The 144,179-nt window shown below is 38.4% G+C and overlaps 1 pseudogene; it reads right to left on the bottom strand.

The window, feature by feature from the left end:
- Positions 1–27,300: 27,300 nt before the first annotated feature.
- Positions 27,301–106,595, bottom strand: LOC122755060 (annotated as a pseudogene).
- Between the last annotated feature and the right edge of the window lie 37,584 nt (positions 106,596–144,179).

Raw genomic sequence — 144,179 nt, 5'->3', positions numbered from 1 at the left:
ACATTTATATGGGCAGCTAGGGAGCACATTAGATAGAGTACCAGGACTGGAATCAGGAAGTCCCATCTTTGTCAGTTCGAATGCCGCCTTGGACACTTACTAGCTGTGTGACTTTGGGCAAGTCACTTAACCCTGTTTTCCTGTTTCCTTATCTATAAAATGAGCCAGAGAAGGAAATGGCAAACCGCTCCAGTATCTTTGGTGAGGAAACTCCAAAATGGGGTCACAAAAGTCAGAAATGTCTGAATAACAACTGAACGATAAGGACAGCTGGATGAAGAAGGCATGGTGGGGAATAAAATGGAAGAAGCCTGGAAAGGTAGGAAGGGGCTAGGCTAAAAAGAGCTAAATACCAAAACAAGATTTTATATTTGACTTTCGAGTCATAGGGATCCAGGGAAGTTTGCTGAATAAAGAGCTGACATAGTAAGACTTAAACTTTAGAAAACTTTGGCAAGTAGAGGATGGATTGGAGTGGAGAGAGACTTGAGGCAAAGACACCAATTAGGAGGCTATTGCGATAGTCCATTTGGGATGTGATGAGGGTCTGAAATAGCACAGTGACTGTATGAGTAGAGAGAAGGAGATATTGGGATAGGATAAGATCCCACATGCTTGTAATGTATTTCCTCTTCACTTCAGTATCTTGGAATACTGATCTTCAAAGAAGATCATTCTACTTGCTACTTTCTACCCCGGGGCCTTTCCTGATCTCCTCAATGGCTAGTTGTGCCTCTCCACCCTAAAATGACCTTTTATTTACTTTATGTATATTTTGCATACATATATATATATGTATATGATTTGATTCCTCTAATAGATTGTAATTCCCTTCTTGAGGATGAAATAAGCACTTATATAGTGCTTACCATGTGCCAAACACTATGCTAACCACTTTACAAGAACCGTGCAAGGCAAATGCTATTATTATCCACATTTTATAGTAAAGGAAAATGAGGCAAACAGAAGGTGAGTGATTTGCCTCTATGATCACTGAGCTAGGAAGTGTCTGAGGCTGGATTTGAACTCAGGTCTTTCTCACGCCAGGCTTCCTGCTTTTCTTAGTCATTGTATTTTCAATCCTTAATACAGTGCTTGCCACAAGCAGGTGCTTAATAAATGCTTTTTGATGGATGAATTAAGAGAATAGGATAACAGTGTGCCCCCTGAGTTCTACATGGGTATCCTACCCCCTAAATGTCAAAGGACTTAGAGGAAGGACTGAAATATGTTGGGTATATCTTCTATGGAGGACAAAGACAAAATGCTTCTATGGAGGATTTATGTGAGGATGTTCAGAGTTGTTGCATGGTATGACGAGGTACAGGTAGGTTGTGATTCATACCATTGAGGGGAGTACCCACAGAGATGAGATCCATACAAGCAGTGAAGTATTGGGGAAACCTGACCAGTCCTTTCAACTGAAATAGAATTTGGGACATGGTGTGATGCAATGGAAAGAGCATTCATTGCATTTGGAGTAATTTGACCTGGATTCAGATCACAGATTTATTACTGACCACCTCTGATTCCCTTAAACCTCTGCAGGACTCAGTTTCCTCACCTATAAAATAGGAATTTAGATGAGTAAATACAAGGTCTTTCTCTCTCTCTCTCTCTTTCCTTCTTCCTTCCTTTCTTCTTTTTTTCTTTCTTTCATTCGAATTAATCTTCATTTGATTTATTGATAGTGCACAAAGAGACTCATGTTAACATTTTTAGTATTATTTAATAATTATTTTGTTAATTAAGATTTCAAAGTCAACCTTTTGAAGAAAGTTTTGGTAAGCCTGTGGCTATTTTTCTAATAATTTTATCATATTTTAATTTTTGTTTTTTAAAAAAATTTTACTTAAAGTTTTGTGTTCCAAATTCTAGCCTCCCCTCCCCCCTTCCAGAGGCAGTAAGCAATCAGATATAGGTTATACATGTGCAAATGTAAAACATTTCCATTTTAGTAGTCATTTTGTATAAGAAGATGATGAGATAATTTCTAAAGTTCCTTCTAGCTCTATAACCCAAGACTGTCAATTCCGGTATTTAGTGGATATTTCTTTAGGTGTGATGGAGCTGAATGAAAGAACCAGTGTATTATAGTGTAGATTTCCAGAAAAATATTTTGCAAAAAAAGAGCAAAATTTATTAAATTTATGAAGTCATGGGCAATTACTAAAATTTCCCTTTGGGGGTAAAAAACAAAAACCCATCCTATTCACAGTAAATGCCTCTGAGTGTAATGGGGCATAGTGAGGCAAAAGAAAAAAAAAGACCCCCACTCAGTGTACCAATTACAGTTTTGATGAAGCTACAATTCTGCCTTTTCTGCAGATACCGAAAACTATAAGCAGCTACTTCCACTATACACATGACTTCCCCTATCCCTCCAATGTGGCTACCCCTGGGTGAAATCCACCAGCTGTTGTACAGTGTAAGCAACACTACACAGAGGTGAGAACTGCTTGGGGAGTTTAGGTAGGCAGAAATGAAATTGCCCCAGGTGGTGTTTAGAGATAAGAGACTAGCCAAGAGCTTAAGCCCACTTCGGTGAAGTGCCATGGGTCTCTTAATGGAGTGGGTCATGCCTCCAGCTGTGGGCTGCAAAGCAATCCCCTTTACAGTTGTAAAAATCTCATCTTTGTGACACCATCCCGAAGCCCTGTTTTTGAATTGAAGAAGAGATTCTGAGAAGGGGACTTCTGAGCTACTGAGATCAATATGTTTGAACTTATTCAGCCTGACTCCAATGTGAGATGTAGCCAGATCATCACTTTTCTTCCTCCTCCTCCTTCTTATTGAGATAAGAGAACTTGGTTCTCTCCTCCAAGACATTTAGGATTGAAGCAGAAGAGTCTTTCAGGGACATCTAGCCTGACTGTTTCCTCCTCTCCTCATTTTACAGATGAGTAAACTGAGGCCCAGGGAGTTTAATTGATTTGCCCAAAAACACACAGGTAAAAAGTGACAGAATTTCTTTTATATGGCAATTTAGGGATGAGGACTAGAGACCTCTGATTTCATGTGTATTAATGCAGGTCAGCGCCTACAGTACACTATAACATAGTTTTAGAGAATTTCCTAGACTCATTGCCTTGGGAGTTTGAATGATTTGCTCAAGGTCATATAGCCAGTGTGTGTCAGGAGCAGGACTTGCATCCAATCTTCCTGGCTCAGAGGCCAGTTTTCTACTCACTATGCTATTCTGCTTCTTTCCATAAAATGTTGCTATGCTATTATTATTATTATTATTAATTAGTCATTCTGGACCCACAATTTCATAGGTGTGGGGAACTCTTAGACTGGTTGCAATTGATATTAGAGCATAGAAGTTAAATAGTTTGACATGATCACAAAGATGATATGACTCAGAGGTAGGATTTGAACTCAGGTCTCCTTCAGTCAGTCAGTCAATAAACATTTTTAATAAACAGCTCTTATTCTCTAAGGGGCAGTGAGGTAGCACAGTGAATAGAGTGCCAGACCTGGAGTCAGGAAAACTTCCTGAGTTCAAATCTGGCTTCAGACACTTACAAACTAGCTTTGTGACCCTGGTCAAGTCACTTAAACTGGTTTGCCTCAGTTTCCTCACCTGTAAAATGATCTGGAGAAGGAAATGACCGAACAACAACAACAAAACACAGAAAATAAGTGGCAGAGGCAGTTATTTTGACCTCTGGACCTGTGGCTCATCCCTCTGAGTTCATCATGCTTTCCTCTGTACTGCATGTATGTCCTAAAACCAAGATAATTTGCTTTTTCCTTTCATTCCTTCAGAAACGACTGCACCACCACTACCACTACTTATTCTCAGAAACAGAGACTGTGGCCTCTAATCCTCATCACCCCTTAAACTGTCAGGGTTACAACTCTCCATCACTTGCTGCTATCCTGGCCTGGCTATGAAGTCAGTTTGTGAAAGGGCTATGCTTCCACTCATCATTAAACTTGGGGAAAACTCTCCTGCAAAGCAGTAACTTTCCATGAGAGCAGCTGGAGTCTTTTGCTAAATGAATTATGTTATTTCTATTTGGGAGTGAGGGTGGGAATGGGTTTTGGATGATACCCAAGTAAGACAGGTGTTTATTATGTGTTAAACTAAGATAATTTATTTGGAGTGGTCCTCGAACACAATGAAATGACCTTGAATTAGCTGGAAAATCAAATATTTGTGATCTGAAATAATTGGTAAAGATAATAATAACAGCTGGCACTTTACCTGGATACATTTTCTGTTTCCCCACAATCTTGGTGTCCCTTTCAAAATGGATGAGGTTGGTTGTAAGGAGTAGGAGTCTTTTCCACATTGTAAAAGGGTAAACTGAGTTTGAAAAAAAACCCTATTATTTGGATTTCCTCTTAGTTACTTGATCAAAATCAATGACTTAGTTGGGAATTGGGAGGAGAATTAGAGCACCAGTCTCTTAACTTTGCCTGAGGAGGTCACATTTATACCTAATTTGCCTGCCATGTGACCCAAAGTTACATTGTAAATGATAACCACGTTTGCACGCTAATTAACATTCTATCATGTGATACATAAGGAACACCTAGGACATCAAAGAAACAATGGGGTTTTCATACATCTTACTTACCCTGGCATTTATCTGGTCATGAGAAGCTGTATGAAGACCAGTGTTAAGGAACATGGCTTGTAAAGTGGATGAAGCAGCCTGGGGTCATGGAAAGAGAAGGGGATGTGAAGACAAATGACTTACGTTTGCATGCTGCCATAGTGGTACTGTTTATTTGATCTTAGACAAGTCATTTACCTTTTCTGAAACTCAATGTACTCATTATCAAAGTAATATACTTACATCCCAGGATGATCCCAGGATCATTGTTATAAAGGAAACGCTGTTTAAGTCTTAAAGCATTATATACAAATGAGTTATTCTTCGGTGATTTGGGTGGGTGGGGGATGGGAGGGCCAGTGGGGTGATCCAGACCCATGATTTCATCAGTGTAGAGAACTCTGTGTGAGGAAACACCTTCTACCAATGCAGATCAGCACCTTGTCTGAACCTTAAAATCTCAGGCAAGCATTCTTCACCTTTGGTGTGTTATAGACCCCTTTGGCAGTCTGGTGAACCCTATGTATCCCCTTCAGCTAGGCACAGTGGAGAGAAGCTGGAGCTGGAATCAGCAGGACCAAGTTCAAATCTATGCAAGTCATTTACTAGCAGTGTGAATCCATGCAAGTCACTTAACAGCTGTCTGCCTGTTTCCTCAACTGTAAAATGGGGATCACAATACCATTTACCTCGCAGGTTTGTTGTGAGGATCAAATGAGGTAATATTTGTAAAGTACTTAGCACAGTGCCTGGCACATAATAGATGCTTAATATATGTTCTCTCTCTCTCTCTCTCTCTCTCTCTCTCTCTCTCTCTCTCTCTCTCTCTCTCTCTCTCTCTTTCTCTTTCTCTCTCTCGGTTCCTCCCTCCCTTCCTCCCTTCTTCCCTTCCTCTTTTTCTTTTTTCCTTCCTCCCTCCGTTCCTTCCTTCCTCAGAATAATGTTTTTAAATGCATAAAACAAAATCCATAGAATTTCAAAGGAAGCCAATTATATTGAAATATTAAAAAAAAACAAGTTCAAAGACTTTAGGTTAAGAACCCCTAGTAGAGAGTTACCTCTGGACATTGAAGTGTTGTGACTTGAAGGTCACACATGTCAGAGGTGGGACTCAATTGAACCCAAGTTATTTTGACGCCGAGGTACTCTATAACCATGAAGCCTCACTGCTTATCTGGAGACTGCAATGAGTGTACAAATCATTCATTTATAATTTCAGTGTATGCAAGGACACAAGAAACAAGTGGATTATGATGAACAGGAACGGGGTCCCTTTGCACTTGTGCTGGAGGTGGCTTATGGTAAGACCACAGAGACCTTTGAATGCACCTCTAAGATGCCTTGAAGCCAGAAGAGGAGAATGAATGGTTCTAACTGGGAAGGACATAAGATAGAAGAAGCATTTGTGAAGGCAACTGATTTTTCAATTGGGATGGAGGGGGAAAGTGGAAATTGACTATTGGGGATTGAAGGATGCAAGAGAGAAGTGAGCAGAAGTGCAATCTGCATCCTGAAATGTTTCCCTGAGCCTTTCACAGGGTGCGGGCTTCACTTCCTTTCCTTAGCCACTTCCTAAAGCAAAGCTGTGTACTTTTCCACCCTCATTGGTAATTCCATTTTAACTGCAACACATAAAGAAAATTGTTGGCAAAACACCACACTGGGGTGTTTTGTTAGAAAAATGCGGACCATCTGCGCTGGATTCTCTAGGTAGCCTCTCTCGCTTCTCCTGCCTTTGTTCTGCAGAATCCTATTGCTTTTGTGCTCTCTTAACATCAGCCAAAAGCAATTTCGTAAATGGCATACTCAAATGCTCTGACGAAGTTAGAACTGTTTGATAAAGGCTTGGAGACGGAGATGCTGCAGTGAAAAATGGGGCATGTCAAAGAGAACTGATTTGGAATCATAAAATGCCGACAAAGTGGCAGGTTTCTGGGTGCCCATTTTCAGGTATAGGCATGGGCCTGAGGGAGCTATAACTTGTCAGATGTGTTTTAGATTCTGAGAGTCTCAACTCGCTCAATGTCAACTGTATCCCTCCGTTCGGTTTCCTCTTAGACCTCAGTAGTTCCCTCCCCAGAGGTTCTCTCTCCCTTGCCTCTCTCTCTCTCTCTCTCTCTCTCTCTCTCTCTCTCTCTCTCTCTCTCTCTCTCTCTCTCTCTCTCTCTCTCTCTCTCTCCCTCCCTCCCTCCCTCCCTCTGTCTCTGTTTCTCTCTATGTATGGATATGTATGTATACACATGTGCATACACATACACACATTTGTACATATACACACATACCCCATATATGATATACATATATTTATATTATTTATTTTTAACATTATTTTCTTTTTAAATTTTGAGTTCCAAATTCTCTCCCTCCTTCCCATCCCTCCCCATCCACTGATAAGGCAAGCAAAGTGACATCAATTAATTATACCTGTGAAATCACGCAAAACCTATTTCCATATCGGCCATATCACAGAAAAGCAAAAAAAAAAAAAAGTGAGAAAATTACACTTTGCTTTACACTCAGAGTTCATGGTGGTGGATAGCATTTTTTTCATCATGCGTCCTTTGGAAGTGTCAGAACAATGAAGAATTCACGAGTAGAGGAAGGTGCATTATTGAAACTGCTGAATACAGTACCAAGGCTATAAATCAAGGCATGATGAATTGTGAGGATGAGGAAGGTTTAAGGAGCTGGAGGTTGCTATGAGAGTAAAAGAAACAAGATTGAGAGAGGGAAGAGTGTTGTAAAGGTGGAAGGACTGAAGATTATGGTCAGAGAGGTGAATTTTGAAATTCCAGATCCTGAAGGAGGAGTAGTTATGACTGATGGAGAAGTCTAAGGTGTGACCACTGCTTGGGCAGGTGAGGCAAAGTGGCAATTAAAGTCAAGGTCGTTGAACAGGTTTAAGAATTTAAGAAACCAGGGGTTAAAAGGATAATCAGTGTGAACACTGAAGTCTCCAAGGATGTGGCAAGAGTCAAAGTAAGGAAGTAGGCCAGGAAGTCAAGAACTGAAGCAAATGAGGAAGGTGGGAGCCTATCCTGGCAATAAGGAGATAACAGCCCCAGAGATAGGCAAGGGCAAAGGGAATAGGCATTTGCATAGCACATCAAGCCTTTACAAAAATCATCCCATTTAATCTCATTGGATAGTGAGTATAATATTATTGCATTGTATAATCATGAAAGACTGAGAGCAATGGTGACACAATAAGCGGTTGAAAGGGGTTACCTTGGAGCCAGAATTCTAGGCAGGATATTTCAGTCATCTAGCCTGGGAGGGGGATTCCTGGGAAACCAGGGACTCAAGTCCAAGGGAAGAGTTTTGGACTTGGGACTGGAACTGTGCTCTGTAAGAAGGAACCAGACTAAACTGTTTGCATATTTGTTTTAGAGTTTATTTTGTACCACATAAATCAGCTCCATTCCTTTGATGATTTTGACTTACTTTTTGTATTATTGAATTCTGTATATAAGTGTTGATGTACAGATACATTCTGTATTATTGAGTCCTGTACAAGTACTGGCAGCGCTTTTAATGTGAGAAATCTGACATCACTAGATTGCTCTTATCTAGTAAAAATGTTCATGTTGTTCTTTGACATTCAGACTGACCCAGACAGTTTGCCATTATGAACTGGACTAAAATTTACTTTATACCTTTGGGAGAAAATATTTCTTTGTCAGAGCTAGAATAAATGAATGAATGGATGAACAAACAAGTAAATGAGTAAGGGGAAAATATAATGAATGAATGAATAAACAAACACATGAACAAGAGCAAAATAAATTGTCCTTCTTGCCTAAAGGGTTATCAAGCAGGGAAAACTGGCCAGCACTGGAGAGGGTAGCCAAGGATATGGTTTCCTCAGAAGAAAGCCAAATTTCATTTAGTCCCTAGAAGTTAAAGAGAAGAAATCAAGGTGTAATGGAAAGGAAGCTGGATTTGGGGTCAGAAGGCTTGGGATTGAATCCTAGATTTTCTACTTTTTTCTACTTTTCTACCTTCTTAGACAAATGCTTTAACCTCTCTGAGGCTGAGTTTCTTTATCTGTACAATGAGAGGTTCGATTCTATGGTTCTAGTCAGGACAAAATCTGTGAGCCTTGGACAAGGATGAAGAGAGTATATTTGCAACTAGTTCCCACATCTGCTAGTACCTCCCTCCATAAGATTACCTTGTATGGGTTTTGTATTTACTTTTATATAAATATGTTGTCTTTCCTCCTCCCAGAGGGCAGTGAGTGTTTTGTTTTTGTCTACATATCCCTATTACCTGACATAATACCTGGCACAAACTATATGTGTAGTGTTTATTGGATATTAATTGATTGAATTTAGCATTGGTTCCAAAGAACACAACAAAAGGAGTGGCAGAGGAGAAAATTGACTACAAAAGGGTACTGCTGAGCTGGATAGCAATGAGAGGATGGGGATTGGCATCAGACATAAGAGTCCCTGCTCAGGAAAGCAGGGATTTTGGCTGACTGGGAGGAAGACATTGGGAGGTGAACTGGCAGAATTTACCATCTGTATGGCAAGGGAACATTCAGAGTCAGCCTACTATCAGTAGATGTAGATTTACCTCATTGCTGCTGTCACAAGATGAAACCATATCAATATTATTGTTTGTCCCAAGTAATTAGCATATTGTACTTGTCTGACCTTTTTTTTTTTTGACCATTCTTTTTTCAATCTCTTTCACTGTATCCTTTTCCTCCCCCCTTCCTTTAAGCATGGATATACTACAAAGATACTCTTCCTTCTCCCAAATATAGAGGAGAGGAGTCCTCTGCACACCAGTTCCATTTAACCACTAATAATTAGATTAACTTGTGTGTGTGTGTGTGTGTGTGTGTGTGTGTGTGTGTGTGTGTGTGTGAGAGAGAGAGAGAGAGAGAGAGAGAGAGAGAGAGAGAGAGAGAGGCAATTGGGGTTAAGTGACTTGCCCAGGGTCACACAGCCAGTAAGTGTTAAGTGTCTGAGGCTGGATTTGAATTCAGATCCTCCTGAATCCAGGGCCAGTGCTCTATCCACTGTACCACCTAGCTGCCCCCAAGATTGACTTTTACAAGGAAAAGTTTATTTCAAAAGCTATAATTGGGGGCAGCTAGGTGGTGCAATGGATAAAGCACTGGCCTTGGATTCAGAAAGACCTGAGTTCAAATCTGACCTCAGACACTTGACACTTACTAGCCGTGTGACTCTGGGCAAGTCACTTAATCCCCATTGCCCTGCAAAAAAAAAAAAAAAAGCTATAATTACAAATATACCAACCTATTCTCCCAACAAGTGAGAGACATAATCCCTCTTCCCCTTTACACTTCAGTCCCTGGAGAGGGGAAGGGGATTAGGTTCACAGTTTAGTTCAGTTCCTATAGAGCACTCAGTCCTAGTTCAAAGTCCAAAATCTTCCCTGGGTTCCATTCCCAAGCCCCCTGGCTTCTCTGGGTTTCCTTGCTGGGGCTGTCCTATCTGCCCTATCTTGCATGTAATCTTGGCTTCAAAGTCACCAAGACTTGAAGTCCTAGGTCCAGTGGGAATCACTGTCACTAGTATCTAAAAAACTGAGAAGGGCAAATGGCAGAGAACAGAGAAAAATGCCCTTTAAGCTCATTTCTCTGAATAAAAGAGGAGAGCAGGGGAAGGAAGTCCTTCCCCTCTCACTGGTTCAGTTCTTTTTATGTTTTAAATTTAAATTTTAATTAATTTTTTTTTTCATTTTTTCCCCACTGGTTCAGTTCTTGGTGGCCACACTGTGGATGCAACAGGAAAGCACATGAGCCAGAAAGAGAGATGGACTCTTCCTGGTTTTAATGATACGATCAAATGTTTAACAACCAGCTCTCCAAGAAAGCCCACAACTGTACAGGAACATACTTTAAAGTTTGATATTAATAGTTTCTTTAGTCTAGAAATTGACAAAACAATAAATTTGCCAATTTCCAAGGTATAAACACTCACACTGAAAATTTAACAATTGGCTCTGGTACATTCCTTCTAAGAGCAGAAAGGAGAGGTGAGTGGGGTAGGTGATGTCCACATGGAGCACACAATCAGTAAGACACAACATGGGACCAATCTTCTTTTTTAGTGCATGTCCAAGTTTTACTTCATCTCATCTAGTTGAAAGTAGACAATATGAAAATTATGGTTACATATTTGACTTTGTTCCCATTAAGATTATTGTCTCTTAGGGGACAGCTAGGTGGTGTAGCAGATGAAGTGCTGGCCCTGGATTCAGGAGGACCTGAGTTCAAATCCGGCCTCAGACACTTAACGCTTACTAGCTGTGTGACCCTGGGCAAGTCACTTAACCCTCATTGCCCTACAAACAAAACAAAACAAAAAAAACAAACAAAGATTGTTGTCTCTTTCCCAGCTTTTTTGACCCCCCAAAGTGCTATATCCTCATATTACTGATTAGGATGTGTTTTGTTTTTTTTTTTTTTTACCAGACCTGTCATTTCATTGGCATAAAGAGTTCCAATTAGGAATTTCCTCTACTAGTGCTCCTTAAGGGTAGGGAATGACTTTCTGCTTGTACATGCATTCTCAGCATTTAGCACAGTTGACTTGCTTGTTAATAATATTCCATTACATTCATATCCTGTAACTTGTTCATCCATTCCTCAAATGTCTAAGAGCCAATATAAGACATCATTCCCTCTCCACTCCTTTTAGATCCTAGTTCTTTTCTCTTCCCCCCTCCCATTTTAATATCCTTTCAGTATCAAGAAATTTGGTTTGATTATGACTATCCCTTCCTTGACATTATCCGTCATGTTAACAGTCCCCCTCCCCATCCTCATGTTTCCCTGTGGAATTTGATATATGTCTACAAACTATCTCTGTCTCTTGTGTCTGTCTTTCTGTCAGTGGCTCTGTCTCTTTGTTTCTGTCTTTGTTTTTCTCTGTTTCTCTGTGTGTATTTTTGTCTCTTTCTCTCCCTTCCCCTGGTCCCCCACTCTTTGTTCAAACCTTCTTTATCCATTTCAGATAAAAGTGATGTTTACCTGATGCCCACTCCCCCACCCCATTTTTTCATGTTTGTATACTTTTCTGGCACATACCAATTATGGAAAAATATGAAGTTCCTTTCTCTTCTTTTTACTCTCTCTTCTCTTCCCCACCATAACACAGAATCAGTCCATCCCAGGACCTCTGTTTTTTATTATTTAACTCCTTCAATATGCTTCGAAGAAATGAAGGTTCTAAAAGGACACATTTTTTCTTCTCTTATTAGAATGTTAGCACTAAATCATCATTCGGGTCCTTCCAATTGCTCTAAGAAATTTACCTTTTTAGGTTTCACTGGACTGTTGCAAAGTTCCTACTTGGTTCTAGTCTTTTCATCAGAAATGCTTGAAAGTCCTCTCTACCATGTTCTCCCCCTTGCTTTTGTAGGATTATACGCTGCTTTGTGGGGTAAGTTATTCTTAGGAGTAAGCCTCTCTCATTTGCCTTTGAGAATATTATATTCTAAGATATTCTTTGGTTTTCAGTAGAAACTGCCAAGTCTAGTGTAATCCTGACTGTCATTCTTAGTATTTGAACTGCTTCTTCCTGGATGCTTCAGGGTTTTTTTCTTTGATGTGGCAATTCTGGATTTTTACCAGGATGTTCCTAGGACTTTTCTTTTTGGTGTTCCTTTCAGGGGGTGAGTGGCAGTTCTCTCTTCACTTTGCCCTCTGGTTCTAATAGGTCTGGGCAGTTTATAGTTTTTTGAGATACTATAACCATGCTTTTTTATTAAAGAAATCATGGTTTTCAGGAAAACTGGTGATATTTTGATCTTCATTTTTTTCTTTTTTTTTTGCATTTCGTTTATTTGTTATACTCATTTATTATCTTACCCTCCTCTTTCTTCCCTCTCCATTTGAGCAAAAAAAGAAAAAAGAAAAAAGAAAAGAAAACCTCAAAACAAACATGCATAATCTAGGGGGAATCTTGCTAATTATTGGTGATTTGTAGCATTTTTTTCATAGAGTTGGTCTTAGCCTGTGTTTCTTCCTTTGAAAATGTCTTGTTTTTATCTTGCAAATTTGAATAATTTTCTTATATATCTTGGATATGAGATTTTTTATTAGAGGAACTTGCTGCAAAGATGTTTTCACCTCAGTTAACTGTATCCCTTATAATGTTAGATAAATTTTGAATTCAAACCCATTTAATTCTACCTTGTGTAATCATTTCTATTGCTTGTTTGTTCATTAACTCATCCTCTTTATGGATCTGAAAGGTAATTTCTTTCTTATTCTCTAATTTGCTTGTTATGTCACTTTTGATGTCTAAGTTTTGTATCCATTTGGAATTTATCTTGTTATGAAGAGCAGTGTATTGATCTGTACCTAATTTCTTTCTAGTTTTTCTTACAGTTTTTGTCAAATAGTGAAACCTCATTCTAACAACTGAGGTGTTAGGGTTTATCAGACACTATACTCTTGTGCTCATTTGCTTCTGTGTTGTGTCCCTAATCTGTTCTAGTGTTTACCTTATTATTTCTTAACCAGAGCCAAATAATTTTAATAATTACTACTTTGTATAGTTTAAGATCTTCTACTACTAGGTCCCCTTCTTTCTCACTTTTTTTTCATTATTTCCCTTGCAATTGTTGTTATTCTAACAAATTACTTTTTTTTCTAGCTCTATAAACTAATCTTTTTGTAGTTCGATTAGTATGACATTGAATAAATATTTTCTTTTAGGTTATATTATAATTTTTATTATGCTAACTTGGCTTACTCATGAGTAATAAATAATTTTTAAATTATTTAAATATATCTTTGTTTCTTAAAGAAGGGGTTTGTAGTTGTTCACATAGTTCCTGGGTGTGTCTTGGCAGAAAGCCTCCAAGATACATTCTGTAATTATTTTGAATGGAATTTCTCTTTCTAGTTTTTTTTCCGGGTTTTGTTGAAAATATATAAGAATAATGATAATTCTTGTGGATTCATTATGCAGAATGAATATTTGCTGAATTTTTCTTTCAATTAATTTCGGGTTGGCTTTTTAAGGTTTTCTTTTTAAAATAATATCATCTGCAAAAGGTTTAATTTTGCTTCCTCTTTGCCTATGATTATTCCCTCAATTTCCCTTTCTTATCTTATTGCTATTGCTACCATTTCTAGCATTATGTTAAATAGAATTGATGATTATAGGCATACTTACTTTATCCTGATCTTATTGGAAAAGTTGCTAACATTTCTTTATTGAATATAATGTTTGCTTTTGGTTGTAGACAGATATTATTTTAGTTGTTTTTAAGAGAAATAGGTGTTGGACTGTGTCAGTCTTTTTTGCCTCTCGATATAATCGTGTGGTTTTCATTATTTATTAACATGATTATTATGTTTATGGTGTTCTTTATATTGAACCAACCCTTAATTCCTAGTATAAATCAAACATGGTCTAAACATTTAATCTTTTAAATGTATCGTTGTAATATATCTGTTAATATTTCATTTAATGAGTTTCCCTCAATGTTCATTAGGGATATTGGTCTATAGCTTTCTTTCTTTAATTTGTCTTTATGTGGTTTAGGTATTAAGCCATATTTCTATCACAGAAAGAGATTGGAAGTGTCCCTTTTCTGTTTTTGCAAATAGTTTATGTAATACTGAAATTAATTATTTTTTGAACATTTAATAGGATTCACTTGTAAATTTACTAGAGTTTTTTCCTTGACCTGTTTTCCAGATCAGTTGTTAAAATCAGACATCTTACATTTTCTTCTATTTTTCAATCTTTGGACTTTATTCTAATATTTCTTATTAGACATGTAGTCATTCATTCCTTTTTGTCCTTTCCTAATTTTTAGGGAGTCTATTTCTTGGATAAGCTTTACCTCTTTAATATCTTAGCTATTTGTTCTGTCTCCAATTTTTTCTTCTAGAACTTTTAAATTTATTTATTTTCATCTCTTGTTGGATGATGATGATGGATTCATGTAGTCCTTGTGGAAAATCCTTTTATCTTTTCTTTGAGTTTCTGCTTGCATTTGTTATAGAGGTACTTCCTTCTTCTTTGTGGGGGCATGGGGATCTCTAGGTTTATAATAATTTTTGATACTGGTCTTTCTAGCTTTAGTTTCTGAATTTGGCTTTTTTCCAGGGCTAGGTTCTGTCCCCTGCTATACTTTTGGGTGAGGGGGTAAGTCTTCTTTTGTCCTGTCTTGGGTCTGTTGGGTTCTTTCCTTGACCTCTACTTCCTGCGGGTTAGGTTTCCCTTTGTTCCCAATGGATCTTTGAGGTTCACAATGTTAGATATTCATGCTCTCTCTGGCCTCTCAGAATAGAGTGTTAAAGGACCTAAGAGTCCTTTGTCCTGAGCTGCCCTGATTTTAGTGCTGATGGATACTGCTATTCCCTGATCCCTGGAGTTCCCAATGTTCCCACCCTGGAATTTTGTCTACTCTGGTCCTTTCTCAGGGAATGACTCTGCTCCTGTTGCCTTGGGACACAAAAACTTGGCTTTCCCTAACTTTATTGGAGGGGTCCCATTTCCTATTGCCTGTGGACTTGACTGACTCTGTGTAGTTTTGGAGTTGAAGAAGTTACTCATGTGGTTTTTCATTATGTTCATTATTTGGTCTGGTGTGAACTTCAGGGTTTTGCTGGAGTAGGCATGGAGGTGCTCTGCCTCCTTTTCAGGCAGTTGGACAGTTGTCTCATTAGGAAGTTTCATGCTTCCCCCTTCCCCATGTTACTTTTTTTCTTATTTCCATTGCAGTCATATAGTTCTCTCTCTCTCTCTCTCTCTCTCTCTCTCTCTCTCTCTCTCTCTCTCTCTCTCTCTCTCTCTCTCTCTGCAGGGAAATGATGGTTAAGTGACTTACCCAGGGTCACACAAGTGTCTGAGGCTGGATGTCAACTTAGGTCCTCCTGAATCCAGGGCTGGTGCTTTATCCACTGTGCCACCTAGCTGCACCTGCCTTCCAATCACATGCACACGTGCTTCATAAAGGGGTTTGGTTTCTTTATTTTCAGTTGTTTGTCATTACTTCATTAATTTTGTAGACAGAAACAAGAGATAGCTACTTTGCAGTCAATAAGCATTGTTGCTGGTCTGAGGCTGTGATGGGTGCAGAATGACACTATTTTTTTTTTTGCCTATTGCTTACTTTTTTTGGTTCTACTGCTTTGTTCTTTCTCAATTTTCTCTTTGCTTTATATTTGTATGGCTAAATTGCTTCCCTGGTCATCTCCTTTTGAATCTGAATTCTGCCCCACATTACCTCCCCTCCTTCTGAACTCTGCTCAGAAACCAAAGAAAACACTGTGACTCAATTAGCCATAATGAAAACCTGTCCACTTCAAAAGAGCTAAGAGGCTTTCAAATCCCAAGTACATCAAAGTCTTTGAGGAAAGTAGCTGAAGGCTTTTAAAATTTCTTTAGTACTGCCAAATAGGTTAGACTCAGTTCTCTAGTGAGTTGTAGGGGTTATTGCAAGGGACAGGAACTACATGAAAAGCTTTGACCTTGGGGGAAGAAGCAGATATCACTAATTCTAGCTGTTGTAGGACTCCTACATAGCTGATCCAGCACAAGGGTGTGTAGATGTGTCTGAGAGGTGGTATGCATACCACCTTGGTTACTATGATGATGACAACACTCTACACATTGGCTGACTTTACTCAAGTGATTCATATATCTCAATTATTAAAGGATCATTATAGTACTATAGATTTAAGGTCTTTCCCCCCAGAAGAGTATCTTATACAGAATAAAAAGTCTAACAATTTTATTTTGAACTAGAATCAAAGGATCTGGGTAGATATGGCCTTAGAGATCATTTAGTCCCATCCAATCTAAGAAGTATTTATTAAGCCTCTACTATGTATAAGGCACTATGCTAAGTAGGTAGGTGGCAGTTAGTAAGTCCATAAATGTTGGCTGAAAACTTTTTTTTTTTTTTTTGTGGGGCTGAAAATCTTACTAAGTCCAAGGTACTGTGCTGTGGGGATGCAAAGAAAGGCAGATGATAGATAGTCTCTGAACTCAAGAAGCTCCCAGTCCAATGGGGTGGAGGTAATATGTACACAACTATGTAGAAACAAGATAAATTATAAATAATTAACTGAGGGAAAACACTAGCAGTAAGGGAGATCCTGAAAGGTTTCTTGTAGAAGGTGGGATTTTAGTTGAAGCTTGAAAGAAGCCCAGAAAGTCAGGAGATGAATATGAAGGACAGAATTTCAGGTAAGAGGAATAGCTAGTGAATATGTCCAGAGTTGGGAGATGGGATGTCTCATGTGAAGGACAGCGATCACTGGATCACAGAGTACATGGGAATGAGTAAAGTGTAATAATGGCACAGTACATTGAGTTCTAGCCTTGGAATCAGGAAAACCTAAGCTCAAATTCAGTCTCAGATGCTTATTAGCTGTATGACTCAAGCAAGGTCAGTTACCCTTTCTAAACCTAGTTTCTTCATCTAGAAAATAGGGACAAAAAAATGGCACTAATCTCAATGAGTTATTGGGAGGATCCAATGAGTGCTTTGAAAACTTTAAAGCACTATAGAAATACAAGCTATCATCATCATCATTATTATAAGCCTGGGGATGCAAAGATAAAAATGAAGTCATTCCTGTTCTGAAGTACCGTGCATTCTATTGGTTATATATAATATGTAAACAGATACATACATACATATTATATAGTATATAACACAACATAACATACAATATATAATAATATTGGGAGTTATTAGACCTGGGTTACATCCCAATTGCTCACTTTTGGCTGCATGATCTTTTACAAGTCACTTCAATTCTAAGTTATATATATAATACAACACAAAATGATATATCTCATATCATATTTGATATGCTAATATGATATGATACAATATAATATGATCAAAATTAGATTTATCTATATACACACACATGCATATATGTGTAGATATTATATAATACTATATGTGATTTTGGTATATTATATGAATTAGAATTCTATATTATGACATATATCACACATTATGTTATAATGTATAATATGCATATACAAGGGGTGGAGAGGACTTCCTAATGAACCAGTCCTCAAAGTACTCATAAGGGGTTCTACCTATAGGGAACCCATATGAGGGGTTTGGTGAGGTTACTTTTGGACATGCATGCTAATGTGTAATTGAGGGAACTTGTCCTCAATTTAGAATATATGTCAGTGTTCTCACTACATATATGGCAATTTGGGAAAGAGTGAGATGACACTAACAACTAAAGGCATAAGGAAAATCTTCCTATAGAGCTTCACCTTGAAGGAAGCAAAGGTTTCTCAGAGGTAGAAGCAAGGCAAGACAGCATCCTTGGCCTAGGAGACAAAAATAAAGGCACCGAGGAGGGAGACCTAGTAAGGAGAAGAGCAAGTAGGCTAATTTGCATGGAAAGACTAGCATGTAAATAAAAATAACATGCAAATGTCCTGGAAAATTAGGCTGGATCTAGATAATCTATTCTCCACCCCACTGTCCATTTGAGAAGTTTGGAAAACTGAGGACCAGAGATTTTAGTTGACTTATACAAGATCAGGCAGCTAACAATTAGCAAGTGGGATGTGTGTACAGGTTCAATGACTCCAAATTCTTCACTGTACTATGCTGCCTTAATGATCTGTCATTCCATGTTTGAATCCATTTTTCTGATTGCTAGTATAGGTGCACATTCTCTTTAATATTTTTGTTAGTTATTATTTATTATTATTAGTTATTATTAGTATATATTGTATATTATTAGTATATATTGAGCCCCTTGAGATCAGTGTGTTTGGAATATATCCTTAGTCTAATGTGGGGTAATTGAACCTGTTTGTTTTTTCTACAGCTAATGAAATAATACTCTGGCATCTTAATGACATTTTTATAGGATTGCTTACCTGGTTTGGAGGAATAATTTCAACATAAAAACAGTGTAGCTCCCCAAAGTCTAGATTGTTGGCAATAATGTACCCAATATATGAGAGAAGAAATGATGGACAACATTCATGTTGGGTGAAGAAGTTTGCCCCCAGACCACCAAACCAAAAGTATAGTAGAGGTGTTCATAATATCAAGTCAGTTTTGGAGATGCATATAATATATATATATATATATATATATATATATGTATATATACACACACACACATATATATAAACATACATATATATATACACATACACACATATATATATGTGTGTATATATGTCATAGAAAGATGTTATAGTCATTGTGTATATCATTTTCCTGGTTCCATTTATTTCCCACTGCATTGATTTATATACATCTTTCCATGTTTCTTTGAATTTCTCATGTTGTTTCTTATTGTGCAATAAAATTTCATTACATTAAGGTACCATCGTTTGTTTTGCCAGTCCCCAGTGAATGGGTATCCACTTTGTTTCCAGTTCTTGGCTATCATAAAAAGTGGTGTTATCTCATAAAGATTTTACAGAGATGAGAAAAGAGGTATGTGATTCATTCAGTAGGGTATGGTATTCTCTTCTCCTTTCTCTTTTTGTTATAATACTGCTTTTGATTTTTCTAAGTATTTAGTGTCTTTCTCTGTATAGCATAATTTGGAAGTTTTTATCTTAGTGCTTTAAAAGTCATATTGCCTTCAGTACAGATTTCTTCTGCTTATTCTTATCTGGTTCAGGGACTCTACCTGACTTCTTCCAAAGTTCCATTTCTACTTCCTCATATAGCACATCAGATACTGAGGTGTTAAAGTTCAGATATAGTGGTCCCATTGTGATTAATGATAAGAATAATCAATATAGAGAATGCTGTCAAATAGAATCCATTTCCTGTCTTTCTTTCACCTTCATCTCTAAGTGCCTTTGGGATGATCTGGCTTAGTGAGGTCTCATGTCAAGATTTTTGTAAACTCATTCTGTCCTCTACTGCCTTTCACTATTTTATGAGGAAATTCTGATCACAACCTCTGCCCTCTGCCTCCACAATGTTTTGTATATGAGTTTGTCAGCATTGCCCTCGGCAGCCATGGTTTGCTGTTTGGCAAGAAGTTCAAATGTTTGTTGGCTCTTTTTGCCCTCCCTGTTGTGGTTTTTTTGTTGAACTTCTGTAAGACACAGTAATATTCCAAGTCAGTATTTATCATCCAGTTTCCATTTTTCAGCAAAAACAGCCTACTTGAATAGATCAGTTATTGCAATTGCATGCAGTGTTTTCTCATCTTTATCCTTTCTTCTATTTTGTTATTGATTTTGATCTTTGCTATAACTGTCTCTTCTAACTGAAGGTCTATGTCTCTACAGAGAGCTGATTCAGAAATGCCTTTGACATCCTCTTACTTCTTCTTAATACATAGTGAATTTCCTATTTTGTGAATTCTTTTGGTTGGTGTATTGTCCTTAGATATTCAGAAGTCTTGTGCATTGCTTTTTGCATTATGGTGTTTAGGGTTTTTAACTTGATCTTCATCTGGAAGGTCAATGATCTTCACATTGTCTATGTATCATGTCTTTGAAATCAATGTGTTTTGCTTGTGTGGAGATGTGTTCTTTTAACATTATTGCTTTTTTCTTTTCTTTCCAGATTGTACTTCACTTCTATATATTTATATTACCAATCTGTTGCTTTCTCTTTCACTTCTTTGGAGAGACATCACTGCATTCCAATTTTGCTATTCTGGTACTTATTTCAGTTGTGTAGGACATCCATTTTGCCATTTGTGCCATTCTAACTTCTTCTCTCAAGTTTTTGATGTCTCTCTCGAACCATTCTCAAGCCTACAAGGTTCTCTGTTTCATCAGGTTTTGGTTCAATTTCTTTTGTCTTAAAATATTTACTTAGAGAGAGTATGATCTTTTAGATGTCTTGGTACTCATCTTCCTTTCTTATTTTATTACATTTTTTTCTTTTCTTTCTTTTTTTTTTTTTTGTTGTGAGGCAATTGGGGTTAAATGACTTGCCCAGGGTCACACAGCTAGTAAGTGTTAAGTGTCTGAGGCCAGATTTGAACCCAGGTACTCCTGACTCCAGGGCCAGTGCTCTATCCACTGCCCCACCTAGCTGCCCCTATTACATTTCTTTCTAATTCATCTACTTGTATTATAGGTTTTTAAGTGAATTTTCTTCCTCCTGCGATTTTCAGTAGTTTTGTTGTTTCTCCTTATATTTCTTATCCTTATTTTCTTGTCCTCATCCTTATACTTATGTTCATGTTACTCACTTTATGACTTTTCCCCTTTGCTATTTGGGTTTGCTGCCAAGGCTGGGCCTCCAAGCTCTCTCAACATTTTACCAAGTGGGAGAATTTACTTTTCAATGTCCTTGATTCACATCCTCAAGTAGCTCCTGAGGGGAAAGAATTGGCTTCAGCTGGATTCCACTTTCCCTTTCTTCAGATCTAATACAGTTCTCTATGCTGACCACTGGCCCTAGTTCCCTCTGTTCTTTAGTTCTCTGGCTAGGGTGAGGTTTTTTTTTTTTTTATGCTTTTTAGAGAGCAGATATTCTGGCAGAATTTCTGCTGCCTTGGGGCTCTGTAACCTGAGGGCCATCCTAGACAAAAGAGAAATGAGGTGTGATAAAATAATGGGATTTGGCAGATGCCCAGGGGTCCCACCTGATTGATTTAGTATTGTTTGAATTGGGTGAGAATGAGAAACTAAGTACCTACTTAAGGGTGATTAGATGGAGACCACACCTGGTTGGCCCTGAGTGACATTGTTCTCAGAGGTGGTGTACTACTGACATCAGCAAGAGACCACTCAACCAATCAGCTGGAAGGACCCCCCCCCCATTTTGGGGAGGGAGAGAGGAACTAGGAAGTGGATGCTTGTGCATGGAAGCACTCTCTTTTGGTGGAGGAACCATCGTGGTGGCAGATGGGAGAAAAAGGAGGGTCCCCCTTGTCATTCAGGACATTGGCTTGGTGGAAGAATTTCATGTGGGCTGCTAGGAAAGGAAAGATTTCTTTCTCTCTGGCTATACTGAATAGATCCAAGCTAGGATTTCCATGCTATAAGGAATCTGTTCTCAATTTTTCTTTCCTTCTTCACTAACTTATAATATATATTTTAATAAATCCTTAAAAGTCTAAACTCTTGCTGAATTTATCAGTGATTTTAGACAGCTCCCCCCCCAAAAAACTGGGGGGGGGCAGATTAGAACCCACACATTAGATTTTAAACATCACAGAGGTTAGTCACCCCCTATATCTCTCCCTCTTCTTCATGTGGCTGGAATGAGTTGAGGTCCATTGCTTATTGTAACAGGATTCTGTGGAGGGTGGGGGTTTAGAGGCAGGGAGGCATGTGTTGGCAGAGATGGCAGCAAGAGGAAAATCCTTGAGTAAATCCCAAAGCACAAGTCTGTGGGTTTGTCTACATGCCCTGCTGGAGCAAAGAGGCTGCAGGAGGGAGGAATGTTGAGTGATGGAGTTAAGGGTTATTATTATCCATTGTTAATTCATAAGGCTATTACCCTGTTGGTTGTCTTAATTTCTTATTCTATGGAAACATGTAATTTCTCTAACTATGGTGCATAATTCCTCTATTTGTAAGAGTTAGTGAGGTCTAGAGAAAGTGTCTAGTCCTCCATCTTGTTGTTCACACGGCACCTTTCCAATCTCCTTTTTGGTTATTTTGTGAGGCTATGTTGTGTTATTCATGTGCAGTACTTAACTGACTCTCTTCTGGAAGAAAATATTAATGACATCCATGTATGGGGCTCAGCCTCTCCATGATGTCACAGTGGTTCAGTCCTTCTAGAATGCCTTCTACTGAGGCATTGGTTGTTAGACAAAAATGACACATTTATAGTACCAACAGCTGAATTATTGTTTCTAGATAGCCCAAGAACTGTGTGATTTTTAGCAAACTCCGCTGACTATGACTCTCTCACCATTCTGTGGAAATGGAAGGAACCCATTGAGGTCTGAGGCCCATTTTCTATTTTCCTTTGTATAATGGATTGCCCTGGACAAAATATATTTTATTTATTGACCAATCTGCTAATGAAGTCCCTCCTTGACCTTAGCTATGCTAGTCCTCAGATAATAGACCTAGCCTGTCAAAGGGGTTATGCTCAAAGCCTTTCTAGAATGATCAAACCTTTCATAGCAGATGAACTGACATATATAGCTTTCACAAAACAAGGGGGTATCTTTGTCTGTAGTTCTGTTGAGGCTAAGATTGAATAGGATAGGAACTATAATTATTATTTCATTGACATTGGGAGCTACCAATGCAGGTTAACATATTCTTTGCAATTTGTTGTCTTAGAGAATGTCTAGAACTGTGAGAGGTTAAATGACTTATCCAAGGCCACATAGTCTATATGTGAGAGACAAGATAGAAGATATCTCTGTCCATTATACCACACTGCCTCCATTGGGTAAATACTGAACCTCTATACTTCTTTTTTTTTTTTTTGGCAGGGCAATGGGGTTTAAGTGACTTGCCCAGGGTCACACAGCTAGTAAGTGTCTGAGGCTGGGTTTGAACTCAGGTCCTCCTGAATCCAAGGCTATTGCCTTATCCATTGCGCCACCTAGCTGCCCCCGAACCTCTATACTTCTAATGAAAATATTTCTTTATACCATACCTTCTTTCAGTAACTGATTCAGACATTTAAATGAGAAAAGACATTTCAGCCCTTGTGAAATAGCATCAGGTTGTATGATGGATTTGTAGCTTGGCTCCAAATAACTAGAGCTCCTAAAGTCATCTTAGGTTTGGGTCCATAGCCACTCTGGGATAATAATATCATAGAAATATCGAATTGGAGAATTGGAAAGGATTACTCTAGCCATTGAATCCAACCCAAACACAAAAGGAATACTATATCTAGCATTTATACAGGATATCTCCAAAGTCTTATTGTAGCTTTAAGCTATTAAAGCTTCGATTTAAGCTGCACCAAGACTTTGTAGTGTTTTAAGATTTATAGAGTGTTTTATACATATTATCTCATCTTATCCTCATAACAACCCTATAAGGTAGATGTTATTATTATCCTTATTGTAGGGTAATGGAGGCACAGAGAGGTTAAGTTAAACTGAGGCTAAACAATGTTGCTCAGGATCACATAGCTGGTAACAGAGACAGGATTTGAACCCAGTTCTTGACTCCAAGCCTGGGTCACACTTTTGTTTTTAAAAATAGAGATTAGCCGCTAATTTAGATTCCCCCCTTCCCCTTATACAATACAGAGGATTTGAAGGAGAATTGAAAAAGAGATCTTTAGACAAAAATGTGAGCACCAGGTGAAACCTTCTATTAGGAACAAATGCACATAGACTTTTCTATATCTGGATTTTAAGAAATTTTATTGTTTTAGGGGACTCTTAATGCCTGTGGATCTTAAGAATTTTTTTTATCTGACTTGTGATTTTATTGCTTTAGGGGACTCCTGATTAGTATAGGAAAATCCCTATATGAATGCAGATTGGTCCCTGCTGCAAAATTTATAATTTCAAAGAGCTACCTGGGAATTCTGAAAGGTTGTGACTTCCCCAAGGTCTCATGATCAGAATCTATCATAAATGGATTTGAACCCATGTCTTCCTGATTTCAAGGCTGGGTTGCTATCCGCTACATCTATTTAAGACTTTATCCCTAACCTACGGGGGAGGAGACCTGTACTTCCTTACTGATCATCAGCACATATAAATTCTTTCCTATTTCTAACCTAAATCTCTCTTGCTTCAGCTTAAGGTAATTTATTCTTGTTCTATCCTTGGCAGAGATATAGAACAGCTGGTCAGATTCTCTACAATAACCTTCATCGGGTTTCCCCTTGGTTCTTCCTTTTTTAAACACAATAATTTTCTACTTGTGCAAGCCAAAGGGCTGTTTCTTAGGAATATTAAATAAGTGAAAACATCAAAATGCTACAAAGGCAGTCTTCTTTTGCTCCACCAATTTCATCACATCATTTGATCATTGAGTTCTTCAAATGGCACTTTCATAATTAATGTCAATCTTTTTGACATGCAAACAAGCAAATATACTTGTGATTTCCTGATGGAGTGAATGGCATCTCTGGTGTCAATTAATCTGGGAAGTAACAGTTGGGAAGTGGGGGAGAAAGAGGAGGACTATGGGAGTGGTTATAAATGTACCTCTTGTATTTCCTTCAGAAATTCCAACTCTGCCAATAAAAAGGAAAAGAGAACTGCCTAGGTAGAATCTATGGCTCCTGCTTATTTTGAAAGTGAATTTACAGAATCAGGTCCTTTCTATATATGACCTAGTCCCTTGAGTACAGCTCTGACATGTTAGAGAAGGCACTTTAGAATAATGAGTTCTATAAAATGAACGAGTTCATTGTACAGGTAACTATGGATGGGAAACAACTATTTGCCACAATTATAGACTACTGCTATCAATGGTTTGAAATTCTTTGAAATCATGGCATTTTCTTATAGGTCCATAAATTTTAATATGTGTAAAGATAATGATACCATTTTGTAAAACTGATGCTGGGTGACAGCCTTATAGGCTGTGTCATGTCAGATTCTTGTTGTGTATTTCAGAAGACATGATTTGATCCATGAAATGCCTGAATCTATGTATTATAATAGCTTTCTTCTTTAAATATTTAAAAACCATCATTTTTTTTTGCGGGGCAATGAGGGTTAAGTGACTTGCCCAGGGTCACACAGCTAGTAAGTGTCAAGTGTCTGAGGCCGGATTTGAACTCGGGTCCTCCTGAATCTAGGGCCGGTACTCTATCCACTATGCCACCTAGCTACCCCCTATATAATTTTTCTTTATGGAAATATGTGGCTTGATATTAACTTCTAATTGTGTGGTCATTACTTTGGAGTAATTTTACATAGGAATTTGCAGATGAAGCAAGTTTCTTCTGTAGGGAAATCAAACTGCATTAGATACAGTCATATATAAAGGTTGTAATATGAAACCCATATGATGTTTGTAAAGCATTTTGTGAACCTTAACAAACCATATAAACGCCACTTATCATCATCACCACCACCACCATCAGCAGCAGCAGCAGCAGCAGCAGCAGCAGCAGCAACCTCCACTCATCAGGCTTCTAGTCTGAGGCTGACTTCATTCCCTAAGATTTTTGAGCTCAAATAATGTTTATAGAACAATACAGGGGTCTACTGATAAATGTTTAACAAGACTTGGGGGAGGGAGAGTACTGACACGTGTTTAAGTTTAATCTGCATTATGATCACTTCTTTAAGTCTAGATAATCAACAATATATCACCCTGATTTTTAGCTGTTGCCAATTCCTGGGGTGTAAATGCCCACATTGAAAATTTAACAATCGTTGCTGCGACCCTGTTCCAGGTGACTCCAGGACACCTCTGGCTAGAAGACAAATATGTCGTAGGAGAGATGTATTCTAGACCCAGCTGTCCAATGCTCTCTCTTTCTATTTTTTTCTATTTCTATCATAACTAATTCTTCATTTCCTAGAATTTACTTCTGGGGAAGAAATGAGTCTCATTTATTTCTAAAGTGGTAAATAAAATAAAGAATCCAATTAGCTTCCTCAAATCCCACTCTCATCCCTAAAATCAAATTTGTCAGAGATTACCATCCTGCTAACCTCAGGATACACAACATCAAGTAGATATGAGAATTCAGTGTCTGTCAGGCATTACATAGCCACTCTTTAAATTAAAACATAGAAGTAATTTACAATGCAATTCAAAAATATTTGCTTAGATTTTTTTCTCCTGATGCCAGGGAAATTTGCATTTGTGTGCATCCCTTGTTTACTTATTGGATCTTGGCAAGGAAGAGATTTTTTTTTTTCTTTAAGTCTTTTCGTTTATAGGACTTTCAGGAAATTGATATGATTCTCATTCAAGTAGTTAGAAAATATAATCAGTAATCAGCAGCCTATAAAAGCTTGAAGTAACTTCCTTTCTCTCTTCCTTCTACACTCTGCTCATCCCATTTCTCATTCTGTAATCACCTTTCCCCATTTCCTTTCTATCTCATGTCTCTTCTCCTTCCTTTTCTGTCTTATGTTACAGTTTATATTCTCCCAGGGACATGGTCATAGTCAATAGTAGTAGAAAAATGTGACTGCCAGAAAATCTACCTTTATTTTTAAAACTAAATAACCTGACAGCTCCTTTATTTACACCATTGTCAGAGATGGCATGGAACATATAAACCTCTGTTATTTATTTCTGACATTTAATTCTGTTGAACAGTGTGCAAGATGAAAACCAGAAACTGCATGTTGCTAAAAAGACAAATTAATTTCTCTGCAATGTATGGTCCTTTCTTCCCCACTGCTGGAACCCTTGACAATGACCTCCCCAAAATGAGTTCTTTGAAAATTGTAAAAATATGACTGGTCTATGTGAAAAATGACCTACTTCTGTGTAGTTGGTCACTTACAGAAAGTTTTTCAGATATGTTACTTATGACTGTGACCTTCAAGTCCCATTTTTTATGAACGTCTTGAGCAGTTTAGCATGATAAATGATATTATAAGAGCTAATTAAATTTGCACAACTTTTTAATAACTTGCCATTTCTGGAAGTCAGCCGCCTCTGTGGTTCATGGATCATCTTTCTCCTGTGCTGTGCTTGACGTGGGATAAGCATATGTTGTGGCTAATGTCCAGCATTAACGTGATGATGTTTCACATTCTCCCTGGCGACTACCTGTAATAATACAACATACCCACTGGGATGTGTGAATAATTGAATGCAAAGTCAATGCAAAGAAAAATACAGTAACACAATGGAAGGAGTAACAATGTAGTAATTCACAGTTTAGTCATTACTTATCCTTTATGTAGCTTCACAGTGAATGTGAACCACCCTTCATGACATTTACCAGCAGATTTCGACTTTATCTGTAACACAAACACAGAATAATACACACATACTTAAATTGCTGTTGCTACTTAAATTGTGAGACACTTGTTCAGGCAAGACATCGCTTAAGTAGTGCTATGAAAGCTAATGAAATATGCAGAATTACTTTCCATGCACATAGTAGATACTCTGAAAACATATGTTGGGTGAATGAACATTTTTCATATTATTATTTTGACCAAACCTGTGATTTCATAGGTGTAGGAAGTGTCTAGTGAGAAACTTCTGCAAATGCTGGTTAGTATCTTGTAATCTCTCTTTTTATATCTAGGTCACATATACATTTTGACCTTGTCTCAGTAAATGGTATAAGACATTGGTCTATGCCCAATTTCTGCCATATTGCTTTCCAGTTTTCCCAACATTTTTTTTACCAAATGATTAATTCTTAGTACCTTCTATTTAACTGACAGTTATCTGTACTAAGAAGTTTAATCTCTTGCCCAGAATTATATGGCCAGCATATGTCAGAGAGAGGATGTGAACCTAGCTTTCTCTATCCAATATGCCATAATGATTATTGGAAAAAGTAAGGAACAATTGGTATAGTATTTGTAAAATGCTTAACATGGGGGCTAGCACACAGTAGGTGCCATAAAAATATTATCTATTATTATCAAACGTTAATTTTTCCTTCCTTCCTTCCTTCCTTCTCAACAGGACAATAATAACTTGATAGATATTTAATTATATATAATTGGCTATGAGTGAGGACTGCCAACACTTCTGTATCCCCAGGTCCCCACAGTACTCTATTACATCAAAAAATTGATTCCTGACCAATTAACAACCATTTGTTAAGCATCAACTACATGCTGATGCAGCTAGATGACACAATGAGTACAGTGCCAGGCCTAGAGTCAGGAGGATCTGAGTTCAAATACAGCTTCAGACACCTACTAGCTATGTAACCCTGGGCAAATGACTTAATTCTATTTGCCTCATCTATAAAATGAGTTAGAGAAGGAGATGGCAAACCACTCCAGTATCTTTGCCAAGAGAATCCCAAATGGGGTCACAAAGAATTAGACACAACTGAAAAATGACTGAACAAAAACAAGAAGAAGAAGTACATAACAGGTATTGTTCTGATCTTTGGGAAAACAAAGACAGAAATGAAATATTACTTGCCTGCAGGGAGCTTACATTCTATTGATGGAGACAACATATACGCAGAAAAAAAATCTCCAAAGTAAATATAAGGTAATTGGTAAGGGGGCACACAGCTGTGAGTGGAGATCAGGAAAGGCTTCTTGTAGAAGGTGGTGCTTGAACTGAGCTTTGAAGGAAATTAAATATTCTAAGCAGAAGAGGAGTGAGTGCATTACATGCACAGGGTGCAACCTCCATGGAGATGCATTATGAGGAACAGCAAGAAGGCTGGATTAATATGTATAAAGGGAGTAATGTATAATAAGACTGGAAAGGTATGTTGGAGCTATATTGTGAAAGACTTAAAATGCTCAACAGAATTTTATGTTTAATCATAGAAGTAGAGAACCATGGTAGTTTATTGAGCAAAAAGGGGAAGAGAGGAAGGGAGGGGGAGAGAGAGAGAGAGAGAGAGAGAGAGAGAGAGAGAGAGAGAGAGAGAGAGAGAGAGAGAGAGAGAGAAAGAGAGAGAGAGAGAGAGAGAAGGATGAAAGGAGGGAGGGTTATCAATCATGATCCATTAAAGGGAATTACCTCATCACTTCCCTGCTCAGCTTCCTCTCTGTCACAGAAGCATTTTCCAATAATTTAAAAAAATTATTAAGCTAACCATATCATAGGTTGGATAGTAATACAAGTACAGATTAATCAACTAGTTTGTTTTCAACCACTACCTATATTTTAATACCTGAAATATGAAAGTAGTTGATTGTGGCTTTACATGTCTCTTTCACTGAGTAAGGAATGTAGCATCAAGAAATAGGAAATTATTACTTCTAGCCAGAAGGTTACCTGAAGAGAGGTAGGTAGCCCAGCTTCCCACATATTTCTTTCCTTTCCTTTCCTTTCCTTTCCTTTCCTTTCCTTTCCTTTCCTTTCCTTTCCTTTCCTTTCCTTTCCTTTCCTTTCCTTTCCTTTCCTTTCCTTTCCTTTCCTTTCCTTTCCTTTCCTTTCCTTTCCTTTCCTTTCCTTTCCTTTCCTTTCCTTGTGAGGCAATTGGGGTTAAGTGACTTACCCAAGGTCACACAGCTAGTAAGTGTCAAGTGTCTGAGGCCGGATTTGAACTCAAGTCCCCCTGACTCCAGGGCTGGTGCTCTATTCACTGCACCACCTAGCTGCCCCCTCCCCAGATAGGTATTTCAGCAAAATCCTAAAAATGGTATCAGAACAAACAATGATCAAGTAATCTAATGAGAAATTATAATAAATGACTTCTACTCCAGATCTTTGCAAAAAGTCATTCAGAAACAAGTGTGTGTGCCTTTTAAGTGCTAGAGAGTGGTAGTGACCAGTGTTGTCATAGCATTGCTCAGATTAGGATACCACAAGTCTTAGGGCTTCAAAAATCATAGTACTCCATCCTTAGATGCCATAGATGGGTTTGAAGATATAGTTCTATGAACTTTAGAGTTCTGGAGGTTGGTGGCAGTCAGAGCAGGACCCAGGTGACCTGAATCAAGACCAAGATAAGTTGATTGCCCCACTCAAAAGCACAACAAAAGCTGGCTCTGACATAAAGCCCCAGTTCATGAATTAAGGCTGGAGAATTAAGAAAACCTAAGACAATACAAATCACTAAAAAGAAATATGGGGGCAGCTAGGTGGTGCAGTGGATAAAGCACCAGTTCTTGAGTCAGGAGGATCTGAGTCCAAATCCAGCCTCAGGCACTTGACGCTTACTAGCAGTGTGACCCTAGGCAAGTCACTTAACACTTATTGCCCCACAAAAATAAAGAAAATAAAGAAATATGATAGATACAGAGACACTTCAAAACCAAACCTAGAAGTCTCTGCAAGCAGAGACTCATAGGGAAAAAATTGATTTTAAATAAAAACCTACATGAATACCTAAAAGAAGTGAAGGAAGAGACAAAAGAAAAGAAATAAAAGACCTGAAAGAAAGAATTGAAATGAGAATCAGTAGTTTAGAAGAAAAAGCGGTAATCCTTACCCAAACAACAGATTCCCAAATAGCTAGAAATCAGAACTGACCAAACAGAAATCTGTGAGACAACAAGAAATATTACCTTCACTTGTGCTCCCTTTCCTAATCCCAACTTGTATGTTTTCTGGCATGTAGCTGTCTATATCTCCTGTCCAGGTTTTAGGACTAGCCCAGAGGCTTGGGGAATTCTTAGACAATTGCTCATGAGCCATCATCCAGTGTGAATCCCACAATATCAATCTCTAGTTCATATTTTTCCAATATTATCTATAACTAAATAACAAATTAGCTTTTACAAAGGGATATTTATTTAAAAAGATATGATAAGAAATGATGAGCTCATTGTTTTTAGAAAAATATACTTGCACAAAATAATGAAGAGTGAAATGAACAGAACCAAGAGAACATTGTAACAGCAATATTGTTTTAAGAAAAATTTAAGTGACTAAGTAATTTTGATTATGATAAATACCCAATTAACTACAAGGGACATATGAAGGAAGACACTATCTGTGTACAGAGAAAGAACTGATAGATGTATAGAGTGACTACATATATATACACACATAGACATATTTTTGTCTAATGGTAGACGTCTCTAGGATGGGGGGAAGAGGAGGGAAGAAAAAAGGAAAAAAAAGAAATTTACATGCTAAATTTATTATATACTTAAAAGGAATAGTAAGTTGTACATAATAGATTTGCGGTTTCATGGGCAATCATCTTTTAATTATTCTACTATGTTATGGAAATGCTTGTTTTATTTCATAAATTAAAAATAAAATAAGTAAAATTTTAAAAAGAAAAGAAATGACAAGAACCAGAGCACAAAAGCCACCTAAACTGGAGCTTGCTCTTTTTTACTACCTTAGTCCCCAGAGAGAGTGGACTCAAAGTGATTTCTACAATGCTACCTTCCCTCCTCTCCCATCTCAAGCACATTCTGAGTGTGGAACAGTCTATGGATAAATCTCTCCCTTACTTGAAGGACGTGGTGGACCAGTTGCCAGATTGACCCATTACTGGGTTGGGTCAACCTAGTCACTGATCAGGGTTGGCTCCTCTTTGGGCTTGGCTACTGTATACAAAATGCATGCTACTGGCTGCTGGCAGACTCTATTAAGACCTCCAATTGCTGGACCTCTGGTAGATCTCACAACTTTTTGAAGCTCATGTTGTTTTGAAGTTCATGTTGAATCATTTCATCTCAGATACTTATTTATTGAAGGTCTGGAAAGGAAAAACAACACAATAGCTATAGAAGCACAGCAAAACCATGAATTCATGGCAGCTGGGTAAAGAGAGAGAGGACCTGAGACTCATTTCCCATCCAGGGGCCCCTAGAAATTCTTTTTTACTCACTACCAGGAGAGGGATTTCATCTCTCTGAGCATTTTGAATTTATATTCAGTTTTGACTCAACTTCCAATGAAAAGGTCTTTTTAAAGAAAAAGGTTGGATGTTGGGGGGCATGTGGGACACTAATTCACTATTGGTAGAGTTGTGAACTGACCCAACCATTTTGGAGAGCAATTTGTAACTATGCCCAAAGGACTATAAAACTGTGTATTCTTATGATCCATCAATACCACTAACAGGTTTGCATCCTAAAGACAATCTGTGATGAAATAATGGGATTTAGCAGATACTCAAAGACCCACCTGGAGATTAATCTAGACTGATTGAATCAAGTGAGAGTGATTGACTGCCAATTAGCCTATTTCAAGTTAACTGGATTGTAATCACAGCTGGCTATCCCTTAAGAAGGTATTGTTCTCAGAAGCTAGACTGTGAACTCAACTTGAGAACACCTTCAAAACCAATGGATTTGGATGATGCCAACCAATCAGCTTGAAGCAGTGTGTAAGGACCGCCTCTGTTCCAGACCTATAAAAAGCTTCCACAATCAGCTTTCGAGAGAGTTCCTGATTAAAGCAGGCTCGTGGAGGAGGACTTGAGGAAGAACCCAACCAGGCCGGAACTCTAGGCTAGGTAGGACTTCTTTTTCTTAACTTTCTGAACTCCTTGTGAATATCTGTATGCTTTAATAAATATTTAATGCCCAAAGACTGGTGCTGAAGCTTCTAATTTAAGGCAATCACACAATATAGATTTTAAACATCACAAATCCAAAAAAGGGAAAAGGATCTATTTGTACCAAAATATTTATAGCAGCTCTTTTTGTGGTGGTTAAGAATTGGAAATCAAAGGGATGCCCATCAATTGTGGAATGGCTAATTGTGGTATATGATTCTGATAGAATATTATCATACTAAAAGAAATGATGAACAGAATGATTTCAGAAAAACCTGGAAAGAATTATATATACTGATACAAAGTGAAGTGAGTAGAACCAGGAGAACATTGTACATGTAACAACAATATTGTACGATGAACAACTGAGAATGACTTAGCTATTCTTGTAAGAGATATTCTTAAAGGCAAGAATAAGTTATCCTGCAAAGCTAAGTAAAATCATACAGGGGAGAAAAATGGATCTTTAATGGAATAGAGGACTTTTGAGAATTATTGATGAAAGGCATTAGAGCTGAATAGGAGCCTTGAAATATGAATGTAAGACTCAAAGGAAACCTGGGAAGATGAGTTTATTTGAGCAATTGGAGGGGGCTATATGATGAAATGATAAAATCCTAATATGGAGAGAAGCAGCAAATATCTTTTCAGAACTTCAGAACAGTCCTAAAAGTATTGAAGGAGTTAAAAATAGGAGACCTGGGGGGTAGATTGGTTGGGTTCTGGGGGTTTTAAGAGATGAAATAAAAGAGAGAGTAAAAGGGATACACTAATGTAGAAGGAGGAAGAAGGGGGAAAATCTTGTTGTTTTTAATATTTGGAGTGTGTGAGGAAAATATGTATACATGGAAGAAAGGGTAAGGAGAATGAACCTCGCTTTTATCTGAAATGGACAAAGGAGAGTTGAACACATGCATAATTTGTCTTAGAATTACATGAAATTCAACAAAAATATTCTGAGATAGTGAAAGGAGGGGTTAAGGAGGATAATATTGTGAAGGCAAATCAAAAACAAACAAAAAACCCCCCAACCTTTTTCATTCTAAAGGAGGAATTAAAAGAGACAAGCAGAATAGTTTTGAAAATAATGGGGTAGGGGCGGCTAGGTGGCGCAGTGGATAGAGCACCGGCCCTGGAGTCAGGAGTACCTGAGTTCAAATCTGGCCTCAGACACTTAACACTTACTAGCTGTGTGACCTTGGACAAGTCACTTAACCCTAATTGCTTCACTTAAAAAAAAAAGAAAGAAAATAATGGGGTAGAATTTATTACTTACCTTAAAAAAATTCTGTTTAATAGAGACAATCTCTTATTCAATATTCTTTTTGTGTTCTACTTTGCATATGGAGATGATCATATTTTTGATGGTTGTTAAGGTTGGGAAAATTTTTTAAAAGAAAGTGCTTAGCATAGTGCCTGGCACATAGTTAGGCATTTCTAGTTGGCATTTATTAAATTGAAATTATCTTTTTGGTTGTATGGTCAATGTCACAAGGACTGTCAAGATAGATAATAATATATTCACATTGTAATAGATTTAGATTTACAAAACACTTTCCTTACAATGACTGTTATGTGGGGTAAAGCGAATAGAACCAGGAGAACCTTTTATGCAAAGGTAGGTGGTTCACATATTTTTATCCCCATTTTATAGATGTGGAAATTGAGTCCCTGCAAGGTTAATTGGCTTGCCTATAACTACAGAGCTAGTAAGTATCTGAGACAGGATTCAAATCTAGATTGCTTGACGTTCTAAGTGCAGGACCCTATCTACTGTGACACATTGTTGGGTACAAAAACCCCAAAGCAACAACTTTACAACATACAACAGTACTTTTCAGCTCTGGAATACCATAGAAATCCTATTTCTTATCAAATTTTGACCTAATTATTTTTGCGGGGTGGATGATTAAAACAGTTTTGCTGAGACATTAGATTGTGCAATTGACTTTTACTTGGTACTTCATTCATTTTGATCCTAAAGTTTTGTCCACTACACCCAGTGCTGTCTTTTTTTTTTTTTAAGTGAGAAAACAATACTTCAGTTTGCACTTAGAATACATCAGTTCTTTCTCTGGATGTAGATAGCATTTTTCTTAGATCATTGTATGGATCAGAGTAGCTAAGTCTTTCAAAGTTGATCAAACATTACAGTATTGCTGTTACTGTGTACAATGATCTCCTTATTCTCCAATGCTGTTTTTATTTTTGAGCAAGAGTGATTTTTTTTCTAGTGTATGTCTTGTGCTTCATCTCAGTTCAAAAAGGTACCCATGATTAAAACAGAACTCTTTGGATCTCTGTGGACTGCAATCAAATGGGACCTTTTAAACTGAATTTTGCTCACTAGTCTTCTTCCTTCCCACATTTCTGTACTTGATGGAGGTTGGAATTAACTCTGTTGGCCCCAGAGAGCTCCAGTCAGTTATTCTGCTTCTTTGGGTTCATAGTCTTGCAGTGTGCCCTGGCTGCTATCAAGGAAGCATGAAGCTTATAAAAACAGTACTAGTGTATTCCATTTCAAGGGAGATTCTGAAAATCACAGCTGTAAAAGCCGCTCTGGAGAGTGTATAGCTTCATCTTGTAACAAACTGTCACTCTGAGAATCTGGGTTGCCTTCAGAAATCCAGCTCATTATCCAGAGATGTGAAAACTCTTGATTGACCTGTTCTCTTTCTGCAGCTAATAGAACTGTCAGTTCTATTGTCACTCAGCCATCACCTGGACTACCAATATAATAAAAGCCTTGAAGGTAATACAGGAAGTGGAGCATTCCAAGGGCATAACCTTCTCAAAATGATGTTGCTTTGGGAAACCAAGTACCCTACTTCAAAGTTGCCTGAAGCTGTAAGCAAAGGGGAGTGGACACGATACAATCTTTTGGTTTTGTTTTGCATCGTTTTGCCAAGTAGAAGGTTTTTCCTTCTCTCTGCTTGTTTGTACCCTTTCAGTCTACAAAGGGCCAAACTCTAATTATATAAGAGGGATTCCATTGTCAAAAGAAAATAATGTGTCCATGGTAGGCTCTTTGGGGAGTTGCAGGGGATACTGGTCATGGAAATTGTTTTTAAGAAGGCAGTGTGCCTGACTACTGGGAAACTAAATAGTTTTCTTTTTATGTCCTATTTTTATTTCTTTCCTGAGTTAAGGTAATAAATAATAAAATCATTGGACTTTGGAGATGGAAAGGACTTTAGATATCTAGTCCATTTCCCTCTTTGAAACATCCATGATAAATGGTCATATAGATTTTTCTTAGATGCCTCGAGTGAGATGGTACTCATTGTCTCCCAAGGAAGTTCTTTCCACTGTTGGATATCTCTAATCATTAAGAAACTCCTAGGGGCAGCTAGGTGGTGCAATGGATAGGCCCTGGAATCAGGAGGACCTGAGTTCAAATCCAGCCTCAGACACTTGTCACCTATAAGCTGTGTGACCTTGGGCAAGTCACTTAACCCCAATTGCCTCACTAAAACAAAAAGAAACTCCTTGCTATAATGAATCAAAATTTGTTTCCTTGTAACTCCTGCCTTTTGGTTCCAATTCTGAGTTATACAGAATAAGGCTAATCCCTGTCCATCTAGCAGTCCTTCAGATACTTGAAGACAGCAATTTCCCAGGCTAAATTTCTTTCAATCATTCATCATCTCATGATTTAGAATCTTTCTATCATCCCACACTTATGAGAATGGGTCTCCAACATTGATCTTGGGAGTCTAGTCTCCAATATGCCATGCATTTCCATGATTGCTCTATTTTTATGGTAACTGATTTTCTTTTCAAGGCAGGTAGTGTTTTTTTTAGGGGGGAAGGGTTCCAAAAAAGAAAAAGAACATTTAGGGATAGAAATTTGTTAACTCAGTGCCCATGAAAACATGAATATGTGTCAAAGAAGTATTCTGAGATGCTGAATTCGTGAACTTTGTATCTATCACTTACCATGTAACACATTTGTGATTTTATAAAATCTGATTTTGTTTTAATTACGCTACATTGCAACTAACTTACGGTGTCACAGTTATATTGTAAATGTCATATTCTATGGAGGTATATTATGTTATGACTAAAGTCCAAATGTAACTAATTTCTACTTATGGGTGAACAATGATCAAATTCATTAACTAAGGATCCATGAATACTTCTCTTGTCAACTCTAAACATTTGTTTGAATGTCATTTGTTCTCATTAAGCCTTCAAAATACAGCCAAGGAATGAATGTGTTTACATTCTACAGCTCAAATTTTGCAGAAAAGTCCTAAACTCAGTTAGGATTTGTTTCCCACCTACACTTGTCATCAAGGTATAAGTGCTTTCTAAAAATCAATAGATCATCATCCTTGCCAACAAAATCTTAATTGGAACCCAGATCCATGAAGTTGCTAATTGCTTTTCCTTCCTGCTAGGTATTCATGATCATCACCATTAGTAGTAATAATAGTGCAAGCTACTATTTTAAGAATATTTCTATATAGTTTATAAAGTCTTTTTTTTCACATCAAGCCTGTGAAGGAGATGGTATAAATATTGCTTAACCTTTATTTTATAGATGTAGAAACTTAGATTCAGAGAGATTAAAGTAATGCAGATTGTCATGGTGGAAGCACAAATTCAGATGTTTTGACCTCAATTCGATTGCTCTTTCCACTGTTCTATTATTTTTACTATTTAGGGAGCAATTTTATTTTGTATGAGTCTGGTTTCTACTATTCCCTTTTCTATGAGTGTATTGTAAGGTACTTGTAGGCTGAGACTTTGTCTTTATTTTAAAAAATTGTTATTATTATTTTATTTTTCTATTATTAAGCATTTGTTCCCCACCTTAAATTTCTTCCCCTCTCTGGGAGAAAAAAGACATTTATTTCCTAAGCACAGTCTAGGAAAACATTCCCATATCAGTCATATTCAGAAATGAATTTCTAATTCTGCATGAGTTCATCATTATCTTTGTCATGAGGTGAGGAATCATGGTTGATCGTTCAGTGGATCAGAATTCTTAAGTAGTTCAAGATTGTTTGTTTTTATAACATTGACATTATAATATATATCACTCTTCTGGTTCTGTTCCTTCACTCTAATAAGTTCATACAAGTCTTTCCATATTTTTGAAGATATTTTCCTTATTTAAAAAAAACCCTTTTGATTTACAACCTCACTTGGTAATAAATCATCCAATTATTAATGTAGTTATAGCTAAATAGTATTTTTCAAGTCACAACATAATTCTAAATATAATTTAGTAAGCAAATTATTTCCATGTTTTCCAAGGTTATTTGTATGTATGAAAATATTTCTGTTAAATAGAATACAGGTCAAGCAGCATTTATCTACATTTCCATACATTTCAAATTTGTGTAAAACAGAAAGTTACCATTCCACAAAAGCAAAAAAAAGGAAAAAAAGGAAAAAAAAAGCTGCAGGATGAGATAAACCAAGTAGACCAGTTTAGTCCATCACACATGTATCTTGGACCTTAAGTCTTATAATTAACACAAGCTAGCTTGCATACCTCATTTCCCTCATTTTCCTTAGCAACAGAGGAAACAACTTGACATTAAGGTGCATAATGAAGGTACATTTATCTAAAAGCTTTAACATCTTGACACAACAGGGAAGATATTCATAAAGCACCTAGAAAAATAGTTATGTTCTCTCCAAACTGAATATACTATCTCAACACCTCACTTTTGCAGGCTTCCCTTCAAATCCAGGAACGCACCTATCATAGAATACGGATCCTTTTACGGCATATTGAAATGATAGAAATCATTCCTTGAGGCAGCTCTTATTTCCTTGTTTTTTTTATTATTTCCTTGGATAGAAATCATTCTTATCAAAGGCTAACTTCTAAAAAGGTGGAATGAAAACTACAGGGGAGAGAAACTGAGGCCAGAGGCAATGGAAAATAAAGGAAAAAAAACCCTAGAGCACACAAAAAACAGTTGTGGCTAGAATGATTTACCCCATTAAACATCATACCTGTTGTAACTATAGACAAGTGACACTCATTTCAGTATGGCCATTTGGGACACTAAGAAACAAGCAATTATAAGAAGGTGAGAGAGAAATAAATCAGATTGTTCAACAGAGTTGGAAAAAACCCGTGGCTGGATCCTATCTGTTGATCTGCAAATTGATTTTTCCTTCATTCTCTCTCTCTCTCTCTTTTTGTATCACAATGAGGGTTAAGTGACTTGCCCAGGGTCACACAGCTAGTAAGTGGCAAGCGTCTGAGGTCGGATTTGAACTCAGGTCCTCCTGAATCCAGGGCCAGTGCTTTATCCACTGCTCCACCTATCTGTCCCCTGAAAATTGATTTTTAAAAAATTCTTATTTTAAAAGGTCATTCACCTTTCTAATAGGTTTTAATAGGTTATTCACTTATTCTAATATTTAGAAAATGATTGTCTATTACTTTTTTTTTTTTTTAGTGAGGCAATTGGGGCCAAATGACTTGCCCAGGGTCACACAGCCAGCAAGTGTTAAGTGTCTGAGGCCAGATCTGAACCCAGGTACTCCTGACTTCAGGGCTGGTGCTCTATCCACTGCGCCACCCAGCTGCCCCCATTGTCTATTTTTTTAATTGCTGAATGCCTCTTTGGCTAGTCTTTGGAAGATACAATCTTCAGTTCTAAACTTGATGCATTTTCTCCCTTTTTAAATTTGCAAGCCACCTCCTACTTTTTCTGAATGCTGTACTACTCTGACAAATTTCTGAAATGAGCTCTGTATAGGATATCTTCACAAGGAGTCCATGCTGGGAAATATGAATATTTTGATATTTTTTTAAAAAGTTACTTTGCTATTTTTTCTTTCAGTATTCAAATTATTACTAACAGTTTCCAAAGACATATTCATAGCAGCTTGGAGCATGTCTTCTTCAGTCATATCATCACCTGGATCAATTTCAAGTGTATCTGCACTTGTAGTAGTTGGCTTTTCACATAGATGTGATGTCTGTTCTGGCTGCTGTTATTTTTCAAAATAGGTTTCTCTTCTCTTTTATAGTTCTTCTGAAATAAGAGATGTTGGTGAATTTGTGCCTGATGTCTGTGGAATATCTTCTGAAATATTATTTCTGGGACCACCTTGCATACTAAGTCGAATTGCTCTAAGCAGATCTGCTTCTTCATCTTCCATATCAATCTCCTGTAGACTTAGAGCTAGAGCTCTTTGTAGATTCTCTTCATCTTCATCTAACATTCCTGTTCCATCAGATGAATGACTTACTTCTACAGATTGCTCTAGGTCTGTTTTCTGTACTCTTTGATCTTTTAGTTGAGCTAATTCTTCTCCAATTAGTTTTGCTCTATGCATTTTTTTGTACCTGAATCATCTGAAAGAGCTGGTCAGCTTCACAGTCTGGTAGGTCACCCTTAACAACAAATATGAAATAACCTTCCTGCTGTAACCGAGCCAAAAAAATGCAAGGTAAGAATCTGATATTAATTCTGGACCTGGCAAGAGAGAGTTTAGATTAAACCACTGTTTTCCTAATTTTCAAACCATAAACCAATGTTCCTTATGGTTGCATCTAAATGATCTTTCATTTATAGGATTAATCCTAAGTCTCTGATACTCTGGACTGTTGAAGAGGATTAGCTCTAAACCCCAAACTTTTAAGGCATTGCTTATAACTCGAATAGAGAAGAAACCACTGTTGTCCATATTTTCTGAAGGTTGCTGTAAAAATGTTTGATAGTCTTCAGTAGTGACTCCTCTCTCTGCCATCCTCATCCTCTCTTCTTTATCTAGCTGATGAGCAATAGAAGATAATTCCACTGGGCTAATATATTCCTCTTGCAATAGATTATTTAGGCAATGTTGAGCACAGAGTGAGCCTTCTTGTTTCTCACAGGAGATGGACTCCACGTTTATTGGTCTGGAGTCAATGCCCTGAATCAAACCACCCCCCTCCAGCCTCTCCCCTGCACCACCCCTCCAGCTCTCTCCTCATTTCTTATAATACATTTGTATTCCACTACATTCATATACCCCAATTTGGCTAGCCATTCCCTAATTGATGGGCATCCTCTTAGTTTCCAGTTTTTTACTACTACAAAAAGAGCTTCTGTAAATATCTTTGTACATAGAGGAGGACCTTTTCCTCTTTTTAAAAAAAATCTTTTAGAGGCATAGGCCTAGCAGCAGTGTATTTGGGTAAAAGGGCATGTGCTGTTTAGTAATTTCCTGGGTATAATTCCAAATTTGCTTTTCAGAATAGGTGGACCCATTTATAGCTCCACTAACAGTACATCAGTGTACCTGTTTTCCCACAGCCTCTCCAACATTTTCCATTGTCTTTTGTTGGCCATTTTTCCAATTAGATGGGGTAATATAGAACTCCAGAATTGCTTTAATTTGTATTTTTGTAATTATTAGTGATTTAGAGCATTTTTATATGGCTATAGCTAACCTGGCTGTCTTCCCTTGAGAATTGACCACTCACATCCTTAGGGAAATGTTCTTATTCCTTTTTTTTTTTTTGTGGGGCAATGAGGGTTAAGTGACTTGCCCAGAGTCACACAGGAAATGTCCTTATTCTTATAAATTTGAATGAGTCTTTCTATTCTTATAAATTTGAATGAATCTTTCATATATCTCAGAAATGAGACCTTTATCAGAGAAACTTGTTTCAGGGTATCCCACCCCCAAGTTAATTGTTTCCCTTTTAATCTTAGCTATATTGGATTAGTATGTCCAAAAACTTTAAAATTTTATGTAATTGAAATTAACCATTTTATCTTCTCTGATCATCTCAGTCCTTTCTTTGGTCATGAACCCTTCCCAGGTCTGGTAGGTAAATTTTCCCTCAAATTTGTTCATGATATGAATTTTTATATCTAGGTCACATATCTACTTGGAACTTTCCTTGGTATAAGGAATGAGGTGTTGGTCTAAATTGAATTTCTTCCAGCCTTCTAAAGACTTTATATTTAGAATCATACTGTGTCACACTGTGGGAGTACAGAAAAATGGAATGGTAGTGAAATGAGATATCCTTTCCTTGTAAACTATTCATATAAGATAGGGAGGCAGTGTAGTAAATGGAAAGAGCAGAGAAGTGAGAGCCTGAAGATTTGAATTCTTATCCCCATTTTGCCATTAGCCGGTTGGGTGACTTCAGGTCCATTATTCATTGTCTTTGGATCTTTTTTTTTTTTTTTGGTGAGGCAAATGGGGTTAAGTGACTTGTCTAGGGTCACACAGCTAGTACATGTCAAGTGTCTGAGGCTGGATTTGAACTCAGGTCTTTCTGACTCCAGGACCAGTGCTTTATCCACTGCACCACCTAGCTGCCCCATCTTTGGATCTTAATTCTCTTATTTGCAAAATGGAAGAGATGGACCGGAAGATGTCCATGATTCATTCTAGCTCTAAAATTCTATTAGGAACGCTAAAGAGATATGGCCAAATGGATTTGTATGCATATTTTTCTTAGGTGCAGCTGGTCTGTCACTGTCTCTTTGCCATGGTAGATTCAAAAGTATGATGCTAGTCTTCAGACAAGTCATTTGGTTCCCAATCATGTAAGATGGCCATCTGCTATAAATGTATTCACTCAAAAGTTGCAGGTTGTCCCTGTGGATCAGAGATCCTTAAGATGTATGATTCCTGCCAACAGCAGACAGGCTGCACCTGGTTGCTACACTGACAGGTCTAACATTCCCCTCATGGGTCTTTGTTGCAAAACCTTCTTGGCTCATTACCTGACATTGTTGGTCGACTATTTTAACTTGAAGGATCTTCTCCTGTGGGCTTCAATTCATCCCACTGGGACTTGCCGTGAGAAGAAAGCATTAAAAGTGACGTTGGGACAATGAAAAGATAAAGCAAAGTCTTCATGTGGGAATATAATTATAGCAATTACCTAAAGCCTCAAGGTAATTATGAAGGAATATTAATTTCTAACTGTTCACGTTTTGTTTTGGGGCCTGGGGGGAATACCACCCCCTGGCCTTCTAAGTCTGTGGTTTGGCAAATGAGTACGAGTCCTGCCTACAGGTTAGGAAATAAACAAGAAAAGGGACAAATCCATTTTCAGTGATGACTCCTATTTGGCCAAACTAATTGAAATTTGTGGCCCTGAAGGGTCATTTTATGTGTAAGTGCCAACTGGCATCTAATTATGGTGGCCCTGTTTTCCTCCAAAAGCATTTTGATCCACACCCCAACCCTCAACCATTCCACAAGGATGCAAATTAAAGGAGCAATTAAAGCAGACTCCAATAGATGTAATTGCAGCAGAATTAAATTAATAGGCTGTCTGAAAACTTTAGAATTTGAGCATGTTGATTCTAGTTGTCCTCGAGGTGGTGTGAGTAATAGGCTCAGTAGAGCCAAACCTAAGTTAGTCTTAACACCTGCATGTTCAAAGGGATGGACTTGATTTTCATTGTGTGGGTTCAGTTTGGCTTAGTTGCTTTCAAAGGATAAATAACCTTGTGGCAAGTCAAGTATCAATATTCCCTTTATTAAAAATGAGGTGACTCAAACTCACATTAAGGTCTATGGAAACGCTATCTGTTCCCAAGCCAGCAATAATAATGATGGAATTATCACCATTTATTGAACATTTGGCACTCAAACAACTGAACACAATAGAAAGAGCTAAAATAATGCCACAGTTCTGACCTTCATTGAAGTCCTTTTCTGTGGACTCATCAAAGCATGGAAGTAACAATGGGTTCTTAAAGGTGATGACAATAGAATATTATCTCTTCCAAGTCCTACCAATTTAGGAAGTCCAGCTATATAATATAATTATAGTGTTCAACTGTGCCTTCATGTCCAACTCTTTGTGACCCCATTTGAGGTTTTTGGGGCAAAGAGACTGGAGTGGTTTGTCATTTCCTTCTCCAAGTAATTTTACAGATGAGGAAACTAAGGCAAACAGGGATAAGTGACTTGCCCAGGGTCATACAATTAATAAGTGTCTGAGGCCAGATTTGAAGTCAGGAAAATGAGTCTTCCTGACTCCAGGCCTGGCACTCTATCCACTCTGCTACCTAACTGCCCTAATTATAGTAGCTAACATTGATTTATATAACATCTTAAGACTTGGAAAGTAATTTCCAAATATTATCACATCTGATCCTCACAGCATATAAGATAGGTGTTATTACTATCCCCATTTTATAGAAACTGAGTTTAGGAGAGGTTATTTGACTTGTCTAGGGTCACACAGCTAGTAAGTATCTGAGGAGGCATTTGAGAGGCTAGCAATTCTGCGTAAGAGAGACTTCCTGAAGGATGGGTATAACTCTGTCAAGCCTTAGAATCCTCAACTACTTTGGGTTGGGCTTTTTGTGCCCCTAAACATCTGAAGCAATCAAACTCTGAGAATGATCTCCTTTGCCCTCTTAAAGGGAAACCATCCTGGTCTATATATAACAGATGCTGTTCCTATCATACCATTCCAGTGTTAAGGGCTAAAATTCTAGCTAGTCTGTCTAAAATATCTAATGAGTGGTCGCCAATAAATTATAAGCTTTAGCAAGAGTTAGACTTTTAAGCATTTATTAAGGAGAATAAGAATTTGGTAAAGAAAGAAGAAAAAGGCCTAGATTCCTATCTATTAAAGGGAGAGCACATTTCTAGCTCCGCTGTCCACCAGAGTCCTCAGGAAAGAGAGTGAGCGAGCGCCAGTCTCTTCCTTCCTCCTCCCACTAGCCCGTGTCACTTCCTGATGCCAAAGAAAAGACTCCTGGTCTTGCCCTCAAAGACCTTCATTCATGGGCGGAACTCTTCTACAGTAAGTCTCCAGCAGGTGGCGTCATTCCAATCATTACACCAGCCATGTAACTATTTACCTGAATTTATTTGTGGGTTTTGAGGTAGGACCCAGAAAAGTTGAAGTGAAGCTAAAAGTAAAGAATAGGATATAGGCAAGGGGCAGCTAGGTGGCGCAGTGGATAGAGCACGGGCCCTGGATTCAGAAGGACTTGAGTTCAAATCCGCCCTCAGACACTTAACACTTACTAGCTGTGTAACCCTGGGCAAGTCACTTAACCCCAATTGCCTCACCAAAAAAAAAAAAAAAAAGAGACCTTAAAAATAATATAAAGAATAGGATATAGGCAAAAGAGCATAGCAGATTGAGGAGGTGGTGGTCAGTGTTGTTACTAAAATCAGAAAGAAGGAAGGGAGGGAGGAAGAAAGGAAGGAAAGAAAGAAAAGATGGAGGGAAGGAAGAAGGGAGGAAAGAAGGAAGGGAAGTAGGGAGGGAGAAATGGAGGAAGGAAGGAAAGAGGTATGAAGGGATTGAGGAAGGAGAGAGGAAAGGAAGGAATGAAGGAGGGAGGGAAAAAAGGAAGATGGGAGGGAGGAAGAAAAGAAATGGATATTTATTTAGTGCCTACAGTGTACTAAGTGCTTTACTCGTATTATCTCATTTGATTCTCACAACAGCCCTGAGAAGTGGGTGCTATTATCACCCTTCCCCCATTTTACAGTTGAGGAAATTGAGGCAGACAAAAGTTAAGTGATTTGACCAGGGTCATAGAGCTAGTAAGTGTTGAAGCCAGATTTAGACTCAGGGCTTCCTGACTCCAGGACTAGCACTCTATCCATTGTGCCATGTAGTCTAGTACAGTTAAGCTAGGGGGTAAGAGAGCAGTATCTAATACTAACAGGCCCAATGAGAGCACCAGATTCTTCCCACATCTTTCCTTCAGGTGGAAGAACAAAAAATGGATCTTGAACTATGAGAATGGTGTTATAGATTGGTCCACTATGTTGTGGTTGAAGAGGTTTTTGTCTCTGAAGGGAGGAAGAGTGGAGGAGAGTCAGGTAGTTGAGACATCTTCATTATAGAACAGGGTGACTCCCTGTGGGGAGAGGGTTCATGTTCCTGGATGGAACATCGATGTTCAATCATCTATGTTAGTTCATGTTTCTCCATATTGTATGTATTCTGGTAGAGGTCTTGTGTACCAGGCTAGGCTGCAAGATGGTCAGGGGCTAGGGGCCAGAAGGGCACTCAAAAGGGTTTGGGTGGGGAGGACTGTGCTGCAAAGTCTGCAACAACTTCATCATTAATGAATCCCTTTTCAGTTGTACTTTTCTCAAAAGTAGTGACACCCTGGCACTTAGAGGTCATAAAACTATGATGAAGGTAGATCTAGAAGTTGGGAGCCAGGTGGGTAGCCAGAGATAGAGGGTACAAATACTGGAGGATCAAAAATTACTCAAGAATCTGGGGCATCTACTGAGTTATTTTTGTTTGTTTTTGTTTGTTTGTTTTTTAAGTGAGGCAATTGGGGTTAAGTGACTTGCCCAGGGTCACACAGCTAGTAAGTGTTAAGTGTCTGAGGTCGGATTTGAACTCAGGTACTCCTGACTCCAGGGCCCATGCTTTATCCACTGTGCCACCTAGCTGCCCTATCTACTGAGGTTTAGGGTAAAGCAGCATTCCAGCCCCCCAAAACTAGTCAGAGACTGGTCCTTCTCAGTATACTTCACTGGTCCATTCTCTTCCTCTCACTTCTCAAACATGGGTGTCTCCCAGTGCTTTCTCTGCCTTGGCCCTATTATGTTTCCTCTCCAAAGTTTCCTTGTGTGATCTCCAATTCTCATAGCTTCAATTATCACTTCAATGCAATGATTCCTGGATCTACATATCCAGTCTCAACTTGTCCATTCGACCACAAGTCAATTGCCTGCTTGGGATTTTTTCAATCATGCTTCAGCTGTCTTCCCATCCTGGTACTTCATCCCTCTATGCCAACCCCCTTCTCTCATTGGCAAGTTCCTTCTAAGGCCTCCATTTTGGGGAAAGGCCCAAGAGGGCCATGCTTTATTCCCCTCCCAGCTGTGTCTCTACAGACAATGCCATCGTACTCAGGCACCTTTCCCCTCACCTCTACCACTTTCCAGCTCCCTTTTATGTGTTGTTTTCCCCTGTTAAAGTATAAGCTCCTTGAGGGCAGGGACTATCCTTTTTGCTTGTGCCTAGCACAAAGTAAGTACTTAATAAATGTTTATTGACTGCTTCTATTAGTAGTGAGGTCTTGATCAAGTGACTTAATGTCTTTTTTTCTTGTTTCCTTATATATTTTTTTATGTTGTTGAGGCAATAGGGGTTAAGTGACTTGCCCAGGGTCACACAGCTAGTAAGTGTTAAGTGTCTGAGGCTGGATTTGAACTCAGGTCCTCATGACTCCAGGGCCGGTGCTTTATCCACTGCACCACCTAGCTGCCCCTGTTTCCTTATATTTGAAACAAAGGTTTGGCTAGATTACAACCAAAGTCCCTTTTGGCTTCCATATTCTATGGCTGTGACTTCTAGCTTCAAATCTATGAAGCTGATTATAATGGAAAGTTGGCATGGCCAAAACCCAGGCAACATGGCGTGGTGATAGAGAGCCAGCATCAGAGCCAGGAAGGTCTGGATTCAAGTCTTGCCTGTTACACATAGTGAGACTCTGGGAAAGTTACTTAACCTCTTAGTGCTATAGGTAGCTCTCAAAGGTACAAAACTGCATTGGGAGAGGGAGTTTCCTTTCCTGGGAATTCCTGTACCAATGAAATCACAAATTCAATCCCTATCCTTCAGATAAATCTGTAGTCACGCTTGTTTTATGTACTTTCCTTTCTTAAACACTGAAACTCCTTTTCTGAACTGATTTGAGTAAGATTTTATTTTATTTATTTTATTTTTGCAGGGCAATGAGGGTTAAGTGATTTGCCCAGGGTCACACAGATAGTAAGTGTCAAGTGTCTGAGGCCAGATTTTAACTCAGGTTCTCCCGAATCCAGGGCTGGTGCTTTATTCACTGCACTAACTGCCCCTTGAGTAAGATTTTGGAAATAATAAGAAAATATGTCAAGATAATTCTTGATTGGCATATTTTTTTTTCTCAAAATTTGTCTATATGTCATTTTGGAAAGTCAAATGAATGAATGCAAGTTTTAAATTGAAATATCACCTATTTGAATTGAAAACATACCAAATCCATTTAAATCTTGGTATCTTAGAAGAGATTGATCATCAATGGCATCCAGTGTATCTCTAGTGTTAAAAAAAAAATACAGGAGAGATTCAGTGTAATATAGTGGATAGAGAGCTGGTCCTGGATTTGGGAAGACCTGGATTTATGTCCTGCTTCTGACACTTTTGAGTTCTGTGAGCCTAGACATATCCCTTACCCTGTTAGAATCTTAAACACATCTCTAGGACTACAAATTGCAGAGAAAGTTTTGAACTGCGTTGATGGAGGGAGTTTCTCATTAAAAGTTCCCTATAGCAAGGAAATCACAGGTTGAAAAAGAAAGAAAGGATGGATAGAAAGAAGGAAGGGACAGCTAGGTGGTGCAGTGGATAGAGCACTGACTCTGGAGTCAGGAGTACCTGAGTTCAAATCTGGCCTCAGACACATAATCACTGTGTGACCCTGGGCAAGTCACTTAACCCCAATTGCCTTACTAAAAAAGAAAAAAAAAAGAAAGAAAGAAGAAAGGAAGAAAGAGAGGGAGAAAGGATGAAAAGGAAAAAAAGAAGGAAGGACAAAAGAAAAGAGGGAAGGGAGGAAGAGAGGGAAGAAATAAAGAAGAAAGGGAGTAAGAAAGGAAGAGAAAAAGGAATGGAGAAGGGAAGAGGTAGAAAGGCAAGGAGGGAGGAAGGGAGGGAAAAGTGAAGAGAGGGAGGGAGAAAGGAAGAATAGATTGAGAGTGGAAGGGGAAGAGGGAAAAAGAAGAGAAAGAAAGAAAAAAGGGAGAGAAGGAGGGAAAAAGGAAGAGGAAAAGAACACTGGAATGGGAATCAGGAGATCTGGATTCTAGTGTTGGTCCTATCACTCACTGGCTAACCCTGGGCAAATCCTATGACTCCTTTGAGCCTCAGTTTCATCATTTATAAAATAAGGAATTTGGAAGAGATAATCTTTTAAATCCCCTTCAGCTTTAAGGATTTGACTTTAAGTCAGAGAATCACCACAATCTCAGAGCTGCAAGGGTCCTAAGAGGGCCCCCACCTGAAGCATGAATCCCATCTATAAAGTACTCAGCTAGTTGTCATCTAATCTCTTCTCGAAGGCTTACAGTGGGGTGGGGGGGGGCTGGGGGGGGGAGGGAGGGGGTCAGGGAGAATAATTACATTTCAAAAGATTCTATGACAGTTTCCGACAGCTCTAATGGTTAGGCAGTGTTTCCTTTTATCAAGCTAACAGCTGTTTTGCTGTAGCTTCCACCCCCTTGCTTCTAGTTCTGCCCACTGAAGCCAAGGAGAAAGAATGTCAGATCACTTTCCCACTTGACAATATTTCACATACTAGAAGAAAGAGAACCACTTACTTTGGTCTTTTTTTTTCCCTCTGAAAAAAATGTCTTCAGTTCCTTTAGTCTCAACCTTCAAATCTCTCATCATTTTCATCTTGTTCTTCTCTAGCTCATCAGTGGTGGAATCCAGAGCTGGAGACTGTCCCAGCTATGGTCTGGCCAAAGAGATAAGGAAATCATTTATGAAGCACTTACTATGTGCATTATGCTAAGCAAAAAGAAAGTCCTTCCCCTAGAGGAGCTTACATTCTAATGGGGAAAGACAACATATATAAGGGAGATGAAAAAGGCTGGGGTGGGGGGAGCAGAAGGTAGAAAAATAGTACAGGGAGTCATGGACTGAATTGGGTTGGCACAGGTACTTTCCCAAGGAATGAACTCCCTAGTCAGAAGTTCCTCTAGGGGGAGATGCATTGCTAACATGTGAAGGCCACTGAGGAGGTTGAGAAGTCCAGAGAGTCATGAGCTAAACTAGATTTGGATCCACACCTGTCCTTGTTCTGAATGTTATATTCTATTAGTCAGTTTACAAACATTAAGTGCTTCTTTTCTGCCAGGTACTATCCTAAGTTCTGAGGATGTGAAGAAAGTCCAAAACACCGTCCCTACCCTCAAGGAACTTCAATTCTAATGGAGAAAACATGTAGATAACTAGGTACATACACAGAGTAGATGGAAGGTGATCTGAAAGAAGGCCCTCATGAATCTCTAGATCATAGTAGCTTTCTTGGTGGTTACATTTCTCTATAGATTCTTATTAGGTTTATAGTTCACAAAAATCCCCATATATGTGGATTTTAAAAAATATGAATTGTTATATCTAGTGTGCCTCCCTTATCTTGTACTCTTATTGATCTTGAACTCTAACACAGTTTTCCTTCTATGTGATATTGCTTTGTGTCTTCCTTTAATCATCTTTTATCCAAATTCGACATTTCCAGTTCCTTGTGATTTTTCTTTATATGACATGATTTCCAAACCACTTACCATTCAATTTATTATTATTATTATTATTTTTTAGTGAGGCAATTGGGGTTAAGTGACTTGCCCAGGGTCACACAGCTAGTAAGTGTTAAGTGTCTGAGGCCAGATTTGAACTCAGGTACTCATGACTCCAGGGCCGGTGCTCTAGTCACTGAGCCACCTAGCTGCCCCACCATTCAATTTAACAGACAATAAGCACCTACTATGTGCTAGACACTGTGCTAGGCATCAGGTATAGAAGGTAAAAAAAATGGTTCTGCCCTCAAGAAGCTTACAGTTTATCAGATGGACACCACATATATACTAATAGGTATAGCACAAGAAAAATTGAGGAGAGCAAGAGCAGTAACAACTATGTAGTGGTGATAATCAGGCCACCTTCCTCATCATTCTCCTCAGAATGTCCATTCAGCTTATGTTCTCCCTTGGAACACAGACATATCTCTATAGATTCTCCTTGTTTGACCTTATTGATGATGAAATTCTTGTGATTGGATTGTGTAACCTGATGGCAGAGACTATCTGAAGGGCCCTGCTTTCAGGAGAAAAACTAAGGCTGTGGGGTGATTATGCTAAATATGGGATAGGTTTAGACTTCTATGATAAATGTTTGGAAATTGTATACCTACCTACGTAGATATATGTTATATAGATATCTTCTAGGTGAGTGAATAGGTGGGCAACAGCATCCCGTACACATGACTGCTGAGTGTCTATGAAAGAGTGATGCATTTATATATAGTGCTTTTAAGGTTTGCAAAGTGCTTTGTAGACACTATCTCTTTGCATCCTCATAAACCTGTGAGAAAAATACTACAAGAATGACTATCCACACTTTTTTTTTTTTACTGGATCTGTGATTTCATTGGTGTTTGGAACTTGTATTGCCAATGAAAATCAACACTGCAATTTATAATCTTAGAATATAAGAAGACACTAAGAGGTTAAGTGACTTGCCTAGGGTCATGTGGCCAGTATATATCAGAGGCAGGTCTTCAACTGAGGTGTTCCTGATTCTAAGGCTATCTATCTACTAATGCTACACTCCCTTATTTTCATAATTTTACAGATGAGGAAATTGAGGTTCACAGAGGTTAAATCACTTGTCTATGGGCACATAGCTTGTGTCAGAGGCAGAATTTGAATCCAAATCTCTTGACTCCAATACAAGTCCTGTCCTTTTGTCTATTACACAACATTGCCTTACAACCTTAGGTACTCTCATGGATACTCCTCAAGGGACTGTCTGTCATAGGTCACATTGATTCCCTCCCCAGACACCACAACTGACTTGTGTTTGCTTCTATCCACTGATTCCTCTTCTCTTTTGTTTTTTGTATATCTGACAGTTTCATCTCAAAGCTGTGAATTCCAGCTTAGGAATCAGTCTATGGCTATTAAACCAGCTGAGGGCTCTTCCTTTGGACAGCCTTTGATGTTATCACTATTCCATTTGCTAAGGAGAAGCCACTGTCTTATGAGAATGAAAGTAGCTGTTGAACAGAACTGAGGATAAAGATGTCTTTCCTCTGACTCTACTTTTACAAAGTTTTCTCTGTTAGATACTTGTTAGTCTTTTCAAGGCATAGCTGTACTTGTCTTCAAATCCCAGAATCAAATGGCAAGGAAGGAAACACCAGAGGTCAAGTTCAAAACCCTTCTGCTAAGTTTCTTTTATTTATAATATGGAAATAAAAACTTGCCCTCAATTTTCTGGTTCAACTAAACTAAAAACTTCCCATTTCATATTTTCTCCCCATGTTACCTTAAAAGGCATTTCTTTGGTGGAATATCTCTGGGGTAAACAGGTCATGAAGAATAAATTTTGGGGGGGGTCTGGATCTGTGATTTATAACGTGTAGGGAATTCTTGGTTTGGAAAGTCTCCTCCATTAATATATATGACAGTTCATCTAGGTCATAGAGTTTCTTGGGGGCAGCAAGAGGTTAAATGATTTATACATAATTCCACAGTGAGCCTTTGCTAGAGACAGCACCTGAATTTGGGTCTTTCTGACTCCAAGGTCAACCCTTTATTCACTATATCATGATGCCTTCCTTGAAAAATATTGAAATATTATCTGCAACTTTTTCATTAATGAAATATTTTTGTTTTTCCTTGAATATTAAATACTCTTTTCATAAAATTCTTAACTATGTTAATAAAATAATCAATCATCATAGAGATGAAGTTTGTTATAGTGACTTTCTTACCAGAAATTAACTATAATAGAAATTGAAAAGTAAGGAATAAATTCAATCTACCTTCCCCAGAGTTTTCCATTAATGAAATTATACCAGCCAACAACTGGCTTTTGGGAAGTACACCAAATGAGTTCCCCAGCTGTTTACATCTGGCTACTAGATTGGTATAATGCCAAGAACTGGTGAATATGTGCAACTCCAGTTTGTCTTTGAACATATGCAAATGAGAGAAGAGGGGTATTTCTCTTTCTTTGTCTTGGGCTATAATTTGGCACAGGACCAAAACATTACAAAGTAGGGGAGTGGAGAGAAGATGGAAAGGATCAGTCACAAGACTGTAATTCAATTAATCAACAATTATTTATTAAATATCTACTATGTGCAGGATGCTAGGCTAAGCATTAAAACTACAGAGACAAAAGTAAAACAGTTCCTTCAAGGAACTTACATTTTAATAGGGGAGTTGACACAAACATATAAAAACATATGCATAAAACATACAAAATGAATGCAAGGTACTTTTAGAAGGGAGGACATTAGATACTGGTTTGGAAGGGAAAGGGATCAGGAACCCAAACCACTGGTTGGTAAAGGTGGAAAAGCAAAGTGAGGAAGGCAGTTAGCTTCCATGGTATCCTCACCAGCTTTGGTGAATCACCCCCCTCCCTGCCAAGGCTCTATGTCTGCCAAGCTGACCACACTAACTGGTGATAGAGAAACCCTATTTCCTCCTTCCCCCTCCCCAGATTCTTGTTTTTCTTACTTAAATATGCTCTTTAGATCTTCTGATTACATCAATACTCATTTCACATGTTAAGAAGCTGTCTCAACTGCTTCAGAGAGTGCCTCTCTAGGAGCTAGTAGGTTCTAATTTCCTCATAAACATCTCCTTTATCTTAAGGAGGGTGTGTGTTATATGACCTCCACATTGTCACCTTTTCATAATGTCTAGTTTTCTAAGACACATCATTGAAATTGTCATTGAAGTAGGTAGGAAAATACCCACTTGTTAGTTAACTTTTCAGAAATGCAGCTATTCCCTGGAGCAAGGTATATTGGTCTAATGGAATGTGGTAAAAAGTTTTAACAGTCGGTTATTGATAATGGAGAGACACCAGGTTTTTTTTAGGACCACCCTTTTGGGGAGGAGACCAACGGCATGAGCTACGCACACCAGTCCGCCTGCGACGCATGCCAGATTGCCTGCTGAGCACTCGACTTCCTGTGCGAGCTTAAAAGGCAAGGAGAGAACGGAAGTAGGAACCTTTTTTTCCTGCTCCGCTGGTCTCCTGGCTGCACTGCACAGATAGATGCTGACTGGAGTTCGACTCGGCCTGGCTCGTGGTTAGTAGCAGCACGCGCTTGACACGGTCTCTCTCCCCAAAGGTGGCCTTGGGTTTTGGTGAGTTTTATACGGAATATAGACTTAAGCTTAGACTTAAGACGATTTGTTTTGTATTTCTACTTTCCTATCCCTCTAATCAACATCACCTTGTAACTACCATACAATAAAAGCTCTAACTAGAAAACCAGAAGCTTCTTCCATTTACTAGTCTGGGAGATAAATTAAGGGAAAGGTTAAAGAGGGGAGATTTATGATCTAATATCCAATTTTAAATCTCACAGGAAAGAGAACTGGGTTTGGAGTTGGAGGACCTGAGTTCAAATCCTATCTCTGTCATTTACCACTTGTGTGACCTTAGGCAAATATCACTTCTCTGAGCCTCAGTTTCCTCATCTGTATATTGGTGATAAGAATACCTGAAGTACTTCATAGGATTGGTGTGAAGATCAAATGAAAGAATAGATGTAAAGTGCTTTATAATCATAATTATAATAAGGATAGCTGACATTTACATAGCACTTTAAGGCTTGCAAAGCACTTTACAAATATCTCATTTTATCCTCACAAAACTCCAGGAGGTAGATGTAATTATTATCCCCACTTTACAGATAAGGAAACTGAGGCAGAGAGTAGTTAAGTGACTTGCCTAAGGTTACATAACTAGTAAATATATATTCAGCTATTATTACTATTAATTTTTTATGGAGGCCTTCTGGCTTTATATAATTTATTTCTGAACTATACATACTAGCTTCTTCTTGGATATATCAAACTGACTATCCCATAGATATCTCAAATTAAAAATGTCCAATGTAAAATTAATTATCTTTTCCCTAAAACTTCACCCCCTTCCATCTTTCCTATTACTGTCAAGGATACCAATATCCTCCCCATCACTCAACCTCACAAACTTGGTGTCATCCCTGATGCCTTAATTTTACTCAAGCCACAAATACAATCAATCCATTACCAATCTTGTCATTCTACTATAAAAACATCCTCTCACCCAAGTCCCCTTCTCTCCATTCACAAAGCCACAGCCCTAGTACGGTCTTCATCACCTCTTTCATGTGCTACTATTGTAGTAATAATAACTAATTTCCTTGCCTCAAATCTCTCCCCTCTCTAATCCATCCACCATTGGGCTGACAAGGTGATTTTCTCATCTAGTTCTATGTTACTCGACCCAACCCCTTGCTCAGTGAGTTTCAGTGGCTGCCATTATCTTCAAGATCAAATTTCTCTCTTTGGCAAGTAAAAATATTACCCAGACTCTTCCTATATTTCCAGTCTTCTTTTTTTTTTTTTTTGGCAAGGCAATGGGGGTTAAGTGACTTGCCCAGGGTCACACAACTAGTAAGTGTCAAGTGTCTGAGACCGGATTTGAACTCAGGTACTCCTGAATCCAGGGCAGGTGCTTTGTCCACTGTGCCACCTACTTGCCCCTTATTTCCAGTCTTCTTAAGCTTTACTCTCCTCCATACTCTCAAGGATCCAGCTACATTGGCCTAGTTTCTGTTCTGTGAACATGATACTCCATCTCATGACTTTGTTCCTTTGGACTCACTTTCCCCCCGGGTCTGGAATGCTCTCCCTCCTTACCTCCACCTCTTGGTATTCCAGGCTTCCTTCAAGATTCAGCTTAAATTTTACCTTCTGCAGAAGGCCTTTCCTTCCCTCCTCTTCTACCCACCTACCCACCTCAAATTAACTTCCATATACCATGACTATATCTTGTGAGAGGAAAACTACCCCTACTCAATTTTCCTGAACTCAGCAGAGAAGTGTCAAAAGCTCTTTTATTTCTTTCTCATGAGAAAGAGCACCATGAGCAGTGATTCAGTGTTGCAGCAAGCGAGTGCAAAGAATAGGAGCTTGCAAACTCCTTTTATCCTATTCCCTAATGCATGTTAAGTCCCTCCCTTGTTTGTCTGTTTTTGTGGGGCAATGAGGGTTAAGTGACTTGCCCAGGGTCACACAGCTAGTAAGTGTCAAGTGTTGGAGACCGGATTAGAACTCAGGTCCTCCTGAATCTAGAGCTGATGCTTTATCCACTGCGCCACGTAGCTGCCCCCCTTCCCTTGTTTGTCACTGGCCAGTTACTATAGAGTTACAATCTGATCCCGAAAGCTAGCAAATCAAAGGGCGCATTTAGAAAACCTATTTACGTAATTATTCAACTTCTTAACATCTAAACAATTTATAGTATTTCTCAATCCTTTGGTTTTGCATATTCTCCTCCCATTTAAGTCCTCTTCCACTCAGATTGTCTCATCTCACCATGTCCTGACATTATTTCTGGGAAATTATACCTTACTTAAGCTTGAGTTTTGAAACTTAAACCTCTTGCTTTACAAGTCCTTTTCCTTTTTGAGAGGATTCTAGAGCCTATTCTCACATCTTGTATCTACCTAGTTATTTACATGTTGTCTCCTCCATTAGAATGTAATCTCCTTGAGATCAGGGGCATATTTTCCTTTATGTCCCACAATACCTGGCACAGAATAATTGCTGGATAAATGCTTGATGACTGACTGAAATATCCCTTCCCCTTCCTCTACACATTTTAATGAAGATTAAAAAGGGAAAAAGTTAAGTACAACCAACGGATAGATTAATCTCATTTAACAGTATATACAATATTCCACATCCTCTGTAATGAAAGAAGGTGCATTTTCTCAAATCTAATGTAGGTTGGAACTGGGTTATTATTATAGAGTAAATTACTTATTGTAGTAGGTAGAGGTCCATCATCCATGTGAAAGGTTGTGTTCCACAACCACTCTATAGACCTTCAGGTAGGAGTGGAATTTAATGTCATGTTAGGCAGACACTAATCAGAAGGAGAGAGATAACAGAAGAGGGAAAATATCAATTCAAATAAAACGGTATCCATCAATTTCCTTCTAGAATCAGAAATTAGGTATGCTTTGCTTAGGTATATATGTGAGTGGGATATCTGTGTACAAATGTCCTTCACTAATGCCCTATTCTGATTCTTCATCCTGGTATGCAGATGACTCTGGCTTAGGGAAGGCTATTCCTAAAGAGGATATGGCATATCCTACCAAACTGAAAAGGCCCATCAATCATGGGCCTAATGATGGATAGTATGCCTGTCTAGCCAGGTTCAGAGAGTTCCATACACAGAAGATTGACTCTCAAGTGATTTTTAAAAATAGTCACAAAAACTCATAATAACTACTACAAAGACCCAAAGGGGTTGTGATATACATTGGTGGAGGGGACACTCGCCCCAATTTCCTTCAAGATTGACCTGAAACTAGAACTCCTAGCCAAGCCTCTCCAGATTCTTCCAAGCTGCTATTGCTCCCTCCTTCCAATTGTCTTATATTTACTTATCTATGTGTATGCTGCATTCTCTCAGTAGAATAGAAGGTCCTTGTGGACAGGGAATATTTCCTGCACAGAGGTCCTCCTGAATCCAAAGCTCAGGGATGGTGGATAGTATATCTCCTAGAGCAGGAATTCTTAACTTTTTGCTGTTGTTGTTCACCCTTTGTTTCGAAGAGGACCAATGATATCATGAGATGATGTCTGGACTTGCTCATGAATTGGATTTAAGTGAGGCAGGGTTGCATATTGTCCTAAGCTTCTCTCTCTCTTCCACAGTCATTGAATTCTAGTGACCAGATAAGAGTCAGGGTGCCATGGATGACCTTGGCATCTTCAATATCTAACCAAGCTCTAAGCACTCCACAGTACCTGCTTCAGTCACCTTTCTGGTTGTTGAAACAAATCATTCTCATCCTTCCATTCTCCTGGGGGTCTTCATGTAGTTGGGGTAGACATCCCCTTAACCCAATGATCAGTTTGATACATGTTAGTTACCTTCAACCTTGTTTTAGCCCATCTACTGAGGTGGCTTTACCAGGATATGTCAGCTACATGTGCTACAGTTTCTTGGAGCTACCCCTTAGTGGTGACCCCTTAACAGCACCCTCAGTCAGCATTTTAGTCACTAAATGGGTTTTTCCCCTTTCAGAGGATGCACAGATGTTCTTTTAAAAAATCCTGGTATGGAGATGACCCTCTCTTCCGGAAGGCTATTCCTAAAGAGGATATGATATATCCTACCAAAGATGCCCCAAGATGTCCTTTGATAGGGGTCTATTGGTCATATTGTCAGGTGTTTGTGTGATGGATCCCCTTACAAGTCTGGTGAAGCATATCAACCCCTTCTTAGATTAGATTGATGTCGTTTCTTTGTCCTTCATTCTCAAAGAGGACCATGCCATTGGGAAGGTGATGTCATGACTTGGAAGTGAATTGGATTTCAGTGAGTCAGGCCTGTACAAAGTCACCAGCCCCACTTTCTCCTCCAGAGCCATCTGGGTCCAGTAACAAGATATAGAACAGAGGGACAGCCAAGTGGCCCAGTGGATAAAGTACCAGCCCTGGATTCAGGAGGACTTGAGTTCAAATCTGTCCTCAAATACTTGATACTTACTAGCTGTGTGACCCTGGGCAAATCACTTAACCCTCATTGCCTGGCCAAAAAAATCTATATATCTATATAGAAAGATATCTATATCTATATTTATCTATATTGGTAGATAGATAGATAGATAGATAGATAGATAGATAGATAGATAGATAGATAGATAGATAGATAGATGTAGATCAGGACATCTGGGAATGGCTCCCTCTTAGATTAGATAAAACATTGAATAAAGACTTACTACATGTCAGCTGCTGGACTAAGTATTGGGATTACATATATAAGCAAAAAGTAAGTTATCCACAAGGATCTTACATTCTAACTGGGGAAAGACAATACATAAAGCTTTGGAAAGCACCATAGGGGCTGGGATCATGGCAGAAAAATAGTCAGGTTGTCAGGTTAAAAGTGAGCATTCCTAGGTTGGTACTTACTCCAATGGAGGTTCTGGGTAAGAATGCACCAATTGGAACCAAAGCTTGCAAGAGTAGAAGTATTGTTACCTTTGTGGGAGGACTTCTGGGACAGAGGAAGACAATTAATCTGGGACTGGGGACTGAATTGTTAGACATGAGTATGGCTGGCCTGGGAATTTCTTCAAATAGAAGTTGTGGAGAGGAACTTTGCTAATTGGCATATGAGGGCACAGGAATAATGTTAAATACATAAAAATAAAATATGTAGGATTACAAAGTAAATCAATTATACTGAAATGGAATTATTAAAATATATTTAAAAAAGAAACAAGTTCATGGAATTTCTGTCTAGAGTTTGTTGCCTTTCTCCCCAACCCCTATGAGTTTTAAAGAATGTATTATTTAGGAACATCTGGACTAGCAGTAATGTATATTTGATTCATTGCCTGAACAAGTAGCTACCAACTTACTTTCAAATAATTATTTCTTGATATTACTTTTGCCTTATTATATCCTTAGGGGTCATTTTAAAGAATTATATGGGGAAGAAGCTCATTCTATATTACAAATGAACAGAAACTCTGGACTACATTAATATGTTAAAAAAATTACTTCTAAATTATGATGAAAGTGTCTACCAGGAGCAATGGCATTCCTTTCTACTGGATGGAAGGGGTAAGTTCTCAGTTCACCTCCTGAGCTTTCCTCTTTTGGGGAGGGTTTTTTTTGCCCCAGGGAATCTTATAATTGATGTCTGTGAAAAGTCTCCCTTTTCTTTCACCTATAAGCAGAGGGCCTTGTTATCTTACTTGTAGTTAATTCATGTTAGGGGCTTGGGAGTGGAGAATAAATGGTAAGATATAGAGACACACAAGAACAGAGAGAAGAGATGTTTTCTCACCCTTCAAAATCCACAATGATTCAAAGACTTGGGTCTTTTTATTTTGTTTTTTTAAAAAGAAATATTTACCATGGGGATGCAGTGCATGAGTGAGTAAATAATCACTCTACAGCACAAGATGTAATCAGAGTTACTTGGGTCAAAAAGAAGAATGCAGTGTAGACAATTTTGTACAGGAGATTACATTTTTAATTTAAAACTTCAGCATATGCTTGTTCTGCATGAAAGCCCGCTGTAGAGAGTCCCAGTTACTACTAATTGATTTAAACCTCAGATCTCAGTAGGAACTCACAGATGTTAACTGCTCATTGATGCACTAAAACTTCCTAAGTTTCTCACAAAAGGTTCAGAGTAATTGCTAAATGTCTCCTAGACGCCCAAGGATTAGATGAAGCTGTTACTTTGGGAGGTGTTGCATAGCAGTGGCTGATGTTGGACTTAAAAGTCAATTAGGTAAGAAATGTCTTCTTATTGGTTTGGGGCATTTTGGGGATGAATATTCAGCTGAGTAGAATAAGTAATTTTAATGTAATTCAACCTAACAAACATTTATTAAGCACCTACTCAGTGCAAGGAACTCTGCTATATGCTGATGATGCAAAGACAAAAACTAAAAACTAAGCAACAACCCCTCCCTCAAGGAGCCTCCAGTCTACTGTGGGATGCAACATGTACACAAGTAAATAAGAAATAACCTTTCTTTCCTACCTACCTTCCTTCCTTCCCTCCTTCCTTCCTCCCTCCCTCCTTCCTTCTTTCCTTCCCCTCTTTCCTCCCTCCTTCCTTCCTTCTCTCTTTCTTTCTCTTCCTCTCTCCCTCTCTGATGTTCTTCTTTCCTTCCCTTCATCATCCTTTCCTTCCCTCCTTTCTTCCCTTCACCCTTCCTTTCTTCCTTCCCTATTTTCCCCTCCTTTCCTTCTTCCCTTTTTCCTTCTCCTCTTCCCCTTCCTTCCTTCCTTCCTTCCTTCCTTCCTTCCTTCCTTCCTTCCTTCCTTCCTTCCTTCCTTCCTTCTTCCTTCCTTCTTTCTTTCCTCTCTCTCTCTCTAATCCAGGCTGGAAGTGCATTGACTACTCATGGGTACTTAGAAAAAGCCTTATGTAGGAGATGGCACCTGAACTATGCTGTGAAGGAACCTAGAGGTAGAGGTTGAATAAAAATGAAAATCAAATAACTCTAATTATAGAGAATATGACTATACACAGAGAGAGCAGTGACCTAAAAGCAGAGTACTGGATCTAAACAGAGAGAGTCTGTTGATGGCTTTGCCTTCCTTTGCGATTGTGGACTAAGAACTTCCAAGCAATGCCTCAGTTTCTTTTTCTGGAAAATAAGTTTTGTTGAAAGCAAAGTTATAGTCACTATCTCAAGGGTTGCTTTAGGAGGAAAGGAGATGTGAATAAATATACAATATTACTTTTTGGTTTCCCTAGTTCTGATAAAAACTAATTATTTTTAAGAATTCTCTTTGCCTTGATCATCAAAACTGAAGAGTTCTCCTTCTGGCACTATATAAGAAGCCATTATAAAGCTAAGGAAAAATAATACCATTTCAAAAAGACAGTACTTGGAGATGAAAGTAATATATGATTTATATTGTTATTGAGGAAAAGATTGTTAAATACCCTTTTGTTTAAAATAGAAACCAGAAACCATCCAGAGACATTTTCCCTGAGAAACTGGAATCATAATTGTGTATCCTTGGGCAAATGAATCCATCATTAGAATTGTAGCACTCATGCCCAAGGTTTCCTACAAAATAAGATAAAGAAACATAATCTCTGCCCAGTGAGAACATATATCCTAAAATAGGAAATTACAATATGACTAAATATGATCTAGATACAAATGGGCTCAGGAACCTAAGGAATGTACAAGGTCAGTAATTAGCATCATGCTTTCACACTGCTATTGGTACAAGGATTTTATGTGGTCAAAGATGAGAAGAGAATTGTGAGTGAGTTGGAATCAGAGGGCTTGGTCAATTCAAGTGATGGGGTAGGGAATTTGTTTCCTAATTTTTCAAGAGGGAAATTAGTATCAAACTATAAGATTGAAAAGATCTTACCTCAGAGAAAATTAAGAAAGTCAAAGGAAGATTAAGGCTTTAGTATCAGAAAATAGTAAGTATGGCAAGGTGGATAGAGAGCCAGCCTTGAAAGTCAGAAGGACCTGTGTTCAAGTTCTATTTCTGACATATGTGATCTTTGTGACCAAGGACAAGTAGTGGTAGTAGTAGTGGTGGTGGTGATGGTGTAGGGCAGCTAGGTAGCTCAGTGGATATCCAGTCAGAAAAACCAGAATTCAAATCTGACCTAAGATACTTCCTAGCTGTGTGACCTTGAACAAATCACTTAACCTCTGCCTGCATAAAAACTGGAGAAGGAAATGGCAAACCACTGCAGTATCTTTGCCAAGAAAACTCCATGAAGAGCATGAAAATGCTAAAGAGACATGATATTGAAAAGATGTGCCCCTCAAGTAAAAAAGGCCTGGAGTGTTTTGTCTATGGTGTCACAAAGAGTTGGACACAACTCAACAACAACATTTATGCAGTGCTTACTATGTGCTAAGTACTGTGCTAAATACTTTACAATTATTATTTCATTTGAACCTCTCAGTTCCTTAGGACAGGGTGAAAGGAGAGAGAGAATAGAATAAACAGGGGTGGGGAATAGGATGGAGGGAAATACAGTCAGCAATAATAACTTTGAAAAAAAATCTTTGAAGGAAGTTTCTTTGATAAAGGCCTTATTTTTTCAAACATATAGAGAACTGAGTTAAATTTATAAAAAAATGAGCCATTCCCCAATTGATAAATGATCAAAAGATATGAAAAGTTTCAGATGAAGTAATCAAAGCTATCTATAGTCATATAAAAATGCTCTAATTCACTATTGATTGGAGGGCTACAAATCAAAACAATTCTGGAGTATTACCTCACACATATTAGATTGGCAAATAGGACAGAAGAGGAAAATGAGAGATATTGGAGGGGATGTGGAGAAAATGAGAAATGAATTCACTATTGCTGAAGTTGTAAACTGACTCAGTTCCTCAGAATTCTCTAATATTATAAGTTGCAGAGCAGGTATAGGAGTTTTCTACATCAATAAAATCACAGGTGGGCAGCTAGGTGGTGCAGTGGATAAAGCACCAGCCTTGGATTCAGGAGGACCTGAGTTCAAATCTGGTTTCAGACACTTGACACTTACTAGCTGTGTGACCCTGGGTAAGTCACTTAACCCTCATTGCCCTGAAAAAAAAATCACAGGTTCAGGTTAAGGGAAAAAACCCAGAAATTATGTGACAGTCATTTTGTCTGTCTTTTCTTAGCATGAATGGAGGAATCTGGGTATGCGGAACAGGTACCCTTAGGAACAATAATTGGACCTCAACCCTTCTAGTTGGTCTTGATGTGTGTGCTACTCTGATGAACATAGGATGGGGTCTTGGGCTCTGAACAAAACAAGCCAATTTACTTAAAACCAGAGATACCATTTAATTCCACAAATACTTATTAAATGCCTGTGTGAAAGGAACTGTCCTAGGTGCTGGAGATAGAAAGAAAAACCACTCCTGAGAGTTCACCTCACCTCAGAGTTCACATTCTATTGTCCACATAATATATGGATAGGTAAATAAATAGAAGAGAGCTTGAGGATGGAGAGAAGACTAAAAGTTAGTAGTATTGAGAAAGTTTCTATAGGAGATGAATTGAGAAAGGAAATAAAGGATTTTCAGAGGCAAAGGTGAGAAGGGAGGGAATTCCTAGCATGGAGAACCATCTGTCTGAATGAACGTATGATCAATGAATGAATGAATGAATGAATGAAATGAGTGAAAATACATTAAGTTATTACTATGTACAATATACTGTACAACACAAATTCAAGTATACAAGACAGTCCCTATTGATGTCTTCCCCTTCTAATAGAAGAAATCAACATATATAGGGGACAAATATTTGGAAAGTGATGGGGTAAGGGAGGAATTGAGGGTTCTTAGAGATGTTTTGGTAGGTCTGGGACCAGGTAAGATAAGGTGAAAACTCACCAATTAGAGCCCAGTGTACCAGTAGCTGGAGACAGACTTGTAGGGGAGGAGTCAAGGAGAATACTGGAGTATAGGCAGCCTGACTCAGAGAAGGCCATGAAAACTGACAATATTAAGACATAGAGGCAGAGATAGAATGTCTGAAATAGAGAATAACAAATAGGTTAGTTTGACTGGAGTGTAGAATATATACAGGGTAATAATGTGATATGTCTGGAAGGATTAGCCAGAAGGTCTATTAGTGTCCTGGAGAGGAATTTCTACTTTATCCTACAGTAAACAGGAAGCTATCAAAGAATGCTTTTGAACAGGGGTGACATTGTCACACCTATGTCTCTGGAAGGCTGTTTTGGCAGCAATGGGGAGCACAGTTGTTGTTGTTGGTCCTTCATTCTTGAAGACCAATAACATCACTTGGGTGATGTCTTGGCTTATACCTGAATTGTATTTAAGCGAGATAGATATGTGCAAAAAATTTTGTCAGTCTCATACTGTCCTCCAGCATCATCAAAATCCAATGGCAAGGGGGTGGCTAGGTGGTGAAGCAGATAAAGCACTGGCCTGGATTCAGGAGTACCCAAGTTCAAATCCGGCCTCAGACACTTGACACTTACTAGCTGTGTGACCCTGGGCAAGTCACTTAACCCCCATTGCCCCACAAAAAAACCCCCAAAACAAACAGACAAAAATCTAATTGCAAGACAAATGTCAAGATGACTGAGGATGGCCTGGGATGAAGTTGGTGACCTTGGCTTTTCTAAATTAAGGTTTTTCCCAGGTCTCAGTTTGTCTGAGGCAAAGCCCATTTAGTGATTAAACTCCAAATAAGAATTAAGACAAAAGAATAGAAAGGGAGAGATACAGGGAAACCTATGAGAGGATGTTAGAATAATGCAGGTGAGAAGTGATGAAGGACTGAATGGGGATGGTGGCCTTGTGAGTAGAAAGAAATGGATGGATGTGAAAGATATTGTGGGGGTAGAATGGACAAGATTTGACTACTGATGGATATGAGGAGTATGAGGGAGAGGAAAGAGTTGATTATGTTTCTATGAACTGGAGTGACTAGAAGCATTGCTGTCCTCAACAGAAACTGGACAGTGTAGAGGAGGAGGTAGTTTTAGGTAGAAAGATAATGAGTTCCCCTTTTTTGGACAAAAAAATCCCTTTGCTGCTTACCTGATCAATAAGCCATCCTGACACAAGGTCACCAGGCATGAAGGCAGGCAGCTGGAGGTGCTTAGCTGGAGCCCAGGCAAGCTCTGTTCCCTCCCTGAAGGGCAGAGAAACAGTTGCATGAGGGGAGATCGAGATTGAAAGGTCCTTGCATACAGACCTAGGATCTTCTTCCCTGTAAGTGACTTCATCACTTGCAGCATTTCCTCACATACATGCCTGGCCCATGGATCAGATCTTGGGAGCAATATATTAAGTTTCCTAATTTTAAAATTTCCAGCGATCTGAACCCTAGATTACAGTATAACTTCTAGACTGTATATGAACAGTTTTGCTGATGAATTTAAAATGCCACTAATATTAGGGCACTATAGTTACAAACTGCTTTCAAATGCATTATCTTAGAGTGTATGCAATGAGCTGACCCAAATTACTTTTTTGGAGGATGTTTTAGATTTGTTTCCCCTTTACAGTTATGGACTATATACATTACCTACCTTTGAGCAGGCAGCAATGTCTATGAGAGCAGTGTGGTGGAGAGAGCCTTGAATTTAAAATCAAATATTACCTCCCCTTCCTTGTTACCTGTGTATATTAATGCTTATAATGTTACTATGTGCCAGGCAGTGTGTAAAGCACTTGGGATACCACAGAAAGGCAAAAACATGGTCCCTGCTCTCAAGGAGATCACATAATAATAGAGTGGGACCTTGAGTAAGTTAATGGGTCTCAGTTTCTTCATCTACAAAATGAAGGGTTTGGGTCAGATGGTTTTTAAGATTCTCTCCAATTACATGTTGGGAGGCAGCTTTGTACTGCCCTCTTCCCCCCAAATCACTGAATGCTCTTGGGAACAGATAGAACTCTGAATTTAGAATCAGAAAGACTTAGGTTCAAATCCTGTCTCTGTTACTTATGACCTGTGTGACATTTGACAAGTCATGTAATCTTCTTAGGTCTCAGTTTTTTCATTAATAAATTAAAAGAGGTAAAAGGTTGGACTCAGTGGTCTCTGAGGTATCTTCTAGCTCAAGATCCATGATCCTATTACCTGTGTTTCTTTTCTTTTTTCCTTTTTTTTTTTTTTTTTTGGGTAAGGCAATTGGGGTTAAGTGACTTCCCCAAGGTCACACAGCTAGTTAAGTGGCAAGTGTCTGAGGCCAGATTTGAACTCAGGTCCTCCTGACTCCGGGGCCAGTGCTCTATCCACTGCACCACCTAGCTGCCCCAACCTCAGTGTTTCAATGTGATTTATATTATTTACTTTTGTCAGAGAGGCAGGATTATATAAAGGCAATAGAGGAGATTGTTTCAGGAAGAGAACTAGACTCTGAGCCAAAAAAAAAAGTCTCATTATGCCAATCATTAGCTTTGTAGTTGTTTGTCCTTTGTTTTGTTTTGTTTTTTTGTTTGTTTTTGGTGAGCCAATTGGGGTTAAGTGACTTGCCCAGAGTCACACAGCTAGTAAGTATCAAGCGTCTGAGGTCGGATTTGAATTCAGGACCTCCTGAATCCAGGGCTGGTGCTTTATCCACTGTGCCACCTAGCTTCTCCCCTGTCCTTTGTTTTTGAAGAGGACCAGTGACATCATTGGGTGATGTTCTTATTTGCTCATGAATTGGATTTAAGTGAGGCAGAGTTGCATAAAATTGTCAGCCTCACTCTCTCTTCTGGAGTCATCAAAGTCCAGAGGCAAGAGTCAGAATGACTGGAGATGGCCCAGGATGAAGTCTTGGCACCTTTAATGGCTGACCAAACTCTAAATGTTCCACAGCACCTGTTTTAGGAGCGTTTGTGGCCTTTGGAACAATTTGTTCTCATCTGCCCATTCCAACTGGGAGAAGTTTTCTTCTGTTAATCATTCCCCTAATTCACTGAGTCTGTCGGTTACCTTCAACCTGGTTTAGCCCATCTGCCTAGATGGTTTTACTGAGGTGTTACTGGGGTGTGGCCACTGAGTACCCTATACCTTCTTAGAGTCACATGTGAGAGTTGGGTGGCAGGTGGATACCAAAGGTAGATGAACAGTCCTGAAAAGTACTGGGCAAGCCCTCACACCAGAGATGCTAATCCTCTCTGAATACCTCCCCCTCCTCATTAGCCTTGTATTTTGGTGGTAAATAACAACCTTTCTGAGCCTCAACTTGTCTATTAAATGGGCATCTTAATGTCCCCTCTACCCATCTCATAGGGTTGTAAATTTCCAATATAATGCATTTGGGTTTTTTTTTTAATTAAAATTTTCTCTCCCTTTTTTTGCAGGGCAATGGGGGTCAAGTGACTTGCCCGGGGTCACACAGCCAGCAAGTGTCAAGTGTCTGAGGCCAGACCAGAACTCAGGCACCCCCGATTCCAGGGCCGGTGCTCCATCCACTGTGCCACCCAGCTGTCCCTTCTCTCCCTCTTAATTCTCCCTTCACATTGAATCTAAAAGAGGCAAAAAACCCCTTCATAATAAATATGCATATTCCAGAAAGATACATTCCCACATTCACCACATTTAAAAATAGAGGTCTTATTATATATTTTAAATCTACCATATCTCTGGAAGAGGTGGGAAGCATGTTTCATCTTCAGTCCCCTGGCACTATGGTTTATCAACACATTGATCAGAATTCTAAAGTCTTTCAAAGTTGTTTTTCTTAATAGTGTTGTTGTCATTGTATAAATAGTCCTCCTAGGTTTGCTCACTACACAAATTCTGAAACAACACATTTAAAAGCACTTTGTAACTATAAAGTCCCATATAAGAGCTATTGTTATTAATGTAGTGGAAATTCCCCATCTATGCTCCAGGATATATTTCTGTCTGAGATCCCTTTAGTTAAGGAGCAAAAATGAGGTACTTGGTATTTTAAAACAAAAGAAAACCCAATGTGTCATAAGCATGAAAATGTCACACAGAGCACTCTATTATGAAATCAAGAAAATGCCAGCCTTGTGTGGTAGTATATTACTCCATGTTTGAAATTCCCAGCCTTAACAGTAATCAGACTGAAGTCTCTAATTAATGTCTGCCTCCAAGATCAGTTTAGCAGCCTGTACAGCATGCAAAGTGATGCTACTGAGAAAGTCTTTCTGTACTCCAATACACCCTTCACTTGGCTGCCAAAGTTTTTTTCCTAAACTACTGGTCTGACTATAACTCAATGAATTCAGTGACTCCCTATTACCTCCATGATAAAATATTAATTTCTTTCTTTGGCATTTAAAGTTCTTTCTTTCTTTCTGCTTCTTCTTCTTCTTCTTTTTTTTTTTTTTGGTGAGGCAACTGGGGTTAAGTGACTTGCCCAGGGTCACACAGCTAGTAAGTGTTAAGTGTCCGAGGCTGGATTTGAACTCAGATCCTCCTGAATCCAGGGCCAGTACTCTATCCACTGTGCCACCTAGCTTCCCCTAAAGCTCTTTCTAACCTTGTTCCTTTTCCTTTTCAAATCTTCTTATGCTTTACTTCCTTCTATATACCTTTTTTTTCCTATTCTCTTTAAATATATATATATATATATTTATATATATATATAAATAATTTGCCCCCAATGACAGGTCAAAACAATTTTATAACATTTTTTAAAGTTTTGAGTTCCAAATTCTATTCTTTCCCCCCCCCCGCCCCCGCCATGGTAATAATAAAAATGACAGGGCAGCTAGGTGGCACAGTGGATAGAGCACTGGCCCTGGAGTCAGGAGGACCTGGGTTCAAATCCGGCCTCAGACACTTAACACTTACTAGCTGTGTGACCCTGGGCCAGTCACTTAACCCCAATTGCCTCACTAAAAAAAATGACAATTCTTTCATAAACTCTTTTTCTTTTTTTCTTTCTTTCTTTCTTTCTTTTTCTTTTCTTTTTTTTTTTTTGTGAGGCAATTGGAGTTAAGTGACTGGCCCAGGGTCACACAGCTAGTAAGTGTTAAGTGTCTGAGGCCGGATTTGAACTCAGGTCCTCCTGACTCCAGGGCTGGTTCTCTATCCATGGCACCACCTAGCTGCCCCCATAAACTCTTTTTTTTTTTTTTGTGGGGCAATGGGGGTTAAGTGACTTGCCCAGGGTCACACAGCTAGTAAGTGTCAAGTGTCTGAGGCTGGCTTTGAACTCAGGTACTCCTGAATCCAGGGCCAGTGCTTTAACCACTGCGCCATCTAGCTGCCCCCCCCCCCATAAACTCTTAATGTAGCTACACCTGTGTATTTGCTCTTTCTCACACAGAACACTCACTCCATCTCCTGCAACCATTCATTGGCACTAGATGTCCCCCATGCTCTTCCTCCTCACTTCTGTTCCTAACTTCCCCAGACCCCTACCTTCTCCAGGAGGCCCTTCCGAGTTCTCCCCAAGATTGAGTGCCTTCTCTCACAATACTTTCCATCTACTCTGTTTATGTCTTGTATGTACATAGTTTGCATGTTGACACCTCCATTAGAATGAATGCTTCTTGAGAAGGCAGAGAGTGTCTCTCCCCCCCTCTTTTGGTGTGTTCCCAGTGCTTAGCACAATGCCTGACACATAGTAAGCATTGAATAAATGCTTTTTGACTGATTGATGCCAAGATTTGTCTGGTGGCCTCAGGAAGCTAAAGTTGAAGCAAAGAAATCTCATGCTGATCTCAATCAACAAGCATTTATCAAGTGCCTCCCTAACATGCCAGACATTGTGCTGTGACACATAGGACCTGGGGATAAAAAGACAAAAGATGAACAGTCCTTGCCCTCCAGGAGGTAGACAATGGAGGATGGATGCAGGTCTAAACACACAAACTATATACTTCCAAAGAGACTCTTCCCTACCGAACTGATCTTTGCCTCAATTTCTTTTCTCTTCCTAGAAATAAGACTTTTAAGCCCAGGCTGGGATTGTTCCTAGAGTAGCTCCTTTTTGTGGAAGTGTCAGGGAAAAAACTGCCATTGTTGTCAAAACTGACTTATTGAACCATTAGGGAAAGTACCTGCTTATCTTGGACTCATGGATGTTCATGCAGCTTTCACTTTTCATTTTCTGAGAACATATTTTCCTTCAAGCAGTTATCATCAAGACTGGCCACTGCACAAAAGAATCTAGGGATTGCTAAACTTTCTGGAGGGACTGCCTCATTATTTTTGGTCTGATATCCTAGGACTTACCCTAGACCTCATCAAAAGGTGCTGTGAGAATTTGTGGATGTCTTTTTTATATACCTGGGAGAGACTTTGGACTCTTTTTTTTTTTTAATAAACCTTTTTATTTAAAGTTTTGAGTTCCAAATTCTATCCCTCTTTCCCTCCCTACCCTCCTCCCTCCCTGCGGCAGTAAGCAATGAGATCTAGGCTATACATGTGCAATTATGTAAAACAGTCCCATATCAGTAATTTTGTATAAGAAAACTTGAATAAAAGGAAAAGAATAAATAAATAGCATGGTTCAATCTGTGTTCAATCAATACCACTTCTTTCTTTGAAGGTGGATAGTATGCTTCATTATTAGTCCTTTGGGATTGTCTTGGATCATTGTATTGCTGAGAATAGTTAAGTCATTCACAGTTCTTCATCAAACAATATTGCTGTCACTGTGCACAACATTCTCCTGGTTCTGTTCACTTCACTATACATCAATTCATATAAGTCTTTCCAGGCCTTTCTGAAATCATCCTGCATGTTATTTCTTAGAGCACAATAATTTTCACATATGGAGAGGAGAACAATTTATGACCAAACAAGAGACAGAGAATATTATGAAATGCAAAATGGATGATTTTGATTACATTTAATTAAAAAGTTTTTGTATAAACAGAAGCAATGCAGCCAAAATTAGAAGGGAAGCAGAAAACTGGGAAACAATTTTTATAGCCAGTGTTTCTGATAAAGGCCTCATTTCTAAAATATATAGGGAACTAAATCAAATTTACAAGAATGCAAGTCATTCTCCAATTGAGAAATGGGCAGTGGATATGAACAGGCAGTTTTAAGATGAAGAAATCAAAGCTATCTATTGCCATATGAAAAATGCTCTAAATAACTTTTTTTTTTTTGCCTGGGCAATGGGGGTTAAGTGACTTGCCCAGGGTCACACAGCTAGTAAGTGTTAAGTGCCTGAGAGTGGATTTGAACTCAGGTCCTCCTGAATCCAGGACCAGTGCTCTTTCCACTATGCCACCTAGCTGCCCCTACTAATGCATTTTTAGTGGAGTTGTGAACTAATACAACCATTTTGAAGAGCAATTTGGAATTATGCCCAAAGGGCTATGGGACTGTGCATACTCTTTGACCCAGTAATACCATTACTAGGTTGGTATCCCAAAGAGATCAAACTAAAGGGAAAAGGATGCACACATACAAAAATATTTATAGCAGCTCTCTTTGTGGTGGCAAAGAATTAGAAATCGAGGGAATGCCCATCAATTGGGGAATGGCAAAACAAGTTGTGGTATGTGAATGTAATGACATACTATTGTGCTGTAAGAAAATGATGAGCAAGCAGATTTCAGAAAAAGCTTGGCTCTTCTCAACAGTGCAATGATCCAAGACAATTCCAAAGAACTCATGATGGAAAATGTTTTCCATATCCAGAAAAAAGAACTGTGAAATCTGGATGCAGATTGAGCCATACTATTTCTACTTTCTCTTGGTGTTTTTTTCTTTTTTGAGGTTTTTCACTTGTGTTCTGATTCTTCTTTTACAACGTGACTAATGCAGAAATATGTTTAATGTGATTGTACATATATAACCTATATCAGATTGTTTTCTGTCTTGGGGAGGGGGGAGGGAAGAGAGAAAGGGAGAAAAATTTGGAACTAAAAATCTTATGAAAACAAAAGTTGAAAACTATCTTTACATGTAACTGGAAAATAATAAAATACTTTTTATGATTAAAAAATATAATACAATCATACCACAGCTTGTTTAGCCATTCCCCAATTGATGAGCATTCCTTTGATTTGAAACTTTGGACTCTTAATAGCAATTCTTAACCCTGTCTTTCCCCAACTAGGGGTTAACCTTCTATTTGAAAGGCAAAATCCTTTAATGGATTGTTTGGCCTCAATGTGCCTGGTCTTGTGAAGCTACTACATGAACTTGTTCATCATTTTCTCCAACACTGGAGGGGATATGTAAAAATAAAGACACTAATAGTACACCAGCACATTGTTGGTGAAGCTGTGAATTAGTACAACCATTTTGGAAAATAATTTAGAATTATTCAAATAAAGTGGCTAAACTATCCATAAGCTTTGACTCAGAAATTCTACTGTTAGGACTGAGCCCAAAGGATCAGTAATATTCCATTACATTCATGTATCACATTCCCCTAATGGGCAGGTATCCACTTTGTTTCCAGTTCTTTGATACCACAAAAAGTATTGCTAAAAATATATTGGTGAAAATGAGATGTGTCTCAATTGGGGAAAGATTAAATAAACTGTGTTACATGAATGTTCTGGAATATTACAGATCTGTAAGAAATGATGACTATGATAAACACAAAGAAGCATGGAAAAGCTTATATGAAGTGATGCAGAATGAAGCAGAGCCAAGAGAACAATTTGCCCAGTGATCATGGTAATGTAAATAGAAAGAACTATCACCATAAAACAAATGATAGTGACTGTTGCAAAATTTAACAAACAACCAAACTTGGTCAAAAAAAAAAATGAGAAATCTTTTTACTCCTTGGGTGTAGAGGATGGCATATGTTATCGGATGATTATTTTTTAATATATTGATTGTTTTACTGAAATTTTTCCTCTTCCTCTTTTAAAAAAATCTCTGTTATAAGGGATGGCTCTTTGGTAGGGGGTGAAATAAAGGGGAAATTTAGAGAACTGAAGGCTTTCCATAAACTGGGGCCTTATTACATGGTACCTATCTAGCCTTATTTTATGCTGTTTCCTTTGGGAAAAGTTTATCCTTAGGATGTACTTCCAGCTCCAAAGTGTTATGATTTTATATTCTGTTATATTGAGTTCCCTGTGTTGTCTATGGTTTAAAAGAAAAGATACATACACATCAGATTTAATGAAGCAATCAAAAACACATGCTTGCTGCCTTGGCTTGCAAAAAAGGACAAAGAACAGCTTTCTGAAAATTTTAGAAAATTTTTTATTGGCCAACCAAGATGATAATGGAATCTCTTTTAAAAAGTCAGTGATTCCTTTAACAAAGTTTCTATATTCCAAAATTCATTATGGGAAGCTTATCAGTTTATGGTGGGTGTAAGCTTGATGCTGAGGCAGTGTTGGTGTCCTGAGATCTAATTGTTCATTGTACTGCCCATTGAATGCAGAGAGGGGCTAAGGAGAAATCCATTCTTTTCCAAGGATTTATTTATTTTGTACTTCTATTGCCTACTGTGGGTTTTCATTAACTGAACCTTTCTATGGGCAATTTTGAGTCAGATACTCAGTGTTACTCTATTGATTCGCTCAGGGGGTTGGCAGGAATTTCAAGGCTCAAGATCTCCTGAAATGTTTAGAAGGAATGTTTAATTTTAAGACTATGGTATTTTCTAGAAGCACTCTATTATCCTTTCTGAGGCCAGGCCATCAACCCCTAAGGAGCTTCCACTAATTAAAGGGCAAAGTTCAAATGAACATGTATCTTGTTTCATAGAAAAAAACCCCCAAAACCAACCACCCAACAATTCTATGACATAATGGCTCAGGGTGGGCAGATAAACAGCTCAATAACTTATTACAAGACTTGGGGTAATTTCAGTTTACATGATGGGAAAGTAAAGGAGTCTTTTGTGAAGAAAGGCTTTAAATTGAAATTGTGGATATCACTTGCTTAAGTTTCCTTAGGAACAGCACTAAGTAGGCTGAAAGATGGTCAATGGATAGAAATAAAAAACTTCCTACCAGTGAAGGCTGCCTGAAAATGGAATGGGTCTTTCCTATCTTTGAATTTTTTATCCCAGTTTTCTCAGACTAAATGTAATTCTCCATCCTATTCACTTCAGCATCTGTTCCCAATTTTCTTTTCTCTCAATCAGGAAGCATTTATTAAATGCCTACATTTTTTGGGTACTGGGATAGGCACTGGATCCTAAAGCCCCTAATGCCTTCCTGATCTGTTGCCTTCTATTTTATTGAAAAAATTGAGGCCATCCCTCATAAGTTCTTTATCTTCTCAACAACACATTTCAAAACCTCTAACTCTTTTTCCATTCTCTTCTTTATTCCAGTCTCTGGGAAAGAGCTGGCCCTACTTGCCAAGGCTGACCCCTTGTACATTTGATTCTGTCTTTTCCTATTTCCTTAGGGAACCTGTTTTATTTTTATTTTATTTTATTTTATTTTTTTGCAGGGCAATGAGGGTTAAGTGACTTGCCCAGGGTCACACAGCTAGTAAGTGTCAAGTGTCTGAGACTGGCTTTGAACTCAGGTCCTCCTGCATCTAGGACTGGTGCTCTATCCACTGTGCCACTTAGCTGCCCCACCTTGGGAACTTGCTTTACTGATCATTCTCCATGTCTGTCCATCTCTGTCTCTCTCCTTGTTTTTTCTGTCTTTGTTTCTCTCTGTCTCTGTCCTCCCATCTTTCCCTCCGTCTCTCCCTTTGTCTCTCTGTCTCTGTTTCTGTCTTTGTGTCTCTGTCTCTTTCTCTCTGTCTCTGTCTCTGACTCCCTGTCTCTGTCTCCCCCCCCCCCCCGCCCCCAACCATCTCTCTTTCCCTCTCTGTCTCTGTCTCTGTCTCTCTCCCAGTCTCTCAATCTGTCTCTGTCGTCCATCAATCCACATACCAATTTATCTACTGGCTCCTTTCCCCACAGCCTAAAAGCATATTCAATTCTTCCCACCCTAACAAAAAACTTTCACTTGATTAGAGTTCCTTCAGGCTATCATCCAAAATTCAAGAAGCAATCCTTTACCCTCACTGTCTCCATTTCCTTCACCCCCACTCATGATTCAGCCCTTTACAATCTGACTCTTGATCCAATCACTTTTTGGAAATAGCTCTCCAAGGTAATGTAACTTTGTCCTCTTTGATGTCTTTAGCTTTTGATATTGTGGACTGGCCCACCCCACCTCCTTTACTTTCTCCTTCTTGGTCTTCCACCTCATCCTTTCCCCTTTAGAAGTTTATCTAAATATGGCCATACCTCAAGGCCCTGCCCTGAGCCTTCTCCTAGTTTTCAATGCTTCTCTTCCTTTCTGGTTACCTATGCTCTCTGGGATTCTGCTCAGTTCATTTTGGAATCTGTATATCCAAAGCTAAGCCCCTCTCATCACAAGCTGATGCTAGCTATCTTTTCCTTGATAGACTTCTCAAACTATTCGTGTTCAAAACATAACAGTATCTTCCTGGTAGGCCCTTTTTTTTTTTTTTTAAATAAACCATATCTTCCTACTTCTGTTAATTCAATTCAACAAACATTCATTAGGTAACTACTGCCAGGATTTGTGATTGGTGATAGAAATACAAAGACAGAAATACAAACAGCCCATTTCCTCAAGAAGCTTGTATTTTACTAGGAGGAAAGAATCTTTGACTCTTCCCTCTCTCTCTCTCTCACCACCCCCACTACCCATGTCTAGTCTGTTGCTAATCTTGTCATTTCTTCCTGTGCCGACTACACTGTCCCCTTCTCTCTGTTCATGTGGTCAAGTCTCTAATTCAGAACCTCATCACCTGTCACCAGAGTTACTTTATCCTAATTATTATCCTCTCTTTCCCTTCTCTTCTTTCTCCAATTTATCTTCCACACAGCTGCTAAAATAACCTTCTTGAGGTACTAGTGTGATCCTATCACTTCTCTGCTCAAAACCCTGCTTTTGCTCTCTTTTGCTTTGCTAGTAAAATACAAACTCATCCTTCCATGACCTGGGTCCTTATTACCTACTACCTTTCTCACTTTATTTCATGCTATTCCCCTTCACAATCCCTTCATTTTAACCAAACTAGATTGCTGGGGTACTCTCTGAATTCATACTCTTTCTCTCTTTGCCTCCTCATTTTCCTTTATTCATTCATACCAGTCATTTCTCATTCTTGGCATGCAAACCTTCCTCATGCACAGCTTTTCCTAATCATCATCATCTTCATCTTCATCATCATCATCATCACCAACAATAGATAATATTATGGGCCAGATACCATACTGACACTTTACAAATATTATCTTGATGATATGGTGGGAAAATGGGGTACGGGTTGGGGTTGGGGTTCTGGATTGGGGTTCTTAGGAATTCCTCTTTAAAGAATTACACCCTCTTGCACACAAAACGTAGTTAGAATAAGGTGATAGTTTATTTAGGAGCAAGGGAAGGGAAGGGTGGGGGGAGGGAAACCATGAAAGAAATCCTTGGACTTTCCATGGGGAGATTTGGCATAAAGCACATGGCTCAGAGGTACCAAATCTCCTTGAACAGGAGACTGGCAGGTACTTTTATAGAGGACTGATGGGGGTGGACCATCTGCCTGTGAAAAGTTCCTTTAGTGAGAGAGGACCATCCCCCACTGGTGGTAGCTGGGGGAATTGGGTGAGGGGTGGCTACGGATCCCTCTTCAGAACACAAAGGCCGAAGCCACACCCAAATTTATCTCCCCAGGGTAAGGGAGACCAGAATGAAGGGTAGGAATCCCAAGCTAGCTCAGTCCGGTTTTGTTCAGCTTATCTCTCTAGGCGTTATCTGTCCTCTGGTTTAGTTTCTCAAGGAGAAGATTCCTTGGTGTGCCCCAGAGAACTTCTGGGGTGCTCTGCACCCCATGACATTTATTTGATCCTCAAAACAATTTTAGGAGGAAGGCACTGTTATTACCTCCATTTTCCAGTTGAGGAAACTGGGGCAAACAGCAGTTAAGTGACTTCCCAAGGTTATACAGCTAGGAAGTGTCTGAGGTCATATTTGAATACTGGCTCCAGACCCAATGCTAATTACTGCATAACCTAGCTATCTGCCAATGTCTTCTTTCAAGGCTCATCTCAGGTGCCATTTCCCCATGAAGCTTTCCCTTTCCCTTCCATCAACATATTCTTCATCAAAGTAGAATGCAAAGTGCACAAAGGCAGGGACTGATTTGCTTTTGTTTTTATATTTCCAATGCTTAACATGATGTTTTGAATGTCAATGGTTTTTCAGTCCTGTCTGATTCTTCAAGACCTCATTTGAGGTTTTCTTGGCAAAGACATCTTGGTAAAATGGTTTTCCATTTCCTCCCTCAAGCTCATTTTACAGATGAGGAAACTGAGGCACATGGCTAATAAATGTCTAAGGCTAGATTTGAAGTGAAGAAGATGCGTCTTCCTGACTTCAGGCCCAAATCTCTATCCAAACATTGGTTGAATTGACATGAAGCTGGATGATCACAGGTCAGGAATATTGTAAAGTAGTGGATAGAAGATTAGACCAGATGAAATCTAAGATCTCTTAAATAAGCTATGATTATTTTAAATCTTTAGTTAGTAGGATCTGAAGCAGGGGGACAAGTCATTTAGCCTCTCTGGGGCTCAATTTCTTTATCTGTAAAAAAAGGAGGTTGGGATAGGTCCCTTCCAGCTCTAAATCTATGATCCTATGATTTGAATTGGTTATCATCCCACCTCCTCTTGACCTCTGGCTCTTTAATCCTGGGATCATCTTTGTCTGTGGAACTCATGGCTCCTCAGGTAGGGACATAGATGGCACAAAGTCATTTGTGTTCCTGTGTCATGTGCTGTTATATTTGATCCTTTTGGTAAAAGGAGTTGTATTTTAGGATTCTCCTATTATCTTTACTCACCCTACTTTTATAATATTGCATATATTTGTCAAACTGTATGCACTTTTAGACTTTTATCAAAATAGAATATATATAGAATGTTTCTCTTGTGGCTCTTAATACATAAAAAAGTGAACTCTTAGTTTTAAAAAGCTCATCTTGTTCTTTTTTCTTGCTGATCCTCTCAAGGGCCCTCTCAAGGACTAAACAGTCTTTCATTTTGGCAAATATAGAATAGGACAACACTAGTGCTGTAGACTTTCCATGTCACAGTGGGAAACTTATGCTCCACTCAGGGTGCATCTATATGGAAGGCATGATTTAGCCTACAGTGGGGAAACCTGATTCCTACCTTAGAGAGGGCCTTCATTTACATAGAGATTTTCTCCAAGGACCTCAAAGGACTTCTTATATATCATCCTTGTGATTCTAAATCAAATAATGCTCATAGGAGGTATGAAGAACATGTCCAAAGTCATCAGACGTAGACCTTGGACCAAGATCAAGGTCCCTTTGACCTGCTTTCTAGTGTTGTGTCTATAAGACTATACTAATTTTCTTTTTTAATGCTGAGGACAGGCTGCTGTGTAAGCAAGATTGCCTACATTCACTGTAGTAATACCAGATACCTATTGTTTGCTGGGAAAGGCCAATAGTACACCATGGGAGTTTAATGAGTTAATAGAAAAGTTTCACTCAGCACTGAGGTACAAAGTCCACAGGATATTAATTTACGCTTGTTTATAGCTTTATTATTTGTATATAAATGGCTATACTACCTTAGCTTTTAAGGTTTTTAAGTGCTATTTATCTTCAATTAGTAAGTTTCTTGAGAACTGGGACAATACCTTCTTTTCTTAGAAGCAGCTAGGTGGGACAGTGGATAGAGTGTTGGATCTGGAATCAGAAGACCTGAGTTCAAATCTGACCTTAGACACTGACTAGTTCAGTGACCCTGAGTAAGTTACTTAATCTGTCTGATTTTCCTCAATTGTAAAATAAGGATCATACTATCACCTACCTCTCAGGGTTGTTGTGAGGATCAATCAGAGGCTTGGAAAATACCTGACCCATTGTAGACACTTAATATGTATTTGTTTCTTTCCTTCTTTCCATGTCTTTATCCCAAACCCTTCATACAATGTTCTCTAGAAGAGTGTAATTATTGAATAACTAATGTTATTCATGCAAATCAATACTGAAGCTTTTCAAAATCCCAATATCTTTCCTTTAGGGTTCTACTGCTCTAGTTCTCAGAACTACAAAATCTTAGTCATGTGGTATTCAACTGCACAAAATTTTATCCTAGTGAAGGAGAGATCACAAGAGAGAAGAGGAGGGAAAAGGATAGGGGAGGAGGAAGGAGCATAGATAGGAGAGGAGAGTATAGGAAGGGGAGGAAAAAAGAGAGAAGAAGACAGGAAAGAGGAAAGAAGAAAAAAGAAAAAAGAAAAAGGAAGAAGGAAGAGTGGAGTAAAGAAGAGAGAAGAGAACAAATTGATAGGGGAGAGATATGAGAAGAGGATAATATAGAAAGAGAAGATAAAAGATTAAAAACAAAAGAGAGGGAATAGGGAGATTTCTTTTTTTTTTTTTTAATTGGTGTAATTTTATGTTCCTGAGAAGTACTTCAATGTTTGTCTTATCCCTGAAATAGAGACTGTTTATTAATTAACTGTATCCTCATTGTTGATGAAGAACTTGTAATTAATTATTTTCTGATGAAGCAAACCATTTATTAAAGATTAGTACAAAATAAATAGAGAATGCTAGACAAAATTATGGCATATTAATGTAATGGGACATTATGGTGTTTAAAAATGACAAATAGGAAGCACTGGAGGAAATCTGAAAATATCTAGATACAATGATGCCAACAGAACCAGAATTTTATTCATATATATATATTTTAATGATCTCATTTTCTTTTATTTATTAATTTTTGCAGGGCAATGAGGTTTAAGTGACTTGCCCAGGGTCACACAGCTAATGTCAAGTGTCTGAGGTCGGATTTGAACTCAGTTTCTTCTTTTTTTAAAATTTCATTTATTTATTTATTTGTTTGTTTGTTTGTTTATTTATTTTGGGTGAGGCAATTGCGGTTAAGTGACTTGCCCAGGGTCACACAGCTAGACTGAGGTCAAATTTGAACTCAGGTCCTCCTGAATCCAGGGCCGGTGCTCCATCCACTGCGCCACCTAGCTGCCCCCGAATTTTATTCATATTGACTAGAATTACATTAAAAAAAAAAGAATTAAAATAAAGTCAGAGGACCTTCAAACAGAAATGGAAAGGGAGGCAGAACAAAAGCATTTGGGGGTGGGGGTGGGACTTTGTTTTTTGTTAATGGATTAGGTTCTACCATGTGACAACTGAGCTTCTTGTTAAGGTTTTATTCCCCATTGATATGTTTGTATGTTTGATGGCTATTAAGTATGTAACAATTTTTAAAAAGAGTAATTATACATTTTTAATGGGCTATATACATTTTCTTTCTTTCTTTCTTTCTTTCTTTCTTTCTTTCTTTCTTTCTTTCTTTCTTTCTTTCTTTCTTTCTTTCTTTCTTTCTTTCTTTCTTTTTTTGAGGAAAGGGGTCTTAGAGGAACAAAATTGGACAGAATTCTACGTAGGCTGGATGACCAGTGGATTAATTTTACTCTTTTCTTTTCCTAGTAGATTGGATCAACACTGAAATTTGCCAGAGGTCTGTTTCTGTATAAGAGATGAACACTTCATAATCCTCAATAACACTCCAAGGGAAATGAAGAACCATTGTAAATCAGTGTCTCGGGGAGATTAGGTGCCTTCCCCAAGGCGGTTCAGTGGCCGAGATAAGAATGTGAGAATTTCTGGTTCTATTGTCTGTTGTTAAACCAGTGGGTTTAATGTCCATAGCCCAGCAAATTTCCTGCAGTCAGGGGTGTCCTGATGGGTTGCTGTGTACTAGGTAAGATCTTGGGAGAGGGGTACAAATACCTAAAAGAGGAGGCCTCACTTGCCATTACTGTAAAATAGCACTAAAGCCTATCAGACAGACATTTGGGAGACATTTTTTTTTAAAGTTCAAAGAAAAGATGTCCAATATTTCTATAAACTTTGAGTATCATATCAGCTCCTTCATGAACTCACAGATTCATATTTTTTTATTATTATTATTTTCTTTTATTTCTTAGTGAGGCAATTGGGGTCAAGTGACTTGCTCAGGGTCACACAGCTAGTAAGTGTTAAGTGTCTGAGGTTGGATTTGAACTTAGGTCCTCCTGACTCCAGGGCCAGTGCTCTGTCCACTGCACCACCTAGCTGCCCCAGATTCATATTTTTTAATGATTATAAATTCTGATTATTTAATGAGTTCTTCGACTAATTGAAGAACACCTATTTTGCAAGAATGAATTGTGCATTCTAAAATAAAAATAAAGAGCATAAATAAGGTGTTTATGGGTATGGATTCCTCTGAGAGCTGGTAAATGTTCTTCAAAACAAGTTTCCCAGCTAAAGGTTCCCATTAGCAGCTGTTCAGTGGTTAATTGTCTTTCTTCAACAAGTAGTCACTGAAGGGCTTCACAATTTGGTATTTCTTTCTGGGTGCATCCTCCATCCAAATTCAAAGGCATCATTAGAACATCTGGTAGGACAGTATGACAGATAGCACACTCCTTCTGCTACTTGCACCTCCATGTGTCTCCCAATGCCTTCTTAATTAGGATGCAAAATGAAAGTGACAGAGGCACTGCTAGTGAACAGACAGCAGCTGGCACCTTCATGAGAGGGGGCAGATTTAGCAATTGGGTATGTCCTATAGTAATTCATATACCTTGACAGACAGCAAGGCTTTTAGATGGGTCTATTGCTTTTCAGATACAACTTCCTTTGAAGCATTAGGCAGCTCTTTGTGATGGAAATAAATGGGATACCTGAGTTTCATAAGATCTCCAATTTTTGACAAACACCTGGTAAGAAGGGTTGTACACCAGGGGCTCCTTTCTGAAGCTCTATGTTTTGATTTGTTGAGCTCAGAGAGGAGTTACAGGATTCTAGGTGGAAGATGGAAAGAAATGAGTAGTCTTTAGAGAAGAGAGTAAACAAGACCAGCAGATTCCTTTAAAACAGAGGATCAAAGGTCTTTAGAAAACCAAGATAGCCTTAATGATAATGCCTAGAATTCTAAAAAGGTGAAGGATGAGAGGACAAACTTTTTTTTTTTTTTGGTAAACCAAAGAATCAGGAATCTTTTTGTGATTTAATAGGAAGATCATATAGGTTTAATAGGTTGGCAGCATAATAACTCATCATTTAATTGTGGACCAAAAAGAAAGATCTTATTTTAGACTGAGCCTAGGTAACATCAGTGCAACTAGCTATAGTCACCTAATTAGTTGATTTGTTTGCAATGACATCAAGGCAGAGTGGTATAGAGTATGCTAAATTTGTGGTCAGAAGGTCTGGCTTTGAATTACTTCTCTGTCTCTTTATTACTCCTGTGAATGTGGGCTAGTCATTTAATTGTTTCCTCAACTACAAAGCATTGATCTAGATGACTAGTAAATTGCCTTTCAGTTCTGTCTATGATTCTATGATTGAAATCATATGACTCCCATCCCTCTTGAATTGACTTGATTTTTGAAAGAATTGAGTCTGTTGATTATTTTGCAATCGGGTAGTGTAAGGGATTAATTGTGATTTGGGGTTTCTATAACTCCATCTTTGGCTAAAATTAGAAACCCCAGCATGTGCCTGTATGTGCTAACCTCACACTGGACACCTGCATGCCTACATGGGCCTGGCCAAATTATAATGAGGACAAGTCAGATGACTTTAGCATCTGGAAGCTGGTTGGCTTGAAGCTGTAGAGCCGCATATTAGTTTTGTCAATCAGGGCTGCCAGCCAATTAGCTTGGGGCTGTGTGTGTGTGGATGGCCCTGTTTGCTGTGGGAGAGGGGGTTTGGGGAGGAAGCCAGGGAGGAGACTCACTCTTGCATGCATGAGAGAGGGAAAGAGAGGCTGGTGTGGCGGTTCTTCAGACCGGGCCTAGGGAACACTGAGCAGCTGGTTCTCTTTGGAAGTGCAGATTCTGGGTGGTGGTGAATTTGGGTTGTTGAGGCAAGGCTAGCTCCTTGGAGCTAGCTGGGCTCTTCCCCTATTCCCTTCTCCTTATCCCTATCTCTATTAACCTCACTTGTGTTTTAAATTTGTTCCCATTAATAAAACCTGTTTTTTTAAAGAGGCTGTTAATCTCCTTTCTTACCCCAATATTACAGCGAGCTGCCCAACTAACTCTCCCCATACTAAATTTGGCCCTTAAAGTAGACAAAACAACTGGAAGTGAATTATGGCTGGCAGAGGCATGGAGAGAGAACTGGGCTTAGAATTCTTAAGTATGGAAATTTCCTAAAAATCAACTGCTTGGTAATACTGCCATCTATACTAATAATATCAATGAATTCCCAACTGTCTACCAGCTGATTGATTACTTTATTATTCAAGGGAGCCAGGGCAGGGATATTTTGTTTTTCACTCTGGGTTATTTTCTTACAGCTTCTTTGATTTAAACTCTTTCTGGAACTAGTCTATCACCCACTGGGACCTGACAGGGAGGAAAGGAGTCTTGAGAGTTTAATTGCCAGGCAACATTTGCTCATCAATTGGAATTGTCTTCCTTCTCTGAAACTTATAACTCACAATGAAAAGAATTTGAATCATAATGTAACTTTGAAGCACTTTATTAGCACTTTAACTCAGCCAGTAAAGGAGAAACAGTTTAGAGAGAGAAAAGAGGCCGCTATGGCTAGGATGTAGTATGGAGAAAATGTAGGATGAGGCTGCTAAGTTGAAGAAGTGGTACAACTTTTCAGCTTCATTATCTCATTTGACTTTCATAACAGCCTGGTGAAGTATATGGGATAGGTATTATTATTTCTGTTTTATAGATACAGAAGCTAAGGCTCAGAGGAATTGCCCTGAGAAGACAGAGCAAGTGACACTTGATTCCAGGTCTTCTGCATCCAAATGCATCTTTCGATTCTACTGAGCTGCCATTTAGGAGTTGATTTTTAAAAAATTATTATTAACTGTCATGATGGATATCTTAGTACATTAGGACTAATGTAGGAATAAACTGTAGTCATCGTTATATTCTAAGTTGGACCATGGAATCATAAAATTTTTATGGTCTTGGTCTTTCCTTTTTGTCTTCATAAAAAGTCAGAAGACAAACACTGGTGACTTCCATATCCTGGAAGTAGACACCAGAAATATATTAAATGGCATGACCTGTATGACAAAGTCCAGCCACCAATCTTTCACCAATTTTCCTCTCGTAAAGTTCAAATAGTCATCACTGGGAACAAAGGTTATAACTTTTCTGTTATTATTTATAGTTGGATCCTGAAACACTTTCCTGATGGTAGAATTGGACTGCTTGGCTTCAACACTAATTTTTTCCATTCCTCCAAATGTGTTGGCTTTTGGAGTGGTGCCTTAATGGACTTTCTTGTACTATCTACCCTGCTATTTTTTTATATGACTTTCAAGTCTTCTATTTGTATGAAAACCATGTACTCTGTGCTGATCAAGTGTGGAAAGAGAGGTCTTGCACAGACCTCTCTTAATTGGACAGAATCATGCCAGACAAAAATGAGGAAAGCTACAAGAGAAAGAGAAGACTGGTTAGAAAAACCACTGATATGAGAATATGATTCATCAATGATGTTTGTGGGGCTTTAAAAATATCCCACATGCATAATATTCAATAGTATCATTATAAAAAGAATAAAAATTGTGGAGAAGAAAAGAAAAAAAAAATAAAGGTTCCAGTTGTGAAATTAGATAATTCTTTGTCTTCTGTTTGTAAGAAAAAATGTGTTCTAGTGCCATTCAATCCTCCACATTCCTCTAAGTGGAGAGCTTAAGCAGCATCTTCATTCTACTTCTATCATAAAGCATTCACTCTGGGATAAACCTTGATTGCTAGGTCACCAGGCACAGATTGTTCTACTGAAATATTCATTTGATTGTTTGGGACTTGGGGTATGACAAACTGGTTAGAAGTTTTCAGGCACTTTTTCATTCTGGAATCTTTCTTCCCATATTTCTTTTTTTAGGTTGCCTTTTAATTTTACAGGCAACAAAGTACATGGATGAATTGTTCTTTTAAGGAATGTCTGAAGTTGCTGAACTCACAGATGAGCTGTCACCCAAGTGCCCCTTGTAATGCTTCAGAAACCAGAAAATGAAGAAGTCCAAGAGACCAGTACAATAGGTATAGGACCTACTTTAAAATTCCAACAGTAAACAGAGGAGTTTATATTGTTTCTATAATTTATTCCTTAATCCACTGATTCTTCTTCTTCTTCTTCTTCTTCTTCTTCTTCTTCTTCTTCATTTAAAATTGGATATTAGATCATAAATCTCCCCTACTTAACTTTTCCCTTAATTTATCTCCCAGACTCAAGTCCTTCTGAATCCAGGGCTGGTGCTTTATCCACTGTGCCACCTAGCTGCCCCCACAAATATTTTTTAAATAAGAAAAAAAACCCTCTTGTGATTTTTCTTCCTGGGCCTCTTAAAAGGTAAGAATAGCTATGAGCTGCTTGGTGGAAGAAGGGCAATGGTTGCCTTCTTCCACCCCACCATTATGGAAGGCTCATGGAGCCTCTTTTTCCTTTTTTGATTTATTCTTTCCTGATCTTAGGTGAATAAGAATTCTGAGAAGGGAATGCCCCAGTGGCTAGTGAGACTAGGAGATACATTAGAGCCATCAGAAGTCCAATTGGGAAATGAAACTAGAAGCAGAAACAACAGAGTCTGGGAAGGTTCTAATGAAGCAGGGAGGTGATTGACCTAGCTCAGCTGTGAGTTGATCCATCAGTCTGCTAAGAGGAGGGAGATGCCTTCCCTTGCAGTAAACTTCCAGGAAGGGAGAAAAGGACTCCTAGGGCCAAGCATTGTGAAGTATCCCTCTGCTTCATGTGTTCTTTTTTTTTTTTTTTTGGGTAGGGAAATGAGGGTTATGTGACTTGCTCAAGGTCACACAGCTAGTTAAATGTCAAGTGTCTGAGATCTGATTTGAACTCAGGTCCTCCTGAATCCAGGCTGGTGCTTTATCCACTGCGCCACCTAGCTGCCCCCTCATGTGTTCTTTATATGTATACCACACTTTGTATGTTAAGTTTGAGCCCACTCTTTCCATGGACCTTGTGTATGTGTGTGCAAAGGGGAAAGTATGCCTTTCAATTTAGGAGGAGTCTTTTGTAACTTTTGTTATTGTTATCCCTTCTCACTCAATATGCTTTAGTAAGAGAAAAAACCCACAACTAGTTTAGTAAAACTAACCAACACATCACCACAGTATTGACAATATATATGCAATATTACACATGATCCACCAACTGTGGTTTTCCACTTCTGTAAAGGGGAGGAGGTGAATTTTTCATCTTGGGAAGGTATTTCTAATATAAATACACTTGCTTCAGTCAAACCCTTTAAACTTGCAGGAGGTACTAAAATTCTTAAAATGTTACCTGGATTAATCGAGGTTAACATCTCATATATAGGGTGTGAGATTTAAAATTGGATATATGAGCATTAAACTCCCCCTTTTAACTTTTCCCTTATATATCTCCCAGACCACTAAGAAAAAGAAGCCTCTGAGTTTCAATCAGTAAGGGATTAGTTTTTATTGCTTGGGAATTAATTAGACAACAAAAGGTGATACCAATTAGGGAAATAGGAAAGTAGAAATACAAATGAATAATCTTAGATCTAAGCTTAGTCTATATTCCTTTATAAAACTCACTGAATCCCAAACTGCCTGCTAGGCCGAGAACTAGCACTGAACACCAAATGTGTGTGCTGCCACGGCTAAGCTGAAAAGTCAGAGAGAGAGAACTTCCGTTCCTCCCTCAGTTTTAAGCTGGTGTGCTGGAAGTTCGTTGCAGTCTCCACTCCAAAATGGAGGTCCTTTAAAAGCCACTTCAGTAGCACGCGCTCAACTCTCAAATGATTCAGCTAAAACTTCCATTTTTTACCATATTCCCCGCTTTGTTTCATTTGAAAAATGAATGAGTTTGCTCAATGAAACAGCCAAAAATAATATCCTATGCTAACTAATAATATGTTAATATAAATATAGAAAAAGGGAGAGAGACAACTTCTGTTCCTCCCTCAGTTTTAAGCTGGTGTGCTGGAAGTTCGTCATGGTCTCTACCCCCAAAAGGGAGGTCCTTCAAAAACCACTTCAGTAGCATGCGCTCAACTCTCAAATGATTCATCTAAAACTTCCATTTTTTACCACAAGGGAAAACCTGAAAAACCAATAAGAAACAAGGGGATCACAGTATCACATGCTATTTTGACCTTATTTCTTTCTGTCTCTATTGCTGTCTCCTCTTACCCCAGTCCATTAACTATGGGTACATCCTAAATCTCAGGTGCTTTACATTTTCCCTTAGGGAAACTCATTTGCTCATTTGGCTGAAGTCCAGTAAATTCATATCTCCATGTCTGATATCCTCTCCCCTACCATATTTCCACTCTCTCGAAAAACATCTTACTTACCTAGTATATTTTATACTTTGTTACAATTACAGAGTGATTTCATGTCCATTATTTCTTTTCTTTCACCTTTTTTTTTTTTTGGTGTAGGGCAATGAGGGTTAAGTGACTTGCCCAGGGTCACACAGCTAGTAAGTGCCAAGTGTCTGAGGATGGATTTGAACTCAGGTCCTCTTGAATCCAAGGCTGGTGCTTTATCCACTGTACCACCTAGCTGCCCCTATTTCTTTTGATCCTTACAAAAACATAGTGAGAGAGGTGGGTAGTATAAATATTATTATCTTGATTATACAGATGAGGAAGCTGAGGCTCTAAAAGAGTAAATGGGGGCAGCTAGGTGGTGCAGTGGATAGAGTACCAGCCTTGGATTCAAGAGGACCTGAGTTCAAATCTGGCCTCAGACACTTTACACTTACTAGCTGTGTGACTCTAGGCAAGTCACTTAACCCCAATTGCCTCACAAAAAAAAAAAAGGTAAATGACTTGCCCAAGTCTATATATTAAATGGCAGCATCAAAAACTAGAAACATTCATATACCACAAATACATGTCTTACTTTTTCCAGTAAAGTACACCACATCTTTTCTTGGATGACTTGCCAAACCTGAAAGCTAATATGCAAAACTGAACTCATTATGTTTCTCACTAAAATACATACCACTTTCAACTGTCCACATTACTATTAATAGCATTATTATCTATTCGCTTCTAGTCCTTTCTGAATTTAGAATCACAGAGACATTTTAGATTCCTTTTTTTGCTGCTAATAATCCACATCCTGCTGATTCTTTTTCACATATATATATATATGTATATATATTTGTAGAGATAGATATATAAAGATATAGTGTGTGTATGTGTACATATGTATACATATATATGTGTATATGCATACATACAGACACACGCATGTGTGTGTCTGTATCTCTTCATTTCATTTCTAAGATTTCAGTGTGGCTGGCCTCAGACACTTATTAGCTCTATGACCTTGGGCAAGTCATTTCACTTTTATTTATCTCGGTTTCTTCATCCCAGGGTTGTTTTCAGTATCAAATGACATGATAATTGTAAAGCACTTAGCACAATGCTTGTCACCTAGTAAGTGCTGCATAAAGGTTTGTTGTTGTTGCTGTTTTTACTGAGTCCAGGAACAGCATTCTATCTACTATAATACCTAGCTACCTGTAGAGGCAGTATGGTTAGTGGATGGAGCATGATTTGGAAACAAAGAACCTGGATTTGAATGCTGAGTTCTGCTTCTCATTTATCTATATGACTTTGGATAAATCATTTCATATTTTGGGTCCTCAGTTTCCTCATCTATAAAATGAATGTTGGTTGGAGATGAAGAGGAGGTGTCACATGAAATTTAACAAAAAGATAAACTGAAGAAATTTTCTGAAAGATAACCATTTATTAATAGGGTGCCAAACCTATTAATAAAGGATGAATGGCACTACCTCTGACCAAAGACCCAGAATTGAAGATGCAACTCATTTTTTTATAAGCACAGAAGAACAGAACAAAAAATCATAGGATTGACCAGCACCACAGGGGTGAGGGATCATGATTCGTTACATTAAAGAAAGTGGTCATGGCCCACATGTAGGATGAAGCTCTCCTCTGAATCCCCCCCCCCCAGCTGCGTCCTCCCAGCTGCATCCTCCCAGGTATGTAGACTCACTTACACCTGGGGGATTAGATCAGACCACATTTTTAATTGCTAAAGATGGGACAAGGTCAGTTAGTCCAGCTTTTCAAGGAGAACACACAAACTTTGCAGGAAATGCCAAGATAATGTTTTATGAGAGTATTGAAAACAGAGTTTTTTCTTGAACTGACAGTGATCATGGGAAAGGTTAAGCCTTTGGTATCTAACTTTAGAGAGAGGGAGACTCAACTTTGCACATTCAGAGAAAGAAAAAAGATTTAGGTTTGTTACATAGACTACAGAATATGGTTACAGAATAAAATCACTTACAGAATGAAATAAAAATATAAAAAACTTAATCAATGCCTGTTTCTTTCAGGAGGGTAAAATCTAAGGTCCTTTTATGTTCTCTGAAGTCCTTTCCAAAGTTATATCTAATCTAAGCTTGCTATCTAATATTTGAATTATTACAACAGATTCTTGGTTGGTCTCTTCATTTTCAGTCTTTGCTCTGATGCATCCTTTGAACAGATGCTAAAACAGTCTTCACACAACACCATCTCAGTGGCTCACTGGTTTTTCAAGGAATTAATCTTCAGTGGCTCCCTACTGTATGCTACCATCTCAATTAGTCTTGAGGAAAAGTCGGACTTATCTCTTACCACAGAGCTCTCCCTTCCAGCCAGATAAGATTTTCAGTAATGTAGTTCACTTATTCTTACCTGTCTATGGGTCTGAGGTAGTCACACTCTGGGATTGGTTCCTTCTCTGACAGGAAGCACATAAGTGGCTTCCTACCTGAATTAGACATTACTAAGGCTTCCCTGTATATCATGCTCTTCTAATTGTCTGCCTTTCTTTGATCCCCAACTCCTGATGCTTAGTATTTACTGATGTCCCTTATCTCTTAATAGAACTCTCTCTGCAGCCCAACTCTCAATTGTTAGGGTTAGATATCTCTAGGGCCCAAAACCAGCTCTCTTCTCTGCTGCCAAGGGTCATATTCCTTGAAGCTGCATCCTCCTTTGTGTGCCTTTCTCTCTTTATCTGTATCTGTATGCAGTGTGTGTATTTCTACTCCTTCAATTGGGCCACTTGAGCTCTTTTGAACTGATGAACTCAGTCAATAAATATTTAAGAACCTACTATATGCCAGCACTGTGCTAACCACAGGGGATTCTAAGAAAGACAAAAGACAGTCTCTGCTCTTAAGCATCTCACAGTCTAATGGGGAGACAAGATGTAAACAAATATATACAAACAGTCTATATACAGGACAAATTGGAAAGAACTCTCCTATTGCTAGGTAGTTTATGTCTTCCTGGGCAAGTTGCTACTAGATGCCATGGCTGACAAAAGTGGAAGGGGGAGAGAGATATGAGATATTCTCACCTTTCCCTCCTATAGGAGTGGTATCCAAAAAGTGCTGCCAAGTTTTCACTTCCATAAACTCCCCAGGTCTTACTTATTTAAAGCCCCAAGGGATATGGCTAATTTGTTTCTTCAGCCAATTGCCTTGTTCCCTCTGGATTCACTCAAGGGATTTGTTTACACCATATAAAAGCATGGCCACAATTTTACAGTTAGTTTAACATTTTGTTACCATATTAAAACCTCATCATATGTGACTACATCAATTGAATGGGGAGCAGAAGAGTATTCAAAATCATAGCCTCTCTTACACGAGTGATACTTGTGAGGTAATAGAGTAGTAATGAAGTGTCTAAATTATTAGGAGAGCATCAAGTGGAAGAGGAGAAGAATGGTCAAGGGGATTTAATAATATATATCCTGGGCAATATGATTTCAGCCAGATTTGAGAGGAAATAGAAACATAAATTAGCAAAGTGAAGATGTACTATTTTCTTTCTTTTAAAAAAAATCATAGGGGCAGCTAGGTGGCACAGTGGATAAAGCACCGGCCCTGGATTCAGGAGGACCTGAGTTAAAATCTGGCCTCAGACACTTGACACTTACTAACTGTGTGACCCTGGGCAAGTCACTTAACCCCAACTGCCTCACCAAAACAAACAAACAAAAGTATTTTATTATTTTCCAGTTCCATGTAGAGATAGTTTTCAATACTTGTTTTTATAAGATTTCTAGTTCCAAATTTTTCTCCTTTCTTCCCTCCCCTCCTCCCTCTCCAACATAGCAAGCAATCTATCTGATATAGGTTATATATGTCCAATCACATTAAACATATTTCTGCATTAGTCATGTTGTGAAAGAAGAATCAGAACAAAGATATACTATTGTCAAAGGCTTAAGGTGAGAAGTGAGAAAGTCATGTGTTCGAAATGGCAAGCAGATTGACTTGATGAAAATGGAGGGTACATGAGAGAATAATAGGATTGGGATTAAGAAACTAGAAGAAAAGGAAGAGAGAAGAATCAGTGAAAACCATTTATGCTACAAAAGTTGGGCTTCTCAAACCACAGCCTGACCCAAATGAATTCTGAGTCAGGAGGGAGTCTTCCCTAGTTCTTAGTTTTTTCCTCCTCAAATAATCATTTCTAGATTTATCTGTCTGCATATTTTTCCACCTCCAAATGAATTTAAGCTCCAGGAGGGTAAGGATTGTTTTCAATTTTGTTGTTGTATCCTTAGGGCCTTGATCATAAGAGAATTTAAGAGGTGCTTGCTGGACTATAAGATTATAATGTTTTTATAGCTGGCAGGACCTGGTCCATTATAATTCAATTCCCTCCACCCCAAACACCCCAAATCAATGGGCACACTACTATGAGTTGTACACTCTATTTTTTTGGGAGACAATAGGGATTAAAGTGATTTGCCTAGGGTCACACAGCTAGTAAGTGTTGAGGCCCCGTTTGAATTCAGGTTCCCCTGACTCCAGGGCAGGAGCTCTATTCACTGTACCACCTAGCTGTCCCTGAATTGTACCCTCTTAGGCCCTGATTTGTCCCTTTTCAATTTTTGTTGTTTAGTCATTTCAGTTATGTCCAACTCTTCATGAGCCCCTTTGGGGTTTTCTTGGCAATATACTGGAGTGATTTGCCATTTTCTTCTCCAGCTCATTTTATAGATGAGGAAACGGAGGCAAATGGGGTTAAGTGACTTGCCCAGGGTCACACAGCTAGGAAGTGTCTGAGACCAGATTTGAACTCAGAACAATGAGTCTTCCTGACTTTAGGCTCGGCACTCTATCCATTGTGTCACCTTGTTGCCCTTTTCAATAAGTTTTTCCATTATAGCTGTAAGGGGCTAAAATTCTAGCTATACTGTCTAAAATATCTAATGAGTGGTCACCAATAAATTATAAGCTTTAGCAAGAGTTTAGACTTTTAAGCATTTATTAAGGAGAATAAGAATTTGGTGAAGAGAGAGAAAGAAGCCTAGATTCAGCTGTTTATCTCAGGGAGCCAATGTCTCCAGCTCCTCTCCCCGCTGAGGTCCTCCAGAAAGAGAGCGAGAGAGAGCAAGCTTCGCCCCTTCTTTGTCCCACAAGCCTCTTGTGAAACTGGGAACATCCTGTCCATACGCAAACAGAGCTCCAAGCTAATTGGCTGGTAGCTTTGATAGACAGTTCCCACGAGCAAAGGTCACTTCCTGACGCCAAGGAAAAGCCGCATGGCTTGCCTTCAGATGCCTTCTCCTCATGGTGGAGCTTTCCTACAGTAACTCTCCAGCAGGGGCATCATTCCAATTGTTACATAGCTATGTGACTATTGAGTCACCCAATTTCATAGAAAAAGACCATCAAAGTCCTCTTCAAAACAAGAAAAGCCTTGTCCTGCTGGGCAATCCTACTTTTACAGTATCTCCTACCTTAATAATTTGTGTGATAGCTTTCATCGGCCTTTCATCACCCATTAGATTGTTAACCCCCTGAGAGCAAAGACTGTCTTTTGCCTTTTTTTGTATCCCCAGTGATAAGCACAGGGCTTAGCACATAGTAGGCACTGAAATGATAGTTCCTGAGCCATGGGAGTCTAAATACCATTAGAGTCATATCCATTCATCTTAGGGCCACTCCCATTCTAGGGGAATCAGTTTATACTTCATAATTCCCCTCCCAGAGGTTGATCTTCTACTCTTCTACCACCTTTTGTAGTGTGGACTTCTGCTTAAGAGGCACCACTTGGATTTGGAGAATATAATTATCCCAAGGCTGTAAAATCAGGCAGCACTTTAGTTCTTTGATTTTGCCCTGGATGGGGATGGTGTGTGTGTATGTTTAAGGATCTCAAGAGAAAGGGTGATCATGGTAGGGGACCTGCTTAATCCTTCTTTACCTCCTCCTGCTTCTCCATCTTACTTTCTTTTTTCTTTTTTTTTTTTTTGGCAGGGCAATGAGGGTTAAGTGACTTGCCCAGGGTCACACAGTTAGTAAGTGTCAAGTGTCTGAGGCTGCATTTGAACTCAGGTCCTCCTGAATCCAGGGCTGGTGTTTTATCCACTGCACCACCCCATTGCCCTCCATCTTACTTTCTTGAGGAGAAACTCCCACCTCATTCCTGGGAAGATTTGATTCCCAAGACCTTAGCGGGAAACCTCCTCCTAGAGAATGGGAAGTATTTTGTCTATACAGTCAAGTCCAATGGCTAGAAGCACCATGTTAGAAATCAAAGGCCATGATGACCTTCATACTCCTCAAGACTGAAAGACTCCAAGAGGATGTCCATCAATTAGGGAAGGGCAAAACAAGCTGTGGTATATGATGGTGTTGGAATATTATTGTACTATGAGAAATGACAAACAAGATGACTTCAGAAAAATCTGGAAAGACTTCCATGAATTGATGCAAAGGGAAGTGAGCAGAGCCAGGAGAACATTGTACATAGTAAGAGCAATACTGTATGATGAAGAACTGTGAATGACTTAGCTATTCTCAGCAATACAGTGATTCAAAATAATCCCAAAAGACTCATGAGGAAACATGCTATCTGCCTCCAGAGAAAGAACTAATGTTATCTGAATACATACTGAAGCATGCTGTTTTTCCCTCCCTCCTTCCTTCCTTCCTTCTTTTCAAGCGTTCTTATACAAAATGGCTAATATGGAAATGTTTTTATATGATTGCACATGCATAAACTATATCATATTGCTTACCATCTTGGGGATAGGGAAGGGAGGGAAGAAGGGATAGGATTTGAAACTCAAAACTTAAAAAAAGTTTAAAAATTGTTTTAACTTGTAATTGGGGGAAGAAATTAGATATGTACATATATCCATATCCATATATAGGAATAAAAATAAAAGACCAGAAGACTTGCAAACCCCTTACTCATCCCCAATTGCATAAGTTTGGGATACCCTTGTATTCTCTTTCCTCTCTCCCTGAGCTACTTCTTCTACATGCTTCTCTATACCGGAGCATCACCTTTTCTTCTGGGCTAGCTGAGTTGAATTGTGAGCCCTATTAATTCAGCCAAGACTACAGGAAATTAAATGTCTGGCTAACATAGCCTTTAATTCTTCATTTCAGCCATTCATAAGTATATAAATGTTGCCTCTTCCGAACTCCAAATAGCTCATAACTATTTCAATTCATTAATGTAAAATATTAGTAACCAATCCTCTAGTTATTTTCTAATATTGGAGGTGCAAGACCACATTTCTTACATTGGTATTTCAACACTGCTAAGAATTTTTCTTCAAAAGAACTATAATCTCCCACTAATGGGTACATATCTTCTATCAGGGGAATTTCCCAATTGTGAGCTGCTCCTCCTAATTTCCCTATCATAAAAACCACTTGTGCCTGATCTTTTAGGAGACAATGTTAATTCATACTGGCCAAGGAAGACTGATGTCTGCACCCATTGCCCCTTAAAAATGGGTAGTGATATGATGGCAGGTTCAGGTGGGCTGACACTGATGCATCTTCTAGTGGGAATAGCAGTAGTGACATGAATAGGCTACTCTTGCTGGGATGCTATCCTTGTGGTGACATGCAGCTGTTCCCTGAACTTCAGCATGTCAGTGGAAGGAGGAGCAGTTTTTATGGGGCTGGCAGAGCTGGTACATCTGTAAGTCCCAAGCATGCCTCTAGGGTGATGGTGTGACATCACAATACCCATGACAGGAATGTAGCCTGAACTGAGTCTGAATAGCCTTATCATCATCCCAGACTTGCCTTTCTTGCAAAATTGATCCCTTAGTCCCAGGGAAGGCATCAAGAGCAGAGAGAGCAAGCACACAAGATGTCTGGGGGAGGCCAAAGGACTAATAATGAACCATGCTACTCTTCTCACAGAGAGGTAAGACAGATTTAAATTGCATATTGAATCCTCCACTTTTGGACATGGCCATTGTAAGAATTTGTTTTTCTTGACCATGTAAATTTATTATAAGGGCCTTATTTTTTTTGAATTAGGGGGTAGGGAAAGAAAATACTGGTTAATTGAACAAGTAAAATAAATTGAAAAAAAGATCTGAAAGAGAGAACCATAACATATTTGAACTTTTTGCTATCTTGCTCTATCCTAAAACATCAGGTAAATACACAGAAAACCAAAGATGTAAAGAGAAATGTCCTGAGAGAACTACATGATGTAGCCATGTGCTTCTCATGACCCCAAAGTTTGCCCGAGTCTAATATTCATTCTCTAGATAGTTAGCTGACTCAGCTCCAAAACAGATAGGTCATAGTCATTGTAGCCATAGGCCACCTTTCCCTCTCCTTAAAATATCTTGCCTAAACATCTCTTCTGCACAATGAAGTGCTTTCACTAGTGACAGGAGTCATGTTTCTAGCTCCATTATTTCCCTTCCTTATTTTGCTAGTCAAGAGAAACACTAATAAAATTATAATTAATATGACAATGTTCATTAATATTTAAGTAAGACAAAACCTAATTTTTCCCTTTCTGGGACTAGTACATTACAAACTCCCTAGAATCTTGTAGGTGAGCTTGAATGTAATTGAGTAAAAAAAAAAATAATGCACCTAGAGTGGGTATGTTCTGAAAGGACCCTGGTTGAAAAGACACAAACAGACTGGAAAGGATTTGGCCAGCTTTCCCACCCTTCCCTTCATGGAATGAAAGAGAGTAGAAGCACAAATACAGAAAACCCAGAGAGGATCAATGAGGCAGAGTGAGCTGGGAAATGGCCCAGTGAATGCAGAGTGGTGAAGTTTGCTGGCACCATGCCAAGAGGTTCTGGGATGGAGGCTATCCTAAGAGTCATTAATGCTGAATAGAGGGATTTTTTTGCAGCCTGCTGGAAGCCTGCTGACTGACCATGCCCTGAAAGAGTGCTGAACCTGTACTTGGAAAAGAACCACAGTTTTGCTTTTTACCCTGGGACTTCATTAATTCAACCTTTTTGGGGAAGAGACAGACTTTACCAGAAAGGGGACTATAATCATAGCCTCACTAAAAGAGTTTGAGTCATTAATAAGTTCTTAATGATGTCTAATATACATTTTCTTTGTTTAATGTCCTAGTTAGTCTGTTCTTGCAGATAAGTGAGCACCACAAAAGGAAAACTTGTCAGATTTCAATATTGCCCAGAGGTGGATTGGAGAACCTGGTTTGGGTTAAAATTAGCCATAGAGATTAATGTCAGAACTTAACTTATCTGTCAGAGGTCAAATTCTGACATCTAGGTTACACACTCAACTTGACCTTTGATAGGGAAATTATGAAATGGACATATAATGTTCCACAAGATTTATATGAAGGAAAATAATGAACAAAATAGGAAGCAAGGGAGTCCAGCAATACAAGAGCTCAAACTATACTACATAGCAGTAATCATCAGAAAAATTTGGTACTGGTTAAGAAATAGAGAGAATGATTAGTGGAAGAGTTTAGGTACACAATATCCAGAAACAAACAGGCCAAGTACTTGACAAACCTAAAGATCTCAGAAATTGAAGAACTCACTGTTTAACAAAAACTTTTGGGAAACTGGAAAATAGTCTTGTGGAAACTAGTATAGACCAATATCTTATATTAAAATAAACTCCAAATGGGTGTTATGACTTAGGCAAAGGGTGTCATCGATCTTATGTGAGTATGAAGGATGAACAACAACTTGGTTTACACTCCAAAGAGACCAGGGAAAGTGGAAAAGGACTCTACATGCAAAAAATTATTTATAGCAGCCCTGTTTGAAGTAGCAAAGAATTGGAAACTGAGAATGCCCATCAATAGGGGAATGGTTGAACAAGTTATGGCATATAAATGTGATGGAATGCTATACTATTGTGCTGTAAGAAATGATAAAGAGAATGGTTTCAGAGAAACCTGAGAAAACTTGTATGAAACAATCCAGAGTAAAGTGAGCAGAACTCAGAGAACAATTTATGCAATAACAATATAATAAAGAATAACAACTTTGAAAGACTTAGGAACTCTGACCAAAAAAATGACCAACCATGATTCCAAAGGACTCATGATGAAACATGCTACTCACTTCTTGACTGAGAAATGATGGACTCAGGCTGCAGATTGAGTTTCGGGGGGGGGGATATGGCTAGTTCAGGAATTTGTTTAACTTGACCATACTTTTTTGTAATAGTGTTTTTGTTTTTCTTTCTTTCTCAGTGGAAGAGTGAGAAGGGTAGGTGGGGTGGAAGATGGGAGAGAAAGAAAATGGATTTTTTAAATTGGAAAAATCAAAATTAAAAATGTTTGAGACTGAGTCAAAGGATCACTGACAAGGAATTTCACCACAAAAGAATTAGACAGAAAGCAAGGGGAAAAAACACAATGAAGGAAGAAAGAAAGGAAAGAAGAAAGAAGAAAAGAAAGAAAGTGAAAATAAAGAAGGTGGTTTTTATGAGAGAAGCAGGGTTTGCCAACTTGGGCTTAATTTGTCAACATTTGTAATGAAAAGATTATGTTGTAATTATATGTCAATCACAGGGCTAGATATTGTAAATAGTTCACCATGTGTATTTGTATAAATGATTTAATAAGCTATAATTATCCCCATGATGTAAATAAATGATAATTAACTAAATGCTGCCTTAGAAATGAAAGCATGTCTATTACTCTTGCCCTGAAAAGGAATTTCACATTACCCAATCAAACAAATATTTATTGTAGGCATCCTGTTTGCAAGGCTTTGTATTAGACATTGCAAGATGAGAGAAATAACATTGAATTACCGAGTAAGCTTCTTGCCCTCAAGGAGCTTATCTAAATCAAGATGCAAATATTTTTAATGGATTTACTATGTGCTAGGCACTAGAAATAACAGAGATAAAAATGAAATAATCATGGCCTTGGCCTATTAACCTATCCTATCTTTCACGACCATATCAAGGACTTTCAAATAGTGGGTCAAGTACTGATCTAGGCATTAGGTATATAAAACCCAAAATGAAACTGTCCCTACCCTGAAGGAACTTATATTCTATCACCAGAATGTAGTGCTTGCTGAACCCTTTTCAGGGATGGTCATCTACTTTGGGTACCCACCTTTACTGAACTATTAGCTGTGGCTCCAAAAAGCTGTACCATGTGCACTGCTAAACCAGGTTGAAGGTAACTGACAGGTCTCAATCCCACTCAATCTTCATCTGGTGGAATGGGTGGCTGAGAACAATTTGTTCCAATGGTCATGAAAGCAGCTGAAGGAGGTGCTGTGGAGCTTGGTCAGACATCAAAGATGCCAAGGTCATCTGAGAGTCTTTCTCTTTATTCTGCCTGGGGTTAGTTCCAAAGTGAGTCTGGAATGAAATGTGTCTTTCTCTTTTATCAATCCATCTCCACCCCTCGAGGAGTCATGTAGGATACCAGTGGAATTCTTTCCACTTAAGAAACTTTCATTAATGAAATTAAGAAAGTTTTCTTCAAAATGCTCCAAGCTTGAAAAAACCAAAACCAAACACAAACCCCACAAAATGCTCTAAGCTGGAAATAAGAGTTAGATGTGTTTATAGTTTTGGGGCCTGATCTGCTGACTAACTGCCATTATGGGCAGGTATGTATAAGATCCTTGGAAATATTAGTATTACCTCCTTCTCCAAATCTCATCCCTGCTTTCAGTATACTTCTTGTAGTCATCAGCTGGGAAAACAACCCTTTGGTCATTCACTCTGGAAACTGCTTATGCTGGTACTGTAGCCCACACTTCCTCAGCAGCCATAGGTACTGAAGACCCAGAAAGAAGTCCTCGGCACCACTGAATTTTTCCATTAGATTTGCAGCTAAAACCTCCTATAGGTGTTGTCTCCCCCACTGAAATGTGAGCTTCTTGAGAACAGGGCAGCTTACTTTTCTTTTTGTACACTCAGGGCTTAGCATGGTGCTTTACACATAGTAAATACATAAGAAATCCTTGTATATCCATTCATTTATTCATTCATCTTAGCCACTAGAAAACAGCAAACTGACAGAGCCATCTGTTTGTTATACAGATCTGAAACCATCTTGGAAATCATCAGTAGCCAAAATAAGCCATATGACTACTATAGCATAAGAACTGGAGTTCTAGAAAGTCCAGAAGAGGCTTGTGACAGAGACATGTATATCAACATTGCTGCTATAGACACTTATGTAAACATTAGAGACAACATCTAGGGAGTCGAACAGCATTAAATTGTTCCTTGAGGGAATTCTCTTTTTTCTTTAAGCAGTAGAGGTTTATAATTTTGTAAGAGAAATCTGTTCCCATCCATGGTTTGGAATTCCTTGATAGTTAAGTGTTTTCTATTAGCTATAAATAGTATTTTAGAAAGCTAGTCCTTTTTCTAGGTGCTAACTGATATTTTCATGAAAAGCAACAATAATCATCATGTGTAGTCTGCATGTGAGGCAATATGATACAAAACAAAGATACCTGGATTTGAAGTCAAAGGACCTGGGTTGTCAGTTACATCTGTGCCTCAGTTTCCTCATTTGCAAAGTGGGTAGGTATTATAGAAGGCCTCTGAGCTCCCTTTTAGTTTAAATCTGTGATTCTTTAAATGAATTGGAGACCATTCAGTGTAGGACAACCAGGATGTTGAAAGGTCTTGACTCCATTGCACAAGAGGATGAATGGAAATAATCAGGAATGTTTAGCCTAGAAAAGAGAGGACTCGGGAGAACTGATAGCTGTTTTCAGATATTTGAAGGGTTACTAGGTAGAAGAATGATTAGACTTTCTTGGTTTGTTCACAGAGGGCAGAACCAAGATCATTGTGTGGAAGCTGAAAAGAAGTTAATATAAACTTGACATAAGGAGAATCTTCCTAACAAGTTGTTGTTCAGTCATTTCAGTCCTGTCCAAATCTTTGTGAACCTGTTTGGAGTTTGCTTGACAGAGACACTGGAGTGGTTTACCATTTCCTTCTCCAGCTCATTTTATAGGTGAGGAACCTGAGGCAAACAGGGTTAAGTGACTTGCCCAGGGTGACACAGCTAGTTAGTGTCAGAGACCAGATTTGAACACAGGAAGGTGAGTCTTCCCGACTCCAGTCCCAGAGCTCTCCATACACTGCACCATCTTGCTGCCCCAAAGTATTCTTCATGCAAATGCTGGAAAGTCACTTGTCAGGTATATTATAATGGGGATTCCTTTCATGTGTGGGATGGGTTTAGAAAGCTTCTGAGTTCCCTTCCAATTGTCCAGTTCTGTGAAAGAAGAATATAACATGCACACCGAATGTTGCTGAAAATAGAGAATATAAGAATATGAGAAGTGATATGAGTTCAAATTGCAAACTGACACTTAATATAAAATTGAAGGGGTTGGATTGGATGACTTCTAAAATCCTTTCCACTTCTAAATCTATGATCCTGTGAGTCACTGCAAGGAAGATTTATGGTTTAAGTTGTCTTTTCATGAGTTTTCCTTTGTTATTCAATCATCTATAGTTTCTTGCCTAGTTCCCCATTTCACCTAGATCATGAATTTGTATGATACCTGACTAGGGTTAGAGCACCTTACACATAGAAAGAGCAGGCTTAATAGGTATTTCTCAAATTTTGAATGAATCTGTGACCCAATGAATACTCTCCCTCTCTGCATAGCCTGACATCAAATGTATTTTTTTTTCTATTCTGTGACTATTTGTTTGTTTCCCTTGCCTCCCCTTCATTTCATTGGGTTCGCAGTTTTTCTTCTCTGTGTATAGCTATACACAACACAGATATTTGGGAAATACAGTCACCCTTCCATAGGCTCTAGTTTTTGGCACTTCCTGCTCTTCTGCCAGAAGGCTGAGCAGCAGGCTTGGTTTCTAAGTTAGTTTTCTCAGTGCCTCACAACCTTACACATTCTGTTTCTCCCCAGATCTCAATTGGAAAGACATCCTCCTTTCGAGACATTTTTCCCTGCATCTCTCTGATGGCTAACAGTCCCCAGAGTCCAGAACTAAGCAAACCTTTTTTATGTCCAAGAGGAATAATGGGAAAAGGGAATAACATTGACTTGTTTGAATTCATTTGATAAGAAAACCATTGGCAGACTTTTAAAAATCAATTTTCTTCTCCACCTCCACATCCTTAAATTCCTAGATTTTGTCAGGGAAACTTAGCTCAAGTATCACCTCCTGGATGAGAATTTTCCAGATTTCTTCAGCAGCAACTCTCCTCTCTGACATATTGTCTTGTACTTATGCATTTGTTTTACATATAGTTTATGTACACACACACACACACACACATATATGCACAGTTTCTCATGATAGAAAGTAAGTTGCTTGAGGGCAGGGACTGTTTCATATTGTCTTTGTGGCTCCACTGCTTAGTATAGTGCTAGGCATATAGTAGGAGCTGGGTTTTCACTACTCTGTTTTCTCTTATTTCTCCTGGTTGTCTGTGCACTCCTTCTCAGTCTTTTCTGGTGGTTCATCTCCTGCATCATGTGAATGTACCCCCAAATCTTTGAACTAGGCTACCTTTTTGACTCCCTCACTTGGTGACATCAATTCCCATTGGCTTAATGAATTTCTCTGTGCAAATTACTTACAAATTTACACAGCTTCTTCCTGAGCTTCAATCTGGCATGGGCATCACTAGCTGCCTAATGGACATTTCAAACTGGAAGGCCTGTAGGTATCTTAAACTCAATATGTCCAAAACTGAACTCATTATCTTTCCCCTCGAACCCTTTCCTATTTTCTGTTGAGTGTACCTTTTACCCCCTAGGGGTTTGTAAGTTTGGAGTTATCTTTGACTCCTCCCTCTTTCTCATCTAAATCATTTGCCAAATCTTGTCATTTCTTTCTCTACTGTATTTTCCCCATATGACCCCTCCTCTCTACTCAGATAGCTATCACACTAATTTAGTCCCTTATCACTTCTTTACATTGACTATTTGCAATATCCTCATAATTGGCCTCCCTTCTCTTCTCTCTCTTCTTCTTCTTCTTCTTTTTTTTTTTTTGCAGGGCAATGAGGGTTAAATGACTTGCCCAGGGTCACACAGCTAGTTAAGTGTCAAATGTCTGAGGCTGGATTTGAACTCAGGTCCTCCTGAATCTAAGGCCAGTGCTTTATCCACTGCACCACCTAGCTGCCCCCCTCTTCTCTCTCTTCTTCAACCCATCATCCATACAGTTGTCAAAGTCCTTTTCCTAGAAGGTCTGACCATAATGTTTTACATAATTGCACATATATAACCCACATCTGATTGCTTCTTACCACCTCAGGGAGGGAGGAAGGAGGGATAAAAGTTGGAACTCAAAACTATAAATAAAAATGTTTATTTTTTTTTTAAAGAAGGTTTGACCATGTTACTCTCTTACTCAACAAATACCAATGGCTCCCAATTTCCTCTAGAATTAGATATAAGCTCCTTTACTGAGCTTTTAAAGCCCTTGAAACTTGGCCCAGCTGACCTTATTTTACCTACCACTCTCTACAAGCCTTCTTGTTCTTTGATCTTCTATCTTTCCCACTTGAACTCCAACTCTTGGAATTCTTAACTTCTGCCAAGACTCAGCTCAAGCAACACCTTCCATATTAAGCTTTTCCTCCTCTCTGTACCTGCTGCTTGTGCCCCATCCTAGCTACCTCATATTTCTTCTGTACACATTGTATATATGTTTGTTTATGTATATGTGAAATACCAGGACAGAATGTAAGCTTTCATTTTTGTCTTTGTAGCCTGAATGCTTGGCATAGTACCTGGAACATAGTAGGTACTTAATACTTGTCGACTGAGCTACTGAAAATAAGAAGAAAGCCTTCTCAATGGGTAACCCTGGAGTAGGAAACAGCCCATGTTTACATCCCCCAACTGGCTTTCATAGGTATCTATTGCACGGGAACAGACTATAAATGGAAATTGTTATTGCCCAACACAAGAACTTAGCTTTATAAAGTGCTTTATGGTTCCATTTAATTACATGGATTGGGCCAGGGAGGGGAATGGACCTGTGATATTTTTGGTCTAGGGAATTATCCAAGAAGAAACTCCTTCTACCAATGAAAATTAACAATTATTCTGGAACTCAGAGTTTAGAGAGTTACCTGGGGGCCCCGAAAGATTTAAGGGGTTTGTCCAGGGTCATACAGGCAGAAACTGAATCTACATGGAGGCTGTTTCCTTATCTACTAGACCTCACTGCCCCTTTTTAATTGTAGTTTAATTGTGATGCATCCTACTAGGGGAAAAAATGCTTTAAGTTAGAGGGGATTAGTATATATAATCTCCTGACAGTTTCCAGAAATTGCCTCCTGCAATGTAATAGTGCTAAATTTACTTTACTGTGAGTGGAACACATTACTGTAAAAAATAAGACACTGCTGATGGAGAATCTGAGGAAAAATACAAAGAGCATACCAGGGAGTGATTATCCATGCTCTTAAAACTATGACTTTAGCCAGAATTTTCATGAGCAAGACACCACTTTCACAGCTGTAATTATCAAGGTGTATAAATAGCACTAAAATTAAAGCACAGGCATCTCTTTATTCCTTCTGCTTGGGAGAGTGCTAGTAAAGGCTTCACAGGGCAAGACCTCAGTTTTAAGACTCACGTGTCAGCATAGCTGCTGTGGTCAATTTAGACCTGAATGGATTGTATTTATCCTTGTAGTCCTTATGGAAAATACTGGAGCAAGAGACTGTTCAAAATTAGAAAGCAACTTGCTTGTAAAACCCTGAGCTCACCAGCTCCATATTAACCTCTTCATAAACAAAAAGCCCTCTGAGGTGTTCGTGGGGACCCACCCACTTCCAAACTAATATTAATCCCAACAAGTTAGGAGAAAATAAGGCCCGATTTGGACCTTTGCCAACAACTTGAGCTGGATAGTTCTAAAGTTCACAAAAGTTAGACATTTAAAAAAAATCTGTTTCTTTTCTTACCCACCCTGGTTATGAATAACTCAATTCATGGTGCCCTCATGGACACCTGACATGTTTGCAGTCATAGGCAATCTGATAGTCCCAGAAGTCCCTCTCTTCTGAGTTGGCTATTAAATAGAATTTTGAAGAGCCTCAGGGTAAGTTATTTTTTAACTCCTTGTCTTTTCTTTCTTCAAAATAAAAATGACTACCTCTTCAAAAAGTAGCTGGGTGTGAGTTCACGTCTGTGAGGTGTTTGGAGGTCTTTTGTTTGAATGATCTGGGCTTTCAAACAATAGCTGTATTGAGGAACTTCTGAGTACAGAATGTTGTTCCAGGTGTGTCAGAGGCATTTACAAAGGAAGTAGAAACCACAGAATTCTAGACTCAGAGTTGGAAAGGACCTCAAAGGCCATGCAGTCCAACTTGGACCTCGGCAAATATTTCCTCTTCAGCATCTTTGACAAGTAGTCAATTAGCTTTTGTATGAAGGGCTTTCATGATGAGGAATTTGCTATATCCTGGAGGCAGCCTGTTCCACTTTTGGGCAGCTTTGTGCTGAACAGAAATTGGTCTCTGCAATTTCTACCTTTGTATTCTAGTTTGAGGCAGCGAGGTGGTTCAGTGGATAGAGTTCTGAGTCTTGAATTAGGAAGACTCAACTTCCTAAGTTCACATCTGACCTTGGACATGCTTCCTAGCTGTGTGACCCGGAGCAATTCACTTAACCCTGTTTGCCTCAGTTTCCTCATCTGTAAAATGAGCTGGAGAAGGAAATAGTAAATTATTCCACTATCTTTACCAAGAAAACCCCAAATGGGGTCATAAATGAAAACAAATGAACAATACAGCAATTCTAGTTTTGCACTTTGGGGCCAAGCAGAACACGTCTAATTCCTTTTTTGACGCAAGAATCCTTCAGATATGTGAAGCCAGATGTCATGTTTCCACCCCTATTCTTTTTTTCTTGCATAAAGGTATATAATTCACAAATACCTATATAGGTATCTATAGTTTACATGTATAGTTCTCTATTTCTTCTTTTTTTGGTTGTTAAATACAATTCCTAGAAAGACTGAACCATGTAGTGGGTAAAAGGGTAGCCTTGCAGTCAGAAAGACCTAGGTTCTAATCTTGCCTTTTTAAATATATTAGCTATGTAACCATGGGCAAGTCACCAGTTCCTTTGGCAATTCTTTAAGATTATTTAAGATACAGGCTATTTGCTGACCTGCATTAGTGGAGAAAGTTTCTACATTGTCAGCTCCAAACACCAATGCAATCACATGTCTTGACCTCTTCCCTCTGCAAAAGGGAGAAAAAAAAGCTAAACCCTAGGGTGACAGAGCTTATGAATTAGATTCATCCTACATGGTACTTGTATTATTTGTGACAAAATCCCAAATGTGTGGGCTTGGGATGGAGGCAGAAGGATGGAATATTGAAAGAAAGGCATATTGAAACATTAAGGAGGGAAAAGAAAGAATACTGAAAAAAATAACCTATAGGTTATTATTCATATTTATAATGATTGATGATGATGATGATGGTGAGGTTGCTCACTTTGGGTTCTTCTGGGGTATTTCATTTTGCTTTGGAAGGGATGCTCTTCCAGGTCGCTAGGATACCATTTCATAAAGGATTACTGCAGTGCACCAACCTGCCTGGGGAACAGCATATTCCTTGTGAAAATCCAGATGATTATGAGGCATGAAGAATAAGGGTGTGAAAAACTCTGGTCCAGGAATAAAATGTTCTAACTAATGATTGATGTGGAAAGAGACAAGGTCTTTCATCTCACTCCTGGCACTGAGATTTTGTGCCAGACCTGGCACACTGTTGGTACTCAGCAGCTTCTAGATGCTTCGATACATCAAGGATCTCCAATTTCCTTTGTGTGGGTACTCCCTCTGTTGATGCAGATTACAAACCCTCGGGAGCTTAGTAGCTGACATTTGGAGAATTACTGTGATTGACAAAGTCATCACCCAATGGCCAAACTAGTAAAGAGCCTCCATGAACTTAGGCAGATTGGTTCTCTAATGATAGACTGCACTTATTGTTTCCCCCTCCCAACTTTTAGGGCCTCCTAGGGTTTATGCTCCTCTAGTTTAGCCTTTAAGGACTCAGGGTCACCTCTAATCAAAGGAGAGGCACCAGAAGAGGGCTCTAGTTAAGAAAAAAAAGTATTTGTCAAAGAACATTTCTTTAGACTTCCTTTTTCCCGTTTTCTTTGTGCTATTAGTATTTTTATGTGGGGTTAGAGATAGCATGATGGAAGGAAATAAATATTTATTAAGCACCTACTATGAACTAGGTACTGTGCTAAGAATTTTTTTAAAAATGTTTTTTTTAAATTTGTGTTTCACAATCATCCTAGGAGGTAGATGCTATTATCCCTACTTTACAGTTGGGAAAAGTAAGGCAGAGACTAAGTGACTTGCCTAGGGTCATACAACTAGTAAGTGTCTGATCTGGATTTGAATTCAGGTCTTCCTGACTCCCTTCCCAGTATTCTATCCACAGAATCACCTAGCTGTCTCAGCTAGAGTTGGAGATGATAGAACGGAAACTTCTTGGGTACTGGGACTGTTTCATTGCTGTCTTTATAACCCCAACACATAACACTACATGTGACACAATGTTGCTAAGAAAATGTTTGCAGAATTGAATTGAAGTTGAGTTTTGTCCCTCTGAAGTTGTGTTGGCATACATACATACATACTTATACAGACACACATACACGCATACACAGTGTCTCTGTAGCCATTGGCAAGTCACATAAACCTTTCAGTATTCCAAGCCACACTTTAAGACTAAAGTTATTGGAGGTTCTGATTTATGTCACTAGTGAGAGTTTGCATACTGCAAATTCCCAATAGCAAAAAGCAAACAAACAAATCCTAAGTGCTGCCAGCTAAAAATAGAACGTTCCAAAAGATTCTGAAAGGGTCCTGCAAGGAAACCTTTTTAGATCTTTGTTTGAAAACCTTGCTCTAATTAAATATGTTTTGTTTTCTTACCCCTCAGATATCAATCACCTCATTTCCCACTCAGCTACACTGTTTTTGAAATGTTTTTGAAAATGTTTTTAATTACTTTGACTTCTCCACTATACTTCCGGTAAACTGAGAAATCTCATCATCTTGCAAGATTTCATCAATCTTGGTATTCATACCTCATCAATACCCTCTGCCCTTCTGATTGGAGGATGAACCATGAATCCCTTAATATCCTTTTAAGGAGAAGAGGCAGGAGAGACACTCTTTTCCCACCTGGCCACACTCATTTTGGACTTCTTTAACTTTTCAATACCCACCCCACTTTCAGCTTTCTTTTGATTGTTTCCTTACTGGTTAGATTATAAATTCCTTGAGAGCAAGGATTGCCTTTTTTCATATGTATTTGTAGCTTTAGGGCTTAATACAGTGCCAGATACGCAATGAGTACTTAATAAATGTTTATTGACTATTACCCTGTCAAAATTGCAGAATAAACAGCTCTTCAAACCCCTACAGAGAGTGAAGTGGCCCCATGGATGATATTTACATTGATTTTTAAAAAAAGAAGCTTCCACCCCCTTTTAATTTTGCCTGTGTAGACTGGAGACACATGGCTTCTAGGCCTTTTGGCTAAGATCAAGTGCAGACCTGAGCCACACAATTGATTAATCTTCAATAGGTTAGTCTTCACCAAGTCAGGATGGGGGATGGGGGAATCTCAGAAAACTGTTTACAAATAATCTGGGTTGAACTAAGGGAACCTTGAATAAAGGGATAAACCCATACCCATATTGTGACTTCTAAGTTTCTCTCTTGGGTAGGTAATAATGGTGATGATAACAATAATGATCATGTCAGTTAGCATTCATATAGCACTTTAAGCTTTGTAAAGTGCTTTACAAACATCTCATTTTATTCCTACAATAGCTATAGGAGGTAGTTATTGTTATGATTTGCATTTTACAGATGAGGAAATTGAGGCAGACTGAGCTTAATTGACAGCTATATGGTACAGTGGATAGATTGGTAAACCTGGGGTCAGGAAGAATGGAGTTTAAATCCAGCCTCAGATACTCATTAGGTATATGAACTTGGGAAAATCACTTAAACTTCTTCCTCAGTTTCCTTATCTGTAAAATGGAGATGATAATAACAATAGTATCTACCTCCCAGGGTTGTTGTGAGGATAAAGATAAGATAATGTTTGTATAGTACTTTGCAAATCTTTTTTTTTGGGGGGGGGGCAGGGCAATGAGGGTTAAGTGACTTGCCCAGGGTCACACAGTGTCAAGTGTCTGAGGATGGATCTGAACTCAGGTCCTCCTGAATCCAAGGCAAGTGCTTTATCCACTTCGCCACCTAGCTGCCCCCATACTTTGCAAATCTTAAAGGTGTTAGATAAACAAGAAACTATTAAGTGACTCTTAGGTATCCCTAAGGATTCTGTCCTGGGTCCTCTTTTCTTCTATATTACTTCACTTGGTGTGGATGGGGTGTTCAGTGAGGACTAACATCTCAGTTTTGAAGGTTTGCTGAGCCCTTTTTGGGGCTGCTTCTTGACCTTTGCTGCTCACCTTCATTTAACTCTCATCTGTGGCCCCAAGAAGCTGTAGCAGGCACAATGGCCACACCCTGGTAAAACCATCTTGGCAGACAAGCTAACGCAAGTTGAGGGTAACCAATGGGCCTCAAACCTATTGATGAGTTGGGAGATGTCTACTTCAAGCATGTGAAAACTTCCACCAGTGGAACAGGTAGGCGAGAACAATTTGTTCCAGTGACCATGAAGATGGCTGAAGAAGGTGATGTGGAATGCTTAGGGCTTGGTCAGACACTGAAGACACCATCCACTGCCATCACTAGTCATCCTGACTTTTGTCTTGCCACTGAACTTCGATGACTCTAGAATAGAGAGGGAGGCTGATGACTGTGCAACTTGAAGGAGTCATTGGTCCTTTTCAGAACCTGAAGGATGAACAACTTCACTTGGTGATCTCATCAGCTCCCATAGATTTAATTACCATCTTTTTGTTGATGATTCCCTATTTACCTTTCCTGTTCCAATCTATCTTCTGACCTCCAATCAAGTATCTTCAACTGCCTTTCAGACACCTCAAACTAGAAGTACAGTAGACATCTTAAACTCAGTATGTCCAAAACAGAACTCATAATCTTTCTCTTTGAATCACCACCCTCCCCTCTCTATCACTGCAGAGGACAACTCCATCCTCCCAGTACCTCAGGCTCACAACCCAGGAGTCTTCTTGGATTCTTCACTATAGCTCACCTTGCCAAGGCCTGTTAATTTCACTTTTTTGATATCTCTCGAATGTGCCCCCTTCTCTTCTCTGATGCTGCCATGATTCTAGTGCAGGCCCTCATCACCTCGTGCCTAGATTATTGCAATAGCCTGCTGGTGGATCTGTGTGCCTCAAGTTTCTCCCCAGTTCCATCCATTCTTCATTCAGCCACTAAAGTGATTTTCTAAAACCCAGTTTTGAACATGTAATTTCCATACTCTATAAATTCCAGTGGCTTCCTATGGCCCCCAGGAGCAAATGCAAAATGCTCTGTTTGACATTCAAAGTCCTTCATAACCTACCCCCCCTTCTACCTTTCCAGTTTTCTTATACCTTACTCACAACACATACTCTTCAACCCATTGACACTGAACTTCTGGCTATTATATCAACAAGATACTTCATCTCTCAGCTCTGGGCAGTTTCTCTGGCTGTCCCCTATGCCTCTAATTTACTCCCTCCTCTGCTTTGACTATTGACCTCCCTGGCTTCCTTGGCAAAGGGCTACCTAGCTTGGCATGCTTGCATCAAAGAAGTTGCTCTATGAGCAAAGCAGAATTGAAGTAGCTCAAAAGAAATGGGAGATGTGCAAATTTAGAAAATCCACACCAAATGTTCACATGAACTACTTGTGCCTGACCTGTGGTAGAGCATTCTGAGCTCATTGGTCTGATCATACTCCTCTTTGAGAATGGACAATAACCAACCAACTAATCCTGCCTTCCTTTAAGCCCCAACTAAAATCCAACCTTTACCATTATTATTTTATGAGATAATATTTGTAAAAGCACTTATAGTGCCTGGAACATAGTGGGCACTGTATAAATGTTTATTCCCTTCCTTTCTTCCAACTGTTACATTCATTCATTGATTCAACAAGCATTTATTTAGTTCCTTTTATATCCCAAATACTATGCTAGGTGTTGGGGATACAAAAAAAAAAGAAGAAAAAAACCTCCTGTCCTCAAGGAACTTACATTCTACTGGTGGGAAACAATGTGCACACAGAGAAGTAAATATCAGTAAGGGAGGTGTGCATTCTAGACAGAGATCACAGAGAGACCTCAAAGGACATTTGGTTGAGGTGGAAGAACCAAGAGGAACTTTTTGTTCTTATTTTCAATTGTGGAAATCTTAAAATATTCATAGGCAGATAGAAAAGTCAATATATAGAGTAAGATTAAGGGTACCTGAATGAAGAGAAACAACTGTTGGGCTACATTTTAGGAGGAAATGTGATGAAAGACAGAAGATTAACCTTGTGAGGAGTAGAAAATAACTATTCTGTGATCACAGGAAAGGAGAAGAGAGTAGGTGATATTGCTAAAACTTTCTGAGGATGGAACAAAGCAGCCAGAGAGACTTATATAAGAAGGTCTCAATATTCTCAGTGAAGCAAGAAGCTAGGTCATCTGTTCTACTCGTGATGAGTTGGGTACTTTTGGGGTAAGAGGAAATTAGAAAATTTGAAACAATTGCTGTGTGGGATGAGATAGGGAGTTGTTAATGATTGAGTAGAAGGATTGTTGAGTCCTGTAGAGATTTTGTACCATAATTCTCTAGTGGGTGAAATATACTTTCATTATTTTCCCCAGTGATGATCAGCAGGCTTGGAGTAAGAGCAGAGAAACAGGATGGTGGTTGTTGCACAGAGATAATAATTCCCAGTTTGGGAATGGTAAAAAGTCAGTGACAGATTCTAGGGTTGTTACTAATGAAACAAACTATTTGCCACTCCTTGGAAGAGCTTAAATTGCAAAATGTGGAATAAGTTTGGCATGGTCAGTAAGCTTTTATCTTGATAACACAAGCAGCAGTTGCTGATTCTGGAATAGTTACCTCTCAGATTATTAGCCTTCTTGGATGGGTTCATAGGAGACACAAGGATGAAACCATGGCTTCTTTCCCAAATGCACCAATGACAGCCATGCTTAGCCTCTGGGGGACCCATTGGATGTATCCATTATGAGAGGGGCTGTCACTTTTGCTCAGACAGTGAAAGAATACAGGTGTACGGTTCTGATGCCCAGCCTATCCCTATAGTAGTCTTGGTACTTATAAAGGTTTCTAAGCATTGCAAGCAAGCAAAATCAGGGAACTATAGCAAAAATAAATGTGAAGAGAAGAATTGAAGAATAAAGCACCTTACTAGATCAGGGGCAGGCTTTTGTTTTGTTTGTTGTACTGCCCTCTCTGGCTTTGGATCACTGTGTTTAACTAGGCTGCTTGGTGAGCCACGAAAATCAGCCCCTTCCAGAGGAATGCAGCCAGTCGTCTGCCAGTAAGCCTGCCCAGTGGAGGGGTTAGACAAAGAAGCAAGGGTGACAGTAGTGCTAATTAAACAGTCCCAGGGTCTGGAAATTGGACCAGCTGTCATTTGAAAAGAAGAGTTTTTTTCAGAGACCATTTCAAGGGCCTGTGGGATCCCTTTAAGAAGTCAGGACAAAGTAGTTTCGCAGGTACACAGACTCACAGGCTCACATAGACAACATTTCTTAGTTTGATGTATAGAAATGGCTCTGGAGAGTTAGGTAGTGGGGCTGGTTGTACTTGGGATACCATTGTGGGACTTCCTTACCTCAGGGAATATCATAGTAAGATACATTTTCTCCAGCTTCCAGTTGTTTATCATTTATCTGGCTTAGGGGTGTGTGTGTGTGTGTGTGTGTGTGTGTGGTCCAGATGGAGTTGGACAAGGAAAGAGGAGAGATAACTTGTTAGTCTATTTCCTATCCTTAAGAACAAGACCACTCAAGTTGTGTAGGCTTTTTCCCCCCTTTTATTAAGCCCCAGACAAATCTTTGGATTAGCAAGTCATTATTAGTTTTTTTTATTTGTAATAAATGAGAGTCTTTGAGATTTGATACAGCAGTGAGTCTCTCAGTCAGTACCTAAAATGATTTGGCAATCCTTTGGAACAAAGAAGTTTAAGGGAGATGTTGCAGTAGTTAGGTATAGAAAGCTTTTAAAAGTTTTGACTTCTTATCTTATAATGTATCCTGCTTAGATCAACTTGTCTTGAAAAGAGTCATTTGATGAACATTTCATGGGATAAAGAACTTAAAGGTTATTAGAGATCAGCTAATTTAATTTGGGTGAGGAAACTAAAGCTGCTCTATACACATAGTAGTGGAGCCAGGATTTGAACACAGGACTTCTGACCACTTATAACTCCAGACTTTACGGATGGGTGATTAGGGGATATATACTATATATTTCCCTTCTTTCTAAGGACAACGTTTACTTGTCTAAATCCACATTCTAGAGGGATTTTTTTAGATCTTATCCAATGTCTAGTACTGCACATAGGAGGCAATAATGTGTGGATGTTGAATTAAATTTTAGAATTTCTCATGTTAACTAGGAAACTAACAACTATGACCTGATAATCTATAAGGTTTTATATAAAACTTTTAACATAGGTCCTATATGAGTCTTGTGGCTCTTTGAATATTTGCAAAGGATGTAGAAATGGATAATTATGTTATTTCCAATGCTTAACTTTAGTGCTGAAAAAAATGTCTGCTTTCAGATGGCCAGGTCTTAATGAAATTTGGATGCTAGGTAGAGAGCTGGGCTTGGAGTCAGGAAGACCTGAATTCAAATCTTCCCTCAGATTCACTTGCCTCAGACCATCTATGTGCCTGGGCAAGTCACTTAACCTTAACCTTACCCTTACCCTTAGTTTTCTCATCCTTAAAATAGAGATAATAATGACACCTATCTTGAAGGGTTGTTGTGAAGATCAAATGGAAATATACATAAAGTGTTTTGCAAACCTTAAATCACTATACGAATACTAGTTATTATCATTATTATTATTAAATCAGCCATGGTTAGGATGATAAGATTTATTAGTAGAAGGGATGAAATGGCTGCTTCATTTTAGATGGCAAAGATTGTGCAATGGGAATTTAGTCTTTTTTTTTTTTTTGGCTGCTACATTTTAAGAACACTGACAAACTCAGTCAAGAGGATAGGTCAAGTCAAGTTAAGCCAATGATCATTTAATAAGTGCCTACTGTGTGCCAGACAATGTAGTAAGAGTTGAGGGATACAAAGAAAGGCAAAACAAGAGGGCCCTTCTCTTAAGTTGCTCCCAGTCTAAAGGGGAAGACATTTAAATAGATAACTAGGATGCTGAAGTGTTGAGAGGAGAGTTCATTTATTTGTATTCCCAGTTTCCTGGCACATGGAAATCACTTAACATATTTAATAATAAATTATTATATTATCATAAGGTTATACATAGTTATAGATGGCATATAATTATATATTATAATAACATAATATAATAATTACTAATAGTGTTGAATAATTAAATTATGAAAAGCCATGAAATTAACTTTGAGGAAAAAAAAGACTGAGATTGGCATAATAGCCATCCAAAGATATTGTGATATATAAAAAGTTCAAGGGTCATAGTTTCTGGGTGTAAAGAATTAATTGTTATTTGAGGTTTTTATGCCTCGGCGGGCACTGGCCCCGGGCTCCGCAAACTGCATAGTGCTCCACCCACTGGTTGTAGCCGTTGCCATGGCACTGGCACCTCACGTCATTACCACTCGCCAATGCCTACATGGGCCTGGCAAAATTATAATGATTGGAAACCTATTGAGGGCAGTCCTGTGACTGTCAGAGCAGCCATCCCATTGGCTGGGGCTGTGTGGGGGAGTTTTTCTGGGATTGGGGGAGGAGAATTGGGCATTCTAGCTGGACGCTGGAACGACAGGAGGTCTGCTGCATATTCTCAGCTGATTCCTGGGCAGTGGCATCTTTTGAGGTTGTATAATTTCCTTTTCCCCATTTTATTTCCTTTCCCTTTATCCTACTGATCCTGTTTATGTTTTTTTTTAAAGTTTGTTCCTGTTAAAATAAATCCTGTTCTGTTTTGAGGGAGGCTGCCAGTCTTCTTCTTTGCCCCAATGTTGTGGCGAGTCGCTTAGCTAACACTCCCCAATTAAAAATTGGTCCCCACATGGGTAATCAATCACTTTATTAAATAATGCTAGCATATAATTAGTAAAAGGGTCAGTGGTACTCTCAAATGCCAAAGATTCTTCATGGAACCCAGTCAACACTTATGTGCCCTTGGAATATTGAGTGTTCCTGAGGGTGGAAATCAACTTTGATTGGTTAACAAGTAATGAGAAAACTTTCAGGCATTTGTAACAAAAAGAATGGAACTCAATGGAAAATTTGATATAAAAGATTCAGAAGAAATATAAGGAAATTATTAAAGACTAACTATAAGGCACTGACTGAGGTAAAACTATTTACTTATGGGATATGAAAATGTTATTAATAATTGTAATTATTAGTTATTATTAGTAGTAATAGCATTCTTAAAACTGTTATCATTACTAAGGTAGTTTGAAAGAAAGGTTGGGGCTGAGTTGTATATGATGAGGTTATTCTAAAAAAACATATAGGAAAGGGTTAAAAGGAGAAACTATCTTATAAAAAATGGGGTTTTGAAAGGAAGAAATAATACAAAGGAAGCAGGTGGGGATGGAGGACTGGTAATATTTGAACCTTCCTCTCATCTGGGTTGAAGAGGAAACAACATATATACCTGAAAAGGTTTAGAAGTCTTCTGAACTAATAGGTGAGAAAACAGGGTGATAGGGTGTGAGAGGGACTTTTAGAAGGGCGAGATAAATAGATAAGAGAGGGACTTTTAGTGGGGAGGGTAAAATAAGGAATAAGAGGGTGAGGGGAGAAGATAAAGTAACAGGAATAGGGTGAAAAGAAGCTGGGAAGGAAAATAATGAGTAAAAATAAAATGGAGGGAAATTCAAAAATAGCAATGATAACTTTGAATGTGAATGGAATGAACTCATCCATAAAATGGAAATGGATAGTACAATGGATTAAAAATCAGAATCCAACAATATGTTGTTTACATGTAACACATTTAAAAAATCAGATTTACACAGAATAAGAATGCCTTTGAGTGAATAAGTTATTTTGTCTATTTTAAATACCCAAATTAACTATAAAGGGCATATGAAGAAAGAGATCATCTGCATCCAGAGAAAGAACTGACAAATAGAAGTATTTATAGAATAATTTTATATATGTATGCCTATTTGTGGCTAATGGTAGCTATCTCTAGGGTGGGGAGGGGGAGACCAGGGAGGGAAAGAGAAGGAAAAAAAGAAATTTACATGATAATTTTGTTGTATATTTAAAAGGAATAACAAATTATGTATAGTAGATTTGCAGTTTCATGTATAATCAACTTTTTTGTTGAAATGCTTGTTTTATTCCATAAAAAATAACAAAAAACCCACCAAGTAATGAGAGAATGAATATTATAATGAGAGGTGGGCTTATTCTAGTGAGTGTCTGGGGGATATGACTCTGATTACTCAGTCTTGGTCAAAGAGATTTATCTATACCCATATCACCCCATCTAAAATAATCTAGACAAAACGGGGGAATCTACTTCTATCCAGACCTGAGTCAAACACAATAGACCAGAATCCATCAATTCACCTAAACTAAAATTTCTTTACCTTTTGATCAGGTCTGATTTTTCCAGTTGGGTCAGTTCCCCCAAGATTTGATCTTATTATGAGCCCTGTACTTCAAAAGCTTCCCGAATAACCCACAGAGGCTAATTTCTAAATAAGGAAAGGGAAGGGGAAAAACCTTAGTCCTAATTCAATAATTGGCTATTAATAAGAGAGAAATAATCATTTCTCTCAATATTTGAAGGCCTTTCATGTGGAAGAGGGATTAGGCTGATTTTGCGTGGCTCTAGGGACTAGAACTAGAATGAATGAGTAGGGGTTACAACAAAGCAGACATCACTCAGTATCAGGCAGAATGTTCTCCCTGTCAGGGCTACTCACAAATAAAACAGGTTACCTTGCTAAACAGTGACCATCTTGTCCCTGGAAGTGTTAAACTGGAGTCTGTGACTACCTGTCAGGAATGCTAAAGAAGTGAGACTCTCATTGGTTGGGAGTTGGGTCCTTAGAGGTCATCTTATACTGTAGGTTCATAAATCCATAAAATTTGGAGGTGAAAATGGCCTTGGAAATGACAAATAGTCCAAATTCCTTTTATAGATAGGGAAACTAAGGCCTACAGAAGTTGACATAACTTGTCCAGGGTCAAGGAATCATGAAGTCAGATTTGTAGGGGTCTTCAGAGGCTACCAGTTCAAATATAGAGTCAGCATAGCATGGAGATAGGATATTAGGTGGGTAGTCAGGAAGACTTGGGTTCAAATTCTACCTCAAATACTTATTAGCTGTGTGACCCTTGGTAAATCTCTTAATGTCTGTGTGTCTTACTTTCCTTATCTGTAAAATGAGAGTGTCGGATCTGATGGCCTCTAAGATTCCTCCCCGCTCTGTATCCATGATTATCTAACTTCCCTAGTGAGATACGATCCCTTCATGAAATAGCACATTATCCTTTTTGACAATTTTGGACCACGAAGCATGCTGACTCTCTATTGACTGCCCCTTGCTCAATCATTATCTGATTGGCTGATGATAAAAAAGTTTTATTTTTGTCTAAGGTGGCAGCATAGTTGTCTTTCTCAATTATATACTTGTACATATTTTACATATATTATTTTCTTTATATGTGCTCCCTTGTCCTTATTTGTCCTATTTTTATTGTGTCTGTATTTCGTGTGTGTTCATTTATTCCTTTGTTGTCTCTAATAGAATATAAGCTCACTGAAGGTAGGCACTGTTCAGTTTTTATCTTTGACAGCCTTCATAATTCTGTTCATCATAGCATTTTACCTCCATACTACTTCTATTTATGTAAAATAATTTCCAAACTTTACAATTTTTTTGTTTGTCTTTTGCGGGGCAATGAGGGTTAAGTGACTTTCCCAGGGTCACACAGCTAGTAAGTGTCAAGTATCTGAGGCTAGATTTGAACTCAGGTCCTCCTGAATCCAGGGCCAGTGCTTTATCCACCGTGCCACCTAGCTGCCCCAATTTCCAAACTTTAACGTGATATATATGTATATATATGCACACACACATATGTCAGTGATTGTTATGTAAAATACAATGTTATTGTGGTTAGAGAGGCTGCCTTATGTAAAGAGACCCTGGCTGGGTTTACGTCCTGCCTTTGACTGGAATTCTGGGCAAATCCTTTACACTTTTGATACACTGGTCAAATCCCTAAGACTTAGGTAGCAGAAAAGGTGCTGACCTGTATTGGTAGAGAATGTTTTCTCTTGTCAGAGATCTCTAGATCAATCTTTCTCCTATTTGTTTGCATTTATTCTATTTGTACTTATATCTTCCCTGTTAAAGACTTTGTGAGTAGGGATTATTTCTTTCATTGCATTTTTATCTCCAGAACAGTGCCTGGACACATTTGTTGTTGTTATAGAGTTGTGTCTGAGTCTTTGTGACCCCATTTGGGGTTTTCTGGGCAAAGATACTGGAGTGTTTTCTCATTTCCTTCTCCAGCTCATTGTACAGATGAGGGAATTGAGGCAAACAGGGTTAAATGATTTGCCCAGGGTCACATAGCTAGTAAGTGTCTGAAGCTGGATTTGAACTCAGAAAGATGAGTCTTTTTTACTCTAGGCCTGGCATTCTATCCACTGTACCACCTAGCTATCCTTCTGATACATAGTAGGCGCTTATTATGTGCTGATTAATGAATTTATGATGTATTTATGCAATAGCAATTGCTCGTTTTTTTGGTAAGGACCTCACGAACAGTTGAGAATATATATATCACTTTCTCTTTCCATTCAGTAATAGCCAGAGATCTAGAATATTTAATTTCTTCTAAAATTTTATTTAGATCAGGACAAAGTTTGTTTTCAGTGCTCTGGAGTATTCCTGGCAAGTTCCTGCAATCCCACCCATCCCCACTCCAGGGTGTCCTCCCTAGTTAGAATGCTGCTTTGGGCTTCAGGTCTATTTATCTAAACTCACTCTGACTTTGCTGGCAGGATCCTTCTTTACATGGTTTCTGGTTATCTTTTGTGGGCTGGGTGAAGAAACTTATTTTTTATGTCTATGGATTTTTTTATTATTATTCAATATGGTGCCCTTTTAGAGTATAGGTGGGAGAGTTGGGCTTTTCCATTGCTATCTTAACTGGAAATCATGTGTTAATATCTTTTGTGGAAGGGATAATACAGTGGGAAGAGGTGCCAATGAGGAAAGAGGAAGCCACTCTATAGAGAGTAGCTAGGCACATATCACTCTACTACCTATTTCATAGGTCAGTAGAGAATGGATCATAATTTCTCCAATCTCTAACAACAGTTGGGGTTATGGGAGAATAGGATAAAAGCACTGAAGACAAGGGACTTGGGTATAGTGAAAAGAATTGGGAGTCTTGATCCAGGAGAGAAAAGGAAAGAATATCACTAAAGAATATGCATAAGGTGAGAAGTAAGAGGTAGACATCTTATGATGAGGGTTTTTTTTTTGTGGGGGGCGGGATTTGCACAATAGACCACCTTCTCTGAGAAAGGGTTATACCTGGCAGTGCTACTTGCCTATGTGTGATGTAGACAGAATAAAGAAAGAACAAGTAAGGGTGTTGCCCATGAATTAGAGAATAGAATCCAGAACAGACTAGAAGGGAAGAGAATAAATAGGACAAAACAAAGAAAGTCTTTTTTGAAGACTTTTACTTGAAATGAGAGATTGGAGGGGAGGAGAAGATGAAGAAAGAGGGGTCTTAGCTGGGTAGTGAAAAAGTTCACAAGGAAAAAAAGAAATGCATGAAAGACAAGAAAGTAAAATGAACAATTTAAGTAAAGAAAAGGGAGTTAGACTAGGTAGGTAGATAAAGGAAAACAGGGAGAGAGCCTATAGGAATAGACTATTATGCATGGAATGTAACCAAAACATTGCAGGAACAAAGGGAAAGGGGGAAAAAATCAGTTTAAAAGAAATAAATGGAGAAAAACACAAGCCTAAAAATCATAATCTTGAATATAAAATTAGGTTAAATAACTTGATAAAAAGAAAGAAGTTAGCAGGATGAAAAAAAAACCAAATCCCTAAAATTTGCTATACAAGAATAACCAAAACAAAAAAATAAGGATTAATACAGAATGCAAATGAAAGACTAAAACCCAATTTAGCATGCATTACATGATTCTCCAAAAAGCAGGTGTTGCAATCATGCTATCAGACAAAGCAGAAATAAAAATCCATAATTTCAAGAGAGGTAAATAGGGAAACTATGCTTAAAGTTATGATAGATCAGTGACTTTAAACTTTTTTGATTAGTCATCCTTATCAGCAAGAAATTTGGGCTCCCATACTCCTAATAGGTGTTTATTTTTTATTATAAATTATATAATACACTACTGTGATTTTTCATTATAAAAGCTATACAAAAATAGAAATTTAAAAGGATGAGATAATGATGAAACAGTATTTAATTCTAGAGTTGATATAGAGCCACTGGAGGTTATTGAATTCAATAATAAGCTGTGCTTTAAAGAAATAATTTTTCTTTTCCTTTCCTTTCCTTTCCTTTCCTTTCCTTTCCTTTCCTTTCCTTTCCTTTCCTTTCCTTTCCTTTCCTTTCCTTTCCTTTCCTTTCCTTTCCTTTCCTCTCCTTTCCTCTCCTCTCCTCTCCTCTCCTCTCCTCTCCTCTCCTCTCCTCTCCTCTCCTCTCCTCTCCTCTCCTCTCCTCTCCTCTCCTCTCCTCTCCTCTCCTCTCCTCTCCTCTCCTCTCCTCTCCTCTCCTCTCCTCTCCTCTCCTCTCCTCTCCTCTCCTCTCCTCTCCTCTCCTCTCCTCTCCTCTCCTCTCCTCTCCTCTCCTCTCCTCTCCTCTCCTCTCCTCTCCTCTCCTCTCCTCTCCTCTCCTCTCCTCTCCTCTCCTTTCCTTTTTCCTTTTCTTTTTCTTTTCAGACTGAGCCTTCCTATCTCACCTAGTCTGGAAGTACAGTGGCCATCCATGGGCCTGATTGCAGTGCTGATGTTCATGAGAGTTTTGACCTGTTTCATTTCCAATCTGTGATGATTTGCTCCTCCCTTAGGCATGCTTATGTCCCCTTATTTCCAGGGTGCCCACCATATTGGTGCTGGACTTAGTGCAGATACCTTATCAGCTCAGTACATTACAGTTCAGTACTCCTGAGCTCATACAACCAATAACTTCAGCCTCTCCAGTAGAAGGGATTATAGGACTGTACCACTTTGGCTTAGAGAAATCATTTTGACAGCTTTGTGAAAAATGGAGTGGCTTGAATCAGGGAAGTTATTGTATTAGTCCAGATGAAAACTGAAAAGGACCTGAACTAGAGTGATCACTCCATGAACAGAGAGAAGAAATGGATGTGGGAAATACTGTGGAGGTAGAAATTACAAGATTTAGCAATTAAATGGATATGTTTAGTAAATGAGAGTGAGGAGTTGAGGATGATGCTCAAGTTGTGACCCTTGGGATATACACGTATACATAAATTCATACATATGCATATATATGTTTGTTGCATGTGTGTGTGTGTGTGTGTGTGTGTGTGTGTATTTGCAGGAGAATCCCCAGAAATGCTCTACTCCATTCTTTGGACTTTTTCCCCTTCTTGTTAGCAGCCTTGCTACTCTAGAGAAAATTCTCCACTGAGGTCTCATTTTCCTAATTGGTGACTGTCTGACTAGAACACAATTGCAAGGGGGACCCCAACAATGCTCTACTCCAGTCTTAGTTCCATTCTCCAGACTTCTTTTTATATTTTGCTTGCCATCTACCATGTCCCATTTCTTTGGAAGCTTTCCTTCTTTTCCTTTTCTTCCCTCCTCACTAATTCCTCTTGACATCTCTCTTTAGAATTCCCTCCTTGAGGACAGAGATTGTCTCATTTACTTGTATTTGTATCCTCAGCACTTAGAACATTGTCCTTCCCTCCTTCCTTCCTTCCTTCCTTCCTTCTTTCCTTCCTTCCTTCCTTCCTTCCTTCCTTCCTTCCTTCCTTCCTTCCTTCCTTCCTTCCTTCCTTCCTTCCTTCCTTCCTTCCTTCCTTCCTTCCCTCCTTCCTTCCTTCCTTGTAACAAGATCTGCTCTTTTAGGGGTGTTTTATCCAGCCACAAAGTGAATTAGGAGCCCAAGCTAGATCTGCTGGTGGATTTTCTCAATGACTTAGCTGCTGTCCTGGGTACTTGATTTTATGCTAAAAATGTAGTAGTTATGTTATAACTTCCGTGAGGGGTTCATATCAAGCTCATAGAGGATATGTTGGAGAGCTTTCACAGAAGAAAGAACAGGCAGAGTGGGGGAGTCTTGAGGAATAAGAATAGGTCTCATTACATTGGAGACAAACTTCAAGACTTTTTCATAGGACAGATGAGATTCTACTATTCCTACCTTCCAATTCTCTCTCTTATCATCATCATCATCATCAGTCTATCTCTCTATATCTATATACATACACACATACACATCACACATACATATGCATGTGTGTATGCACATACACACATTGGCATCAGGCCTCCAAAAGGAGGAAAATCAAATTATCTTAATAAGCAACAGCATGAAATCATAAAATATAAAGAATAACATAATTATCAGAACCTATTATTCTATGCTAAAAAACTGAGAATGTAAGATAAGGAGATTTATCTACAAACATATAAAATGCCCAAATACAGAACATAAAACAACAATATAAAAGAAATGAAATTAAACAAGACACAAACTACAAAAAACAAACTCAATCCAACTCTGATCCAGATGGATTCATAGCTGAAAAATATCATACACTTAAAGAATTGATAGCTATTCTAAAAAGTCAAGGAAGAAAATGCTGTTAACATCCTTTTATGATACAAATATAAATATTATATAAAATATCATTATGGACTATTAATGCAAACTTTTAAAATAAAGTCCTAGAAAAAGCTTTTAGGAATATATAAAAAATTATTCACTGTCTGACATTACCTCTTAATATATATCAAAATGCAAAAAAAATGCTGTTGACAAAACAAGCCCCGATTCTATACTTAAAAACCCTAAAAAGCCTTTAAGAATATATTTAAAAAGCAAAAGCCCTTAAGAACATATACACATATATGCATATACTCACTATCAAAAATTATCTCTCTATAATATCACTATGCAAAAAAGCCTTTGACAAAATAAGCCACTATTTTATGATAAAAAACCAATAAAGCATATACATAGATCATTTAATAATAGAATAAGAAGTATACATCTCAAACTAAAGTTAATATTGTTTACAGTGGGAAAGCACTCGGCACTTTTAAAATAAATACAGAAGTAAAGCAAGAATGCCACTCTGCCCTCGATTATTTGACAAAGTTCTAGAAATATTAGCAAGAGAAAAGAACCAAGAGAAAGAAATCAAAGGCATACTCATTTGCAAAGAAGAGACAAAATTAGTGCTACTTTTTCCTTTTCTACCATATTTCATTTTAATGATTTTATCTTACTTTTATTGATGCTTTTTTGCTTTGACATTTCATTCATTTCTGAATCTATCCGTTCCCTCTCTATAATCTTGTGAGCAAATATTATCAAAAAAGAAAGAGAAAAGAATTCAGTAAGCTCACTAAACAATAGTGAATGTATTTTGCTACAACAATAATTCTCCACCTATTCAATGAGAGGAGGGAGGTATATTTTCTCAATTCTTCTTCCAGGATTAAAACATGTCTATTTTAATTATGTAGCCTACAGTATAGTTTTGTTGGTTATCTCCATTTATATTCTTATTATAGTTGTCTATATATTATACACATATTTACATGCATACAATGAATATGTACATATACACACATATATGTTGTTTTCTTTATTAATCTTACTTTATTTTTAATGACTTAATATGTCTTTCAATGCTTTTCTGAATTCTTTATTTTACTGATTCTTATGTTATATTCCATTGCATTTTCCCAACTGACTGGCACCTATTCCCCGCCGCCCCCCCCCATTTCTTTGCTACTATAATAATGTTACAATGAATAATTTGGTGTATCTGGTACCTTTATTTTTTTTAACTTCCTTAGAAGTAAATGCCTGGCTTCTGGGACAAATGGTATGGATGCTTCAGTCATATTTTAGCATAGTTTAGTTTTTCTGAATAGTCAGACCAATTTGCATTTGTGCCAATAGCATATTTATGTTCTTGTCTTATCATACTTCCAACAGTAATTATTTCCATCTTTTGTTATCTTTTCCAATTTGCTGGGCATGAGGTGAAACTTCAGAGTTGTTTGGATTGGCATTTCTTTTGTTATTAAAGATTTAAAGAAGTCTTTATTATGTTTGGCAACCATTCACAATTCTCCTTTTGTGATCTTCTCTGTCCCTTTTTTGGTTTAGAATTCACTCCCTCACCAGAGCTGTGAAAGATAGCGCTGATCTTATGTCCTTTCTAATTTTTTTAATGGGGTGACCTTCAAATTACATAGTTATTTTGAGCTTATTTAATTTTATTATTTTTTTTTAAGTGAGGCAGTTGGGGTTAAGTGACTTGCCCAGGGTCACACAGCTAGTAAGTGTTAAGTGTCTGAGGCCGGATTTGAACTCAGGTCCTCCTGACTCCAGGGCTGGTGCTCTATACACTGCACCACCTAGCTGCCCCCAATTCTATTATTTTTTTAAAAAATTCTTTCTTACCTAATCTTTAGGTCTGTAAGTGTTATTTTAGGGGGAGAATTCTTATCCAAACAAGGGATAGAGGATATCACTAAAGACAAAATAGATAATTTTGATTATATGAAAAGTTTTTTGTAGGAACAAAATAAGCAAAACTAGCATAAGAAGGCAAAATGTTGATTGGGGAAAAATCTTTTCTTCAAATATCTTTGAATAAGGGTATGATGTCAAAGATATATTGTCCTTCATGCTCAAAGACCACCAAAATGATGATGTTGGGGTCAATGTACAGTGTGTCTGACTATGGATGATCATACTATTATAAGCTTGGAAGGCTCTACCACAGGTTGGACACAAATAGTCTGTATGACCATTTGGGAGGAAGATGTTTCTAAATTTATATATTTCAAATTTCTTTTTTTTCTTTTTAAACATTTTCTTTTCTTTTCTTTTTTTTGCATTTCACATTTCTTTTAAGCTACTGAAATTCTGTTTTGCTCATAGAGAACAGCACCTTCTTTGATGCAGGCAAGCCATATTGGATAGTCCTGTGCCAGTGTCTCCCATGTCTCACAATCCATACCAAATTTCTTCAGAAAGCTGTAAGATATACAGGACAGTTACATAGCTCTATTAAACTAAAAACTATTCCCTACTTGAAAAATGGTGAAAAGAGATGGAGAAGGTATTCTCAAAAGAAAAAGATGGACAAAGACTTAACATTTTTAGTATTGATGGTTAATGTTTATAAATTGTCTAAAATCTTTGGGGTGCTTAATACCTTCTTCCCTAATTCTGCCATTTTGAAACAATTCTTGCAGAAGTTGAAGGAGGACCATATAAGACTGAAGGACAGTTTGTATTTTTCTTTGTGTCATAGGTAGCCATTACCTAATAATTTATCACACACCTACTTGATGAACATCCCCACATTTAATTAGCCTGCTATATTGTTGTGACTGAACTTGAAGCCTTATTTAGAATGGTAGAACCTGCCAGACCATGTAGTATATTGGCATAGTATTTGAGATCCAAGGGTCACTTCCACACCCTAATGAGTCACCAGAGGAGACCTCTAGAAGTTTGTATACTATGTATCTCTAGATGCTGCCCAAAATAGCCTTAGTTTTTATTTGCTATGTCGCTCTGCTGATTTATACTGGGCTTGTTGTTCACTAAAACCTCCAGATCTTTTTCACAGGAAATATTATTAAATGATGCTAAACTGAATTTATATAGTTTGTTTTATTAACCCCATTATAGGGCTTTATGTTGCTTCCTATTAAATTTCAACTTAATAGTCTTTCATCCATCTTGACTAGCCTGTCAAAATCTTTTTGAATTCTGACTCTGTCATGTAAAGTATTAGTTATCCTTTCAAGGTTCATGTAATATGCATTTTTGAAAAGCATTATCTTCTGTGATTTTACCTAAATCATCAATAAAATTGGTAATTGGCATGTGGCCAAGAATAGATCCCTGAAACTCCATTGGTGACCTCCTTCCAAATTGATATGAACCCATTAATGACTACTCTTTGGGTCTAGTCACTCTTTTGGGCCCTAATCTCTCTCTCTCTCTCTCTCCCTCTCCCTCTCCTTCTCCCTCTCCCTCTCTCTTTTGTGGGGCAATGGGGGTTAAGTGACTTGTCCAGAGTCACACAGCTAGTAAGTGTCAAGTGTCTGAAGCCGATGGGCCCTAATCTCTTGACAGTACTTCACATGCCTCTATTTTCTCTATAAGGATAATATGAGAGACTTCATTGAATACTTTGCTGAAATCTAAGTATTTTATGTCTTCATCATTCCTTTAATCTACCAGTTTAGTAGCTCCATCAAAAAAAAAATGAAGTTAGTCTGGTATAATGATCTTGAAATCATGTTGGCTTTTAGTGATTATATTGCTTGACATTCTAAATCCTCATAAAATTTCCCTTTAATCATGCATTCTAGAATTTTATCAGTAATACAACTTTACTAGGTAATCATTTTTTGTCTCTCTCCTTTTATGTAAACCAGTAGTCCTACAGGGGCAGCTGGGTGGTGCAGTAGAAGACTCATCTTCCTGAGTTCAAATCTGGTGTCAGACACTTACTAGCTCTGTGACCCTGAGTCACTTAACCTTGTTTTCCTCAGTTTCCTCATTTGTAAAATGAACTAGAGAAGGAAATGGTAAAACATTCCATTATCTTTGCCAAAGAAAACCTGAAATGAGATCATGAAGAGTTAGACACAACAGATACGACTGAACAACAGTCCTATGACACCTCTTTAATGCACAATCTCACAAAGATCAGTAATAAAAGCTCTTTAATCATAATCTTCCAATTCATTCAAAATCATAAGATAAAGTTTGACCAGATTTAGTGACTTGAACTCATTGAGGGCAGGTAGGTGTTCTTTAACCATTAGGTTTTTTTTTGTTTATTTAGAATTTTATTCTTCCAAATTACATGTAAAAACAAATTTTGACATCAATTTTTAAAAACTTTGTGTTTCACCTTCTCTTCCTCTCTCCCTCCCCCTTCCCCCCACAAGAACTCAAGCAATTCAATATCAGTTGTACATGAGTAGTCATGCAAAACATCTCCACATTAGCCAGGTTGTGAAAGAAAACAGACAAAATCAAAACTTCCGATCGTAAAAGTATAACTAGTCAGCTATCTGAAAAATTATAACTGGCTCGTAAGTCCTGCCGTGGTTGCCATTCTCACAAAACATGGTGACTCAACACAAGCGGTCAACAGCAAATACCCGAGTAGTCCTGCGAGGAACTACAGAAGGCTTTGATTTATCCTCTTCACCTAATGTGGTAAACATAATATCATCATCCATCTCATCCTTCTTCTCAGATTCTTCATCTTTTCCACCACTTAAAGGAGTTGTAGTACTCATGTCACTGGAACCTGAAAGAACACCCTTAACAAAGCGTTAGCCAGTGTGAAAGTTTGTCTATGGCCAGGGATGAAAGCATGGGTCCTAAAGTATCATGTATATCAGAACATAATTTTCTATTAGTCTCCCAGTCTAGCATTCCAAAAAGCTCTTCCAAGCCACCTTGGTGTTGACAATGGATGTCACGTCAAATGAAAATTCTAATTAACAGAGCAGTATTATTATATTTGCTATACAGGATTACCACAATCCTACCAAATTGCTTCAGTGATTTTGATGCATCTCTGATCTCCTTGTGTTCTCTCTACATGTTCAGATCATAACTTATTCATGTCATCTTATCTCATGCAACTCCGTTTCCTTCTATAAAATACACTCAATGTGTTAAAGACCTTCACCTAAGTATTTTAATATTATGTCTCAGACACTTCCTAGCTGTCACTTAGGGCAAGTCACTTAACTCTGTTTGCCTCAGTTTCCTTATCTGTCAACTGAGTTAAAGAAGGAAATGGCATACCACTCCAATATCTTTGTCAAGAAGACCTCAAATGGGGTCACAAAGAGTCTGACATGACTGAAATGACTCAACAGCAACAAAATCTGTTTCTGAACTCAGGTCATTTCTAACAGAGGGAGCTCTGGTGTCCCTCTGAACACATGGCCCACTATGGCTACAATTTTTCCTCTCTTTCCAGAGTTTTATAAGAAAATGCCATGCTATAATATTAGTAATAGAGAGAAGAAAAATTACAATTGCTAGAGCTACTATTGTGCTACCATAGTAAGGCTCAAAATTACTCAAAATGCTCCCAGTAATATTAAGCATGGGCTCAGTGGGGAAAATAGACTCACTCATCCCATCATTCCAAAAATTTTTTATTGTGTGGATGAGGAGAAATCTGGTAAGGCTATAAGAAAATACTGAGCTAGTCATCTGCTTGAAATGAGACATTATGTTGTCCCAGAATACCCCAATGAAAAAAGGCAAGAGATAAAAAAAATATTCAATCATGGTTCAGTTTAAAATGGGCTGGCTTTTCCCTGCTAGAGGCTTTCAAAAAACTGAGGCAGGGGCAGCTAGGTGGCACAGTGGATAGAGCTCCGGCCCTGGAGTCAGGAGTACCTGAGTTCAAATCTGGCCTCAGACACCTAACACTTACTAGCTGTGTGACCCTGGGCAAGTCACTTAACCCCAATTGCCTCACTAAAAAAACAAAAACTAAAACTAAAACTAAAACACACACAAAAAAACTGAGGCAGTGTTTTGTTTTTGTTTTTTAAAGATTTACCAGGTTAGTAGGTTAGTAACTCCTAGTTGGCTTGCCAATGTGTAAAATTATAACTAGCCAGCTATCTGAAAAATTATAACTGGCTCATAAGTCCCTTCGTGGTCGCCATTCTGAAAAATTTCTATAACTGTAATTAGCTTGCTATCTGTAAGCTTTCAATTTAATATGGGAAGAGCCAATTGGGAGGCTCCCCCTCCCCCGTCTATTATTGTTATTATTTGTTTTGTCCACCCTGAGTAGCAGTTCTAATTCTTCTTTGATCTTCTTGCATGTAATACAGTTTAAAAATCTCTGTTATTCTTAGCATTCTTCATCAGCCTCAGTTTATTCTAGACTTGTGATGTTATTTTTACAGCACCATGCCACTATTTGTATTCATAATTATTTGTCTACCCTTTCTTCTAACTTCCATACATGTCTTTAAAAATATGATGGGCTGATCAGTTCCTTCTCTAGCCACATGGGTCTGCTTAGGTAACTCCTTTTTTCTATTTGTAACCTCAGGAAGTCTCAAGAACTTTCCATTCTTTTTGGACTGAAATCCCCCATAGAATTTTTGGGCCATTGGATACTACCTAATCTTTCTCTGAATCCTTGAAATTATTCCACCACTTCAAAATCTAGGGTGACCATAGAATTACATATGGTTTTTCTTTTCTTTGTAATGGACTATATGATGGAGTGGGTACTTCCACCAAATTCCCATTATTTTAATTATATCAGCTAGTTCCTTATTGATGGTTAGAATCAAGGCCAGAATAGCAGCTCCTCTTGTATCACTCACCTTTTGTAGGATGAAATTATTATTAATGTAAATCATGAAGTTTTCAAATTTTGGTGATATATGTGGGAACAGTGACAGAGACAGATACAGAGAGATGGAAAGATACAGAGACAGAGATAGTAAGAGAGAGACAGGAGACAGAACAAAGAGAGACATAAAGGAGGAGAGACAGAGAGGATAGTTATTTTAGCATCGTCATGTGTTAATGGTTTCCTGAATATCTTGTCTAATTCTTTATTCTATCTAGTTAGTCAGTAGTATACTCTAAGACTCTTTCTTTTATTTCTTCCTTCATTCATCTTAACTAAAAATGGTCTCCATTGAATCTCAATCAGGTTTCTGAATTCCTTGAAATATGCACACTTTGTTAATATACAATGCTATTCCACTATTGCCTTTATCAATTCTATTCTCTTTCAATAATGTTTACCATTCCAAAGCCATATTCTAGTCTAGTCATCCTAGTAAGTTTCAGTGGTAATGACAGTATCTTTGCCACTTTGTAAATAACTCTATTTATTACTCATACTTTGTCTATTTATATGTAGTCATCTCTCTCCCTGGCTTTCATCTCTGAGGAATTGGTCATTTTCTCTTCTGCTATTCTTCTTCCTATGTTGTACCTGCTATTGTCAATGCTATCTGACTTGGAAAATCTATATGAGAAGTTTTCTACAGCTTCCTCTACAATTTAAAGCTCTCTTGATCAGATGCATGGATTCTAGGTAAATATATTTTTGCTGGTCCTTGTTATCTATGATATATTCCTAGTTAAGTGTTCATCATTCTTACTGTTTAAGCCATCAGAAATACAAATCCCATTCTCAGATGCCATCTTTGCCAACTGTTAATTTTCTAAGTCCTCTTTTCTTCTCTCAGTGTTCTACTCTCAACGTACAATTGTAGTGAAAGCATTATATCTGCTCCAAAGGTCTTTGGTTTCTTGTCCAGGACTTCATACAATAATCCTTAGAAATCTTTTCTAGTTTTTTTTTTGTTACAGAATTATTTATCCGTTCCTCCATCACTAGGAGTAAGTAGAGGTCACCAAGTTTGACACTCATTGGGAAGTTCTCCATTTTATCTTGTATACACATCCTGGTAAGGAAAGCACCCTTTCCTATTGTTTATGGCAGTTTGATGTATGGCTACCCCAGTACCTCTCAGCAGAGAGTCACCAATCTTCACTACTCATTTTGTCACTCTCTGATCACTACTTAATGGCATCTTGATAGTAACCATTACTTTGTGGTACACAAGCTACAACTTCCCCCCGGTGGACAGTCTCTCTAATTCCTCTCCAGCAAGTGCCTTGTACCTATAATTTTGTTCCAAATATTTTGTGGTCTTTCTTACCTTTTTCTCTATGTCACATTTTAAAACCTTATAGTATTCTAGTACAGTTTAGAATCCCTCTGTTCCTCTTCATATCACTTTTTAATTTTATTTTCCCTTCCTTGAAGTTCTTGTTTCATTCTTTTGAAGAATTTGCCATTCTTCTTTATAACCTACAGAGCAGAGATATGTTCTTGCAACCTTTTCAACTTCTTTAAAACTGATACCAGTTCACACTTTTTGTTTGATATTGGCAGAAACACAACCAGAGTATACTCTCTGCTGGTTACTGAAAATTCTTCTGCAGCACATAAACTACAGGCTTACTCTTCCAATCCCCATTAGCAGGTTGGGTTCCCAGGGGGCTACTATTAATCCCCCTTTTAGGGCTCTATTAGTCCTTGGTGGATATGGGTTGTCTGTTTAATACTGTGACTCTCAAGCCTCCATCTGGCATATTCCCTCCCCTTCTGCCCCCCTCTCCCATTAACCAAATATTACATATATCTTCAACATTATCCAACCAGTGATTACCACCTCAAATATGTAGCCAACTGACCAGTTGATTTGCCTTCAGTATCAATCAGCTAATTAATATCAAAGAGCTTTTATAAAAAGATATTTGCAGGGAAAATAAAGCAAGCAGTGAAGTACAACCATGCCACCCCAAACCCATAGCCTCTTCTCCTTCATCACCTCATTTCCTGGAAATCAAACTAAACTAGTAGAATCAAACTAAAAATGGTGACTAAGCATTCTGTCCACCAGGTTCACTTCTGGGAATAACATAACCAATGGATGAGTCAGGGTCACTGAGCTTCATAGCTACTGGGGTTGATTCACTGCTGAACTGGGTTAAGCAAATCCTTAGGACTGGGTTTAGCAAATCCTTATTAGACTGACCTGCTGAAACTACTGACAAACTACCACGGACTCTAGTTTGTCCTATCTCTGATGCTTGTCTGACCTTTTAAGCCCACAAGATAAGAATCTGGTTCCTTCTATCTTTGATACTTATTTGCCTAAGATTAGGAAAGAATAATTACAACATGGGCCAAAAAACCATAGGTACTATGCATTCTTGGCCACATGACACCCCAGGTAGGGAGAATGTTGGTATTCTACATTTTAAGTTTGAATTCCAAGGATTGAAGTGGTAGAAGAAAGTGGACCAGTGTGTCTTCCCGGAGGGCTTACAGTATTTCTTCCTCTTTGCTTGTATAGGAATAGAACGTGGTGAACCTCACATGTAGAGAGGGGTCCACATATGGAGAGGATGCTGTCCTTGTGTGGCTCGAAGGGAGACAGAATGGAAATCTCTAGACTCTTCTTCTCCCACCCTTCTCCAAGGGAGACTTTATTCCTTCTAGGAGGGGAAGAAGGAAATTGGGGCTGGAGGTCACTCTGCTCTCCTTAGAGAGAGGGAGTACTGGGATAGAAATATCTCTATCTTTTCCCTTAAATGTAGAGGATATGACAGGGATTCATCTAAATCATTATTACTTTGTCAATTTAGGGAGAGATGGACCCCCAATTTTATATGTGAGGCTTGACCCTATTCTCATTAAATATCAGTTCCAAATGAACACACTTAAAGAATAGCAAAGAAACCCATTTATACAAATCAGTAGCAAAACAGAAATCAGAAAAGGTATGCATAAGAGAATATAAACCAGACAACACAGAGTGAATGAATGAATGAATGAGCTCTCCCATTGGGAGAGAGACAACTCAGCTCAACCAAGAGAGAGTGCCCTAGATCTCATCCGAGGGGAAACTCCCAGCAGTCTTAAGAGTAGCAAGCTAGGAATAGGGGCATGATGGAAATTGTCTACTTCTCTCATGTCTTCCAGAGGTTCTTCACCAACCTAAGGTGGAGTTGATCTCTTCCATCTTCTCTTTTTTTTAAATTTTAAATTAAAATTTTTTTTTTTTTGCAGGGCAATGAGGGTTAAGTGACTTGCCCGGGGCCACACAGCTAGTAAATGCCAAGTGTCTGAGTCTGGATTTGAACTCAGGTCCTCCTGAATCCAGGGCTGGTGTTTTACATCTTCTCTTTAGAAGCTGGAAGCTGACTTGATGTTTGAAGACTCCCCTGGACATTCCCCAAAGAGGACTCGAAAGTGTCTGATGAAAGCTTGTGAACTTTCACCTTCTCTTTATGCAAGGCAGGGCCTTCATCTCCACTAATAAGGAGAGGGACCCCTACCAATGGGTCTAAGAACAGGGGTTATTCTTGAAAGGTGGAGTGGTTTGTGTCTTTTATATATATACTAGATCCTACCTCAGTATCCAATTAAAAGACCTTTTATCACCATATAGAAAGCTGACAGGGAACAGAATACTTACACATGCTCTGCATTGGGGTAGAGGAGCAGCATGCCCCTGTCACCTGATTACTTGTTATTATGCATTTTCAGAAGCAAGTTTACAAACCTACATGTGAACTGATGCTTAGCAGAGTATATTGTGTATGTTCCAAAGAACTGGAATTGGCTAGTTACTCATCCCTCCTTTATATTTCTTTACTTCCACACTCATTTCAACTGGGCTCTTAGCCCTTTGCTTTCTTTTTCAATAGTTCTCCAGGGTATTGCTGGTTTACTGTAGGGGCAAACTCTCAATTTCCCTCTTTTTGGGAATGATGGCATAGTCAAACAGGTCAGACAGCTAGTGAATGTCAGAGCCAAGATTCCAACCTAGGTCCTCTGATTCTGAATCTAGAGCTTTTTCTATCCATGCTTGTATGTTCACTGACTTTCTTTGAGCTACTTTAATACCAATTCTTTTTTTTAAGTTTTATTTAAATTAAAAAAAAATTTTTTTGGTGAGGCAATTGGGGTTAAGTGACTTGCCCAGGGTCACACAGCTGGTAAGTGTTAAGTATCTGAGGCCAAATTTGAACTCAGGTCCTCCTGACTCCAAGGCCAGTACTCTATCCACTGTACCACCTAGCTGTCCTTTTAATACCAATTCTACACTTGCATTTAAAGATATAGGGAAGTTCTTTTCAAACTGTTAATGCATGCATATGTATTCTGTTTTAGGCCAGAAAAAGTAAAATATGTAGGATGAGATGGTCCCATCTCTTCTTTTTCCTCACTTTCCAATGTCCCTTTCTCAGACTGAGTCTCTTTGGAGTAAATAAAGACTAGATTTGTCTTTTCAAATTTTTTTTTTTTTTTTAGTGAGGCAACTGGGGCCAAGTGACTTGCCCAGGGTCACACAGTTAGCAAGTGTCAAGTGTCTGAGTCCGGACTTGAACCCAGGCACTCCTGACTCCAGGGCTGGTGCTCTATCCACTGCACCACCTAGCTGCCCCCTTTTCAAATTTTCTGAGGAGCTACTGTGCACTTCCTTTCTTCACTGGGTAGAGTCAGACTGTTTGTTAGGTACAGTTTGGATTTATATTCAGTGTTTGCTAAATCATCTTCATCAAAGATCTCAGGAATGGTCTCCCTGTAACCCTACTCAACCCTTCTTCCTGTGGGTAGATTCACATGCTAATTCATGGGGCAAAAGAGTTTGAAGGCAAAGGCTTTTTCTCATTTCCAACAAATGGAAATTGGGTGATTTTTTTTTTCTTTTTTCCCCCCAAAGCCCTTTAGAGTTTCCAGGCTTCCTCTTGAGTTGAATTATATTTTAATGGCCAGACCATGTTGGAAATTCTTGCTGTCTCAGGGCAACCAGAAATAGAAATTCACTTTTATTAAAAATGAATTTAAAAGCAGGACAGACTTTTTAAGGGCTGCTCTTCTTGCACTTTAAACTGCAAAATAGCCTAGAGCAAGGGAAGGAACAACAACCACCACAACCACAACCACAGTCATAATCACCACCACCATCACCACCAAAATAACAACAACAACAAAACATCACAGAACATTGTAAAAACTCTTACTATGTTCCAGGCACAGTGCTAAGTGCTGGGGTTACAAAAATTAGCAGAAAAAAAGATAGTCCCGGGGCAGCTGGGTGGCGCAGTGGATAGAGCACCTGCCTTGGAGTCAGGGGGACCTGAGTTCAAATCCGACCTCAGACACTTAATACTTACCAGCTGTGTGACCCTGGGCAAGTCACTTAACCCCAATCACCTCACCAAAAAAAAAAAATAAATAAAAAGACAGTCCCTGCCCTCAGGGAGCTTATATTGGAATGGGGGAAAAACAACACACAAAAGGGAGCTGAATAGGGGAGGGGAATGGGCAAGGGAGTCTGGGTGGGGAATTGTAGAGGGGAGACGAATAAAGACATGGATGGTCTTGAGTCCATTTTGACTTGGAGGGTCTGGAAGGAATCAGCCAATCAGAGGGAGAGGCCAAGAAGTAAAAAGTATTTCCAATGGGATACTCTACTTCTGACTCCAAGTCTAGCAATCTATTCAGTAAGTCACCTAGCTAAGACGGTTGACCTTGCATACCTCTGAATTTATGAGCCTATGAACTTACCTCAGCAGTCCCTGAAGAACAACTTTCTTGTGGTTCAAATTCCTGATTTCACCAAATGGGTTTTTTTGGTGTGGTTTTATTTTATTTTATTTTTTTAGTGAGGCAATTGGGGTTAAGTGACTTGCCCAGGGTCCACAGCTAGTAAGTGTTGTGTCTGAGGCCAGATTTGAACTCAAGATACTCCTGACTCCAGGGCCGGTGCTCTCAAATGGGTTTTTAATAATTTTTTTCTCTCCCTTTCTTGCCACTTATCTCTTTAGCTGACCACTCAGCTAGTCCATTTAGGAAGGCTAAATTGAAACCGAGTATGATTCAGTTCATTTAAGATATGGAATGGAAAATAAAACACAACATTACAAATCCCCCAAACATTGTAATAATTAGCTGGCATTTATAAATGGTGATTTAAAATTTATTAAGGGCTTTACATATATTATTGTCTCATTTGGTCCTCAGAGTCTCGTAAGAAATACTATTGATATCATTATCTTTTATTATTATCTATTTATTCCTCCATGGCTGCACATATTTGGACTTCTCTATCATGCCCTTGGAAAACCACTAGAGCTCTGGAATTCATATCTCATCAGTATGCTCTGTCCCTGGGGCCCCTCCCTTTGAATGGAGGGTGGATAGAGTCTCTAAGAACTTCCTTTTACAGAAAACTACCAGGCCAGCCATGTCTTCATTTCCCACCCAGTTGCACTCCTTTGGATTTCTCCATCGTGTCCCCACTCCAAGCACCTTCTCTTCTCTGTCTTTTCAGCTTCCTTATATGTATTGCCTTCCTATTTGAAAGTAAGCTCTTTGAGGGTAGGGTCTGTGTTTCTTTTTTGTATTTGTATTCCCAAATGCTTAGGATGTGCCTGGCACATATAAGCAGTTAATTAATGTTTGACTCTGTTCTCATTTATAGATGAAGATGAGGAAACAGGCTCAGCGGGAGACTTGCCCACAGTCACAGGGTTTGTGTCAGAGTTAGGACTCAAACCTGGGTTTTTCCTGACATCATTCCTGTTCCCCACCTCCATTGATATTGCTTTGAAAAACAACCCTTCTCACTCTATAACCTAACAAAGTGGGGGGCTAAGACATTTAGTATTACATTTGTCTTATTCTGTTCTCTAAACATCTTATATTTGCTTCGTATTTGCCCTCCTTTCCTCTCCACTAACTTACCTGAAATGAGAAAGACTCATCCCATGTTTAACTAGGGAACTTGAGATATTGTATAGCAGAAATTGAATTGCTGCTTTGTTAAACTCAAGGGTAGCCAAAGGGCAGCTCTTCTATTTCTGACATTACATTTTTTTGGCTATTATTAAATGTTTTGTTTTGCATGTGATTCACCCCTCTATACCACCATATTTCTTTATGGAGTAGCAACAGGATTAGTTTCCCTAGGAAGTCTAAAAACTGCTATAAAAGAAAGATACTAGTTAGCACCAACAATCCCACAAGTCAATATTTGTTTGCCTAGAAAATGGAGGATAAAAATTGTCCCAATGGTATTTTGTCTTGTCCTCCAGCTAATTGAAGCATGCCAGGATCTCTAAAGATCGCTTCCAGCACTGAATTCTGTGATCTTTTGATGAACTCTATTTACATGTTATTTTCTTAATTATAATTTAGAGACTGTGCATTTTTCCTTGTGCATCATACAGCCTACAATGTGAAGAAGTAGTTTTGAACATGTTTGGTTTCTGAAATATGACCAAAAAATCATTCAATCTTCTGGTTTGGCTCAGTAATCGATCCTGAGGTCTAAAGTTTATTTGTATTTTTTATGGGGAACATTGAATACTCCCTACCACCTACATCTAATCCTGAGAGGTCAGCCTCTCATCCAGGTGGCAGCAGGGGAGCAAGTGAAAAGAATGTACTGTCATTTTTAGTTTCAAATCCCCAAGGCATTAAAAACTCTTCTTTTGGGAATTAAGCTCAGATTTATATGTTCACTAAATCACCATAGCTTCTCAAGGTGTCAGGGCGGCTTTAATATCCCTAACTAAGGGAAAAATAAAAAATGAAACTTTAAAAATGAAGGTCAGAGCAAAAATTCAGAGGAGGAGAGTGGGGGAAAATTCGGCTTTCTAGCATCTGTTTCACAGCCACAAAGGCAGCTTGTAAAAAGCAGATGTTGGCATTTCTCCCAGAGGTTTAGAATTCTTTTCTAGCATCCCTTCCGCAGCTCTTTGAGCTTCTTTCCTAAGCTATGCCATCCTCCAGACTACTTTCATAATAGATTATTCTAGATCATAAGAGTCAGGATCTAGAAACCACAAAACAACAAGAAGAGGAACTCTCCAAGAGAATGAATGCTACTCTCAGGAAGTCCCAGAAGATTTACCACTTCCTTAGGTCAGCACATTCTGACTATTATTGACTTGACAGAACAAACAGCTAGATGTTTCTTTCATATTCCTCTATGCTTGGGTCTGAAGCATTCCCTCACAAAATTAAAACTTTCTGCTCCTGTTGTTTTATGATGAATAATTTCAGCATCCCTGGAAGGCCTTTATAAAGACCTCCATTAAAAAAAATGAAGTTTTCTGTAAGGAAATTCACCACACATATGTCTTTCCAGTTGCTATTATTTCTCTTCCCTTCCCATATCCCCCCAAACTCCCAGTAAAAGTAATTATATTTTGTATATGTTTTGTATATGAATACATATGTGTATGATGTCTTCCACATTAGAATATAAGCTTCTCAAGGACAGGAACTGTTTGCTTTTGTCTTTGTATTCCTAGACCCTACCAAACACAGTTCTTGGCCTGTAGTATATGCTTATTGGTGCAGTGGATAGAGTGATGGGTTTGAAGAGAAAAAGACTCATCTTCTTCATGGCTTCAGACACTTATTAGCTGTGAGACTCTGGGCAAGTCATTTGACCCAGTTTGCCTCAGTTTCCTTATCTGTAAAATAAGCTGGAGAAGAAAATGACAAACTTCTCTAGCATCTTTGCCAAGAAAATCACATATGGGGTCACAAAGAGTCTGACATGACTGAAATGATTAAACAACAACAACAACAACAACAACAACAACAACAACAAAGGTGCTTAATAAATTCTAACTGATCATTAACTCTTCAACGTTCTTTGCTAAAGAAACTGGGCAAGTATCATTTATCTTGTAGTTGCCAAGCTTAGAACTACCTTGTGCTAGAGGTAAACTTGTAAGGAGTATGGATCTTTCAATAGGCAGTCAGTCAATAAATATTTATTAAGCACCTACTATGTGCCAGGTTCTGTGCTAAGCTACCTTCAAATGGCAGGAACAGTAATGTAAAGAGAAGCTCATGAAAACAGTCAAACAGAATAGACTTAGAGGGAATAATGGGAAGAAGGGGGATATGGGGCATGTATTTTTTTTTTTTTGCAGGCAATGGGGTTAAGTGACTTGCCCAGGGTCACACAGCTAGTAAGTGTCAAGTGTCTGAGGCCGTATTTGAACTCAGGTACTCCTGACTCCAGGGCCGGTGCTTTAACCACTGTGCCATCTAGCTGCTCCTGGGGCATGTATTAATGGAAGGAATCTTATAGGACAAGATAGAAGAATGGAAATCAATGAAATACAAAATGTTGTTAGGGAAAGGGAGTCAGAGAGAGGAAAAAACTGCCAGCCAGGGAAAGTGGGTTAGAAGACAGCTTGGAAAGTCTTGTCATTTGAAGGGATGAAAAGATTTAATTAGACCCAATTGATCACCTTATTGTTCTCTAATTCTGATTACTCAAACAAAATTATGAAATAGGTGAGATGTCTTATTAGTGCTCCCAACCTCCTTCTCCCCCTTCCTTTATTCCCTAATTAACATCTCTTACATCTAATATCTGTATTGTGATGAAATAATGAGATTTAGCAGATACTCAAAGACCCACCTGGAGATTAATCTAGACTGATTGAATCAAGTGAGAGTGATTAACTGCTGATTAGCCTACTTCAAGTTAACTGGATTATAATCACACCTTGAGAACACCTTCAGAACCAATGGAGTTGGATGATGCCAACCAATCAGCTTGAAGCAGTGTGTAAGGACCGCCTCTATTCCAGACCTATAAAAAGCTTCCACAATCAGTTTGGTAGAGAGAGTTTGTGATTGAAGTAGGCTTGTGGCAGAGGACTTGAGGAAGAACCAGACCAGGCTGGAACTCTAGGCTAAATAGGCTTTTTTCTTAACTTTCTGAACTCCATGGGAATATCTGTATGCTTTAATAAATGTTTAATGCCCAAGGACTGATGCTAAAGCTTCTAATTTAAGGTGAGCACAATTTAGATTTTAAACATCACAGTATCTTGGTCTTTCTGCTTTCCCCTGTCTCCAAAGGAGCTGACATTAGTCATTGATACCCTAGTATAAATAAGTATGTAAATGTGTAACATTTTCTAGAGTTATTTGCATTTTGAGGGTACAGAGTATGACCAAAAAGAGTCTGGTCTGGGTTCATAGGGTTAACATAAGATAAGGGTTTTTATTGAAGATATGTCCCTTTCTCCTTAGGGTATGGGTAGCCTCATTGAAACCATATTTGAGACTTTGCAGACCTTTTAAAAATAATAAACTTTTATTTAAAGTTTTGAGTTTCAAATTTTATTCCTCTTTCCTTCCTTCCCCTTCCCCCTCCTTGAGGTGGTAAGCAATCAGATATGGGTTATACATGTGTAATTATGTAAAACATAACTATATTAGTCATTTTGTACAAGGAAACTTGAAAAAAAAATGAAAGATTGAAAATAGCATGCTTCAGTCTGTGTTCAGTCATTATTAGTTCTTTCTTTGGAGGTGGATAGTATGCTTCATTATTAGTCTTTTGGGATTGTCTTGGATCATTGCATTGCTGAAAATAGTTAAGTCATTCACAGTTCTTCATCAAACAATATTGCTGTCTCTGTGCACAACTGTTCTCTTGGTTCTGCTCACTTCACTATACATCACTTTTTCCAAGTCTTTCCAGGCCTTTCTGAAATCATCCTGCTTGTTATTTCTTATAGCGCAATAACATTCCATCACTATCATATACCACAGCTTGTTTAGCCATTCCCCAATTGATGGGCATTCCTTTGATTTACAATTCTTAGCCACTACAAAAAGTGCTGCTATAAATATTTTTGTACAAATAGGTCTTTTTCTCTTTTGGGGGATGTCTTTGGGATATAAATCTAGCAGTGGTATTGATGGATCAAAGGATATGCACAATTCTATAGCCCTTTAGCCATACTTACAAACTGCTTGAAGAATTCTTTTTGAAGGTGCATGAAAAAATGTCCTTGTCTTAGGTACCATAGATTCTATTAATTGCCTTTAATATAGTGAGCATAGGCCAATGGTTACACAGGGTAAGGGTATTTGCTCACACTCTATCAAGGAGACACCATCGACATCTCACATATGCTGTCCATGAAGATGTTCATAACCTGTATAGGGAGACATCTTCAACAACATCCTTCATGCTTATTAACCCAGATCATAGGACATATGTACAAAATAATATGATTTGAGAGATTTCCCCTGAGATTGAACCTAGTAAGTATAAACCCAGAGCTGTGATTATATATGCTTTCTCTGAGACTATAGTTATACAAGATTACACATTAAAGAAATTTCAGAAATTGGAAATGTTTCTTTTGGGGGAAAGGGTGATATAAAGGAGGAAGGTGATTTTCTTCTTCAGGATATCAGAGAATCATAGACTTAGAAGGGACTTTAGAGATACCCAAGGTTCTATTCAATGAAGAAATCCACTCCTTGTGTAAGGCTGCCTCTGTCCACCCCCCCCCCAACATATTCTAATTTGGCTTCCCCAGCTAGATTGTAAGGTCCCTGAGGGCAAGGACTATGTTAAAAAATTCACAACCCCCCACAGTATTCGGTATGGCCCTGCAAGCGGACACACAATGAATACATGATATATTGAAAAGAATAATCTCCTAACAATCCATTAGAAAAAGCTAATTTTATAAATTAATATATGGTTTCAAAGTGTTCATTTTCATCCCCTATATACAATTAGTGTCATTGTCTGAGAGCCAAGTAGGTACTGAACTTCTGTGGTTGCCATCTAGCCTGAGTATATTAAAATATTATACATAAAAATTAATGAATTCCCAATAAGCTGATACAAGATAAATTCCAAAATAACAAAGGTAATCTCAAAAAAGGAAGGGGGGTAAAGGGAGAAATTTGCCAATTCAGTAAGAATGCAGAGATTTTAAAGGTTAAAAGATTAAAAGGCGGCATAGGAGCAGCTAGGTGGCACAGTGGAAAAAGCACCAGCCCTGGATTCAGGAGGACCTGAGTTCAAATCTGGCCTCAGACACTTGACAGCTGTGTGACCCTGGACAAGTCACTTAACCCCAATTGCCTCACCAAAAAAAAAAAAACCAACCAAACCCCAAAATATTTAAGATATTTATGAGATGCAATATCCAACAAGGAACATGATATGATATGAGAGGATGGCCAGTTAGAGGACCAACAGAGAGCAGCCCAGAGAGACCTAGGTGATGAATGAATGAAAAAGCATTTATTAGATGTTGGGTGATTCTTCAAACCAAAGGTCCTAAGTTCCTCTCATTAAATAATTTGTCTCACCTTGGTCCATTTGACTGGAGGTCAACATATCAAGAGGAAAGGCTAGAACATAAAAGTTTAATCAGCAACAGCTGATGCTCAGTTGCCAGGTCCCAAACAAAGGGATATATAGCTTATACAGTATATAGTGTTTTACAAAGCCAAACGGTGACATAGTATGGCAAATAAAAGATTCAATTACAAAGTAAGGCATTTGGGGGATTGAGTAATCAAGACAGTTTCCCAGGCAATTTTGGGGAGAATGTATTAACCTTGGGGTCTCAGGAATTACTAAACATAGGTTTGTTTCAGTGGGATGTTTTCCCTATAGTTAATCTTATCAGAATATCCTGATAGGGCAGAAAATCTCTAAGACAGTGGACGTATCGTTCAAGAAAGAATCTGGCAGGCTCCTACTATGATTGAACAAAATACAACCTGAGGGCATTTATATAACCCAGTAGCTCCATTTTCTAGATCTCTAAGCTTTCTTTTTCAGGGGAGATGTTTCCTCCAAATTTACAGTTTACTTCTTCCACAAAGTTTATTGTGTTCTGAGCACTGCGGGGTCGGGGTGGGGTGAAGATGGGGAGATACAAAACCAAAAGCAAATTCAGTCCTTGCACTTAAGGAAGTTATAGTCTAATAATGAGAGAGAACCTATACCCAGGAGACATGACTGGGAAGTAATATTTTGGTTGGAAGGTAAAGAAGTGGAGTCAGAGTTAGGGAAGACTTACATACCCTATCCAGGGACAATTGATTTAATTATGGTCAGTCAGTCCATAATTGTTTATTAAGTACCTATTATAGGTCAGACACTGTGCTAAATCCTGGGGATACAAAGAAAAGCAAAAGAAAATCATTGTGCTTTTGGAGTTTATAGTCTAATGAAGAAAGACAATACAGAAAAGGAAATTGAAAAGTAGGTGGGGGTGGTTGGGAGAGGTTACCTGGCCAGGGCATGATAAGAGCAACCTCGTAGGAAGTGCTAAGATGGCTTCTCTGGGTACCCTCCTTAAATGGACAATCTGGGAAGAGTTCTCCACTGTCCACCTTTCACCTTCTTTAGTAACTTGGCCTGGCTATGGTTTATTATGCATTTTCTTCAGGGCCAGGAACCTTAGTTAACCATAGCATTTCTTATTTATTCATTCATTCATCCATCCATCCATCCATCCATCCATCCATCTATCCATTGATTGATTGATTGCAGGGCAATGAGGGTTAAGTGACTTGCCCAGGGTCACACAGATAAGTGAGTGTCAAGTGTCTGAAGCTGGATTTGAACTCAGGACGTCCTGCATTCAGGGCCGGTGCTTTATCTACTGCACCACCTAGCTGCCCCCCATAGCATTTCTTCAGAGTAGAAATCATTCTATTTCTAACTATTGTGGCTCATGGCATCAAATGGAGAACTTCATTAGTTTAAAAGCCATGGTATGAAATATATAAGAGAATTGGATCTGGAATGCAGTGGTTTAGATTTGAATCCTGGCTCTGGCTCTATTTCTAGTTGTGTGACTTTGGAAAAATCACTTCAGTTCTCTGAGCTTCAATTTCCTCATCTATAAAATAAAAGAATCTGACACAATGACCTGTAAGGTCTTTTCCAGGTATAAATCTCATGCTGATAAGGTATCATGATTTAGTTAATAACTAATATTTATGAATCAGTTTATAGTTTACAAAGAGTATTCCTCACAACAACCCTATGAGGTAGATAGGATGAATATTTTTATCCCCATTTTACAGATAGGGAAACTGAGGCACAGAGAGATTAAATAGCTTGCCCATGACTATACAAGTTGTGAGTAGCAGAGCTAGAACTCAAAAAGAGAGGTCTTCTGACTCTTAAGTCTGGTGCTTTTTTTCCTGGTCTTCACAGAATCTTATAGTTGAACTGGATCAGGAAATTCCTCTTGAGATTGAAGGGAAGAAAACAAATGAAGCTCACATCAGATGGACTTGATTTCAACAAGGTAAGAGGCAAAGTAAACTTTAATTTAATGAGTTGAAATAAAGATGTTATTCCATATGAATGTCTGTATATGTGTATATAATGAATTTACATATACATTACAAATATATGTATATATGTATATGCATAATATGTACACAAATCAGATGCATATATGCAAGCACACATGCACATATATGCATGGATCATACACTGGCATAGATCTTAATTTTTTCTTTTTTTAGTTTGTAACTCAAATTTTATCAGTGTGAGGAGCTCCTTGTATAGATCTGCATCTCTTCAGTAATTCCATTATTAGAATGTAGGTTCCTTCAGAGCAGGGATTGTCTTTGTATCTGTATCTTCCATTCCTGGCACTATGCTTGGTATGCCATATATACTTAATAATTACTCACTCATTTATAGTTAAATGGGTCCCTGAAAGTTAATGTGATTTGCCCATGATTATACAGCTAGTTTGTGTTAGATTTTGTTGTTGTTCAGTCATGTCTGACTCTTTGTGACCCCATTTGGTGTTTTCTTGGCAAAGATACTGGAGTGGATTGCCATTTCCCTCTCCAGCTCATTTTACAGATGAGGAAATAAGGCAAACAGGGTTAAATAACTTACCCAGGATCACATAGCTAGTAAGTGTCTGATGTCAGGTTTGAATTCATGAAGATGAGTTTTCTTCATTCTAAGCCCAGAGCTCTAATTCACTTCACTACCTAGCTACCCCTTTTGTGTCAGAAGCAAGACTTAAAGCCAGGTCTTCTTTACTCTAAGGCTATCTCTCTATCCACTGGTCAGTCAGTCAATAAGCATTATTAAGGACTTATTTTGTGTTAGGGATTGTGATAAGCACTGGGGATATAGAGAAAGGCAAACGATAGTCACTTTTTTTTTTTTTTTAAGGAGCTCACAGTCTAACGGGGGAGACAACAAGCAAATATGCATCAACAGATAAATTGGAAATAATCAATGAAGAGAAAACCCTAGAATTAAGGGGGATCGGGAAAGGCTTTCTGTGGAAGGTTGAATTTTATCTTGGACTTGAAAGAAGCCAAGGAAACCAGGAGACAGAGATGAAGAAGCATCCTATATACATATATGCATAAGAATGTTTGTGTCTGTATGTTTTATATATACATCTTATATACATAAGATGCATACACACACACACACACATATATACACACAGACACATACATATATACACATATACATGTAGCTTTTGCTTTGACCACATTTTATAACTTGGTGCTTTGGTGGGGGGGGCTTTTTTTTGGTTTTGTTTTCTATATCCTTTTTTAAGCTCAAAAATATTGATCATTTTGAGTGTCAGTTCTTAAATATTTAAAATATAATCTTTCCCTAACTTTCAAATAGCATAACTTCTTTTAAAAATTATGTCAAAGCAGGTGCAGCATAGTGTTGACTTGGTTTTCAAAAGGGATGATGATGTAGCACGTTTTCCTAAGAGAGCTGTGAACACTTCAAATGCTCCTGCCAAATTAATTCTAGAATGGAAATATACCACTAGAAGAACTCAAACATTCTGTTGAGGTCTGCAAGAATCTGGCATA

Source organism: Dromiciops gliroides, chromosome 4 (genome assembly GCF_019393635.1).
Source record: "Dromiciops gliroides isolate mDroGli1 chromosome 4, mDroGli1.pri, whole genome shotgun sequence".
Taxonomy (NCBI): domain Eukaryota; kingdom Metazoa; phylum Chordata; class Mammalia; order Microbiotheria; family Microbiotheriidae; genus Dromiciops; species Dromiciops gliroides.
The sequence above is the reverse complement of the archived record's forward strand: the minus strand, read 5'-3'. Positions and strand labels throughout refer to the sequence as shown.